This window comes from Amphiprion ocellaris, chromosome 14 (assembly GCF_022539595.1).
Source record: "Amphiprion ocellaris isolate individual 3 ecotype Okinawa chromosome 14, ASM2253959v1, whole genome shotgun sequence".
Lineage (NCBI taxonomy): Eukaryota > Metazoa > Chordata > Actinopteri > Pomacentridae > Amphiprion > Amphiprion ocellaris.
The window spans coordinates 8,113,481-8,224,793 of NC_072779.1; the positions used below are offsets into that span (position 1 = coordinate 8,113,481).

Genomic DNA, 111,313 nt, shown 5'->3' on the forward strand with positions numbered 1-111,313 from the left:
AAATTTCATATTTTATTCACCAGCAAGTCTGATATAGTTCGCTGTGAATGAGAGGATTATGCTGTACAAGTATGTCAAAGTTTCCCTTTTTGTAGAGCTCAATCACATATCTGAGTTCTTCTTTTCACGCAGACTAGAGCAAGACTTAGTCAGCTGCAGATGTTAAAATTATCGAAATATCAGAGAGAATTCACATCCTATAAAAGACAGTAAGCTCCAAACATCTTGAGGAATTTGTAATACGCTTTAAAAATGTTCATTAACCTCAAAATTTTATCTTAATTTTCAGAAACGTGTGACTCTTCTGTGCAAATGCCTGTCGTAAATTATCAAATATAAATAAATCTGGATAAAATAACTTTCAAAAGATCTTGTACGCACAATAAAAAACATGCAATCAAAGACCACAAAGGTCAACTGGTGAGTGGAGCTCTGTGAGGAAACACAAAGGGTACCATTTACCTAATGAGGTAAACATGGCATACTGTTGTCACTTCTACACTGTGAAAAAGGTAAAAGGGAAAGAGCAGTATTGCCAACATTTATCATAAATGAGAATTAAAATTGCAGCATTCATATGATGACACTGTCCAAAAAGCCCACAGAAGAAAGAAAACTGAAATTTTGACTTCACTTTGGATTTCTGCACTCATTAGTTCATCATTGTCATTATCTTTGTTACAGGTGGGATAGTAATGTTGCACAAGGAAGTAAAAAGTCTTGTATGAACCATCTTTGTGCCTGTCAACCAAATTTAAAGCGACGGGAAGTGGACAGATAGCTTAGCATGAAGATAGAAACAGGAGGTAAGCAAGCTAGTGACAAAATATATTAAGACTTCAGTGTAAGGAACTTTATGCTAAGCTAACTGTCTTGTGGCTTCAGCTTCATATCGAAAAACGTTATATCAATCTTTAGTGTTTATTGTTTACATGTTTGAATGCCATTTTGGCCTCTCAAATTTACAGTTTTACGTTTTTTTTAAAGAACAGCAAGAACAGCAACAAGATGGTTAGCTTAGCTAGCATAGAATTGGAAATGGGGTAAACAGCTAGCCTAGCTCCGTCTACATTTGACAAAATTAATCTACCAACCACTGTTCCCTCTAAGCTGCGCGCGTGCGCAATTGCGCACTGCTGACACGGTCTCCGCGCACACAAAATCTGCGCTGCGCACAAAAAAAAAAAAATCCAACCTAAATTGTAAATAAAATAAACACGTAGCAATTCATTCTGTGCTATTTTTCAATGTGAGTCAGTGAGTGAGCGGTGACTGGCTGCTGCAGCCAATGATGCGATTCACATACGTATTTACCATAGACTGTACATAATGGTATTTACGCAGCTAATCAACGTCAGGCGTCCTTATGTGTAGCCACCGTTGTTCTCATAGATATGAATGAGTAGATAGGACACGCCCCTTTGAGCTGCTTGCTACTGCGAGGCTAAGCTAGTGGGGGCACAGTTTCAGTGCATTCCGTTGATGTAGACGGCGTGAAAACGGAAACAACAAGTATGCCGGCTCACTGTGCTGCATACAGTTACACACTGCGTCGTACAATTGAGACAAGGAAACTTGGAATGACTTTTCATAGGTAAGAATAGTTTTTGGTTCTTTTTTCATTATGAAATCTTGTTGAGAGCTTCCAGTCTATGAGAGCTAACTAGTTAGCCACTAGCAAAACGCTAAGGCGAGCTAGCAGCTTGACAACCAAATACCAGACGATTAATAGTAGCTGTAGTATAGCTGTACAATCAGTAGTAGTAATACTAAAAGTACAAGCAGCAGTAGTAGTATAAACAGCTGTTAGAGTCGTAGAAGTAGTATCAGCATTTGTAATAGTACAGTAGGTATAAAGCCTAACTCATGTATATCCAGATTACCATCTATGTTCTTCCTCCAAACCCATTTTATGATTGGGATTACAGGCAGTTCTTTAGGACTGCTCTCAAATAATTGAGATGTTACTAAACAAGGTTATACTTATCAAATTAAATAGTTCTGGTCTCCAGTATATTGGCGAATTCGGTTCTTTGTACTTAATTTATTAGCATGATTTCTTTTTAATATGTTGTGTACAGACTTAATTACTTCTCTGTCTACTTTTCTTACTCCATGTAGGTTTCCCAGAGACTATGAGTTGAGGAGGAATTGGAAGTTTGTCGGCTTAGACCTGGTGTCGTTCCATGTGTTAAACTTTCCGGCTCATCTTTGAAGAGTATGTGCCAGAAAGACCACAACCAAGCAGCCTTGAGATCTTAGGCAGCGTCTCCCTCAGGTGGGTGTCAACGGTGTTCACGGTCAGGTCTGTGGTAATCCCGTCAAAAAACAAAACAGAAAAAAAATCTAGATTATAAATAAACATGTAACCAAAGCACTCTGTGTATAACGCCATAGTATAGGATGTAGTTCAGAAAATGTCAAAGTATAATATGCTTTACTCGAGAATAACATAGTATGGTCTGTAGTTCATAGTTCAGCATGTTGGCAAGAAAAAAAAACAAAACATAGATTATTATGTGGTTCAAAAAGCGCAAAATGATAGGATGTTGCCTAAAATTGTCATGTATGATATGTGGTTCAAAAAATGTCATAGTGCAGTATATTGTCAAAATAGTATGTAATTCAAGAAAACATCAGAGTATGTCATCTAAAAAATACCATAGAATAATAATTTCATTGCACAAGTAAAAGTATAGTAAGTTTTAAAACTGTTCGAATTCTTATATGTTGCTAAAAATAACAAAAAAAACTAAAACAAAAAAACGTCACAGTAATATGTCAGTTAAAAAAGCCTATAGTATAGCGTGTCACCCAACAAACATCATAGTATAGCATGTCGCTCTAAAAACGTCACAGTATAGCCTTTAGTCTACAGCTGTCAGTAGGTGAGGAGCAACACAAAAACAGTCCAAATGCTGGTTTCCAGAGGGTTACACGAGAATTTATTTGAAAGAGTAAGTTTACAACAACACAACATGTGAGGGGGTTAAAAACAAATGGGTGTTAGTAAAATAAAAATAAATCAACAGAACTAAAAGTGAACTTCATGTTGACATTGATGGGTATTCCAACCAGGAACAAAGTAAAAGATAATCAATATGAAAAAAAACTCTTCCTGTTCACCTCTTCAAGCCCAAAAACACACCGCAGTAGCACCCTAAACTAAAACTACCAATGGGTTCCTTGTTTTCCTGTCTGAACAATTCAAAGGTCCCTCTCTGTCTCCCCACACATCCACCAACCACTGGAACACATCTCCAAAGTTCTGCCGGGCCAGCTCAGCTTCCCCTCAGAAGAAGTGCCGCCACCTGCCAGATGAAGGAGCCTTTTGAGAGGCAGCTGGCATCGTGATTGGACTGTACGTTGGTCTGTTCCAATCCAGCTTCAGCTCCAGAGACGGCAGGCGGGATGAGTCAACGGAGGCCTGGTGGATGAAGCCATGCAGCTGAGTACAATCCAGAAAACAACAGAGGAGGAGTGCAGCGGCGCAGGGCCAGAAAAAACAGAGTATGTCTCTTAGAAAACATCATAGTAGAGCCTTTGGTATGAAAAAACGCCATAATCTACATCATATATTGTACAAATAACAAGTCAAAGGAAAGAGACATCAACTGTAGAATTGTAGTAATTGTGGGCTGACTGATTTACTGATTATCAGTATTTTATTTTTTACTGATTTACAGTAATAAATACATTTAAAACTGGTGCTACTTTGGCTCTGAACCTTGATCTACCTGTGGTCGCTCTGTCTTCTGGAGTGATTTGATTGGTTATATGTAACGAATAAAACTCCTTTAACTTAACATCTGTAAACAAAACAAAAACGTATCAACAAAGTTTTCTGTTAGAGTTTGTGTTCTTTTAAGTTTAACTCAAGATTTTAAATACTTTCATTTACTGCAAATGAATATCTATTCCAAATGTCTCACTAATAATCATTATCAGCCTTAAAAACCCACAAAATACCCCTCTATACTCGACCAAACTTAGTATAGTCCGGTTCCCCCTTCTATAAATCTGCTTGGAATCTTCCACTTCCTGTTTGTCAAAGTGGCCTTCTACCTGGACAGGTTTTGTTGGGGCTCATGCAACAAACATTTTGGGTAACTGCACTTTAATATGGATGGACGACACTGAATTAGAGTCTGTTTTAATGAGACTGAGTTAAGATGTGTAGCTCTGTCATTAAATAGGAAATTATTTCTCAGAATTCACAGAGAAAAGTCTGAAATGTTTGCTAGGTTAGCGTCCCACATGTTCTTTGGCTCAGCTAAAGCTAACTCTCGCCAACTTCTGGATCTCTTGAGTTGCTTGTTGTTAAATTATCTTGCTAGAGGTGCTGAAGCTCAGAAAGTCTGAGATGTTTGTTCAAAATAAGCTCATTCTCAAGTCTGATCTGAACTGTCCTCTTTTGTTTGAACTTTCCCTAAACTTAAGAGTTAATGACAGAGCAGCACATCCAGACTCAGTCTCATTTATGTAGAGATTAAACTTCAGTGTCATTCATTGATGTTAAAGTGCAGTTTTTCAAATGTTTGTGGCACATGCTCCCGACCAAACCAGTCCAGGTGGAAGATGATGTGAAGAGAAAGCTCCAGAGGATGAATATCACACATTTACATTGGAAATTAATGTCCTTTAATTAGACATTGTCATGCAAAAGTTGGATTTCCCTTTAATGATGTTCAAATCTTTGTTGAGTGCTTTGTTGATGTTGGTTTCTAAATGTTTTTTGACACTCGGCCCCAAAGATTAAAACCTTCTACGGCTCACAAGCTGCAACAATTCACACATTATCAACTATCTTTCTGACTAAACTAAGATAAAAAGTGAAAAACTGCCTGATTCCTGCATCATGAATGTAAATCTTTTTGGTTTTTATGACATTAAACTGAATATATTTGGGTTTGACATTTTATAAACCAAAACAAGAAATGAATTACTGGAGAAAACAATCAACAGATTAATGGTCAAAGAAAATGTGTTTTCCAACATATATGGCTGAATTACTCCAACATTACAAGATGCATACAATTTAAATTCTATTTTATTTATATAACGCCAGTTACAGGTCAAATTGTCTCAAGACGCTTTATTTTTATATTTTTTTGTCATCAATTTAAAGGTCTTGACTAATCCAATTTATTATTTTTAAGAGATTAATCGACAATTAAAATAACTTTCTCCACTAAAACTAATAAACATGAGGTCAAATAGAAGGAAGAGTAAAGTTTGTCAACAAAAAGTAAATCTGCTGGTGGATTCCATTAAAGTCCTAATAAATGATAATAAAGTGTGATACTAAAGGTGTGTGGTGCTGAAAATGTCCAAGATATGAAGTTGAACATCTGGATGGAGGTTGATAAAAGTTGACCTCCCTTCATTTCTCTGGAGCGACTCCATGGATTTTATGGATGGTGGTTAAAGACCTGCTCTTCTAGTGGTCTTCCTTCTAGCCGCTGTAAAAAGTCAGTCCATCCTGGCCGACTTCAACACCTCTTCATGACAACTTGTTCTGCCTCCGACCTGGTGGAAACTCCAGAAACTCGGGAAAACCCGTGGAGACTCGAAGAACTCGTGGAGACTCGAAAAACTCGTCGGGCGGGGGAAGGTGTGGTGGGTGGTGGGGGGAGGTGGGGGAGTAGAGGGGGGAGGCCGCCACCCACCTCCCCGCCTACTCTCCGCCCTGGCTCCACCCAGACTCCGCCTTGGCTCCACCCATGTGGTGACTTCAGAAACTACGATGACAAAGGGACGACGAATTTATTTCTTTTCATCTGATCTGTAGCTCAGTGAGTTAAGGATTTGCCTATGGAGCTGCAGGTCGCTGGTTCAAGACCAGACACTTCTTAAATTTTCTCAAAATCCTGACAAAGACAAAGAAAGAAAAAGGCCGGTGGCGGGTCTTGAACCTGCGACCTTCCAGTTGGTAGTCCTCTTCTTATCCCCCTGAGCTACTCGCTCAGATACTAATTCTTCTTTTTTTTGCGCATTTATCATCTATTTTTTGTCGTTTTCGAGTTTTTTTTTAACTCGAGTCTCGACTCGACCGTTTTTCTCAGGAGGTTGGACTTCAGCCTTTGTGCTGGAGGGTGGAACCCTCAGTTCCAAGACTTTCCAAAGCCTCCAGACCTCCCGAGTCCTCAGGACCTGAGCTTTCACACAGTCTGAGGGCTGAAATTTTCTAAGTCCCACAGTAGTTCTCTATTAGTTTGAACCTTCAGACAGTCCAAGGACTGAAATCCTCTATGTTCCTGAGTAGATCTCTGTTAGTTTGAACCTTCAGACAGTCCAAGGACTGAAATCTTAAAAGTTCCTGAGTACTTCTCTGTTAGTTTGAGCTTTCAGACAGTCTGAGGACTGAAATTCTAAAAGTTTCTCAGTACTTCTCTGTTAGTTTGAACCTTCAGACACTCTGAGGACTGAAGTTTCAAAAGTTTCTCAGTACTTCTCTGTTAGTTTGAACTTTCTGGTTAACAGAAGCCTTTAAACTTGTGACCATGAGTCTTGATTTCACATTTAGACCATCCATCTGAGTTCTTCTCAGACCTTCACCTGTGGGTTTTTTAGAAATCCTTAACAAACTTTGATTCCTTTCACTGAACAGTCAAGTTTGTGGAGATCAGAAGGTAACATTAGTTTGATCGATGCCTTCAACTACTAGTAGACTTTATCTGGAAAGCAGTTTTCTTAAATGAGTTCTTAGTAAATCTGTCCACAATCAAACCAAGAACATAGAAAGAGGAAATGTTTGAAGAAACAACTTGATGTTTTCATTTCAGACTAGAAAACGCTTTAAGACGTTCGTCTGTTTCTGTTTTGATCATTTTATTGTTTCTTCTGTTTAATTTGATCTTCTAAAGTTTAACTGGTGCCCTTTCAAAGGTTTTATCTTTAGTTTGATTCTTCTTAAATGTTTAGTTTTGCTCTTTTCTCACCTTTAATTCTTTTCTAATGTCTGATCTGATTTCGAAATGTTTTGTCTTTTTAATGTTTGTTGTTTTTTCAAATGTTTTATCGGCTTGTTTGAAAAATTTCCTTTTCTTTCCCAATGTTTAATTTTTTGATTAAATCTTTAAGGTTTTTCTTTTTAAATGTTTTACCACCTTCTAATGTTTAATTTTCTTTTTTAATGCTTCATTGTATTTTCTGTTTAATTTCTATTTAAAGTTTTATTGTCTTTAAGATTTAATTTTCTAATTAAACATTTAATTTTTTAATTAAATGTTTTGACTTTTGAAGGTTTAATAATCTAATTAAATGTTTTATATTTTTCTAAATGTGTAATATTCTTGTTTAATTGTATTTTTTAAATGTTTAAAAAAATATTTATATCTTTAATGTTTAATAATTTTGTTTAAAATTTTTTGTTTAATTTCATAATTACATGCTTTGTATCTTCTGTTTAATTATCCAATTAAATATTTTGTCTAATATAATTTAATTGTATTTAATGTTTAATTTTCTTTTTAAAAATGTTATTATATTAAATGTTTTTTCCTTTGATTTAATTGCTTTTTTACTGTAGTTTATTTCTTTAATCTTTTTTTTTCTGTCAAGATTTTAAACTCAACCTTAAAAATGAAACAAACCCTTAAATCACAATGAAAATACTTCTGTTGTCACAATCATGAGTTAGTCAATTATTCAGTTTATCAATTCAACTTTATTTGTTTAGCACCTTTTACACAGATGACAAAACTAAACAAGCAAAGAGAAAAAACTATGCTAAAACTATGATTAAAACTCAAAAACATTTCAAAAAAAAGATTTATCATGGTAATAAAATATGTTGTGTCCAGGGGATGGAGGGAGTTTACTGAAGTCTTCTTGGGCTCACATGGGAAATCATTTAAAATATAAACTTGATATTCAGTCTAAGGAAACTGGAAACTGCAGAGCGACAGAAAAACCAACAATATCTCCTGTTTTCTCCTTTAATGAGTCGACTCTTCTTGTGCTTTCAGACCAAAGAACTACAGACTCTTCAGAACCTGCTCAAACTCTTGGTACAGGACCTCACCACACGGGTCAAGAAGGTTTCCGTCACATTTCTACTCTGAAGCTCACCTTCTCCTGCTCAAACTGCTGACAAATGTTTCTGCTGCTCTAAAGTCTGCTCTCCAGAACTTCCTAAAAACTCTCAAAGTCTCTTCTGCTGCAGGTTGCTTTGTAGAACTGTTCCAGAAAACCTCACTAAACCACATGGAGGGGCCTCAAGATAGTCGTCCAAATGAAACCATACAAAAACCAAACTAGCACAACCCAAACGCTAAAGTCTCCTGCAGCCTACCAGAGAACCTCTGAGAACAGAGAATCAGGACAGGAACTCTTACCTTCTGGACAACCAACGTTGGTTCTCAAACAAGAATACAGAATGTGTCTGACCAAAAACCTCTGAAGACTCACTACAGCCAAGACAAAGACACAACTCAGCTGCACCAAATCCTCTAATCACTGCACACATTAGCACCATGTGCTAACTGTGGCTAAAGAACCACCTTTACCAAGACAACTATCCAGTACAAAGCCCTAAAACACACCAAGAAACACATTAAAGACGATTTTACTGCTGGAAGCTGCAAGCCAACGCCTAAAGAACAAACTAAAGGAATGGAACCAAACCCGGTTCACTGGTGAAGAGAAGCAGAGGAAATGTTTGCAGCCACATAAAGCAGGAAGACACTGAGCTGCTCAGGTGTTCCTGATAACACCAAGCTGCTCAGGTGTTCCTGATAACACCAAGCAGCCACCTGGACAGCCAATAGGAACGCAGCTTACTGGAAGTCCAGAGGGCTGGGTTAGTGAAGGAAATTTAATTTAAAGTTGAAGCAGAAAGTTAACAAAGAAAGTTGAAAACCACCTTCTGATACCTGAAATCTCTGAGTTTTCACACAAAGAACGCCTGAACATGTCAAACTGGTTCCATAGTAGAACCATCATTGTAAAAACGTCATAGTATGGTGTGTTGCTCAAAAAACATTAGGACCCAGCTGTCAGGGGACAAACATGTAAGAAACATGAGAACAGAGAGAACCCAACCAGTAGGTCACAGTTTATCATCCCCCAGTCATCTCCTGAAGTCCATATGGTGAGAGACATCAGTATCTGGTTGTTAATTTACCAGAGGATGCTTATAATCATGCTGATGTGGTCTGTACTCTACAGTATTTTAGTGACTCAATAAATGCCTAAGTTGTTTTTTTTAAAATGCTTTTTAGTTTTTAATAAACATTTAAGAGCCTATATGTAATCAATAAATGGCCTTTGCCTATCTTAAGAAAAATTCACTCAGAACTGATATGTTAACAGTACTAAATAAATCAATAAATACATGCATACACACAAAAATAAGTTAATACATTAACTGTGTTAAGATAAGATTTAGATTTTTAAAAAAGTTGTTTATGTTTTTGCAGAATCCAGTATTGCTCACTGGTTGGTCATTACATTTTATTAGTTTGATTTCACTGTTTAAAATGATGCCACCTCTTTTCAGACAGAACCTGTGATAATAAAACAATACAAAATTTTTAGTTCCATGTTAATAAAGCACTTAAAGCTTTAAGTATGGCTAAATGCTTTTTTCAAAATTAAATATATCACTCCTTAGGTGGTAGTGGCCCCAAGTTCAGTAAAGTTGGAAAGATATTCACAGATTCGGACTTCCAGCATCAATAACTCATTAGATATAGGTTGTCAAAACATAAACGGTGCCTCTTTCCCATTGTTGCAAGGCAGACAATGTGCTACAAGCCCAGTTTTATCAAAAGTAGCTGTCTTTCAAGCTACAGGAATAACATTGGTGTCTATGGAGTGAACTGGGTCCGTCTGCAATTTGCAAAACCGCTGCAACAGTAAAGAGAGACAAATATTCAATAACTTCACTCTTATACATTGTAGTGTCACTAAAATCACTGCAGCCTTCAACTGGCTCCTGTTGACAAAGTGTTTTAACAGAAATGTAAATGCTGTAATTTGATTCTTTTAATGAACCATGTAACTTGAATGGATGTGATGCTGGTGTGACCACAGTGCACACGTCTGATGTTGCTCACAGTGGTCCAAGGGACGCTCAGGGAGTTTGTGTTTGCTCACACTCATGAAAAATTAGAGGGAACATTGCTACCAACACTTCTAAGCGTGCTCCACCAGCACAAATTCAGCTTGTTTATTATACAGTCTATGATTTAAACCACACAAAAAGCAAAATATAGAGGTGACATATACTTTAATGTAGTTGACTTTATTGGGAAGGATGGGAGGGATTACTTTTAGTAGTCTGAGCTGAATGCTAAAATTGGCATAATGCTCATAACATGTTTGTCAAGACATCCTCTGGAGATTTTTTTCTTTTTTAAACCTTTTTAAAATGTCCATACAGTGTTTTTATATACACAACGTCAACACAGCGGAGCATTTTCACCTTGAAACTGCAGTATACCAATCAGGACATGTGAGCAAAGTAGACCAGTGAAAATGTTCGCTCCTCACTCTCAGATTTGCTCCCATTGCCCTCATGCTCGTACACCCCAATGGTGTTTAGCTCAATATTACTCAATGCTCAATTCCAATAAAGGAAAAACAAGTTGCACATACACTGTGTTTTCATTTTAGTTCAAACTTTAACCATCACAAAGTGGAGCTTAAAGATTCGTCTGGTTTCTTCCGAGGTTACATCAAACATAATTCAGTTTCATTCAACAATATCACAACCGAACTAAACTCAAACTTATGGTTAATGTCTCTATGCATTCTGGGTTGAGCATGCTTTGACCTCATGATGTGAGCAGTACTAGAGCGAAATTGGACTGGCATGACATCTGAGGAATTGAGCTGAACACTGATTCAGACGTCAGAGGTTTCATACGTAACCAACCTATGGATCCTATCCTGTCAATTTTCAAAGTAGGATTATCTGAATGATTATTCGTCTTGAGAATCATCTTCCGGTTTAACAATGTATTGCTGAATTACAACTTGATTACAGCTCCCTATTATGTAGGGTAGACTAGTTTTACAGTGTTTAGGCCGAGTTGTCAGTGGGCTGGTGTGCTTGAGCTGCAGCTAGTAGGAAGGAATGAGTTCAGACAGAAGTGGGGACTAATGAGATCTGTACTTACTAGAGAAGGTAACAGTGCAGGTGCAGCAGGAAGACATAATTTTCATTGATAGCTATGTAACTTTGGTGCACAGAAATTAGTTATTTGGGGGTTTAATCAATGACCAGAGAGGAACTTCAAGCAGATGGTGGTACTCAACTATGACTACTGAAGGAAGCATAAAAGATTATGCCACATTTCATAGCAATCAATCAGTTGCTGGGATATTTTACTAAAATACTATAAAACTCACAGGTTTCCAAAAGTGGATGAGGATCCATCCAGTAGTTGCTGAGATATTTCAGTCTTGGATGGTCTCCAGAGTCCTGCCACGTGCCTGAAAAATCAAAGAATTTGAAGAAAAGGCATTGATGAGCTTGATGAGCTTACATACTGATATACATAATTTAATGACTGCAGATATTTCTACCATCCATACTGGATTAATCAGTAGAAATGAACTCATACATGCACACAAAGTATTGGTTGTAGTGTAGGAGCCACACATGACAGAGAGAAGAAATCTTGGTTTAAATTAAGGTTTTCATTCCCAGTGTTAATTAACATAAATTAATACACAACAGTGCTATTTCCGACAGCATCAGTAACAATGCCCCTCAACAGTGCAGAGTGGGATTTTTTCTGACACACAGACACACATGCGAGCACGCCAGCACAATCGCACTTTCGCAGGCATGCACACGATGACATATGCTTAGAAAAATTGTCAACAGGCTCAATGTTTCACAGTTTTGCTTGTCCATATTCCAACACAAAAACTGTGACAACGTATTTGGGAAACAGTGTCCCTGAGCAGGAAGGGGGAAAAAAATGTGAATCGAGCTCTGTGGTGCTCTATATGCCACCACGGTTTCATTTTCTTTCCATTAAAAAATAAACAGGGAAGTCTCTCAGTCTGTGAGCGAGTGCGTGGGTGTAAAAGGGAAAAAAAGGAGAGAAGAAAGACGTAGATAGGGAGAGAAAGGGGAACAGACAGAAACAAAGGGAGGGGAGTCAGGGAGGGAATAGGTGGTATTTAAAATGAAGATGGCACATGGGATGGTTTCCATTGCGGCTCAGCGGGCTCTCCTGAGATGGGAGTGACTTAACATTTCACAGTCTCAAATGAAACACAGACACACTGACACATAAACACACACCCTCGTAAGAAAGCCTCATTTGGCTCGGAACACATATGAAGGCTTTCTCTTGAGGTGAACAGAAGGGAAATGGAGTTCAGTGTTGAGTTTCACAGTGATCGGGGGAACGTCTCTCTACTGCAAATAACACAGCACACTTAGGTGGTGAAGGGAGGTGTGTGTGAGCAAGGCAGGAATTTAATTTTAACCACTGCATACTCGTTTCATCGCGGGAGCTTCAGTGTGCGTATTTGTTTGTATTGATATGGATGAGTGGGCCTGTGTGTGCGAGCAGCGCAGCAGATTTAAAATTCATAGAAATCATCAAACCATTCTGTACCTATTTGCTTATTTACTGTGACTATACATAAAACATGACAGGGCCGCCCTTTCATTTCCTCGCATTCAATCTAAATTCCACCGAAAATGACGACGTCCACACGGATATCGCTGTGTAAATAGAGATTTGGAACTATGATATTTACTGAACTCCACAAGAGGCATGAGTGGACATCTCTGATTTCATATTCTATACTTTGAGTTCATGCTGCAGTTGCTTCCATATTTGTGTCATTTTATGCCCATCCACCCAAGTGGACATCGTTAATGTAGTGGTTTATACCAATATTGGAGTGCTTTAAATACCAGTGCAGCGTTTGTTGGACTGCTTAAAGGACAATAAAATGCACATTGATTTTAACTTTCTCAATCTTAACAAAAATAAGTCCAAGATTGTTATGTTTGTTTGACTTGACCTTTTGGATGACATAGCATTCTTGGCCCTTTAACCCCCTATAATCGATCTTTTGTTGTGCGCAAAACTTTAGACTGATTCTCGACAGCTTCTTCAGCCTAGTGTTGAAAAGTAGCTTTTTTGATTAAGACTTTTTGCCAAGGTGAAGGCCTTTCTCTATCCTGAAGACTTTGAAAACAATATCCATACACGATTGTAATTCTTTGTATGTTGGCACAAAGAAGTCATCTTTTCAGAGTCTAAAGCTGGTACAAAATGTACCCATTTGCCTTTTAACAGGAAAAAAAAAGTGTGACCACATAACACTAGCACTGGCCTCCCTCCGCTGACTTCCTGTCCATTTCATGATTGATTTTAGGATTTTATTGTTTGTTTTTAAGGTTTATTTAGCAGAGCACTTACATCATCATACCTCGGTGAGGGCACTGAGGTCAGCCAACCACATGCTCTTAGATGTTTCAGGATTGAGCCAAAAAAATTTAGGTGATCAAACCATTGCAGTGGCTTCTCCTTTTAGAAACTTATGTCACTGTTGAAAACCCACCCCATCTCTCTCGAGCTTGACATCCTGACTTCATATTTAGGTGTTTTTTTGTGTTTCTTCAGAATTACCTGTGTTGTTTGGACAGTTTTTGTTTGTACAACACCTTGGTTCAACTCTAATTGTTTTAAAATGTACTTTATAATTACATTTCACATTCATCATTTACAGTGCTACACATTACATGTCCAAAAGTATATCTGCACTCTTGTCTTTTTAAATTTTTGGACTTGTGATGATGTTTCGGGGGTGATTTTATGCTTTTGGCTTGGCCTCTCAGTTTCAGATCTTGGCATATAGAGGAGAGGCCTTATCTTAATTCATCATGACATTACCTCTTGCAAAAAAAGTGAGATTCATTAAGAAAAGCTGCTCCTAGTTTGATAGAGTTGAACTGCACAGGGCCCTGAACTCACATGCATCCAAAACTTGGGTTTCAGCCAGTATGCCCTTTGGTGATGCTCTGGTGATTGATCAGGAGCAGAACCTACGGCCAGGATCCAAATGTTGCAGAAAACCTCTAGAGAAGTCTGTTCCAGCTGAATATCAATGCAAATGGGTCAATATATAATTGCGGGATTTTTTGTAACATAGTTGACAGGTATGATAGTTGACATTTCTGCTGTTTTCAGGCCTATAAATCAACATGGCCGCCTATAACCAAACACCACATGACATTTTTAGAGAAGGATTCTTCTAAAATATTATATATACCACTGAGTAAAATTGAAATGGAAAGTTATTTATAAAGATATTGTCGTAAACCTATTAACATGCGATAAATCCACAATTTATACTTGCTATTAAATAACTAAGAAAGCCCTGGAGTCTTGCCAGTCTTCAGGAGGAAATGACATCATGTGGAGCAGGTCATGTGATTTGGAATTAACACACTTCCTTGAGAGGTGTTTTTGTAATGGGTAACTTAGTCAAAAGTGATTTCTCAGACACAGATACAATTTGTTATTTTCCATATAAAATTTGATATATTGCCAAAAAAGAAATACCTGTCATGATTATCTCAACTGAATAAAAAGAACACAATCATTTTTTTTGGGGATAAGCTTATTTTATTATTGTTTAGCTAATTAAAAGGTGGTTATTATTAAATTTGGACGGTTATTTAGTTGTCATTTTACTGATATCCAGTCATTTTTAATTAATAAGTGATTGTATCCATAATAAATAAGTATGGAATTTGTAAAGATATTGCTCATAATGAACATCAAAAACATTTTTTTTATTTTTAATAAAAATGTATGCAAGATATATCCCATGGACTTCAAAAGTCCTTCAATTATATATTGACCCAGTTATAAAACAGGAGGGTTCTCATGTCCAAATACTTTTGGCAATGAAAATTTAAAAAAGAAAATATTATGCTGCAAGTTTTTTATTATCTTAACTGACTGTACCATTTCAGGAGTTAATAATAGACTTGCAATTTATACTCGTGTCCACTCCCTCACTTACCTCCAAAGTCGACACTTCCACCTTAACACCTGACCAGCTTGACAGAACCGCGATTACTTCTCTCTGTGGCGTTGAGAAGCATATGAAGAGGTAAGGTTAGCTTTGTGCAGCGTAATTGGGAGTAAAAGTGTTCAGTAAGCACTTAGTTTCATACAGACTCGCTGTAAAATGATGTCACGTCTGCTGGAGTCGAACAGAGGCTGTGGTGTGTCAGCTAACGTTAGCATGTCACATTAGCACACCTGAGTTGGAACGAAAGAAATAAGTCGAGGTGTAAATAATAGTTTTGTACCACAAATCAGAAAAAACACAACTTATTTGTAAGTGTTTGGCGTTGATAAAACATCTAACTAAGCCGACACGTTTGAATGCACTAGCTAACTTGGCTAAATATTAGCTTACGTAGCTACCGCCGCTAAGCTAGCTAACGAGGGCGTGTCTCGAATGTTCTTCAGTTGGTCTTAACCGATTTATCTAACAGTCAAACTGATCAATAGTGGGGTAGCTACAGGTCACTGCAAATCAACTAAAACCCCAGTGTAGTTCGCACAGTGAAGCCCATCACACGCAGGGCTGCAGATAAGTATTGTTTTTGTTTTGTTGTAGATGAATATGATGCTAGTTTTTTTACCATCACAGTTTCACTCTGGCTGGCTATATTTGAGGTCCTTGGTTAAAGTAGGGCAGTATTTGGTATATGCACGATGCGGCGCGGATGTCCACGCTGTATTGTGCGTATATAATATATGCATATACTATATATGCACGATACAGCGCGGATGTCCATGCGTGTTCCGCGCTCCACTCGGACGGTGATTTCTGTTGCATTGCGCGCTCACGTCCGCTTTTGATGACGTATCGTGCTCAGGCGATTCGTCGACGCGTCGTTTGTGGCAGCCCTACTGTATATGCCATAGATATAAAAAAATAATAATGATCTTCTATATATATCTATGGTATATGCACTGGCCGTTCAGACTCCGAAGTACAGACTCCTGAGAACGGGAGAACGCATCGTTAATGTGCAGTCGGAACACCAGCGTACTTGACCACGTCACGTACTCGGCTCATCTCCTCCCATTATTTTTACCAGTAATGTCAAACATATGGCCTGTGGGCCAAAACCGTCCCACCAGACGGTCAATTTCGGCCCGCGGGACGACTTTACAAATGATAAAAATTACAACAACATTAACTGTAAATTTGTAAAACTGTAAATTTAAAATCATTTCTAGAACTTGACACGTTGTTCTGATCATGAAGTAAAATACTAGATTGTTCAGTTCCAGATACCTGTGACTGAATGTTTTGTGTTTTTGTAGATAAACTGTTATCTGGCAGTTACAATGCATGTGTAAATGATGAACTGAGGCATAATAGGCTACTGTTGAAACTGAACTTGTTTTCCTTAAGAAATTTCAGGTTCATAATATTTTGTAAAAAGATATTTCATTAAATGTGAACATTTTCAGAATGTACTTTTTTTTAACTAAAACAAAGGGGAAAAGTTGGAGTTGTGGTTATTTATAGGTTATTATGCTGTGATTTTACTGGTGGGGCCCACTGGAGATCAGATTATATATATATATATATATATATATATATATATATATATATATATATATATATATATATACATATATATATATATATATATATATATACGCACAAAGTTATTGGGGGGGCATGGAAGTTTTTTGTCCTCCAAAGGGGGGCCCGACCACTGATGTAGGGTGACCAAACGTCTTGTTTTCCCAGGACTTGTCCTGTTTTCACGTCCTGTCCTGGCCGTCCTGGTTGGTTTTTATAAAGTAATGTAAATGTCCTGGTTTTCATTGTTTTTTTCATTGGGCAACTAAATTGAACTAAAACTAACTAACAAATGTTTTTTGTCAGTTTTTTGTAAGTTTGTGAGAGCTATTTTTGCTCAAATTGGATTACTAATATAGCAGGGATATTTTTAAATTGTTTTTTTTCTTCAAATACAGAATAGACATTATTTCTAGCATTTCATTCGTTATTTTTGAAAATTGTCATCATAAAACATATTGAGTAACTTCTGAGAAGCCTGTCTGAATTTGTGTCTTTGGTTATAGATAGTATTTAGTAATATAGCAATTTTATATCTATACAGAGGAGGCATACTTTAAATGCATTTAAATTATAAGGCATCTTTGAGTAAACTTCGACTATCATTTAAGTATCTCATTGCCAGAATTGACTGTCCTGGTTTTTGGTATTCAAAATATGGTCACCCTAGTTAATGTTGCTTTTTGTTTGCAGATATAAGCAACATTTTCTAGATCCATGTCTTTTGATTGATGTTAGTGTGTGAAAGACAGTCTGATGCTAATGATCTTGGTAACAACCTTTTATTCAGATTAAATATTTAAAAAAAATAACAGTACAAATCATGCATTTGATAAACTGCTCTGTCAAGTCTGAATTAGACCATCACTGATGTTCATTTATGTATAGAAATGCATAAAATCAGCTAAAACCTTGTATCATTCAGTTAAAAAGGGTGCATGTTTGAATACTATATATCCAAAGAGGCTTCAATTTATTGTCTGTTGTTAAAAAACAATGCATTTTGGATTATGAAAGAGTTATTTATAGATTTGTCCTGCTGCAATATGTCAGCATCTTTAAATTCATGTCTGTAAACAAACTCTGGCATGCAGATGATTTCATTATCCAAATGACTGGGATGTTCTCACCAGTAACACTGCATAATGAGTTATGTGTCAAGCTAATTATATTTACAGTTATGCGCAGCAGCCCTCACGCTTACATAAATAAAATTCCTTTACAGGTTCCGTGAAGAGCATGGCGGATCGTGAAGCGTTTAAATGCAGTCCGAGAAGAGGTGCTGCTTGCTTTCAGTCTCTGACAGACTGTGAGCCAAGCTTGCATCTTCCCCATCCTCAGGTCCACCTGATAGATGATGCAACGGTTTATAGCAGTGGTGCTGAGCTGAGGTAATGAGAAAAGACTGCAATTTTGTGAGGTGGTAACTACTGTACATGTCGCCTTTTGTCCATTTGTCTGGATATGACATTGGATGTTTTTTTTTGTGTGTGTATGTGTTCCTGCTTCTTCTCCTCGTGATTGGTACAAATTGTTCTCTCGAAATGCTTGCGTACACCAGTGGGGCTACATATAAACTCTCTTTAACCATGACTGAGACTGTCTTGCATTGGAACAGGTGTAACTAATTCTCTGTTTCACTTAAGCACAGTGCACTTTATCACTAATGTCAGTAAAACCAAGCAGTAACTGTTTCCTTGTCAACAGCAATCTGGCTTTTATTATGTCGTGGCTTTTTCCTAACGAGGTGAGTAGTTTGCAAACGATTGTGTATCCAGTGCAAATTGGGCACATACACTGTCAGTTCCTGAAGCTCATTAATCAGTGCACCCATAGTTTCAGTATAGCCAGTGGCTCATTGGGTTGAAAGGCTTATCATGTATTCGCTTGCCTCTGAACCTTTGCAACCTCAGTAGTTTTCTTTCAACATTTTTTTAAATCTTCTCTGTCTTTTATAAAATTGCCAATCAGAAAATCCACCTTGAACTTAAAAAAACAAAATATCCCCAAAAATAAAGGAAATTTTCAGCTGAAGACCTCAAATTTTAAATTGAGCAGTGTGGCTTCATTTGCGAGTGCACAAACTCTTTTTTTCACGCCTCTACTGAAGCATGCAGGTGGAGAAGATGGTTTATTAGGCACTAGTGAGCCTTGCAGTCATGCCTTACTGTTGAACCCTTGACCTTCTTCCCTGCTTGGCACTTAACATCCGGTCGTTTTTTTCATTTAGAGGTATATGTGCCAAAATATGTTCTGAATTGCATCTGCTGGTGATGAAGTCATGTTTGAATTGGCATGTTATATAACTTGTAGCTACAGTTGTGTTATCTTGGGACATACAGATGTTGTAAATCTGTCCAGATATTCTGAGTAAATGAATTTTCTGGTGGTTTCTGTTTGTTCCTCTCTTAGGAAAAATGCACATGCTACCGGGGACCATGAGGATTTACTTCCTGAGGGATGTGACAGACCCACAATGAAGAAAACTCCCATCCCCAAACTCAAAGATACATTCGATTCTGGTGATATGGTATTGGAAAATGAGGTAAATAAATAAAAGATGTAACTTAATGTCTGCTGCAAAGGCTATGTAGTACATTAGATGTATTCAGCTGAAGTCAATTCATAACATTTTATTTGTTCCAGAAGGGCAAATTGAAGCGTCGTGTTGTAGTACAATTAGACAGCAGAAGAAATTTAATCATAGTGTAAGAAATATAAATACATTTTGGTCGTTGTTTGGGTTTTTACCCAGAAATGTGATCTGAAAGAGATGAGATGCTGGCAGTGTCCATCACACTCAGCGTATCACCTGGGGGGGAATAAAGTAATTATTAGTAATTCTCTCCTCTGTTTCATGTAGAAGGTGTCCTTCACAGACAAATTAAAGTGACGAGGGAATTAATGATGGTATTAAACCGTATTCAAAGTCTGACATCAAAGTGAAATCTCAACATCTGTGCTAATGAACATCAGATTACTTGGCTGGCAAGTACAGCAGTGCCTCATGCCATTATCCAGCTAAGTGGAGGGGTTCTTAACCATCTGCAGCCACCTTGTCACTTAAGCTGCACACAGCAGAGTTATTTATCATCGTTTATCTTTTTGCCTTGACGACAACACGCTGTCCTAAGTTTATACTAGATGATGGCACAAGAAGTAGGTCTGAAGTTGAAAGAAGAGTATCGCTTTTTACTTGTGTGATTTTGTCTTTTTTAGGCTGAAGACACTGATGATGACCCAGCTGTCCTCTCTCTCCATGGTCTGTCATCTCCTGAGAGTGTTCTCTCAGATGAAGAGCTTGTGATGGACCAGATCAAGGACAAGAGCACGGATACTGAAGGTGCAGCACGAATCATATGAATGTAAAAAATCTATTCGGCGCTGCTAGTCCCACCTTGGTGGTAATAATCGTGAATGTTCAGGGTAGTGCTGCTCAAAATGCTCCAAAAAAGCTAGTCTCGAATGCTGACTGAAAGTTGTCATCGCACCTTAAACTCTGAAATAACTCCTGCTCTGGACAACTGGCATCCCAGTCTCTCAGAGGATCCTGTGGTCACTGATCTCTGTTAAAGCTCTTTAGTTAGGACAGCGTAGTCACCAGCCATTTTCCAGAATGTTGATTTAGACATTTACACCTCATGCTAACAGTATAAATAAGCTCTTGTTCATGTGGAGCTTGAAAGCACTTTTTTTTTGATGTTTCAGTGTTTGCAAAATAATGTGAGGTAATGACAGTCTGCATGTTTTATTTGATTTGCTTTGAAAGAACCCTGTAAGGAAAAAAAAGTTAAAAGCCTCCTGTCAACAGAGTAAAGGAAAGAGAAATCCCTCTAGGACTGATAAACTACGATTCTTGATGAATATACACAGTTGATTTACAGTTTGACCAGGCTTGATACTATGAGAACAATTGTTATTTTAACTTTGTTAGGCATGTGTAAGTATATGACTCTCCGCTTCATTTGGCCAGACTTGTCACACTGCTAAATCCCTGGAAAAAGGGAAGCAAGGGGCAGAACAGCAGAATGATAACAGTTGTGTGAGCAAATGAAATGGAAAAAAAAGGAAAATCTGCTGTAGCTTTTTGGCTACATAGAGGTGTACTGAGTCATTCTTTGCTACTTACATTGAATTGAAGGATATTGCAAGCAACAGACTATGATGCATAACATTTTTTTTTATCTCTGCCACTTTACTGTCATTTTAGAGAGCAAAACCTCAGTGAGCATTCCCAAGTAAATACAGAAAAAAGTGCTTTCAGAATTGCTTACAATAACAGCAAGAGTTGCAAATGTTTGGTCAATCAAATAACGCAGAGTGTAATAGTATAGGAAAATAGTCAAGGCAACATCTCATTGCTAGTATTTGAAGGGCACTCAGAACACTGCTGACACAGTAATGTCTAGAGTACGCACTATGCTTGGCTATATGGCTATCTCAGGGTTTTTATCTTTTATCATTCTTTCAGTTTGGCAAACTGACTGGCACAAGAACCACATGGCAGCTATAAGCAGTGAGAAGTTTGACAGCCTCCTGAAAATGTGTCCAGATTTCCACGGCTGTAAGAGTCACATGGCAGCATTTGTCTTGATAAGAGGTAAGCTCCCTGTATACCCTGGATTTCCATAAAAATGTGATACTTTTTGAATAGTTTGTCCATTTTTTTAAAACTGTAACTCAACGCTGCTAAAGAGAATATTTTAATCTGTCTATAAATTCACAAATTGGGCCTGTGGCAGTGACAGGTCATTATTGCAATGACATGTTAAACGGCTGGACATGCTCATTTCGAGTCCACATTATGAGGATTTCCAAGCATGAAAAAAGGTCATGCCCAATTATAAGGAAATGTGTATGAAATCACATGTGAGGCAGTTAAAAATTTAGATTTTATCTGTTGAGCTGATTATACTGCTTTAATGTTCTAGGAATAAAGCAGTATAAGACATTCGGAGAGTTCTATTTTAAAATAAATAAATGGTGCTGCATTAGAAATGTTAAAGTCTCAGCTTTAATTTGAGTGGGTTAGTATAGAGAATTATCTGTAGGAGTTCAAAGCTAATTGGACAGTAAATGTGTTATGGACTGCTGTGTGATGTTCAGTGTAGGTCATGGAAAAAAGACCTCACATTCAGATTTGATTGAAAGTGGCCTTTTAGATTGATGTAGAGTCGTCTGTCAATATGAGGAGTAAAAAGGTGACCAAGCAAGTAAAGAATGTAGGAATGACACTCAAAGAAAAGCAAAGCATCAGTGATATCAAAGGTAGCTGGGGTGTCAAAATCAACAGTTAAGTACATTCTAAAGAATCAGGGGCATCAATGAAAACTAAAAAATGGGAAATGACCTGATAGGCCAAAGAGCAGATTTGTTGTGGATCACCAGGAAAAAATTTGAAGAAAAACCTCTTTATGACCACATACAATTCAAGAATGCTCTCCAGGATGTAGGCGTGCATGTTTTCTTGTCAAAGAGAGGCCCCCATGACCAAAACCTCAAATGAGGATTTACCGCTACATGCAGACCCCTGGTGAGCCTCAGAAACAGAGAGAGTTCAGAAAAACATACAAAAAGCAACCAGTGAAAATCTGTTCCTTTTGGGGGAAAAAAGCAAAAGCAACTATTCAAAAATAAATTATTAAAAAAAAAAAAAAAAAAAAAAAAAAAGAAAATGATGATTTCAGTGCTGACAGAATGGATGAAAGCAGAGGTGCACAGGAGCGTTATGTGTCCTCAGATTCAGCCAAATGCTTCAAAACATTTGTCGAACATCTAAAGGTCAAAGACTTCTTTTCCAAATATTAAATATGACACTTTAGTTTGACTTTGCTTTTAAATTTCTCAAATGATTCTCCTGTGAAACCTGCCACTTAAATGTAGTAATGTGTAACTTAATGTACTTGAAGAGCACAAAATTATGTAACTGTCCAAATACTTAATATGGTTTGGACTGTATAGAGCCCCAACATGAGTTATGATCTAAAGTTCATGCAGCAGAAAGTGTTTATTTTCAGCAAAGACAGTGACTTGAGGAAGATTAACAGTATTGTATGCTAGCAGTATGTGGCTCCATGCTCAGAACAGTAATAATAATGCCACAATTCTGATATTTTGATGCTTGAGAGCCTTTCCATTTTTATTCAAAGTCATCTGATTGTGACCTAAGAGTCCTTTTGTCCTTCGACGGATCATTCTGTGTGTCAGTTGTATCTCTGTCTCTTGTACTCGCTATTAGCTATAGCTAAAGCTAATAGTACATTGGAACTATCAACTATCATTTGACCAGTCACACTGTGCAATAACCTCACAGATACACATGGTATTTGTATTTTAACTCTGGGAATCTTCACCAAAATTCTTTTATGTGTACATAAGCATATGTTTATTCTGTGTGGGTGGGTGGGTGGTATTCTTATTTATTGTTCTATTTTTATGTGTATATATAGAGAGATATTTTTTTGAGTTGTACTAGTGTTCTTGAATTTTGTTGTATTATGCAGTGACAATAAAGGAATCTGAATCTCTGAAAGAAAAGGAGTTTTTTCTCCCCACAGAGGTGCTGGATACAGCGGGTCATCCCTGTGAACATTACAAGGTGGTGGCGGTGGGAGCTGGCCGTTCAAGCTGCAGCAAGTGGCTTTGCTTCAACGGGATGATGGTTCATGACTGTCATGCCATCATCATCGCCAGACGGGCTCTCCTGAGGTACAAGCTGATGAATAACCCATTTCATGCAAATCCCAAGAATGCTCATATTTAGGTATTGGATTTCCTAAGTGCTAGAATGGGAAATGGTCCAGGTCTTAATGTGATAATACTTGATACCAGTACACTGTATAAATGTTGCCTTTCTTTAATATTCATGATGAAGTCGTGACTTGCAGCCTCGATCAGCTCGCTCATTCTCCACCACTGATGGTGCTTCTGGTTCATTGAAAGTGCTGATGTGAAATTTGTGAATTTTTTTGGCTTGTGTTCAGGTTTCTGTACAAACAGCTTCTGCTGTTCTTTGATGCTGATCCAAAGGGCAAGGAGAACTGCATTTTTGAGAGTAGTGCAGACAGCTACCAGCTTCAGCTCAAACCCAAGATCAGCCTGCATCTCTACACCAATCAGTGTCCCGAAGGAGCAGCTAAGAACTTCTACTTCAAGTACAGCAGTCTCTTAATTAGTCTTTTCTTTTGAGTGATTCAGTACACACATTTGTTTGAAGTCAATGTTTTGTGTATATGCAAAATGCTTGGCTTAATTGAAATTCAAGCTTTTATTCCAAAACTATAGATTTGACTTTGGAGAAATGTAGAATCCTACTAACCTACTAACTGGAAATTTGTTTTTGTTGAATTTAGTTAATAGTTTACTTCTTTATTTTGTGTGTAATGTACATTATGTTTTGTAACTAAACTGTTGTAGTACAATAGTTTTCAAAGATATGGTTTATGTGCCTCTAGACTGACACAGTAAGTGCACTTATAATTCTGAATTTTTGCCTGATGTCCTGTTTAGGCACTCGGCAAACAGTGCTTGGACAACTATGAAGCTGCAGTATCATGCCAAAGGCCTGCTGGTCCCAGTGGCCTACCTTGACCCAAGTTTATGGGCTGCCAGAGTCTGCTGCATGTCTGGTAGTGACAAACTGTGTCGCTGGACTGTCACTGGGGTTCAGGGGGCATTACTGAGCCACTTCATTCAGCCGCTCTACATCACCAGCATGGTCCTAGGTAAAGAATCTCAAAGCTCCACATTTTAGGAAATGAACTTTTTGGATTTCTTGCATTGAGAGATCTATGAAAAGATTTGACTGTATGCTAAATCTGAACCAATAGACAACTGCTTCCTATTCCCAACCAAGAAATAACTTCCTGAGAAGCTGTGTGTTGTTTTTATCCTTGGATTTAGCAAACAGGATATAGTTAGGTTTAGGTCAGGTGCTGGTAGGCAGATTATGTTACCTTTCAGCTGTTGAATTCTTATTTAAATGTTATCCATTTGATACAGGAACATTCAGAAACCATGCATCATGATTATTTTTGTTTAAAACCCATACATATCCATTTACATGCATCCTCTCAGCTGGCTCGACTGGAGAAAGATGCTAATGGGCGTTCTTTGTAGTTGAAGTGGGAGGAGGGAGCCTACGAAAGCATATGATACCCACTTCTTCTGTATACATCCTTGGCTGCTTGCTGTAGCTTTATATTGAGTGTACAGAGACTCAGCAAGATAGTGACTCAGTGTACAGTCGTCCCTCGCCATATCGCGGTTCACTTTTTGCGGTCTCACTGCATCGCGGATTTTTAAATTGTATGTATCTAATTTTATATTGCGGATAATTCGCTATATTGCGTGATTTTGTGGTATATAGGGGGTCTTCAGTTTATGACGTCCTCGACCTACAGCCTTTTGTCGTATCATCGGAACTGGTTACGTGGAACTAGTTGGCGAGTGGAGCGAATGAATACGTCGTCACGCGGCGCTGTAAGAGGAAGGCGGCTTTGTTCTCATTTGCCGGTTGTACGCCGCATTGGACTGTGTTATACACGGCGGGCTTGTAGGAGAATGTGTTCCAACTTATGGCAAAAATCGACTTGAGTCGTGCCGTAGGAACGGAATTCCAACGTAAGCCGTGGACCCCCTGTATAGGTACTTTTATATATTTATTATTTTAATTATTTTTGCGATAAAATAAGCATTCTCTAGCCTACAAAATTTTAAATAATATAAAAATATATACAAAATAATGAAACATATTAAAAGAATATTAAATCGAAATAAAATGCATAGCTGATTGACTCAGCGACTATCAGTTTCCTCTGTCTCCCAAGTGTAGCAGCATTCGACATCTCGATTGTCCATTTCACATCGACGTCTGATTGCTGCGCATAGTGTTGCTCTACGGTGGTGTGTTTTTGTGTGTACAGCCTTAAAATATATATAAATAATAGTATAAGGTAAGATTATAAAATATAGGGTCGCTATTTCGCAGATTGTGTCTTAGCAAGGGGGGTTCTGGAACCTAACCCCTGCGGTAGACGAGGGACCACTGTATTTCAAAATATGTCAAACCTTTTAATTTTAGTTTAAAGTCACAATCTGAATTAGCTGAAGGTAGTGTTATTTCACATGCACATGGTATAATTTCTGCTGCTGTCATAAACGCTTAACGAGAGGAAATTGGTTTTGAGTTGGTTTGATGAATTATTAGCTGTAAATAATTTCTGTCTCTTGCGTTTGTAAACTCCTTTTTCCCTTATTTAGGCTGCCAGAAGATCGCAAACGAGGAAGTGTCTGATATCGCCAACAAGCGGCTGGGCGATGGATGGGAGACGCTTCTGCCTTTATCCTACAAGAAACACGACATCTTCTTTGTCTGTGGCGACTACGTGGGACCTGCTGCGGCCTCCCCAGGGCACGACAACGTCAGCATTAACTGGTGCCTCGGAGACAAGGATATTGAAGTTCTAGACAGTAGCAAGGGCTGCATCGTTGACGGGTAATATGCTTTATCAAAGAAATCAGTTTTTTTCCCCTAAGTGTATGATGTGAAGAAATTGTGAGTAACCCATCCCTGCTTCAAAAATGTGCGATGGGTATAATAATGTCCTGTACTGTTTCAGAGTCTTGACCTGACTACAGCTTACTTCATTTACACTCCTGCCGCTAGCTCCAGAGAAAGAGTGTGGAACTGCTGGCAGTGTGATGCAGCTGGCTAGTTTGACAGCCTCTGTGTGGCCTGGGGCTCCTGCCATCTCTTGGCTCTGGAGCTGCAGACAACTGCTGATGTCCAGTAGCTAGAGTGTGGCACAGACGTGGCTCTCACTGGAGGCTGTGTTGTCCTTGAGCAGAGATTACTGCCAAAAATAGATGTGAGATCCTGTTTGGCGCTCGCACTGTTGCCGACTATTTCAGCTTGTGTCTTGCAGCTCGAACTATTAGTTTGAGGCGACGCCGTGGTTTTAATTTGGCAGGATGAACACATTCCACATATTAAAGTAAAAGTAGACAAAAATAGGCTCCTGAAGCAAATTATTTTACAAGAAAGTAATACAGGAAATTAAGTGTGTGGGGAATGTGAAGGGAAATTAAAAGAATGGCAAGAGCACTTTCTGGGGAAAAAAAAACTGCCCAAATTATAGTGTGGAAATAAAAGGAGGTCTTGCCTGTGTTACATGAGAATTCTTTAATTTAGTGATGTAGAAAAAGGATGCCAATTACTCCTGGCTTCCTTTGGCTTCTATGGCTTTCAGCACTGAAGCAATTAATTGTTTCCTAAAAACCTCAGCTTGCACCCACATCTATTGAATTCTCGCAGCAAGAATCCATTACACATGGAATGAACAGATAACAAAAAAAAACCCAAAGCAAGTCTTGATGGGGAATATCGTGGGCTGTAGACAGTGTCGTGGTCTTGGAACACACCTTAAAATGATTTGATGTGAGCCATCTGCTAATGTCAGGTCCTTTCACTGCTGTCACACTCAACAGCTCCTCCAAATTTCGTCTGCAGCCAGCACTGGTCGGCTCCCCAGGGTTCCACTCAAGAGTTTCCCCTAAGAAATGTGTTAGTGGCAGTGCTAAGTGCTGCCTGTGGGAATTCCTGCCTTCTACTGTTCAGACCACAGCCGCACTTTTGCCCCAGTGGTGTGAAAGAATTGCCTGGCCAAACACATTTTTATGTTTAGCACAGTTAAGCTCCGAGGCAGAGACTGTATCCTCCAAAATAGTGTTGGAAGTGAAGCAATTGTTTGAACTAGTCACTAAATGCAGTGCTGCAGTGAATTCACATAGTACTTTTACAATGTAAACGGCAGCACAGACAACAGTTTTTGGAGGGATTTGTTTTGTATATTGCATAATATATCCTTAAATGATGTCTGTATCTAAAAGAAGACAGAATAAAGGCAGTACAGGATTAAAAACTTTGGAAATATTTGCTCTGAGGTTGAAAATTAATCTTAAATATTTGTCAGATCTTCAAGGACACAAATATTTTGCTTTGACCAGAAATGTTGCTGTAAAAACGAAGGGTCTTTTATGAGAGAAAAGATGCCTTTTTATTACAAGAAAATCCATAGTTAGCCTTATTGGATCATCTGGAATGTTTGAAATACACTAATACACATCTAGAGAAGCGTGGAATCTGTGAAATATTTATTATTGTGCAATTTTTCATTTCCCAGCTCTCCCTCTGTGAGTGGGCCTAGCTTCTCCAGCAGACTTTGCAAGAGAGCCCTCTACAGTTATTTCCTCCGAGTTGCACAGCTAGGTGGACATACCTATTTGCTGGAGCTTCCCACCTACCACAGTGTCAAAGTATGTCAATTCTCAGCACTCAATACGAGAGATGTGTAAAACTTATAATCATGTTCAGTGCATTCATCAACTGCTTGGGTGTTTTCCAGTCTTGCATCGCTGCTTCGATGCATTATGTTGTAATTAGCCTTTTTTTTTTTTAAATAGGTTGAAGCCATTTTCTACCAAATAGTAAAAGATGTGGTGAAGCAGCAGTTCCTGAGAATCCGTGCTGGTCCCTGGAATTCAAAAAAGATGGTGGATTGCTTTAGCATGTGAACGCTTACCCAGAAACTGGTCATGTCGAAGTTTATCCAAGTTCCCTGTGAGGTTTGAGTTGCTGTTCTGTTGTGCACTTTGCTGATTACTTTAGGCAGTGATACTAGTTTTGTTTTATGTACAACATTGGAGTTTTCAGTTTGTGTAGGTGTTTGTGAAAAATAAACAAGACCCTACTGTTATGCACCATTGAATTGTGGGTGGAAACACATTGCTTTAAGGGTAGGAAAATGGGGAACATTTTCTTTGCCCTGTCAAGCAGAATTAAGCAGCGTTATTCCTCTGTCGTCCCGTAGCCTGGAGCTTGTGCGTCAACAGAGCAATTTGTGTTAATAAAACGACTTAAGTATACGACTAGAAATTTGTATGGAGACGATATTGATATGAACAAGTAATTATTTTGTGTGGTTTTGTTTTTATTGTTATTATTATATGGTATTTTCCAAGCTCTTCCTACAGTTAATCAGATGTTTTTGTAGTTGTACCCAAAGCAGGTTCAGCATGTTCAGGGGTCAAATCAGTAGCTTAAGAATCAAAATATATCAAGTTCAAAGTTTCAAATTCTTTATTGTAGTTCTTGTGTTTTTTCTTAATGACCCGTTTCCATATCCCTCGACTTGACTTTGTTGTAGATACAGTCGAAAACAGAAATGAACTAAAGTGATACACAAAGAGAAATTAACACGTTTTTTTGCTTTAGTTAAAAATTTTACGTCGTCCTTTATTTTCTGACTGTGAACTCTTTTCCATCGCACAGCATTTTGTAGCGTTATTTCAAGGTTTTACGTATTCTGCCTCATATCTTGTGCGTTAGTTGTTCTGGAGCATGCACAATCTACACACTCTGACTTTAATTAACACCTTTTTTGTACTCCCTTCTTAACAAAATCAGATAGTTTTTGGAAGTATTACAGAACTAGTAGCTGTTGCCAGCCTTTTGTGTAGATAGGTGAGACAGACTTATAAAGTGAAGACACCAGCAAAATTATCCGAAGATTTAATGCAGCACAGTTTGCTGCAATATGTACACATTGTGCAGACTGTCCGCAGTTATTTTCGTTGGTATATTTAATATATAATATATATTGACCCAAGACGGCACGAGTTTAAAAACACTTCATATTTGTGTAATCCACAAAGTGAGCAGCAGAGATGGCATTGATTAGATAAATGACTAAGGACCATATGTAGATCACAACAAAGGTGTCAGAATTTGTAAGAACAAAATAGCAGTCACAGTCACCTTAAGAAACTGTGTTGATCTTTTGATGAAGTGATCAAGGAATGATTGTAGAATGTAATTTAACATGATGAACCCCTCTGACAAAAATTAGGCAAAGAGGGAACACAGTGGGACTTTTGTCATCATAAATTTGAGATTTTATTATTTTTTCCACACAAACTGTGTGGTACCACGGTTCATTGTCACCATGGCTCCACTCACCAGTTGCTTGGCAACCAACTCCTCCTTGGAACTGATGCAACTGCTCATGTCTTCATAATTACAGGCTCTTTTACAATATTTAGCAAAACAAAAACAACAATAGAATTGCATGAAAAAATGATCTAATGAAGCTGGAATACAATGAAGCCTTGCAGTTAAATTGGGCTCTACGCTGCATGAGTTACACATCCGTGTCTTGCATTGAATTACATTATGTTTCGGCTGCTGTTTCGGTTTTTCGTGGGTAATTTTGGATTTCTGCTTGTGTGTGTATGCAGATGTATGTATGTGTTGGTTTATCTTTGTTCCTGCCGGTCTAGCAAGTGATTCCTCCAGCCAGGTGTTGGGTTCATCCCTCTGTAGGAAGGCACAGCTCCTGTACCTGCGGGGTTTCTCTGGGCTCGAGGAAGAGCTGGGGGATTCACAAAAAGGTCTGCAAGACAATTAAACGTCTGTGAGCAATTTAGAGGTGTGAACCGCTGATAATTTCTCATATGTGGGTTGAGAATGTGTGCCAGGGAGTTTGGGGGTTAAACTTAAATTAAGCTGTCAGATGGCGAAGGAAACCTTTAAAGGAATAACAATCACGTCCTTTTAGTTGTGCTTAAACCAGCTTAATTACAGTGTCTTGTAATTATTTAACGTCGGTGCTGTCTCATTAATGTAAGCAGTGACCTTCACTGTGATTCTGGCAGCCGAGGGACTGTGATGTCTGACTAAATCTGTTATCTTTTCATGTGAGGGAGGCTGAATCTAAACAAGATGAATTGGAACTTTTAATTGCGATCTTAAATGTCATAGAATAGATTAGGATCAAGGAATTCATTGTGAGTTCAATGTCGATGGAAGGTGGGGCCATGAAGAAAAAGGGAAAATCTCACCAAAATGTGCTTTAATTTTCATAAAGGATTATAATTGAAGCCAAAACCTTGACTTTTATTTCCCACACACATTTAGAAAAATACAGTTTGCCTTCATTTTTTAGATATTTTTAATCTTTGTGGATTTAGTTCATCTTGCTATTTGTATGTTTGTGTAAATGGCCACTGCATTGTCAGATTTGAACAGTTTAGTCAGGATATGTTCTGATATGCTTTGTTTTCTCACCCAGATTTGGTCTCTTGAAGGCTGATTCTCTCTGGCTGGAGTCGGAGGAAGCTGATGTGCTGTTTGTGGAGCTGGACTTGACTGAGCGGACCGATGGGACTGATGGGACTGATGCTCTTGGAGGATTTGGTCTAGGTTTAGCCAGGACTCCCACTGATGCTGAGTTGCTCCACTCTGAATGACAACGCCAGACACAGGTAACTGAAATCAGGCCCTGAGTTGCATTTTTGTGATTACTTTTGTTGTAAGTGACCTTATGAAGGGAACTCTGCTCTCATGACACATTGACACACAACAAATACAAAATCTTTGCATCATACCACTTAGCTAATTGACAGATCAGATGTGTAGTTGTTTAGCTACCAGTTTATGTGCCTCATAAATAGTTTCCATAAAAGTAACTTGAATGATTATATGTGTGGCTGCCATACCAGAGTGCTCCTCAAGTCGAAATCGTCCGAAACAAAGGTGAATCCTCCACTGTTTCCGGACATTCTCCTTCATCAGGCAGTGGAAGATGAAGATAAAAAGTCCTGGAATTCATAGGAAAGTAAAACAATGCTGTGAGCTTTTAAAGAGACTAGATTGTATCTCAGTTTATGCATCTTCCTTCCCTCAGCGGATATTTTTAATTTGCACTTGAGCCAGGCATTTCACCTCTAGAAGTAAACGGTGGTGGTTGCATCACTCTAGGACATCAAAAAATATAAATTGTTACACAGGCCAGTCGAGGTACAAGCAGTTGTGAAATAGTTGCATCATTTGTCTGTTTGATTTCTTTCTTTTTTATCTGAGTTTCTTTTGAACTATGATTGTGAGGTTGGGTGCTGAGAAAAACAGAATGAGTGGCTGGGAAAACGTCAGTCAATGGATAAACACACAGCGACACACATACAAGGTTTCACCTACAAGAACAAACACGAATATGAAAAAATAGGGCTTACTGGCAGGATTGCTCCAAGTGAGATTCTACAAAGTCTCTCAGATGTGTCGTATATTGTTTGCTTGTTCATAGTATTTGATAATTAGTATAATAAATATCCATTAATTGGCTAAATATTATAAGGGCTTCTCTGTTCTGCTCTGGGCAAATGTAATTCACAATATTATTACAAATAAGCGAAAAGAAGAACTTCACAGAATTGAATGCCAAATATAAACATAAGAAATTTAACCAAATCTGTAATCTCATTACCCATGGAAGTCAGGAAGTATAAATGGGTCAATATATGATTGAGAGACTTTTGAAGTCCATGGGATATATTTTGCATACATATTTTATTAAAAGTAAAAAAATACCAATGTTTTTTATGTTCATTATGATCAAATTCTATAATTATTTATGATGGAAGCAATCACTTATTAATAAAAAATGACTGGATATCAATAAAATGTCAACTAAATAACTGTCCCAATTTAATAACAACCACCTTCTAATTAGTTAAACAATAATAAAATTAGCTTATTCAAACATTGTTTTGATTGTGTTCTTTTTGTTAAGTTGAGATAATCATGACAGATAATTCTTTTTTGCCAATATATAAAATTTTATATGGAAAATAACAAATTGTATCTGTGTCCGAGAAATCACTTTCAACTAAGTTATCCATTACAAAAACACCTCTCAAGGAAGTGTGTTAATTCCAGATCACATGACCTGCTCCACATGATGTCATTTCCTCCTGAAGAAGAGACTGGAATGACTCCAAGGCTTTCTGAGTTATTTAATACAAAGTAGTGTGTGAGTCAAGTGTGGATTTATCACATGTCAACAGGTTTACTACAATATCTTTATACATAACTTTCAATTTCAATTTTACTCAATTGTATGTATAATCTTTAGAAGAATCTTTCTGTAAAAATGCCATGTGGTGTTTGGTTTTAGGCGACCATGTTGATTTTAGGCCTGAAAACAGTAAAAATGTCAACTATGATACCTGTCAACTATGTTACAAAAAGTCCTGCATTTATATATTGACCCAAATACAGCTGCTGTAACTCAACAGATTGAGGGTGAAATGTCTGACACAGCATGAGACCCTGAAACACCTCTTTAAAAAGCAAAAGATGTTCATGACTTCGGTTTCTTAGAAAAAATTCTCGGCACAATAAATTTCCTCCATGCCAAAAACATGCATGTTCTCTCTATGCTTTTGACATGCTGGTGTTGTGCACCTTTCAGTAAATTCCTCTGTACAGAATAGAAACAATAACCTTGCAGGGTGTTGAGTGCAGCGAACAGGTACAGCATAACTATTCTGCCTGGTCCAAAGGTGCAGAATCCAACAGTCCATGTTAATCCGAGTAACAAAGTCAGACTGGCGACTCCCTTCAGGTCGTGCATGAGTCCGCTCCGGGTCCCTGCCGGACTGTTGACTCGCATTTGGCGAATTTGGATCAAAACCACCACAAAGACCTAAGAGGAGATTAAAAAAAAACAAAAAAAAAGGCTTAAAGGAAAACAGTACGTTAGCTACAGATAAGTATAGACAAAAATAAAGAGGGAGACTTTATGCAGATTAGGTTGCATATTATTATACTGAGATGTGCTAGACTACATCAAACTGTCTGTTTTGAGATACAATCAGATAAAGATGTGCAGCACATTCTGGGTGTCAAGGATTTTGTTTAAAAAAATGCTGTCTATTTGATGCATCCTATGGGGAAATGTGCTAATTAAAGCCAGTTAGAAACATACTGTGATACTTCTGGCCAATTTTAAAACTTTTTACTTATGTATGAACTTTAATGAGAAATATTTACCCCGATGTTGAAGAGGAAGATCAGCACAGCGTAGGCAACCACAGATACATAAAATGTGACATTGTCCTGGAGCCAGCAGCTGAAGGAGCAAGAATTAAGTTTGGAAAAAGGACAGAAAGGGCAAAGGGAGAACGGGAGGAGAGCGGTGCACCAAGACATTTGAAGGGAGAGAAGGGAAGATCTTGTGGTCACTGTGGCTGAAACTATAGCTTGCAAATTCTCACACTGCAGTTGGAGTGGACGTATGAAATATTTAAAACAAATATGATGGTATTTGGGGGCTGCACAGTGGCGTAGTGGTTAGCACTTTCGCCTTGCAGCGAGAAGGTCCCTGGTTCGCGTCCCGGCTTTCCCGGGATCTTTCTGCATGGAGTTTGCATGTTCTCCCTGTGCATGCGTGGGTTCTCTCCGGGTACTCCGGCTTCCTCCCACAGTCCAAAAATATGCTGAGGTTAATTGATTATTCTAAATTGCCCGTAGGTGTGAATGTGAGAGTGATTGTTTGTCTCTGTATGTAGCCCTGCGACAGACTGGCGACCTGTCCAGGGTGTCCCCTGCCTTCGCCCGAGTCAGCTGGGATAGGCTCCAGCCCCCCCCGCGACCCTAGTGAGGAATAAGCGGTGTATAGATAATGGATGGATGGATGATGGTATTTGCACTTTAACCCCCTACTATCATTAAAAAAGTATCGCAGACTTTTTACAAATTTACTTAAGCATTTGAGCTGCCCAATCATTGTTTTGATGAAATGTCACGTTTTTCAGTTTGACAGAGCTGACATTGGCTTAATCTAATAATGTTTAGCAAATATTGTGGATGGATTAGCATCATATCTAAGTTTGTCTAATAATTTATTCTTATTACAAGGAAATATATTAAAACATATAAATATTGTGATAGGTCAGGTCCTTAAAATAAATACTGCATGAGCTTAAGTGAGGTTAGTTGGCTTACAGGCTTAAAAAGTGGTAATTATAAGGACAAAGTAAAAAGTAAGCACTGTATGTAGTTTTTATTAATATGTAAATGCCTTTTGTTTCAAAGATGCATCAAAACGAATATGAAATAAAGCCAGAACTCACAAGTTGCCAGAGTTGTCCAACAGCTCTAAGGTAGACGGAGTGTTGGTGTAGAGGTTACTGCCGTACGCCTCTCTGTTCACGATGAGCACCAGGATGCAAATTCCCAGAGGAAGCCCTGGAGGAAGAATTTAAATACTTCTAAACCGCATGTCATAGCCTCAGAAAATGCTAATTAATTTGCTTTTAAGGACACTTGATGTCCTCTAACAGAAACTCACTCATGCAAAAACATGGCTTACCCCACCCCAGAGCGCAAAACTTGAGGATGTATGAGGGCACGTAGACGTTGAACACTTTGACTAGGGCAAAGTACATGTTAACGGCCTCTAATCCCATCCAGGTGAAGGACGCCAGCAGGAAGTAGTGCAGCGTGGAAGCTACGGCCACACAGAGGCCATGCAGACCCCAGGAGGACAGCCAGGAGTTGACCAGAAACACCAGGTTCAAACCCAGCATGGCCAGAGAGAGGTTGATGAGGATTTGAGAGGGGTAGTCTCGACGAAGCTTTCTAAATCGGAGACAGGTGAGAATAGAATGAACAAACGGGTCACACTTTTGAGAAACACAAACATTAAAATCAGTTCTCTGAATTCGTGTTGACAGGGCTCTAGTCAGTCAAACAGACAAACCAAGCTTCACGTAAACACAGTCAGCTTCTAAAAAGTAGAACACGTTTATAAAATAACAACTCAGTGGTTGGAGTCTTACTCAAAAGCCGTATAAGTGAGAACAGTGATTCCCAAGAACAGTGATGAGACTCCACATCCGAGATAGGTGATAATGGTCAGGATCTGCTCATTAACTGGGTCCACCTGAGTCCTGGAGACATCCTAGACACATGCACACACTAATTTGTCAACAGCACTGTATCTGTATTTATTATTTTATCTGTGCACATAATAGCTACTGACTGCTCCTGTTCCCACTGCCAAGTAAAAACTAGCAAAAACCTGCAGCTTTCTTGACCCGTTGTCAGTGAAAAACTCAAATTAGTGACACAGCCAGTGACAAAACAGCTGAAAGGACAAGTTTAGAGATGGACTGCTGTATGTGTTTTTTTTTTTTCCCCATCAAATCTAGACAATCGAGTGAAAAAAACTAAACTGGCAATGACATAATTCCACTAACAACTTCTTGCCGGTGTGTCCAAAGTTGAGTACTATATTATACGTTTCTTCACATCACATCTTGATCCACATCGCTGCACTAAGAGACATGACTTCATTAACACACAAACATGGCCACTAATTTACTCTGTCAGCACAGCATGCATGTTCTCCTTTCTAGTGCAATAAGTGCTTTCTATACCAACAAATCCACACCTGAAAGACCCTAATAAATCCACTGTTTCCTCCTGCTTTGAGTATTGCTCCTTAAAAGGCTACAGTGCCCAGCTGTGCCAGTGAATTACTTATTTTTTCTCTGAAAATAAATGGTGTACATTTGTGGAAAACCTTAGTCAGAACCCTCAGGCTGAGACAGGGTAAGAAATGTGTTGGTAGATGGCTAGTGTATCATTGGTTTGGTCTTTTTATGATATATGCTTGCAATAACAAAGTAAATTAGATAATTGTAAGCCTTACTGTTTACTATGCAGTATGTGTACTACATACCATATATACATGTAAGTACTAGTATCGGTAGTTATTGAATTTAGAGCCCTTCAAACTAAATTTGTCACGATATGCCCATGAGACATTTTATATATACTGAATGTGCAAACTTGAACCATTATACCCATGATTAGGCTTGATTTTAAATTCATTTGGCTTTTATTGTTTGAGCAACTCCAAAATAATGAATTTCTGTCACAGTTTGCTTTGCAGTAGTTTATATATATATTTTGCTGTGGGTGCCCTCTGCTGGTCAAATTGTAATTGAACCTCTTTAGTCTGTCCAGAACCTATTTGTTATTACTACCATTGTTCATGCAGATACTACCAGTTTCACTACCTTTCCAGAATTTAAAATGTGTTAAGATTCCTCTTAGGCTAAAGCTTGATTTCCAAGATATAACAAATCAGTAGCATGTTTTTTTTTTTTGTTTTTTTTTTACCAAAAGAACTCCAAAGTGTGTGAGGTGATCACACAGGCAGGTTGTGTATTCAGAGCTGCTGTTGTATTTTCGACAGCCGCGATCATCCCAGCCTCCGTGTCCATCTGGAGGGGACACTGTCATTTAATATCACACAGTTTCTCCAGCATTTATAAAACTGGGGGAGTGATGACTTCAATCAGGACCTACTGTTTTTATTGAAGTTCCAGTACACACACTGTACCGTCTTCTGAAGCTTTAACAGACAATCAGATGCATTCATTAATCAAAGTATTACTAACACAGTGATTCTTATACTGGTAGCAGCATATTATTAAAAGACAGCCTCTCCTACTGTGTTTGGTATACGATGGTGTAACGTGACTTTTACGTCTTCCGTGAGGTCTTTTATCGGAGAGCTGGCGTTGGTTACACTGGCCGACACCACAAAGGTGTTGAGGATCTGACCCTTTTGGCTGCTCTTAAAATAAAAACAGAATACATATGAATACCTGGCTTTACTAATGTGCATCTAAGATCAGTTTATTTCCACAAAAGACATTCTAGTTTTTATCTAACAAGTAATGTTCCATGTGAATAAAATGTAAAATTGCACTATTTTTCTACTATAGAGAGAAAATTCATTCAAAATTGTACCTTAAAGAGCATTGGGATTCCATAGAACTGGAACTGGATTCTCGGTGGGTTCTGGTTCGGGCCGTATTGTGGGAAGCTGTTCTGCAGGACTGACGGCAGTGAGATGAAAGCCACCGTGCCGTTGAAGGGATACTTGTTGATAAAAATCTATGACACAAAAACAAGCTTCTTAATTCTCTTTGAGGCTCAATACGTTTAGGTACTGAGTACAGCATAATTTGCATGTTTGACTACACAGCAAAGACACAACATATGATGAAAATTTCAATTGGCAACAACTCCAAACACTGTTTAAAGTCACATGACTTTATGTAACCCTTTGATGCGTAGACCACATCAGGAGATACCCATTTTCCATTGGATTTGGGTCACTTTTGACCCAGGTTATGCATCAAAGGGTTAAACTCCTAAAGGAGATCTCAAACTTATCAAAGATAAGCCACATAATGAAAATGATGTACAAGCCATCAAGATTATCAAATATTTCGTGTGACGTTTTACACAGTGTTGTGTAAGTAGAGTTTTCCATCCCTAATGCTACTGAACCAGAAATAAAAAGAGGAATAAATCAAAATATTAGTTGGTGTTAAATGTACAAGCTATAACTGTTTTAGGCCACGTAGCCTTCTGTAAGTCAAGTACTGAGAGTGGTTGTTTTGTTGGACGCAGTCTCAACTTTAAATGTCATATTTTATTACATTTTTGACTTAAACGAAGATGTATATGTAACTGATTTTTCATTTCCTTAATCCTTTCAAGCAGTTAGGATTAATACTGTTATACTGTTGCCCATATATTTTGTAAAGTTTCAAATAGCATAGCTCTAAAATAGATTAATTAATAGATTAGTCAGTTGTGAGAAACATAAATGGCAAATATTTTCATGATTGATTGTCATTTTTCAGCCCAACTTTGTCCAACATTCTCTAGTTCCAAGTTCTCCAGTCAGGTATATATTGTTGGAAACAGAACACATAGCATGTTTAAATTGCTGATGGATGTTTTTTTTCACAAAGTTTTGACGTTTTATAGACCCACAGTGAATCAGTGACTCTAAAAATGGTTCATTAATAAAGAAATGAAAAGAGAATATGCTTTACATTAAAGTTACTATCCCTTCTTAGCATGTTTTGTCACATTGGACTGTAACTGATATATTCAAAATCTTAAAAACAGATTTTTTTCAATTGCCAGAAGGGTCAAAATTGATGGTAATGACTCTGCTTACTCCATTGACGTCCAACAAACATGAACTCTGACAGACTGAAGACATTTGCCAGTTGTTTGCCTACCTCAGGTTTTGTTCCTGCCCAATCAGAAGACACTCCAAATGTTAAGCTGTTAAACTGTCCAGAAGCTACATCCACAACTGAGATAGCAACAGCCGGAGCAACCAGAGTGGAGGAGTTCTCGTATCCCACCATGTTGTCTCCCACTGCCTCGGTAATATTCAGAATACTTCACAAGAACACACAGAACGAGTTAGTACTCTGATGTGAGGTTAGTTAAGTCATCATTTGGATTTTTGATTCAGCTTTCCGTCCTCACGTGTTCGTGAAAGGCACCAGGTTGCTGTCCGACTCCAGTATGTCTGAAATAATGTTGATGAGAGCTTGGCCCAGGCTTGGAGTGACCAAACTCACGTTGATGATGTCCTCCAGCTTGTTGAGGACGGTGGCCAGTTCTTGGTAGTTCAGAGTGGTCTGGTTTTTTAGTAAATCTTTGATCATCTTCACCACATCCAGAGCGTTATCTGGAGAAAAAAAAAGATACAGCTTCTGAAATAATATAGCTGGGCAACAAGGTAGCAAATGAATAACAGTATTTTTTGTCAATAAATGATGTGCATAAGGTGCTAAAATGGTTCAAAGGCACAATGTGACTTCACATGAATTTAGAAATTAATGTCAAATTGCATGGCAAGCTAAATGTATTTCAGCAAGGTTTACATTTATCCCTACATATATAGAGTCCTGGTTTAACAGCCTCAGGATGTTCTTTATCTCATCACAACTCTTAATTCTAGTAGATCATAATTGGCCTCTAATCCCCCTTTCTTATTACTTATTGTTGCTTTTGTTCTTTGCGTGTATCTTGACACTCTTTTTGAATTTTGTATTGTATGAGTTGTGAAGCAGTCCTACTGTCTTCTTTGTTTTGATAATGTTATGTAGTTATTGTTAAGGTTTTATGTTGCCTTAATGGCCAAAAAAATCCTTGTGGAATACCAGAGATGAGAGTCAATCTGAAGCCAATTGAACATCAGCTGATAAAAAGCAGAAGCAACCTGGAATTTGTTAAATGGAGCCATGGTTTGGAAACATTTCTGGGTTTACAAACATATGATTTGGGTATTTTATTATTAAATTTGACAATGAAATTGATGATTAATGAAATTATTAAAAAGTTGACAATTAAATTTGGGCGGGGGCCAATTAATGCAGTGAAAATTTTGCTAACAAACCAGCAGTGACTATGACATGGTCCAGATCTGGGATAGTTTCCACCACAAGAGAGCAGTCGTCCAGGTCTGGATCCATCCAGTGGGTACCGACACACAGTTTGCTGTCAGAAAGACATATTTCTTAGCAAAATATATTATTCCACATCCTGTCGTTATATTACAAGCTATTCCTCATTCTGAAATTTGCTACCTTTCATATACATTTATCTGCAATTTCAGCTTGCATGCCAGCTTTTTGCTTCCCACAGTCTGACTTTGCAAAGTAAATAAATACAATTGAATCTGGAAATGTCCTAAAAGCGTAAAATGATTAGTAGATGGATTTGATACCTTAAACAGCTGTCAGGCTGTTGATTTGTGGAATCACTTATGATTTAACTCCTCTCATTAGTGGCACTGAGGTACTGATTAATGCTTTTACAGCATAGTTATCAGTCAGTAATGTGACTGAGTCAACACACGGAATGTGTCCTGAACACAGCAGCAGAGACAAGTAAATATATACCAACGGAGGTAATCAGTGCTGAGATAGACACATATTTAGTGATGCGTTAAATTCATTTCGACCAGCTAAATACATAAATACGTTTTTCACTGTGGGTTCAGTGATAAGTGAATCTCAACAGGTGACATGAAACATCACCTGTTTTCAGCTGTAAGTATCAGAAAATATACCACATACTAGTATAACTTTTAAATGGATTTCCGTGTAATTTGCTGCAGATATCTAAGCTGCCCAGAGGATGAAAAGTACTGACTTTACCTTGACTTTTCTTTGCTTCTGTAAGGTTCATATTTATGGCTTAAAGTGAAATAACTGTTATGGATTACAATGAAATTTAGTGATAACAAGCACGTTCCTCTCAAAATAGAATAAAATTGGTGATCCCTAGACTTTTCATGTAGCAGGATCATTAGTCCTACATTAATCTTTTGGTATTCTTCTTTAACTTGGTATGTTTTTTTGAGAAAAGTTTGCTAAAGTAGTTTTTTTTTTTTTTTTTTTTTTTTAAAAACAGTGCAAGACTTACTGCTTATATAGGAAATCCAGTGAAGAAGAGAAAACTAATGTGACTTTTTTTGTGCACTTAATTTTTTGATTTTGGACTGTGCTCTCTCAGCTGTTTGAGGTTGTATAGATCACATCCAGTAGTGCTGTCAATTCTGAAAACAACTTTGTAGACACCAAAAAAAGACCTTTAAGTGAAATATGATTGAAATTATTACAATTCTGTTTGAGTAGTAATTCCACTTCCAATACTGGGGTTTTGTAGATTTACAATAAAGGGCCTTGAAGAATTGTCTGTAGATGGCATTTCTGGTCTATGTGTTATTCAGAACTAGATCCAAAATGTGCAAGTAATCAATAATGATTGCTCACAAACGATTATCATTCTCTAGTATGAGTGTGGCCTGTATAGAATCAGTCCGAGAGCCGTAAAATATAAAATATCATTCTGAGCCAATTTCTTATCCATATTCGTTTTGCTTGTGCAATGATAATCAAAGCATTCACAATGAGCTCTCACCAGTGTCGGGTGGCGTGGCGTTCAGGGTTTCTTGGACATGTCTGGACAGCGTTTTTCCCTCCTGAAGTGTTGGGCCACATAAACAGGCCTTTCCGGGTCTGGTGGGTTTCTGCATCACACTTAAGTATCACTGAAGCAGCGAGACAGTGACACAAATTGACAGAGACATAAAAACATCGTGATTTTCAGTTTTGAGCCATATAATCTGTTGCTGAACTCGAACCTCACTCACATATGCGTTTTATCTGTATGTCCTCGGTCGCTATGGAGACTGAGCCGTTGTTGTAAGGCATCAGCAGTATTTGTCGTATCTGCTCTTCCATTTCCTGCGTGTTTGACTGCAGCTTCACGACCTCGACCTGGAAGACACAGCTCTTCCTGCAGATGGTAGCAGTTAAATATGGTGGATTCATACACAAAGCACTTATTTACATTTTTTTCTTACGAAGGAAATTATTTTAGGTCCATTTGACAAAATATATAAGTAAATCAAGTTTGACACACAAAAAGAAACACTCAATAATGCAGCCTGTTAGACTTTTTTCATTGTTGTATTTGCACTTTTTTAACTGTATTTTGTTCTTAACGTAAGTGAAATTGAGTAGAACCACGTGATACGTACCTTGACACTGTGTATGTGGACACCTGAGAAATATTGAAAATAAGTTGAATTGAATTGCAGTTGAATTATTAAACCAGTGAAGCATCTGCATTTCGCCACATCATATCACCTTTATGTAAATAGCAGTATTTCAGGGTAAATATATAATTGAGGGACTTTTGAAGTCCATGGGATATACATTATTAATAACAGTAAAGTAATGTTTTTTGTTGTCTGAAAAACACCCAATTCATTCAGTGTTACTTACTCTAAAAGTAGAGGGGTTTGCCTGCATATAAGGATGTCTGTAAGGCAGATCGGTAACTGGATTAGGCCGTTCATACTGAAGGTTGAGCACGATCATCGAGTCGTCAGGTAAACTGCAGTTGAGCTGTGAAGAGGATTTTAGTGGGATTTGTTCTGGAGGTTTAGTAGCAGTGTTGAGACTTTTTCTTTGGCCACATTTAAGTAACACAAAATTTGTTCTGTATCTAAAAATATGAGCTTAGCTGTTCTGTGAGACGTACCCAGGCGGCAAGGATCTGTTCTGAGTCATAGTCTCCTGTTATGGAGACATTCATCTTAACCTCGAAATACAGCTCTGCAGAAGACATTGGGAAAAATCAGAAACTTTCCTCCAGGCATCAATATAAAGACGGTGTGGACTGAATTATCAGGCTGACCGGACATATTAGCAGGGCTTGTGGTGAAGGTGTTGGCTGTGGCCAGACTGGTAGAGGAGCTTGTGGTGGTCGGAGGGCTGGTGGTGGCAGAGGTTAAACTTTCTAAGAAACAAACGAGAGATTATTATGAGCTTTTTATGCATGTTTTACAAACTGGTGTGTCTCATGACTTTCTGTGGCGATTGTTTCCTACCAACTGGTGTGGTGTAAATGCTGTTCGGGTCAGCCAGCAGCTGGAACACACCACTGGGGTCATTGTAGGGCATTTTAAGGTCCGTGTACATCTCAGTCTGCACATCTACCACGTCCCAGCTGGGGATGACGTTTACATACACCAGACAGTCAAACCTGCAGGAGAGACGGAGTCAAACCGGTGCAGAATGTGTTTTTGTTTCTCCTCCAATAAGTTTTTGAGTGTGTAGCATAGACTAGTTTTAGACTTTTTACAGTTAGACAGAATTTATTAATCCCAAGAGGAAAATTTTGTTTACAGTGTCTGAGCAGAGTTGTAGTTGAGCTGGTGTGCTCCAGTTGCAACGAGAGGCAAGTGGTGAGTCAAGTGAGAGGCGAGGACTTAATAGATCTGCGGAGTCTATAACAAGCAACAGTGTAGACTTAGATTTAAGCCATTTTAAAGCGTGAGGGGATTATTTTCATGGGAAGAAAACTTGTAAATGTAGAACTTTGACGAACAGAAATGAGTTTTTAGAGGTTAAATTAAGCACCAGAGAGGGACTACGAGTTTTTTTGGAGGCCTTGAGAAGTGAAAGTATGAAATTCTGCTGTCATTCCCAGTTGTAATTTAACTGTTTTTATTGCATCAGGTTCTGCTGTCCTCTACAGGTTTACACAATGTAACTTGTTTACAGTATTTAATGATGGAAGGATATGTAATTTATTTGAGCAAGAAACTGACCTGGCATCTATCAGATTAAAAAAAGTGACACAACTGCAGCACCTTGTATTCACTGATCAATGAGTAAGCATAAGCAACCTTCAGTCTGCTTAAATTCAATCAAATTGAATTGATTAATTTGAATAAAGCATTAGTCTGTAGTTATTTAGTATCCACACCTCATGTACAATATTTAGGAAACGGTAAGCGTGTGCCATGTTACCTGTCAGTATTAGGAGCCCACCGGATCTGAAGAAAAAAAGACATAATATTTTATTTGGAAATGAAGTTTTTGAAGTTATACTGTAAAAAGATTTTGTCAGACATTATGTTGATGATGAGAAATGAATATTTTTGCCTCAAACATCATTTTGATGTTTCTTTCCTGCTGTTTCCTGTGTATTGACTAACATATACAGTTGCGCAGGCATATTTGCAATATAGTAGTATCGGCTGATTTATATCAGCCTGTTTATTAACTCCGTCAAGCTCCAGTGTGCTTACCAGACTGTCGTTATATGTTATTACAAGGTCTTCCATACTGGATCTGCATAAGAGATCAGAGAAACTTGATTAGCTTATGGATCACTGGTTCGCCCTGTTCCTTCTAGTATATGCCGTTAAATAAAGGGACATTCAAAAGAATTTTATTACACAATTCATTGTGTCACATCTGGTGTTGTAAACCTCTCATACCTGGTTGCTTCAAACACAGACACTCGGTTTAAATAGATGCCATTCGGCAGCACAACTCTGAGCTGGAGGAACAACAAGCAGGAGATTAGTCAAAATAATATCTACACAGTGTAAAGCAGTCCAATTCAACAGACCCATAACTGACATTTTCTTCAGAAACTAATGATACTGTAGTTGTTTAAATGTACTAGCTTTCACATGTATTCAAGCCTGTTTCTACTTTGTAATATTACGTCGGGGTTCTGGTCATAATCTCGACATTCATAACAGAGCAGCAAGCATTGCTGTAGATGTAACGTTTTACTGGTTTTTACTGGTATCTGTCTGTTTCACTAAACACTAAATTGTCAGTCTGCTGCATCTGGAACAGTTTGTCTTTGGCAGCGTGTGGTGAAATATTTGTCTAACTGCCGCACTCACTGACATACTCACATACTAAATTATTATAACACATGTGAGGAAAGGTAAAAAGGAGCCACTTGTTCATTTATTTTCTCTTGCACAGAGTACTACAAACCAAGCTGATCTCAAGGTCAACTAACTCTGTCACTTAATTGTCCTGAATCAAAGTATGATTATCACATGATTCTCACTTCCTGTGATGAGCTGCATCACCACATTGTGTGTGATCATCCGTGCAGGCTGTTTTTTACATTTAAAGTCTATACAATCTTTGTTTTTGTGATTTGAGCATTGTGGCCGGCAGAATGTCGGCTACCCAACATCCCTATCAAAGCCTTTTTTGACACAAATTGACCATCTATTTCATTCGTCACAAAATGAAGCTGACCCATGTGGCCTTATCTAGTGTACGTATGTCATCAGTACATTTCATTAATATGATCCTTAGTCTTCTAAATAATTACTGTCTTTATGTTTTAGCTTCTAGAATCATATACATCATCACATTTATTACATATATATAAACATGAAGTTAGACTGATCTGCACTGACATACACTTGTTATAATTTAAACGTTCAGGTCAGATTTGACAGTTAAAATTGTCAAAAAACACAAAATTGTTCTGGTTTGTTTGTTACCCAGTGATGTGCGATGTCTCTGGCTGTGTAGAGCTCAGTGTTGATGCTGTCGTGACGGATGATGGCAAACATCAGTGTCACTTTATAAATGGACCATTCTGCCAAAGAGACAGTCAAACACCATTAAGTACATTTAAATAAAGAAAAAGTTAAAACTGCATTAAAACAGAGTAACAGTTAACGTAGAGAAACCTGATCAGTATTACATATAACTAGTAAACCCAAAAAAGCATTTTAAATTCTTTAACCTCCCTAAAATATATTATTAATGTTTTATTATCCTAAACAACCATGTCTGTAAAAGATAGAAAACATGATGCAAACGGAAGCAGTTTCTGGTTTAGTTTGTCATCTATTTACAGTGAAGTTAACTGTGAGAAACTAAAGCTAAAGCAAACTAAAAGCAAGTAAAATGTAGATTATTTGTTAAATGGTATATGTTTTTTTTTATTTACCTTTACTAAATGGACATACAGATAGTATTTGATGCACTTACAGCTTAAATATTATTTCAGACAGTTTTTGCTCTTGCCTAGCCAAGAAATCTGAAGTCTGATTTTTAAAACATTAACAAAAAAATTCATGTTAGTGAAAGTTACGACAGATTCCAGCTTTGCAGAGAGAAAATTGCAGCCTATGACAGCTGTATGATTGATGCTTCTGCTCTTAATGTAATTGATCATACAATGGCTTCTATATTTATTTAAGTGCTAAAAAGACAGGTGGTCAGGTTTTAATCTGAAGGATGAGGGTGTAAATCAGAGGCAGCCACGGTGCTACTGCTGAGGTTGGAAAAAGCTATAAAATGCTTGATGAATGTGACGGACCATTAACTGCATGAAAGTGAATCAGTCATTGACCGCTGAATAAACACTGAAGGAGGCAGGAAAGGGCAAAAATATTCTCTCTTCCAGCAGAATCTGCAGAGACTGAAGCAAAAATGTGGTCTATAAAATTTGAAAAATAGCTTTCTAACTTTAGTCGAAACATCTGGAATAACACTTGAAGTAAAAGGTGTTTCCCGTTAGCTCACCACACTGCAGACTGGAATCAGAGAGCGGTGCACAGATCTGAGTGTCCCAGTTATCCCACTCCCACTTCACCAGGTCCCCCTCGGTACAGTTCAGTGATGTCACTTCCTCTTTGCTGCGTTCTCTCGCCCACATCCGAAACAAAGATATTTTGCCCCACACATTGAACGGCAGGACCTGGATTTTCCCATCGACGAGGATGTGACTTGCACCCAGAGTGAGCGATCCGTTGGGAGTCAGCTTGCAGCACAAGGGAGGAATGAGGGAAGGAGTGCCCAAATTATGAGCTACAAGAGAAGAATACAGGGCAACATGGCACACAGAGGGGGTCAGATATGTAGTAAAGTGTTCACAGATTGATTATAAAACTGCAAAAAACTTCAGGAGGCAGTTGGTCTCGAGCCAAAACCGCACAACTCACAGATAACCGTTAGGATAAGGGTCAATATATAATTGAGGGACTTTTGAAGTCCATGCAATATATCTTGCAGACATTTTTATTAAAAGTAATAAAAAATATTTTTTTTGTGTTCATTATAATCATGTCTTTACAAATTCCATAATTATTTACTATGGATACAATCACTTAATAAAAAAATTACTGGATATCAATAAAATGTCAACTAAATAACTGTCCAAATTTAATAACAACCACCTTCTGATTAGCTGAACAATAATAAAATCAGCTTATTCAAAAATTGATTTGATTGTGTTCTTTTTGTTAAATTGAGATAATCATGACAGATATTTCTTTTTTGGCAATATATCAAATTATATATGGAAAATAACTAATTGTGTCTGTGTCTGAGAAATCACTTTCCACTAAGTTACCCATTTCAAAAACACCTCTCAAGGAAGTATGTTAATTCCTGCACACATGACCTGCTCCACATGATGTCATTTCCTCCTGAAGACAAGACTGACAAAACTTCAAGGCTTCCTTAGTTATTTAATATAATGTAACGTGTGAGTCAAACGTGGATTTATGGCATGTTAACAGGTTTACTACAATATCTCTATAAATAACTTTAAATTTCAATTTTACTCAGTTTTAAATGTCATAATTTGAAGAATCTTTCTGCAAAAATGCCATGTGGTGTTATAGACGGCCATGTTGATTTTAGGCCTGAAAACAGCAAAAATGTCAACTATGACACAAAAAGTCCCACAAATTTTTTATTTTTTTTTTAAAGTTATTTTTTTGGCCTTTTTGTCGGCTTTATTAGATAGGCGCAGTGAGAGAGAGACAGGGGAGAAGAGTCTGGAGAAGACATGCAGCAAAGGGCCGCGAGCGGGAATCGAACCCGGGCCGCTGCGTCGGGGACCAGCCCCTGTACAGGGGTCGCCTGCTCAACACGTTGAGCTATACGGGCGCCCAAAAGTCCCACAATTATATATTTACTCATATCATTCCAAAATAACTGCTATTGAAATGGTAATGTTTCTAACACTGAAAAGACCTAGACTGCACATATAGGATGTACTCAGTTAAGATTGTGAGACAACATACAAGACTACTGGTCATCCCAGATGAGAGATTGGTTCTTGAGGACACCAATATGAGTTAAATACAATTTATTTTTTATATTATTATTAAATAGTTCAGTCATGATAAACAGCTAGTTAATGTTCCTCTCCAGTCATTGATTAAACCCCTTAACACACATCTTTGTGCATCAGAATGACACATTTACAATGTCTTGTTTTTTGTCCAACTCCAATTCTGAAAAACAATAATGATACAGGAAGCCCCATCCTACAATTTGACAAGATTGGTTTCTTATGCTTGTTTCATATAAATTTCTGGAAATTTGACCCATGTTTTTGGAACTGTCACTGGTAAACTGCAGTTTCAATTTGAAAAACAAACTTTCACTCGAGGAGGTCTTTGAAGGTCACATATTGTTCCTCATATCAGCAAGTTAATCAAAGTCTCACAGTGCCCCCGCAGTGTGTTTTTCAATTTTTCAGCCCAAAATACTGTAAAGATATTTTGAGCCATGACTGTGTAACACCTGGTTTTAGGGCCATTTTGCTCTGAAAACCAATGAGCTGCTGCTGTTAATGTACCCCCTTCAGAAAGAACACACTGTCTAGGTTTGAGCTGGGCAACTATTTGTTGGCTAGCTTTTATTTTCCACCTTCAGGTTTAAAACGATCACAAAACACAATAAAAAAAGCTTTTCATCTTAGGGGACCTTTAACTTTCATGTTACTTTATGTAAAAACAAGTTCATATGGAAGGAGGTGTACGGATTAAAATTTTTGGCAGAAAGAGCATTTTTCTGGCACTCAGTATCACCAGAGTTAAAATATCAGAATCAGTTGCAGAAAAATATGTGGACTGCTGGACCTCCACAATAAATGCAACAAGCTTTTTGTATCTCTATAGGTACCCAGGTTACCTCAAAGCAAGACCTAATGCAACAAAATACACACCTGGTACAAATAGCTTACAACTTTTAACACCTACCAAAGTGGAAATTTGTCTTTAACTTACCAATCTTTGAAAGCACCAAAAGAATGTCCCTTCAAACTACCAATCTGGAGGCGGATATCTGCTGTGGAATATCATGAGGCTGCTTGCATATGTAGAGTTACACAATTGGTCAACACAAACACTTAATCTAGGACAGGCAGCATTTACTTTACCAAGAAGACTCTTAATAGATTGACCTTAATGTAGACAGAAGTAGGAAAGTAGAGTTTTTTGACTTCAGTACATCTACTTCCCGTTTGACTTATAAGAAGAAGGTTTTTGAAGATCAGAGCAAACACTAAATAAAACCCACCTAGTGTGATTGCCACTGCGTTTCTATTCACATAGAGGGCAGGTCTGTCTCTCGTATGTGACCAGGTTACACACAGGGAGTACCACTGTGACAGATGGAGGTCGATGTGAGTCGTAGTCCACTCCTGACCGAACAGCCAGACCACTAAACGGCCCGACTTTCCCCCCAAACCCAGCTCAGCGTGCTGCACCTCGGGGTGACGGTACATGAAGGCGGTCCACTGTGAGGAAGTCTCCATCTACAGGTGGGTGATAAAATAATACACATCTATACCACATCTCCGACCAAGAAGTCCCATTACATTTTCTAGCAGTGTAACTGGTAATGGACATTACTCTTCAGTACCTGGAGCTTCAGTTCGAGGCAGACGGTGAACTCCTGCAGGGCGGGAATGAACACCTGAGGCTTCAGTCTCCAGTGGCTGCACCCAAAGGTGAAGTCAGCCACCGTCCCCCACAGACTGGGCCAAGGCACTACAGAAACAGTCAACATGAGGTGCACTTTTTTACTTTTGTTGAATGATATTTTTAGCACTCCTATCTGAATAGGGATATTCTGTATTATCTAAATGCTCAGGAACTTTCAGGTTCAAAGTGATTTTTGCTATGTATTCTGCTATGCTATCAGTTGTGGTTTTTCAGAAAAGAGGAGATTAAAATAGTAAAAGACAGATGGCTGCCAGGTAAACTGTATTTAATAGTACAGCTGTATTACCTTCTCATATAGTCTTTAGCCTTTCAATGTTACATCTGTTGCTAGCAGACAGCGAACAGTGTTTGCAGGTGTTGCATATTGTGTTTAACTACTGTATGTGGTGTTTGCTTTAGGTGCGCTAGACTTATTTTTTACAATCAAAACTGTGACTTTCTGACACAACCGTGACTTCCAACGTGCAGATTGTGATCTTAAATCTAAAATGAGAAGTATATTTTTGAATGGGAGGTAATACTATTTACCAATGTAAATTTTTCAGCTCTCTGTTGGAGTTTCTTTAAGTTACTCCTCGATCAAATCACTATTTTTTTCACACTGGTTCCTACCTCTCTCCATAGTAGTGACCAAGCTGCTCAGTATTGACACAGTGATAAACACCATCAGACGATTTTTAAGGAAAATCATCTTAAATCTGGGGGGAAAAAAGTAAAATTCCTTTTAAATTTTTTCATGTAGAAGAATTTAAAATGGTAGAAGCATAACAAGAAAAATAAAATTGTGAAGGTAAAATTTAAAAAATTCAGTAGGCATATAGAAGAAACTTCCTCAGTATGTGTAGCAAGCAAACACATAATAATAATAACTTTATTTATATAGCACCCTTAAGAACAGTGTTCACAAAGTGCAACAGTAAAAATTACAATAAATGAATAATTAGCTAGATTAGCAATCATAACAACAAAGGAACTAGATAATTTAAAAATTAAAGAATAAGATTGAGGGTTAAAATCAGAAATTGAAAATCAAAAAAGTCAGAGAATTAGAAAATTAGAGAGACAACATCACACCAAAGAACTATGCAGCTAAAAGAAAAATAAAACAAGGGAGAACATCTAAAATAAACAGGACGCAATAGAAAACAGAACACTGAAACTAAATAAAGTTAAAGTAAACCTCACATAAAAGCAAGTCTGTGAAAGTGGGTTTTCAGATATGATTTTAAAAAGTTAATGACTCTGCACGTCTTATTTCCTCAGGCAGGTCATTCCAAAGTTAAGATTCCACAAAAACAGCCAAACTACAGGATCAAATGGCAGCTGTTTTAGTGTAGAAGTGAGTGTGTGTGTATAGAAATATGTACGCTTTCTCATGCAAATGGGTGTGTGAATATTAAAGCAGACCTGTGTTCATTCATCTTCTTATATTACAATAAACTTTAGGGGAAAAATGCAACTACAAATTGAACACAGTGTTCTAATTCCATTAAACTACATCGCACTTATGATCTTATTCATTGCAATATTTGATAATGCTGCTTTCAATTGTCAAAGAATAATTGAAGTATCACTCACCTTAAAAAATACAATCTGAAAAGCAGAAGACAACTGTAAAAGTTTCGACTCTCAACAACTTATCACTACAAGGAATTAGCTTCAAAGTGTCCCGCTGGTTTGATCCAACAAGCTCAGAGATGGAGCATTTATTACTAACCGTCTCTGTAAATAAAGACGCTTTGACTGTTTGTGAAGCAGAGACTGGCGTCGTCTGGCTGGCTGTGATTGGTCTACTGGTGTTGTTATGTGTTTGCTGGAGAGACAGAGAAGATAGAGAGAGAGAACTGCATGTGTACATATTGAATGTCCTCTTAACAGTTCATCAATTATGTAAAAACAAAAAGTAGTTGCATGACATAAAGGCAATAAGCTAAAAGATAATTAGTGCTGTCAAACATGGGCCACTTTCTGTAAACACTGTCTGCACATGTAGAGCTAAATCACTATTTTAAAGTCGTATACAAGACCTTTCTTTCTCCGTGTGGAACTAAACTGTCTGTATAATGGTAAGTCCCGTATTAAAGGTTTCAGTATTTCATCAATACCATATTTGTTAATATCTTGTGCATCAAACAATGATACCAAATGGATGATGTTCAGGGCAGAATTCAGAGGAAGGTTTGTGAGAATGAAGTAAAGGTAGCCAGCTTTATGTATACCTTTGTTTCAAAGCAGCTTCCATCACAGAAGTTCTTTTTATTTATGAAAATGAACTGTATTGTTTTTAGAATGGGAACATGGATGAATTTGTCATTGACAGCAACTTGTTTGACATGTTCGTCCCAGTTGTATTATTTTGTATGGTATCATACCATATCATAACACCACTGTGCGATTCAACTGGCTACGCTGCGCCCCATTTGTCCTTGAAATACTTCCTCCATTTAGTATCAGAGTTCTTCTGTCACAGTTGGCAATGGTTTTCTAAGGCACACGTATATTATCAGTTAAAACCTGTGTCTTAATAAGATGTCTGCTAAATCCAGAATACCTACAAAACTGCAAACAACAAACTGTCTGACTGCATTTCAGTCTTAGACTTTCTGCTGGGTACATTCCATGAACTAGTTTTAGGTGCCTGAACAAAAGCAAAACTGTACCAAAGGATGAAGCGCAGAGGAAACAACGTAACATTTTGGCTGAATAAAATAGTTACTGCTTGTTCAACAGCCTTGTTCTGAGCTCTTTGACTCTTGGAGTTTCTTCAGTCGAGTGTTCAGTTCCCAAACACCCGCTGAATGAACTCCAAAGTATTACTCTGACAGTATCACTCAACACAAACCGGAGTTAGAGTTAAAGAATAAACTCCACAAATTTGACACTTTCACTTTTTTTTTGTTTAGCTACCCGATTTTTCACTCCAGAAATTTGCTGTGCATGTGACATGATAAAATGCTACATGTCATCATGGAACCTTTAAATCAGAATTAAATCAATAAAAACATGCAATTTCTCAAGTTTTGTAGAAAGTTTATTCCATTACAACAACCCATCAAGGCATGCAGTTTGCATATATATTTCAAAACTGGTATTTATTTTCCCCTTTCTTCGGAGCAAAAACAATTCGTAAAAGTGCATATAGTTTCATTTACTTAAAACATACTGTACATTAAGCATAGCAATATCAGTTAGCAGTTACACATGATTTTGATTATTTAAGCACAGAAAGATATAACTTTTCAAATGTAGAAAAACCCCATGTAGACATTAAAGCTACTAACATTATCAGCTATTTTTTGTTAGAAAAAAGATGAAAAATGCAATTCAAACAATCACAATTCACATCTTTATTTCAGATTTATATCACCTAACTGCAACATAACGTGCACCGATTTCTCAGCTTTTAAAAATACAAGGTAGCCGTTAGCTTAATGCTAACTCTTCAGTGAAATCGGTGTTGAATGAAAGCAAAGACTCACAACCAGGAGCTCTTGGAATTCCAGCGTAGTGGTTATTTTTTTTCTGCTGCATCACCAGGTTGTATAGTTTTATGTGGACCAGCATATTTTATGTCTCCTATAGGAAACTGTCCAACTCGTCAACTCGTTTTCTAAGCTATTCAGAGCTGGAGGACAAACCACTATCTTGTAGCATCAGTGTGCAGCATCAGAGCAAACCATCAGCATTTGATAAAAATTACATTACGTTCCCATCACTTAATTTTCAGTCTCCCTGAAGCTCAACTTGATTATACTGAAATGTATATATATATAAAAATAAAGCCTGAAAAGCTGGGTTTTTTTTTTTTATCATGATGGTTACAAAAATCACTGCAAGCTGTCCGTCGCTATTTGTTGCCGCAGTCAGTGCAGAGGATGTCTCTTCCTTTGGCTACGAAACGCTTGTTGGACAGACTGAGGGAGCACTTCTTACAGTTGAAACAGTATTCATGCCAGGAGCTGCCCTCGTAGTTCACGACGTTCACTCCTTTCCCAAAACCTGCGAGGAGAAGAGAGTTAGACGCTGAATTGACTGGAATTTACCTGTTGGCCTGAATCCGTCAGTTCAACTTTAAAGTCGCTGTAATTAAACGTTGAACTCTTCAACATGCTGTTCCAAGGGTTAGGTGGTGTTCATCTTAAAGCATTACCTCACTTTAAACTGGGGAACAAGTGAACACTTGGATCCTTTCATTCTGGTGTATTACTATTTTTATTTAGTCCCACATTGTACCAAACTTGCAAAATCAGGCAACATAATACAACTACAGTACCAGTCCAAAGTCTGGACACACCTTCTCATTCAATGGTTGCTATTAGGGATATTGGCATAAAAATGTAATATCAATCAATATTGTTACCATTTTTTTGCCTATCATGAAAACCGATAAAGTAATGACTGGATTTCATCAACAGTTTTCAAAATTGTACAGTATAGTTGCCACTTTGTAGTAGACTCATGGAGAGAGGGAGAATGTGAACTTTCGTTTTAGACGACTAGCACAAAAAAAATACATTTTTTCCATAACTTAAGTTGACGTAGTTTTCTTACTTTGCATAGACAATGTTTACATTTTGAAACCCTTGTTGCATTTGAGAATGCATCCAATGGGGCATCACAATAAAATTAGGCATGATGTGTTAATTCCACAACATGAGATATATGATGTTACCTAAAATTAGTTAAATAGCCCACATATATCGGTGTCGGTATCAGATGATATCGGAATCAAAAATTGAGAGTTGGACAATATCGGCATATCGGTTATTGGCAAAAAAGCCAATACTGGACATCCCTAGTTATTTATTTTAATTATTTTGTACACTGTAGATTAATACTACTGACGACATCAAAACTATGAAAGAACACATATGGAATTATGTAGTAAACAAAAAAGTGTTATGCAAACCAGAATCTGTTACATATTTTAGATTCAGCTTTGCACACACTTGGCATTCTCTTAGTCAGCTTTCTTTGATAATTTCAATGCCTTCAGTATTAACCTACAATGTAGAAATTAATTAAAATAAATAAAACCATTGAATGAGAAGGCGTGTCCAAACGTTTGACTGGTACTGTGTATCCTATTAATCACATTTTGGCATCAGTTGTTTATCAGTCACTTGTAAATATCTTGTTTTTGTTGACAGACTTACTATATTAATCTCTCAATAAATGGCTATATCCTCTATTACCTGCTGCAGTATTTTCCACTTGCTTATTATGTTGAATTTAAAGTCACAATTTGTACTAAAAACTCAGGTGTTAACAAAGTTTACCCAGTTTATAACAGAATCTTAAATGTCCTAAATTGTGCCATTTTTCAGCAAATGAACAAAAGTCTCCTGTTGGTAGCCTTACAGGCAAAACTGAGAGTGTTTGTAATCATATCATCTAACTCTGTGACAATAGAATGTCCCCACTGGCACCTGTGACAACCAAAGATCACTAAAGATTTGATATTTTCTCTGTAATATTTCCAACTATATACCAAACTCTCAAGAGCACAAATTTGCTTTAAAAGATCGATCTGTGCAGATTTTTCTAACTGTCGTATCTTTTTTTTCTGCAGTCTTCTGACCTGTGATGGGATGTTGGCAGCCGCTGCATTTCTTAGCCACAGAGGTCTTGTAGCAGTCGACACAGAAGACCTGGTCCTGGTGGTTTGTGAAACTGGACCCCGCCAGAGGCTTCGAGCAGGAGCTGCACACGAAACAGTGACCGTGCCACGGCTGGTCCTGGTAGTTCACTCCACCAGAGGTTATAGGCTGGAGATAGAGGTAAACAGCAGTAGTAGCAACAAATTAAAACCTGTGTTCGCATATTGTTTCATTGAGTTTTGACATGGGGGTCTTTGAGGCACTAAACCATGGGTGTTAAACATGCGGCCCGCAGGCTAAAACCAGCCCGCCAGAGGGTCCAATCTGGCCCGCGGGACGACTTTGTAAAGTGTAAAAATTACAGAGAAGACATCAACTGTAAATTGTAAATTTGTAAAACTCCAAATTTAAAATAATTTCTAGACCATGACAAGTTGTTTTGATCATAAAGTACAATACAAGATTGCTCATTAATCTTTTGTCATTTGTGTCTCATTTTTGTAATATTTTGTCTTGTTTGGGTTGTTTTTTTTCTGACTTTTGTCATTTGTCTCATGTTTTTGTCATTTTTTTGTCGTCCTGTGTTTCCTTTTTGTCTCGATTGTGTTCTTTAGTCTGTTTTTGTCATTTTGTTCCTTTTTGTCCAATTTTTTGTCGCTTTGTAACTTTTTTGTCAGATTTCTTTCGTGTCATTTGTCTCTTTTTTTCATTTTGTGTCTCGTTTTTGTAATTTTTTTTGTCTGACTTCTAGCGTTTTAATCGTAAAGTAAAATACTATATTATTCAGTTCCAGAATACTGTCACTAAATGTTTTGTGCCTTTGTAGACACTCTGTGATCTGTAAGTCATAATGTGTAAATGATAAAATGAGGCATAATGTTGTTGAAATTGAATTTTTATTAAGAAATTTCAGGTTGTTCATAATGTTGTGTAAAAAGATAATTCCTTAAATGTGAACATTTTCAGAACTGTACTTTTTTGCACTAAAATAGAAGGGAAAAATTTGGAGTTATAGTTATTTATAGGTTATTATGCTGTGATTTTACTGGTCCGACCCACTTCAGATAAAATTGGACTGAATGTTTTTGAACTAAAATGAGTTGGACACCTCTGCACTAAATGTAACAAAGTAATGGTAAAAAAAAATGAGTAGAATCAGAAAGTTTTACACAGTAGCAAAGTGTGAAACCCTTCAAAGTGCACATGCTGTATAAGGAAGCCTCATTATCACTTTCCGGTGATTCTTTGATCCTTTAATTTGCTTATAAGAAAGCAAGCCAGTTCCACCTTTGACAGAAATTACCTTTTTGCAGCTGACACAGTGTTTGGCGAATTTCTTGTCATGGCAGGGGCTGCAGTAAATGTCATTTCCTTTGTAGAGGAAACTCTGTGATCCTATTGGTCGTTTACAGTTGCAACAGGTGAAGCATTCATCGTGCCACGAGTTCCCTTTGTATTCCACGCTCTCTGTACCTGCAGGAGACAAGGAAAGGACTGATCAAGTACAACCTGTAGATGGACATTTGACAGCCACTCCAGTTCTAAGTGTTTACGGTGCTTTTTGAATGCAAAAGCCGTAGATACTCATTTATTTGGCTTAAAAACATGAATTTCTGTGTTAAATTCTTTTAAAACATAGTTTGTCTTGTGTAACTGTGTTTCTTTGGTCTTTTAATCACCAAAATAAGTTGACCAATGGGTCACTTTCTTCCCAAATCTTAGCCCTCACAGAGCTTCTCTGCTGACTTTACAAAATCCAGGTGTGAAAGTGATGAGTCGTACCGGCCAGGATGGGTTTGTAGCATCCGTGGCAGCGTGGAGCATCCTCTCTGGAGCAGCACTTCCCACACATGATGCGGTCGTCCTTGGTGCTGAAGGGCTCCTTGGCCAGAGGCTTGTAACACTTTGCACAACGGAAGCACTCCTCATGCCAGTATCGGCCCTTGTGGCTGAGCTCCTGACGGAAGAAGACAGAGAGAAGTTGTTCTCAGAGGTACGTGGAAGGAAAAATAAAGCACCAACACTCTGACGGTGAACCTGACAACACACCTTGGTCTCCACAGAGATGGGTCGGTGGCACTCGGCGCAGGAGTTGGCGCAGAACTTGGTGTGGCAGCGGATGCAAACCGGCCGGCCTTCGCTACGTACGAACCTCTTCCCCCCAAGGTCTTCGCGACAGTAGAAACAGTGTGAGCTGTCTGCCATCGTCACGTTGAAGTGGACTCACAACTACAGCAAGAAGAGAGAGAATTGAAATCCTGCTCACCATGAAGGCATCACGGTAAAAAAAAAAAAAAAAAAAAATGCAGATTTTATATTTATTTTAAGAATTCCTGATATTTATGAGAAGAATTATTTGGTTGTAGTTCATCAAAAATAAGACTAGATCAGCTCAAATGTTCAACAGTTCACTATCTGAACTCTAAGCAGTTTATGGTTGCTGCTTTTTTTTTTTTTTGCTTCTGTCACATTTTTGCTCTCTGTGGACTCATTTTTTCACTGCAACATAAAGTCCTGCACCTGCACATTAAACTTAGATTTTATTATTTCTACTATTTGAACAGCACCTCACAGATACTACAAGGACCGTCGTAAAGTTGAAACTTTGATGATTCTTTGTTTTGGTGTCTGATCAAACTTTGTCATTTTGATGATTTTTAACATACGTTTCAAACCCACTGGCCGATTTTGGGGTTCAGAGATCTAAGATTTAATGATTCTGTTCTTTCACAGCTGTGTGTAAGCATCTCAGCATTGATTTAGTGGTTTTTTTTCAGGTGTTCTTACTGGAAAGAGCCACCCAAAACTACCACAGAGGGGCGCTGTTGATACACTTTGTACCTGTAGATGAAGAAACAGGTTTCACTGATATTTACTGTTTGCTGATGAGATGCCTGTCATTACTCGAACAGCGCCATCGACATATTTGTTTTGTGTAACAGCATAGCAACACAGGTGTCTTTATCTGTGTTTTTGTGTGTTCACCTGTGTGTTTGCATATGTGCTCTGTTCGTTCTCGCCCATACGTCTTATCTCTTTCAGATAAAGAAGCTCATACAATAAAGTTTATGGCTGATTTGAGAGGCAGACAATTGACCAACAATACAGGTTGGTGTCATTTGATCTGAGGATGAAATTAAAATCTTGTTTTAGGATGTGTTGCATACAAAGACATGCCAAAGTAGTCATTTTTTTGTTAACATTCAAGGAAAAGCAAGTTCTGAAACTGGGTGGTTGAGCTGTGCCATATAATAGCTGTGTCTGCAGCATACTGGGGTAAATGATTCGGAGATTAGAGTTCATGCTTTTATTTCCTCTCTCCTTGTCTATGTAGGAATCTTACCCCTCGCTGGCCTCTTTTCATCAGCTGCTACCGAAGATCCGTCTAGATCCCTCCAACCTACTGACCAATCACCTCTCTCCATCTCCTTTGCTCTCAGGTAAGGTACAACTCTGTAATGCATTGTTGGCATTGTTATCCTCTAAAAACTCCAAACATCGAAACTTTCTATGAAGGACTTTGGTCCACGTTTGTTGTTTTTAAATGCATTCTAAGTATAAATTGACTCCACTTGATTTCTCACAGTCCAATAATCACTCTTCCTAAAATACAGCATGCATAAACTCTCTAAACATAGAACCAAAATCGCCACATTGGCCTCCAAAACTCTCATGACAGAGCCGTGATTACAGGGTCAGGATTTCAGATTGTAAAGAATACACAACAAGATGGTAAAATCACGGCTACACAAACACACAGAAATGTAGGGGAAGAGATGGATACAGTCTGTTCACTCGAGACATTTCCCACATCAAGTTCACGCTGGCTGACCACAAGGAATTCTCACAAACTGGTGTGTGTGTGTGTGTGTGTGTGTGTGTGTGTGTGTGTGTGTGTGTGTGTGTGTGTGTGTGTGTGTGTGTGTGTGTGTGTGTGTGTGTGTGTGTGTGTGTGTGTGTGTGTGTGTGTCTCTACACAGTGAGGTGAACACATGAAGGAATGCCTGGTATGACTGATGTGGTGAGATCTGGACCGCTTACAACCTCTTGACAGAACCGGCACACACACTCCACTTCTTACATGAACCACTCCCTAGGAAACCACAAACTATAGTGTTCGCTTCCTGCATGTCAGCACACATTCATGAGGAAGTTCTGGTTTTGGCTGAGGATGTTACCACAAGTTTGGGCTGCGTTGTCAAATGCTCAAGTTTGCCTTTTCCTTGTGACCTCGCCTGAGTTTTTGACACAAGTCACAAATGGGTTTAGAGATTCATTGGATGCAACAGCTGACGATGTTTGTTTGTTAATGTCGATAAGGGAAATTTATGCTTATCTTTGCCTGAGATAGGTGGACAGAGGAAGCTATGGACTGGAAGGTGCTGGGAATTAATTTTTACAGTTGCAAGTTGTTCAAGTTTTAGAATTTCACCCCAGAACTTTTTTTTTTTTTTTTTTACATCAAGAAATCATACATAACAGTTTTACATTAAAGATTGCTTTGGTAGCAGTAGGTTTCAGTAGTATCTCTACTTTATGTCTCTGACTGGTAATATGTGTAGGCGTCATTTTATCACTCTTTTAATATGCAAATGCATCTCTTACAACTATCTTAGAAGTTGCAAATATGTACATTTTTCTTTATTTTCCTCCAAAAGGTCCCATTATATTTTTCTTCGAACTAAGTGCACCATATGGCATGCCGTTTAGGAAATTATAAAATATATATAATCTAGAATTTTGAATATATGGAATGAACCTCTGAATATATGGAATGAAACTTGGAATATATGGAATGAATCCCAGAATATAAGGAATGAACCTCTGAATATATGGAATGAAACTCGGAATATATATAATGAGACTTGGAATATATGGAATGAAGCTCAGAAAATATGTGGAATGAAGCTTGGAATATAAGGAATGAAACTCAGAATATATGGAATGAAACATGGAATATATGGAAGGAAATTCGGAATATATGGAAGGAAACTCGGAATATATGGAATGAAACTCAGAATATGTGAATATGTAACTAGAATGAGTTTCATATATATTCCGAGCTTCATTCCATATATTCCGAGTTTCATTCCATATATTCAGAATTCTACATTTTATATATATAATAATTTCCTACACAGCATACATGCATTCAATTAGTGATGGATGAATATGTCTTTATATTTGGTCCTGATTTGCTGCTACGTAGTCTCACTTTGCTAGTAAACTCTGTAGAACATAACGACACTGCTGGTCTTACAGTAAATAGAATACATTGGAAAATGTATTAGTTCTATTTAAATAGCACCTACAAGCCCCTTTCTGCTTACTTGTCACCTCATTGAGATTCGTTTTGGCAAATGCCAAAGGTTCTGTGTTAAGAAGTAACTTTATTTTACCAGTAAACCAGAGTTTAATGTTCCTTCCCCTCCTCTGATGAATTGACATTATAGCTTACCAGAGGAAAAGTCAAGGGATCAAAAAGTATTCTTTCCAATACTTAGTCAGGCATTTCACACAAAACATAATTTTACATATTTTTATGTAGTCATAGAGGAAACAATTTCATACCATATTTCATAATGTCAGCACAACATGCAGTGCGACAGATTTAAACAGTAAACCTGATGTTAGTTTGTCACCCAGAGTCACGCTGAGGTATGTGGCCGAGGTTAAAGGTGCTACTGTTAATAAAGCTGATTAAATAACTTCTTTTGTCTCCTCGCAAACTGAGGCTGAAACCATGTGGAGTTGACATACATCTTCCTTTCAGTGACCTGCTAATTCATCACTTATTAATGGAGAAACCAGCAGCTGGTTTATTTGTTGACAGGGTGAGGTTACTCATCCATCTTCATTGGAAGACAGCAAGTCTTACCAGTCGGGTATTTACCTGTTATCTCCTTTTCACACTTCAGCTTCCTCTTGTTTTGTTGCTTCAAAGTTTATGAAGCCATTCGAATTTTTTTTATTTATGCATAATTCTGATCTAAAACATCATCAGATTTTCACATGAGCAATCTAGTAGGAAAAAATAACCCAATTAAACATGTAAGACAAAAATATCATACTTGACCATTTATTTAGTTATTGACAAGTGTACGACTGTGTGCAAACATTTACTTTTAATATTTGTGTAGCTGTAACTATACCTACATGTTGATCTCTTTCACGCATCAATTTGAAAAGATTTTAGCAAATTTCTACATACAGAACAGATTAAACTATGATATTTTAGGGGGTTTGCGCACATGAAATGCTCACTTCAGTTTTCAAAACACTGATTCATTTCCTCTTTAACTATTCCTTGTTAGAATGACTTGTTTGCTTGGGGTCATTGTATTGCTGCACTTCCCTCTTTCTCTTGAGATTCAGTTTATGAAAATGTCATTATCCTGTGGATTTCACTGGTGTCAATAAGAATTCACTGTTACATCAATGAAGTCGAGCTTTCTTGGCCCAACTGAAGCAAAACAGGCCTGAACCATGATGCTGCCACCACCATGCTCCACAGATGAAATAATGTTCTTAAACTGGAGTGCAGTTTTCCTTTCTCTAGTTTAAACCTAAAAGTTCTATTTCCAACTCATCCACAGAGCATTATTTCAAAGGTCTTCTGACTCATCAGCATGATCTTCACCAAACTGCAGACAGGCAGTAATGTTCTTTTAGAGAGTAGTAACTTTCTCCTTGCAACCTGCAATGTTTTTCAATGTTCTCCTAATGGTGGCATCACTATCAGCCAATGTAAGAGGCCTTTAGCAGCTTAGAAGTTATTCCGGGGTCCTGTGTAACCTCGTAGACTATCACACGCTTTGCTCTTGGACTGATCTTCGTTGGCCGACTGCTTGTGCGAAATTGAACAATAGTCTTTAATTTCCTCCATTTGTAAACAGTCCGTCTAACTGTGGGTTAGTGGAGTCCACATTCTTTGGAGATGGTTTGTAATCCTTTCCAGCCTGTTTAAGATCAACGACTTCTTTTCCAAGGTCTTTAAACATCTCTTTTAGTCGTCCCTTAATGCGCTTCTGCAATCACAGGTTGTGAAGATCAGATTTTGGTAGAAAAAACGGACATCCACTCCCATCTGACTCTAATTTCAGCTGCTAATCCTAGAGGTTTATATGCTTTTGTAACTCACAGATATGTAATATTGGATCATTTTCAACAATAAGTAAATTACCAAGCATATGATTTTGGTCTATTTTTGTCTAATTACGTTCCCTTTATGTACTTTACGACTTGTATGGGTTTGCAAACTTTCAGCTATCGCTATAGAATACATTTAATATTATCTGTGCCTTCTGCTCCTTTTCTTGTTTATACTCAAAACTGCACAGGCATAGATACTGTGCAGATAGTCCACCATTACACAAAGTACTATGTGGGTCCAATTCTGCATAGCAGGCAATAGCAATGCTTGGCTATCAGCATCATAAAAATGTTATCTGATGGGAGCCGAACAGTGGCTGACAGGAAGACAGCCAGTATCCACAGAGGTTGGAGCAAAATAAATGAGGTCTCACTGACGTCACCCGGCTCTGAGGACATTGTTGCTGCATGTTTTTGGTTGGTTTTTCAGCAATAAATATTCTTGCTGTGTCACGACACGGCAGCACGTACAGAACACATCATTTTGTTCCACCCAAGCTGCCAATAGTGTGTTTGATCACTATGGAAACAGTAAAATGCAAAATTAAGCCCTGCCACGCAGCGTTAAGGGCGGTGCGGCAGCCAAGGAAAACTCTGTGCGATCGCTTCACGTTGTGGGGACGTGAATCTGTCCATAGAGTCACATTATTTTGTCCACACATTACATTTTAAGGTTAAGTATTTGGGTTGGCGTTGGGGTGAGCCATTAGTGGTGCTGGTGTTTTTCACAAGGTCAACAAATCAGCTCAGACAGGAGTGAATTGTAGGGACTGTTTTGAATCAGACACATTGAAGCCAATTGATATGCACAATAATGAAGTTTCATAGTGCTGAGAAATCAAGCTTTAGATGCACAGGCTTGTTAGTAAAATTGGTTTATTGTTAGTTTTTTTTGGCATTTATTACCAATAAGAAAATATCAGAGTTATCCTTTATCCTCTGCTGCGTGGTTTGGATGCTTTGGTTTAAAATCCTTCTGAATCCCTTCGTCTTTTCTCTATCCTTTTTTCTCTTTGTGTGTGAATCATCTCCCACCTCTGTTTAAGTTTCAGCCACCTGACTTGAACCAGTTTGTCCAAACCAGCCCAATCCATGGAGTGGAAATAGAGCGCAGAGGGATGACATCATGTCATGTGGACGAGGAGAAAATCATGCACGCGTTGAAAAACACGAGAAAGAGACAAAAGGCGAAGGCAAAGAAGCATGTAAAGAGAACATAGCAGCTAGAGTGAACATGAGCAAACAAACTGGATTAGTATATTAGCAGCGTGTTATTTTAGTGCACCAACCATTTGTGTGTTCCCGTCTGTGTGTTGGCATGAGCTTATCGCTGAAGAATGTAGTGGAAAACTGAGAAACAGGAAATCTGCAACAGAAGCTGGCACAGTCCAGCTACACACAGAAAATTGTTCAATGCACCGGCCATTACTGCCTGTGTTTACTTTCATCTGTCATTAAAGCAGCTTCACGTTACCATAAACCCCTGGCTGAACTTACGTCATTCAGTCTGTGCTGCAGGTGTGACCTCAGTGCTCCTGACTTATCTGAAAAATGTCTTTAATCACTGACATTCAGTAGAAACTGTCGGCTTCCTGGTGGTTTAAAAATAGAGGAGGGTTTGAACTGTGAATGTGCAAAATATTTATCCTATACTTGAGTGCTGCCTGACCTGCAAGCCACTGAACTGTTATAATACTTGAAATGGCTCTTTGACTTTATCTGCATTTCCACCTATTGTTGTAATGGCATGTAGATTAATAATAATGGATTAGATAACACGGAAAAACTATAAACTTGGACTCAAGCCCTAATTGCACTTCGTGAACCGGCTCAGTTATGATAAGGGATCACTTATTGTTTAAATGTGAAGGCAAGGTGTGAAAAACAATATGTTATTATATAGTGACGCTGGGAAGAAACCACCTTCACCCCGGGCTGTTTATTTGCTCCGGTCACATTTTTTATTCACTGTGGGCTCCTTTTCCACTTCAGTACAAAGTCCTACACCTCTATGGAAACAGCACAACTATGGCTAGAAGTAGACAGTATGACACAGTTATAATGCCGTGGGATGAAGTCAAGTTAAATTTTGTTGATTACTTACTTTACAAAAAACAAAACCATACAAAACTGAAATCACTATATACAACATTTTGCATCTTGCATATTTATACAACAAGTGCACACAGGTGTTACCAATCCTGGGAAAAGACAGTAAGTCTGCTTACTGTAGATAGTTTACTACATTGCTTCTCATTAGACTACATTACACATATGCTCAGTGTAAACACAGCTTGCAATTCAGCCTAGAAGTCCCTCCGTTTTTTTCAGTTGATTGTTGGTTGCAGATGAGTCTTTTTTTCATTTTTAAAGAATCAAGTCGTGGCAAACAATTTACTTTTGGGGATTTTATTCATTTCTTCAGTAGATTAGTTGCAGGAAATGAGTACCATGCAATTTTTCTTTTTTTAATAAACAGCAAAAAAAAGAGTTACAACTGAATGTGTTTGAGTTAATTTGCTCTCAACTTCATAAAATGAACACAATCAAAACCATTTTTGAATAAGCTCATTTTATTATTGTTTAGCTAATTAGAAAGGTGGTTGTTATTAAAATTGGACGGTTATTTAGTTGACATTTTAGTGATAGCCAGTCATTTTTTATTTATAAGTGATTGTTTCTATAATAAATAGTTATGGAATTTGTAAAGACGTGATAATAATGAACAGTTTTTTTTTCTTACGTTTAATAAAAATGTATGCAAGCTATATCCCATGGACTTCAAAAGTCCCTCCCCTATATAATATATATTAATATACCCATTTAGTGGCCAGCAGCTCGTTTTAAGAGAGTTTATCAGAGCCTCTTTAGCTGAAAACCAAAACAATAAGCTGAAAGACAATTTAAAAAAGCTCCATAAAGCTGAGGTGAACTGCAGAGCTGTGGGAGCATCACCTTCATATTACACATGGTCAACTGATTCCTTGTTAATACACAAATACTGCTTAAAAGCACCTTGAAGGATCAGTGTTTCCTTATCATGGCCCAACACCATCACACTGAGAGCGCTCCCACCCCTGATTCTAATCACGCCATCTGAAAAATAAATACACACAAGTGTTTGAAACTTAGCAGCAAGTTCAGCTAAACGTTTGTAGGCCACAAAGGCGGACTGAATAATTGTTTTATCTGGCTCCGGTGAGCCACATTCCAGACTGTGGAATAGAGCCGATACAACAGATCTGAGCTGAGTAGAGAGCGAAGCTGAAAGAAACACAGCATGTCCCACTACAACAGCACATACATGATGGCTTTAACAGAAGCTGCCGGTTAGATGTTCCTATAACCTGAGTCTTGAGTTACACACTCCAGTTTCTGCATTCATAGTAGAGAAGTGTTTCAGAGCAGAGCAGCTGAAAAAACGAAATGTATGACCAATTTCCATTTCCCCAAGTGTCCGTGACATTTTCCATGTGTGCTCAAGAGAGCTTTGTTTAAAGGATCCTCCTTAATGTTCAAATCTAATGGTAAAATTTAACGCTAAAATTATCTCATGATGTCTCGTGGGCTTGTTTGCCTTCAAACTGTTCCAGTCTCCTCTCATAAATCTGAAACCAACAAAATCCCTGCAAATCTCAGCATCTAACCGCTCTTCCAGGTTCTTACTCTATCAGCAGCTGCTCCAACTTCTCCTGTGAGCTGAAGCTTTTCTAAATCAGTTTCTGTATGAAAATAATCTGTATGAATTTTCCTTCAGGGGACCAAACATTAGATCATTCGCCATCAGTTCAACTGTTCAACCACAAATATGAATGAGCTCACAGACTGGTGAAGAATCAAAACAAACTGTCCACCAAGACGTTCAGTGTAACTTTAATTCTCCTCGACACAGATTTACAAGTCACGACTGAAAGCATGAGACACTATTATTTGAAAAGCTACTCCGAGGTTTTAATAATGGTAGTGGAGAGCACCTTCTAAATGCCAGTCACGTTTTCCACATCTTTGTGCTCAAACTGATGCGAACTCTGAACGTTTCTAAAAGTCTGGCTTTGAGCTTTATGCAGAATATATCCGCTTGTTACAAATTGTGCTGTTGCACCATTTCAGTGTATTTATTCCTGAGGCATGCCAAACACAAAGGGTGAACACAGCACAAGATATCTTGAGAATTTAGAAACTTATGTTTGAAAAACACTGTGTTTGGCACCATCAGCGCAAAGTTTATTGCTACAAATCAAAACATTTCCAAAGTCCACCAGCGGATACTTCAATTACAACTCCTTTACTGATTAATTATAAAAGGTGTGGATGAAAGAGATTCTTTTCACACTGACTCTCCTCATAACAAGCAGCACCATCTGTTTCAGTTGTACAGTTGGTTGCACACAGAGGGACTTTGATATACGGCTACATTTATGATGCACTCACTATTTCCGATACACAGTTGCGGAAAGTACGAGCCTTTGCTGTATTTTTCCTTTTCTTTATTCAAATTCGTCGTGAATTTTACATCTGTCTGATAGTCCCTGTAAGCTTAAGGGAATATTTCGACATTTAAAAAAATACATTTATTAACTTCCTTGGCGAGAATTAAGTGACATGATTGATTCCACTCTCTCATCTACCTGTTAAGTATGAACGGTAGCCACACTTAAGAACTTTTTTCAGGACTGTTTTGTGGAGAAAAAAGTACCGACTCCACGGTAGGTACTTCTGAGCATCCCAAAAAATATCTGTTTTTTGGTAGAAAAAAGAAATGTTAAAATTGTTTAAGAACATTCACAAAAAAATCAACCAAAATCTAGTGAATTTCGCTGGATTTTGGTTGATTTTTTGTGAATGTTCTTAAAGAAAATACAGGTTTTACTGATATATATGTAATCACTTTAGATATTTTTAGGATTTTTTTGGGAAAATTTTCACTAATTTTTTGAAAATAACTACAAGAACTTTCTTGCCAACTTTGGGGGATTTTTTAATATAAAACTTTTAAGGGAAACTTTTAAGGAATTTTTGGAATTTTCTTCCTGAAGGTTTGGCAAATTTTCAGAAATTTTTGCTGAATTTTTGGATTTTTTTCAGACAAGGAAACTATATTTTTTGGTGCCCGTAAATGAAGACAACAGGAGGGTTAACAGAAAAATATGAATGTGGTGTTGATCAACTCTTCTACCTTCCTATTCTAAGCAGGTCTGTAACATGCAACCATTTTATTTTTCTTCTAGCTGTTCTTTAAGCTGATGCAGCTGCCTATCCCTGTTTCCTTCCTTTCACATCATACAAATCACAACTTCCGATTACTGTCAAACACACCACGACCGATTTTAATAGCTGCAAGACAAAGATAACACACCGCCAAGTTTCGCACTGAAAGTCTAGTTCACTTTCATGTTGTCAGACTGTTAAAGCTGCAGGAGTCCATAAAAATCCCTAATAAAACTGCTACTAAAATATCGAGATTACATCGGGGATCAATGAAAAGCAAAAACACGGCGTCTGCATCCTATTTACATTCAATCCTGTTTAACTCACAACAGGCCAAACACAACAGGGAGTTACCATGACGTGAAGTCAGGCCAGTTGCATAAAGTTTTATGAGGCTGCGATGTATTTTATGGGACTGAGCTCATGGTAATTTCTTTAACATGCAGACACTGGCTTCGACTTCTGATAAAAAAAAAAAAAAACTCCCCAAAGGCCTTCTGGTCTGTGTGTGTGTGTGTGTGATACTCAACTCAATATCCAGCGATCTGAATGGATTATTTCAACACTTTTGTTCATTTCCATTTCACTTAATGTCCGATTTGATGTTTCCTCCAGTAGTGTTGCTGGAAACATAATTTTGTTCGTGGATCGTTGTAGTTTTCTTTCTAGAATCTGTATGTGATCGAGTGTGTGACTTGTTAACAGTCCAAAACTTAAGAGAAGGAGATCCTGAATGTAGCTGCTGGAGCCATGTGCATCACTTAGACACACACACATAGTGGACAAATGAAAAAAAATAGCTGTACAGGAATTTTAATTGACCTCTGTGAATCGTTTTTTAGCCTCAGTGGTTCCATCATTGGGTGAAAAAAAAGAGACTTCCTAACTGGAAACAGATTTCAGGAGCAGCCCAGGATTTCACAAGTCAGCATGTAACTGTAGCTCACACACACACACACATACACACACACACACACACACACACACTTCTAGAGACAGACAGACAGACAGACAGCCAACGCCCCAGACAACTTTAGGGCTAGTTTCCTCTGTGCATATCAAAATACTGCTTTACAGATGAAATGTGCATGAAATCCTAACATGTGTGAACGAGGAGGAGGGTTAGTGCCACATAGAGACTAAGAGGTGATCTGCTCTGAGCTGGATTCTTATCATAATCAATAACCTTACACTGATCACATATTGACAGTAGACCCATAAAACATGCATCCTGCAGAGTGGAAAGAACTATACCAAGCGCCATGTAACTTTTATGCCCCAGTGCAAACTAGAAAACAGCCGTGCAGTGACTAACTTCTCGTTTTCTGTCTGGGGAAAAAAACAGCCTCCAGCAGCGGAGGGTCTGTCCGCTCTGGCCGGTAACCACCAGCGGCGCTCCTCGGTCACCTTACCGGGATCAGAGTGATGTCTGCGGCGGCCCTCTGGAGGCAGCGGAGCTCCGCTTTGACGACCCGCTCACACGTTAGAGATCCTGCCAGCTGTGGAGCACCAGACCGAGGCGTGCGGCTCCGCCTTCAAAATAAGAGTAAGTGTCACGCTCCTCAAGCAAATGGGATTTTCAAAATAAAAGACAATTTGGACGAGAATTTAAAAAAAAAAAAAAAACAGCCTACGTTTCTTAAAAATAAGGCCAATTAATTTAATGTATTAAATGTAAAATAAGTGCAAGCGGCTCAACAATTCAGTCATTCGGTGCTAAAAGTCACACAGTTTCTGAAATGGAGATCATCATAATGCAATGATGAGTAAGTCTGATTGAGACCTAGCCACACACTCTCAATGCTGTAATTGCAGCTAAAAGTGCATCTACTAAATCCTGAGTAAATTCTGAGGGGTAAACTCTTATGCAATCGCTTACCTAACCTTTTGTATTTTCAATTATTTGTCATTACTTTGAAGAAAACTGTTCTCACTTTCACATTTCAAGGCTGTTGACCACACATTACCTCACTGTATAAACCAACCTGGACTATTTAATACCCTGGAGTATATTTGGCCAGTAACTTTGAGAGTTTGAGTTGCACCTTCTGGTGCTACTTGGGCATGTGAAGAACCCGGTGTCATAGGGTGTTTCGGATCTTTAATCTTCATACACCCTCGCCCAGGCAACCCAGCCGGGGGTGATCAGTCCCCAGCTTGTGTTCGAGTGGTGAGTTGCTCCATGGATCCCCCCTAAGGATCCACAGCCACCGTAAGGCCTGCTTTGCAGCCTCTGAGATGTTCCTGATGGCTCTCTTCGATTGCAGTTCTTTTACTCCAAGGAGTTTGAGGGTTCATATAAGTGAATGGCCAGCGAAGCCTCGGCACCCGACCTCGACCAGCTCACAACAGGACCACTTGCTGGTTATCCTGGAACTGGTGGACTAGTTAGTACCACGTCTGGGTGGAGTGAAGTGGTTGTGATGATGGCTGGGAACCTTAGCTATCTTCCAAGGTCGACTTGAAACTGCCAGTCATGAGCAGTGGTCAGGAGCCCCCTGTAGAGCTAGGCTGGTGATGTTGTCTTCTGCCCCGCTCTGATGAAAATGATTGACTGTTTGGGGGCTGCCTGGGTCTTGCTGTGCTGGATTGCTGTTTAGATGGAGTCCACCAAAGCCTTTAATACTTGGTTGTGGCGCCAGCGGTACTGCCCCTCCCCTAGCACTTTTGAGTAGCTGCTCGAGAGGTGCTCCAGGGAGCCCCTTTTCTGGCACAACTTGCACTCGGGAGTCTCTACCAAGCCCCAGGTGTGCAGGTTTGCCAGGCTTGGGAGGACGTCATAAACGTAAACAAACATAAACTAAGCAATTAATGGAAGAAATGTTTGCCTCTATTCTCTTGTCCTTCCCCATGTGACGTTGATCGTTTACTTTTAAAACTGATGCTGCAAAGAGACTGGAAATTGAAATACAGGCTTATGAAATTTACAAGGAGGTATAATCTGGACTAGGGGGGTATAGCCAGGCCTTGACCAGGACACTCTATGAACCGGATTGGGCATACACTGGGGCCAGACTATACCAAGAAATTGTTTGGTAGGGAGTTCATCTGACGTGTTACACCTGTAAACATTAAAACTCCTTTTGAAGTCACATAATCCCTTAATATCCCAAAGTATTCCTAAAGGTGTTATCACTGCATCCTCATCAGTATATATTGTGTCTTTAAAGATAGTCTGCACATAGAAAAGCTAACTTGCAGTAAAGTGACAATGTCCTCGAGGAAAAACCAGCACATGAAAAACATGACAAAGACCAAGTCTGTGTCAGTTTCAAAAGGTGTTTTTATTTTCTTTCAGTACACTCGCAAGATGTCAGACTGAAGACACACTGTTAAACTTCAGAACTACACAGGGGAAAAAAAAAATAATCGATTTCATCAGAGATTATTTTTCCCTCAACATTTTAAAAACATTCACTTATGGACCTATTGCAGGAATACTTTTCACAAATAAGGTTTCCACAATCAGTAGAAACATCATGGAACATTTTCAGATCTTTAGTCTTAAATGTGGTTGATTACAACAGTGTCTTCAAAACTGTCATATAAATCAAAGTATGGGTTTTGTTTTATTGTTCAAATATCAGTTAAACCAGAAATGAAAAATCAAAGGACACAGATGCATGTCCACATCTCTGGATGAATATGCAAGAAACTCAAACCTCATATTAAGAATACTGCTTGAAGATCAAAAAGACAACTCATGTGCAGCTTGACACAATTAAAAACAAACATTTTCATATCTGATATCATTTTTGACTAGAAATCAACTTTCAACTCAGTCCTAAAAGTCACTGTATTAGACAGGCCTGCTCAGCAGAAATCAAGACAAACAGGGTCTCAGTTAACAAAGGAGATATCTAAGTGCAAAGTATCTCTTACTGAGGCCAGAACAGAACAGACGAGCTCAACACCGTATCAGTAAGTCAGAGACATCCTCCTAGTACCTTTCCTTTGCCTCTCAAATTCAAATTCAGCTACTAAATACTATTTCATTTTGAAATGTTACATATACCTTTTGATAAAGTACATGTTTTCCATAAGTACACTGCTCACAAAAATGTTTAGACCTGACAAAATATCAGTGTTATTGTCTATAAAGCACAATATTTTAGTTTGCACTCTTTTGGGGTCTCCACCATTGAATGCACAGATAGTTACACCACAGGCAGTCATCTCATGGCCTATTTATACTGGGAGCACTGGAAATATTCAACATTTAAAGGTTTCATGGCATATAAAAACCAAAAAGATGTCTTACTGCACATTAGCAAATCAAAATATGTACAAATCTACATTAAGTAATCGAGTTTCTGAATAGGCACTTTTATTCAAAACAGTTCAGCCAGCCCTCAGTTATCTTTGATGATAAACATCACAAAGACACGGCAGTTACTTTTTTTTGTTTGTTTTTTTTTAAAGAAGATTCAACCAGATGGTGGCAGAAAACCTGGAAACAAACATTAGCCCTAATAACCACATTTGGCCAGATCAGCCACACACACATACATACACACACATACAGTTACTGTATAACACACACAGGGAAGCTCTAGTTTCCAGCTGTAAAGTAGAAGCATCTGCTACAGTACGGGAAGGAGATATTTTTTGTTAACATGCACACAAACTCCTGGAATGAATATCCACCTCCCCTGTGACTTCCTTACTGTACAATGTACCTTATGGGAAAAGTCGTAGTGTTTTGTTTTTTTTATTTAAAAAGAAAAAAAAACACACCACCGTGCAGCCGTGAATGCCACACTACACAACAATAAATAAATAATAAATAAACTACATAAATCAGTGTATAAATAAATCAATTTTTGTTAAATAAATAAATCAATGAGTAAAACGACTGCAGAAGAGTCAGGCAGCGCTAAAAATCAGTGTGAAGATGCTTCCGGAAAGTGTTGTGGAAGCAGTTTTTAGTGTGTTGTTCTTTTGATCTATCAGTGTCTACCGATAATCTTACAGTAGAAAATATTTGTACGGCTCCTGTCTGCTCATTTGCTTCCTACTTTCATAATCACAATACCCGGTTCTCCTCCTTAAACCTCCTACACTAATGAACTCTGAAAGAGAGGCAAACATACGGGATGGAGAGTAAGATAACTTGAGGTCAAGTCAAACAATCTTTGTTAGTGAAGTTAGTAATGCAATGGTACTGTAAATGCTTTTAAACAGTGCTGAATGTTAAAGATTTCAGGGTGATTGTGATCTTCAGTACCTGTAGGAAGCTGGACAAATAAAGAAACTGTCGCCAGTAGGAACTCCACCACCACAGAGAGAAAGGTAAACTGCATATACAGCTGTTCTATGGGTCGACCCACACACCTAGAAGGAGCTGGGGCTTTTAAAGAGTACTGGCATATCACCACAGTAGTACAAACGTAGGAGCAAAGTCCCATTTTTAGCCTCCTTAGTAGTGGCTAAATGTGCATCTCATATGATTTGAAGTAGCCTATAAACTTGAGATGGTCTTGATTTAAAGTTCCTTAAGTTACATGTAGTGCATTATTCACATTCAAAATCCACCTAAATGGGGAGGTAAATCAATCACATCTCAAGTTGGTAAAAGCTGACACAATTTTAAAACAGCATGTTAGACAGAGAAGTGGTCCCGTCAACATGAGACGTAAATAGAACTCATACCATAAAAGCAGTTTGTTCAAAAATCCAAACACATTAATTAAAACGATTCATTTTGCTGTGAAATCAACTGGGATCGTGTGTGATTTTTGAACTTGAGAACAACAAACCACGTCTCCTGACAGTGCAAATCTCTCTCACAGTCTGTGTCTGCGAGGTTCGGAGCGTGGCGGGGATGGTGGTGGCGGCAGGGTGACGGTGGTCGGGGGCTCCACCGGGTCGTCCATGGGCAGGACCAGGCGTGTGCCCCGGATCGCCACTTCATGTTCCGCCGTGGCGAGCTCGTGATCCAGACCTTCGTCGAACGGGCCGCCCCCGGCGCTGGCGGCGGAGGACCGCTTGGGGTTGATGGTGCGCGATCCGGATGCGTCCGTGCTGACGGTGACGTCGGCGTACATGGAGCTCACGCTGGCATCATTCAGGATGAAGTCAGAGTCGTCGTCGTGGAGCTGGCCTTCATTCTGGTGAGTGGAGAGAAGAAATAAGAAAAGCATACAAATAAAAAGGTGTATAGGTATTTTTATACATTTACTACTGTGGCGAGCAGCGTTGGAGAACAAAGCTAGAGAAAGAATATCTGCCTTTTACACACTGCAACTGGCATTTGCCTTCATTTTGACACACACAGAGAGCAGCATGATAGAAAATATGTCAGGACATCATCAAACACACTTCACACTCACGGTCCTGACAACACAACACAACTAACTAGGCTGACTAATCCACACAAACACTGAAATCACTGTAACACTAACATGAACTACAATAATGACATTTAAACCCCCGACACCCCGAACTCCCATGATGCATTGCAGCACAACAGTTCAGCCATAGCGACCGGCTCTGCGTTTGCTACGTTATTTTAAAAAATTTTGCGGTAAAATATGCATTTTCTAGCCTAAAAAAATTGAAAACAATATTTTTTAAAAATTATTAAAAATAAAGCCTTAAAATATATATGAATAATAAAATAAATATGGTCGCTACTTCACAGATTTTCGCTTCGTCTGGAACGTAACCCCTGCTAGAGACAAGGGACCACTGTAATTGTGTTTTGAGGTATTTTTTAAAAACAAGTGTATAATTAAGGTAAGACTTGGCAAGAAAATACAAAAACGTCAATCTCAAGAATGACATATCACTAAATATCTAAAGTCTAGAAGTCTCTCATCAGGCTTTTAATAGAGTGACATTTTAATAAACAACAACCAAACCTCATAGGCCTGTGGGCTGGTGAGGCATCGTGCCAGAGGTCCACAACAAGCAGGCAGGGTAGCAGTCAGAGGAGGACCACTGTGGGTCAGCAGGGGTTTCAGGTAGCTGGTGAACAAGCATCTGTCAAGGACTAAACCACTGAAACACACTTAGTTTCAGTTACTTCATCAGTCTGTAGTAAAATCTCACCATAACAATTCAACAGGGCTTTCCCCCTGACACTACCTGGAAGAATATTATGTTTGATGGAAAATACTATGTGAACTTTATCAGTACCTTTTCATGAAACTTAAACACATGGACTAAAGAGTACAAAAAAATAACATAAAAAAACTCCTGTGTTAAATATGAAATATATATAAACCAAGATTTTTAAAAAAAAGAGGGATTGTGCTTTATCTGTAAACCTGTACAGAAACACAGCGTCGTATGGTTTGTAAACAGCCCCCTCTTGTGTTGAAAACTGATCTCAGCATCCCCTCTTCTGAAGACATGACGTCAGAATGTGACCCATAGCTCCAAGGATACTTGTGGTCAAAGTTATACCAGATCCTGAAAGGCCAGGCGCTCTCGTGTTTGGTGTTCCTCCGCTGTGACCCATCCAACACGGCTGAACTCTGCCCAACAAGAGATTGTCAATGATTTACTGTGTATTTGAATTTTTGCATAGGGAAGGCAAATTAATAAGGCGCTTGAAAACTACACATAATCAAATACAATCACTTACAGAGTGTTCTTGATCAGAATCCACTCCCACTCTAAAACAGAAAAGGCAGCAAGAGTTAAAGAAGTCCGGCAGAGGCGATGAAACGCATACATACAGAGAGATAAATGCATAGAAACCCATATATAGCCTTACGGTATGCTCATAAAGGACAGCATGGGCATAGTGCCCCCTCCACAGATCCAGACAGTGAAGAAAACAATCAGGAGGGTGGTTGAAAACATCATCTGACGGGCGTAGGTCGCTGTGTCTCGAATAGAAAGGGCAAAGGTCATCGCCCCACGCAGACCTGGAGGACACAGAAGAGTAAAATTTGGTTTAATTCAGTGTAACGTCTTCTAAATTGATGGAAAAAAACAGTTGTGAGACTTAGACTGAGGCGGCGTACATTTTTTCCATTCATCATTAACCCAAGAAAAGCCCCTAAACATGTTCAGCCTAACTTAATGTTGTTGTTCTTGGGTTAACAATTTCCAGACTACTACAGGTATTTCTTGCTAAGTTTATGCACAGTCTGCTAATTTGGGTGCTTTTTTCCACTCTGGTTGTCGTCATATGTAAAAACTCCAATCAGTTATATTTAAAAGTCTTTTAAAACACATTAAAGAATGATTACAATTTTCTGCATGACTGCAGGTGGAGAATTGACACAAAGAAACAACAGTGTACAGAAACATGTCGGGGATTTCTATTATTAGCCTATTTCAGCGGTAAATGTCTGCTGACGTGTGGGCTGTTATTCATAGCAGTACTGCATCGCAGAAAGAGTGCTGTTTGGTCTGCAAGGACACTGTGTCTGCACATTATCTAGGCTGGTGCCTTTTTTTAAACTCCAGGAGCCGCTCAAGTCTCCTGACGGTTTATTTTAATGGAACCAGGTCTTGGGTTTGTGCCTGAGCTGATCTATTATGTACCTGCAAACATCATAACGTGCTGAAAGTTGGATCCGATCTTGTTCTTGCGGCCCAGGTTGAGGAGGAAGGACAAGGGGTAGATGTTTGCAGCCCTGCCAATAAATACAGCCACCTACGCGATACCGAAAGGTTAAGGAGGCAACACAGTTAAATAATAATGATAAACCAGTGCAGGCAGACAGGAATGGAAAGTAATGGTGGGTACGTGGCAGCGCGGAAACTCCATCTCATGGCTGACTAATCTTTCTTTTAAATGTGTTCTCAGTTTCTATTTGCTTGTACTGTTGTTACTGGACACTGAATACATTTTCAGTCATTAATACTGATGCTGGCAGTAGCAAATGTCATATTAGTGTCAGGACATGATTGTATTTTTAAAAATATACTAGTATTTTTAATTACATCTTCAAGAATCTAGAAGAACAGGTGGTTACAGGCAAAAAAATTCCTCATCACAACACCAGTCGTCTCCAGATACACCAGAAAGGCCTTGATTTGTTGTTGTGGGCAGTAGCATAGATAAAGTAAAGGATACAAAGGCTCCAATAATGAACAAAGGGTTGAAGACGTGTGACTGGAAGGAGAAGAGCGTCAGGCCCATGTAGGAGAAGATGAAGTTTTCTGCCAGGAAGTTCAGCAGCTCAAACAACTGATCAGGAACAGAAAAGCAAACAGTCATCATTACTTGTGTCTCCAGTTCCTGCTATTTTACACTGTTAATTTAAGCATTTGAAGCTTTTGATGATAGGACGAAATAGTAATGAGGAACCAGAATTCAGGCAAGACCTATATTCAAATAAAGTGACAAATAGTGAGCCATATTTCTTTTAGATTTAAAAAGACAATTGTTCATTCATTTTTTAATGCATATACATTTAAAAAAAAAAACATTTTTACTACCAGAAGATAGCTAACACTGACAAAAATGTATCATTCAGTCATGTTTACCATACAGTCATACTCAGGTTAGACCATAAATGTTTGTAAAGTTACATGTTTTCTGTTCTTCAGGCTCTTCAGGCAACCAATTCATAGTGAAAAAAACATAATGGATACTACATTAACGGGACAACTTTCATTTGAGGAGATTTACACCAGAATATAAACAACTGTGTTGGAGATGTAACCCATTCAACACATGTGGCTTTACGCTTAGAGGAAAATGAATTTAGATTTTTAAAAAAAAAGAATTTCTGATACACATTAGGAGAAAGTTGTAATATTTAATATTTGTGAACAATCCTTTTCATCCAATGACTTCCTTACGTATTTGGCTCATAGACATCACCACATGCTTTGTATCGTCGCTCCTCTAGACCTTCACTATAGCCAACTTTTTGCTCTTGCATCTTGGGGGTGTCTGTTTTCATCCTGCTGCTTCTGTCAGCAGTGAACTCTATTCTTTTTCTTTGTTTTTACTAACTGCCTTTTTCTTTTTGAATCTTACCAGGTTTTTGCACTCTGAGGTTCAGATCATAAAGTCTTTTAACTGTTGATAAGTAATCATAAACACCTACATCCTGGAGATAATTCTTGCTGCAGAGTCATAAAGCGATTTTTCTTCAATATGTAAATGATTTACCGCTTATTTAAAAGACTCCTCCTCTTTACTATAACAAGTAATTTCCTATTTTCCTTTGTGGACCTTTTTTTCTGTAAACCACTTTTGACTCTGTCAAACTAACAGTGTTTCATAGCTCTCTATTTCTGCTTTTTTGAGCCTAGTTATGATCATTACTTGCATATTTGGTCACCTATAACTTACACATTCTTCCTTAACTGATGGAAATCTACTCAAACTGAGGCAGAGACTTGGCAGTTTAATGCAGTATTATTATTTGATTTAAATTTTAGTTTATTAAATCACAGAGCCTGTAGAACTAACAATGTGTAAATATATTTACAGTTCAATCTATAAATCTATAGTTACAGCGCATGTTAAACCAGATACACAGTCAAGTGCTGGCACTGACCGGCAGAATCTTGTCACATCTTATTTAAATTGAAAATTGTGATGAGTTAATGAGTGTTCATTTTGCCAGCATCTGCTCTCAGTTTACTCATTTAATTTGTATTATGCCTAAAATCTTCAAAATACACTTCCACTAACTTCTAAACAAGACTTGAACCGTATCAGCAGATGTACTGAGTGTAGCTGAGAGCACATTGTGCTTCCAGATAGAGCAACATCTCTTGCATGTATATTATCTTAATAAAAAATCATTTCAGATCAATTTATCACAGTTTTTTCTTGGAGTTATGACAGAAACATGTCTATCTTTCACTTCAATCTTGCTGTTGCTGCTGAAGCAGTTGACCACAAGTTTCTTGTCATTCAGATCCTACGCAAGCTACTACAAAACACTGTGCTGTGTTGAACTAACATCCTCAAACTATCAAGCGTTATCATAAAATAATATGTGAAAAAAGATCAGATATTAGCTCTGAGTGCAGTCACTGTTATTTATTCTCCATGTGCCTCCAGTCGCTGATGTTATTAAATGACCTCTATGTTCTACTGCACTCAAATGACACAGATCTGTGTTTATGGGATCTGCAGTCATCAGGTTTGTCATCTCTCTGCTTCACAGTATAAATGATATCTGATTGAAGATTTCTCAGAACTTCCTGCAACTCATCAAAAATATAACTAAGGGTTGCACAGATGTATTGAAACGTCCTCTCTTCTACGAATTTTCTTTCTCGGCATTGGTCTTGTAATTTTCTTTTTCAAATTCTGTTCCATGCTTAATTAATACATAATCTAAAACATAGCTGCATTAGGACCACTAGTTGCAGTGTTGGTCTTGACAAAATCAGTTTAAAAAGAAGTAGAGACAAAAGGATCAAGTTAAAAACAAAAAAAAGCATGGTACCTGTTTGGTCCTGTCCTGAGATTCGGGTGAGAGATTGTTGAAGGTGTAGTGAGCCTGAGTGATTCCACAGAACAGCACAGCTACTACACCTGAAAATACACACAGATTCATTTCCCATCAGTAAAACACATTAAAATAGACTTGAAAGGTAAAGGTAGGGTGAAATGGCGGTCCAAAGCAATCGAGTAAAGTCAATCTGATGACATGGGCTGGTTAAAATACCCCTTCATTGTAGTGTATTCCCACAAACTGTAACAAGATTGAGTACAGTTTTGGAAAAATACTGAGTCTTCTTTGGAGTCTTAACTAAGAAGCAACTATCTTGAGAGCTGATCATAGAGCCACAGACAGAGTAGAAAGGCCAGAAAGTACCAAGAGACAGATTACACTGTTCTTCGATGTGACAATGGATGGATGGATAATTAGTTGTATGAGCAAGTAAGAAAAAAACCTGTGTCCTTGTCTATTCTCATTGTTCAAGAGAATACCACATCTGAGTTAAATAAAATCTGATAAACCAGCATTATCTGACTCCCATGTAGTCGTGTAGCTTGTGCTGGATGATTTAATTTGCGCTGGTGTGAATGATTCATCCTTTGTTAGTGTATTAAGAACAGTGTCATCATTTTCAAGTGAAGTTGCAACTGTAGCTATGTGGGTGCTGGCTAAAAGATCACAGTAAATATTTTACCAGAAAATATCTAATGACAAAAATGTCATTAAATGAATTGCATATTTTACAAAAAGCCAACCACAAAGTTACAATTTGTGCTGTTTAAACTGCATTTGTGAGTGGTGGATGCAGGTTACCTGTGAACCCGCAGGCCTCAGCCAGCAGAAAGGTGCTCCAGGACATCAGGAAAAAGAGAGCCGTCTCCAGCAAGGGGAAGTCTCTCAGCTTAGTAAACTTGGTCACGTGAGGAAAAATGAAAGTCAAGAAGCAAAACAAGAGGCGGCACATTCAGTCAATCTGCAGTTCAAGTGACAATAGAAGCTGAAGCTGTCGTAAAATGTGACAATCAAAGGAGAGAAGAAAGCAAATAGATGTGGATAAAATTCAGGCCGCAGTTTTTAAACAGTACGTTAAAAGTAGGACGACTGTTTTGAACCCTGTGTTGGTATTCTGTTCCTCCTACTCACACCTGTAAATATAAATACAGACATTATGTAATGACAAGCAGAAGGTGAGAGGATATGAAAGCAGTCATGACTCCGGTAGCCACTCCAAGAGCAAAAGATCCACTGAAGACGCCCAGGAAGATGCCAAAAGATTTCAACATGGCCATGGCTTCGAAACTGTGGCTGTTGTCACCTGCAGGCTGGTACGCCACAATGGAGCTGGAGGGAAGAGAGAGTGCATGTGAATAAAGATACTTACACAGAAAAAAGGAAATAGGCACTTACTAAGAACCCAGGAAGGGAAAGTGGTCAAACACATGCTCACGTGAAAACAGAAAGATTTTAAAGATAAAGTCAGGCATCAGCCCAAATCCAAGATAAGCCAGGTGCTAGAGGAAGTCTAGTGACTTTAAAAACAGTCACAAAGATGTAACAAGCAGACTGGAGTTGGTTATAAAAACAGAGGATGTCTTGCATGCTTAATTCTAACTGCATCTTTCAGACCCATTTACTTAATATTCAACAGTAATTTATGACCAAAATCTTAATAAAAATGACACATTTTGTGGTCATTTGCAGGGTCAACAGAACATAAAGACAAATAAAAATGATACAAGGAATGGATATGAAAGGGCTGCAGTGACTGGGGGTGTAGGGAAGGATGATGATCATCCTATCAGGTGGTGGTTCGAGTCTACATTCTAAATAAAAACATCTGCATCGCATCAGCTGAGAGGTTCTAAAACTACAAACGGCGACAATCCACCCAACCGAGGAGTCAATGTCTGGTTTTCTCCCAGCCATTCCTCCACCCCCTTGGGCCAGATTGGTTCATCATCTCCTGTGGAGCGCACAGCTCCGGCCCCCTGCCTACTCTGCTTTTCCAAGCGTAGGAGAACACTGCATACATACGTACAGGCAGGCGATGAATGACACAGACGGATGGAGAAAGGCAAGCAGTGAAATGACAGGGATTGATGTTAGTATGATGAATGTCCAGTCATGTGCAATGTATAACACAAAAAGCTGAGTTTGCCACAATTAAACCCATCACAGTGCGGGTCATTAGCTTAGAACTACAAATTACACCGATTTCAAGAGTTAGTGGCTGCTGTAATTGCTTCCCTTATCCGTTAAAAGATCCCTTCCTGATGCAATTCCAATTTAAGAGATGAAGAATAAAATCCACAGTCCTTAAAGTTTAACTAGAACCAATGTAAGGCTTAAAAAGAGTCAAAAGTATCTGCTAAAATGAGTCTTTTTGATTACAAAATTCCCTCTTTTTTCTATTATTTAGCAGTAATTCAGTAAATAAACAATGTTTAGGAAAACCAAAAGCTGAATTTTGCACCAAATATAAGTAGCTTTGAAAAAACACCCAGCTGATTTGTCGAACTTTGACTGCTTGTAACCTTAGGTGAGTTTCCTCAACTGAAGAATGCATTTTTGCAAAAAGCAGGGTCGGAGAACTTTATCACCTATCACTTCTGCTCAACACAGGAAGGCCTCTCTTTGCTGCTCGTATGAACAGAGTGCAAGATTACAGCAACTAATAACTCCTAAAAAGGGCATATGTTTTAGAGACAGGCTTGAAAAACAGTGACCTTATCCCTCAACATGAGCTGCTGTTAACTTGACGAAAAAGAAACGTAAAACTGTCACTAAATAGGCTATGTAAAGGTATGCTTCTGGACCATGTAGTCGATACTTACGAGGAGAGGACGATGGCCACAGCATCATTGAGGACACTCTCCCCAAACAGTAAAGCATACAGGTCAACGTCTACTTTTAGTTCATTGAAGATAGCCAGAACTGTCACTGAGACACACAGGAGGAAAAAAACACTTAAGAGCATAAGACAAACACAAACTGTAAAGCAGGACAGGAGCACAGAAAGCCCTCAAACAGACTGTCTAATAACTGGAATGCTGCTTCCATAATAATTATTCTTACATGCAGAAGTGAAAATCTTACAGTCAAGGTGAAAATCAAAAACCTATCTTCTTGTCTGTTAATGGATATAGGTGCTGGAAGCTATTATGCTACTACCTACCAGGGTCTGTTGCTGAAACGATGGCCCCAAAGAAGAGGCAGTCAGTGAAGTAAAAATCCCCCCCGAGCTGGCCCACAACTTTCATGAAGGACACAAAGCCGTACATGATCAGTCTGGGAGGAAAGAGGGATGTGCACATGTCATGTAAGACACTGGCAACACTTGGCAATTCAACAAACTGGTAAAATCTTCAGTCTGTTATTCATTTACTTTAATTAAGGAGTAGCAGGTAGTTTCAGTTTAGAGATGACCAACTGACTTACCCAATAACAAAGCAGGATATGACTGTTCCCATGAAAGCATAGGCCAGGATGGAGCCAATGTTTCTGAAGAAATGTCTCTGAGAAAGACCAGGGCGCAGGTTTATTAAAACGGAATAACCAGAATCATAAAAAAAAAATCACATGCAGAATAATTAAACCTCTACCTGCCCAGGATGGAAATCTATTTTACACATTAACCTCTTTTATATTTAATATTATGTACATTATATAAAAACCTCAGCATTTGTGAAAAGTGTATGTTAATCTATGTTTGACCATCTTACCCTTTTCAGACTGTAACCCGCATGGAAGATGATGGGAGGCAGCAAAATGTTGAAAAACACCTCAGGATCAAAAGTTACCTGAAGACAGCAGTAAGTCAGTTCCACACTTTTTTACAAGTAGTGAACTACCCACTTGTTGAACTTGACACACCTTTCCAACTATCTTTAGACTCTAGAAAAAGTTTACAAGGTGCTCAAAGTATACAGTCACACAGGCAAAACTCAGTTGTATTTAATCACAGAATCTGAGAGAAAAAAGTGACTTATCAAAGTAAAAGACCTATTTTCTGGGGTGCATCAAAAACAACCCCTTCCACTCTCCACTCGTCTCCTTGCCTTTCTTAGCATCTCGTCGTCCTGCACTTGGTGACCTTTGCCACGGCTGACCTCCCCCTTCAGCGTGTACTCGTAGAAGCGCCCCGACACGCTGACCAGCAGAGTAGCAGGACTGGCGTTGACGGCGCAGCTGAGGATCACGTCGCTCGTGCTTTGGGGCACATGGATGCCAAACCGCAGGATCACACCCACCAACAGGCCTTCAGGGAGGAGAAGAAAAGACAGGAGGTGAAGGCAAAGAAGGTAGGCAAGGATTTGAAGTAACTGTCCTTTGTGCAGGGATTTAGGGTGTTTCTATTTAAAACAATGGAATCATTTGTGTGTGCTACATATTTTAATGAGACGGGGACCTTAAAGGAAACAAATAATAACTGGAGCATATTCGTTTTCTTAAAAGGATCATATTTTTTTCATGCATTGGTCTGTTTTGAGATTTTGGGATATTTTGCTTCATTAACATATCTTCTTTCAAACTAATGCAACGTAAACATCAGTGCATTTTTGGTGATTGGCTATTTTACAGCACTTTGCGTGTTTACGTTTGTAGATTTCAATTACAATATGTATCTTTAAAGGAAGTTTTCCACATATCCTGAGCCATAAATCTGCACTTCAGTAGCACTTGCATGCACAAAACTTCTGGTTTTATAACCATCAATATTCTGACTTTTTTTTTTTTTTACTGAGGGTCTTGTTCATATATCATTCACAGCCTGATTTGCAGAAACATTTTATTTATAAATACAAGGTGGGATTTTTTTTTCTGTCTGGGTACAGTGTTTCCTTATTTATGGAAAGATATAAAACCATTGACTCTAATATGTCAACAAAAAGAAATAACACATGCTAAGCTGGCTTCATACAATGTTGAGATTTCTGTTGCTGAATTTAATGCAAATCAGCGCGTTTGCATATGTAAACATCCATTTTCAGATAACTTGTAATACCAGATTGCTTTATGCTAAGCAGTCGGTTAGGGGAAAAGTGAAATCTCTACTGTGTCCTTTCTAATCAGCTGGTCCATCAGAGCATCTCACTGCACACTGTGTACTTAGCTAATTAAGTTTTACTAATTACTGTAACAACAGTACATTACCAAACCATTTCCATGGTACTAATATAACCTTGCACTGTATTGTGTTGTGAAGCTGACACAAGGAGATAATGTGAGGACCACAATGCAGTTATTATTATTTAATGCATACGCTACAGGTTATTGATATTACAATAACAATGTTATTACTGTGTTGCATATGAACACCTGTGTGCTGCCACGTGTGAAAACAACCTGTCAAATGAGCTTACTGGTTCAGTTTAAGGAGCTAACGGACGGCTTCATGGTTAGCTAGCATTACGAGTTAAGTTAAACTGGCTGCTAGCTAACGGCGCCGTCCTTACCATAGATCATAGCTAGTCCCGTTTCGTGCAGGAACCTAAACCTGCGGTGTTTGAAGAGCCATATGGTTAAAATGGTGAGCGTCAGGAGCATGATGAATATGAGCAGGTTGGCACTGTCCTGTCGGTGGCTCTCCTCAGCCATCCTCTCTGTTGCGACGTTGTCCATCGGGTCGCTTTCGCTTCGGCTCCCGACGAGCAGCAGTGTGAGCAGGAAAGGCAGCAGCAGGGGCGCTTTCGACGGTTTAACACCAAGAAAGCGTCTCAGTGTAAATCCCATGGTGGCCTCGGGTGAAGCAGTTACACTTGTGTCGGTTTAGCTGAGGAAACTGCAGCTCTCGGACCAGAAATCGGCCCGAGGAGCGTAAATGACAGCTTCTTCCCCAGCCGTTATCAAAACACAGCCGCGTGTTTTCAAAATAAAAGACGCTCCGTGGCTGGTTGCAGCGAGGAAGTGAAATCTGGGACAAACAGCGACACTAATCGGTGAATTGCCGCCATTAACTGGTATGAAGTGTTGATTTGAATGAATTATTAGATATTTACAAGGCTCATACCCTCCTACTCACAATAGTCAGTCTTATACTGAAATATGACAGGATATTTATGTATTGCTATAGTTCAATATCCTTATTGGTCAATTTTTCAGACTGCGCAGTAGCTGCAGTGTGTCGGTGTAGATTTCCAGTCTGAAGCTAATGAAATAAACGTCAGGGTTAGACTATCCTCAGCTCATTAGCGGTCCCCCTCCACACAAGGGAAATCCCTGTTTGTGCGACTTGCAACTGTGAAATCCCCCAACCAGTTTTTACAGTCATAATATTAATAAAATATTAGATTTTTGTTCAGCATACATTTTATGTGTTTGAAAGAAACCTGCCCTGTATCAACATATTATTGAGCATGAAGCACAAGTTTTAAAGAGCATTACAGTCAATTTAATTCCCCTGGACTGCAGCTATTATCCAGAAAGACTGCATTAATTCACAGCATTAAAAACGGCAACAACAAAAAACTATAATCCAGATTTTAATGTTGATTTTTTTTAATGTATGTTTCCGTTGCACTGATTAACTCAAAGGCTGCTTTAACGGTATTTTACTGATTCTTGAATCAGAGCTGCACATAGCTGCTGTCTGTAACAATAATGTGTATGACTGTGCTCTCTGTTTTTAAAAAATTGCTACGATATATAAGTACCGTAATTTCCGGACTATAGAGCACACCTGAATATAAGCCGCACACACTAAATTTAAAAAGAAAAAAGTTTTGTACTTATATAAGCCGCAACTGACTACAAGCCGCAGGTGTCGTTGTAACATGAGATATTTACACAGAAAGATTTTTTTTTTACTTTTAATTAAATAAATGCTTATTTTTCCCCAAACAGTGCCTGTAACACGGCAGTAACACGACAGTAAAACACATTGAGTCAGTTCACGCTGACGACTCCAACGTCTCACCATGGATTCATTAATGCCAAGCTTACGTGCAGCAGTCCTCGTCCTTCTTCGACAGGCAGATCGATTGCCTTTAACTTAAAAGCTGCGTCATATGCATTTCTTCGTGTGTTTTCCATGATGAGGGTGTGCGCATGAAGCGCAAAATGACTGATCTGAAGAATTTAGTGTGAGTGCGTTTGATTTAGTTTGAACAGTTTCGTTGGTCCACTGTGACCAGGTTAAATGTATTGACGGAATGAAGCTCGCCCGTAAAAGTCTATACGTTAGCCGCATCGTTGTATAAGCCGCAGGGTTCAAAGCGTGAGAAAAAAGTAGCAGCTTATAGTCCGGAAAGTACGGTAGATGTTTAACAGTTTGATGTTTTCTGCAGGGTCCACGCACTCCATCTTCATGCTTGTCCATCTTCACTAGATCTCAAGCTAATCTACACTGTCCCACTCTTAATCAGGTCATAATATCAATGTCCGTTCTCTTACTGCCTGGATAGTGATGCTCTGTCTTTACACTCATGTACTGAGAAATAATGACGGCCCCTCTTTTTTATTTCCCCATGTCCCTGCAGTTGGATAGATCAGTTATACTGAGATCAATGTTTCACTTCAGTGCTCTTTTAGCAACCACCTGCCTCTTTCCCTTCTACCTCAGCACAGGTTCGTACCCAAAGCAAACCCGTTGAACCTCCAACCTTTTCAGAACAATACAATAGAACCAACAGCTCCACCTCAAGGTCTGGTTGTGCCCCAGAGTTGTTGTCATTAGAACTGAGGCTGAGTCTGAGCATATGACTGCCCTCCTCACCCTAATCTCCTCTTGCCTGTACACTTCCTTTGTCCTCCTCAATGTTTTTTTTTTCTTGCAGCATCTACTCTAATGATGTGCAGTCTTCTGGTTTGGTTTCTATAACACATCTGTCATAAATGTAAGGAATGCCAGTATGTCTGTTATATGTCTTTCTGTCTCTTTAGCTGTTGGCAGTGACGAGGATGCATCAGTTAAAGTTGGCCTGTTTGGTTCCTCTAATCCTGTCACTTTGTTTACAGCACTTTCTTTAAGTCCTTGAGGTGTAATGCTCACACTCTCTGGAAGAAAACATAGTTTTCACCGTAGTTACAGCACTTGATGTTCTCAGCTTGACATGTGATAAGTTGTGGTTTCCTCCACATTTTCCGCATCTTCTGTCCCCTGCGTGCGGTTGTTAAGCAGCCAGACTGCTCACACTTGTAACACTGGTTTCAGGTGAAAACTGAAACAACCCAAACTAACTGTTGTTGGCAATGTTTACTGTTAGAATCCGAACAATACACCAGTGTCAAACCTGTCAAAGCTCACTTCCAGGACTAAAGCATATGACTCCTTTAGAAGTTTCAACTTGGCTATGTATGAAGCATTCAACGGACTTGTTTATCAGATAATAAACTTACATGGTCTTCAATCTCTAGGCTTTGGATTTACAGTAGACAGGAATATTTCCATTCAACACATTCAGTCCATTCAGTACAGCAATCCAACCTCATAAAATAAGGTCAAAAGATAAAAGATATTATTTGACAAATGTAAGATCATCGCTGAGGAGACAAAACAGCTTTCAACTCCTCTTTGGATATTTCAGTAAAGATCTAATAATGCTTGAGTAATACTTATATAGATTGTCTTTGTATTGATTTAAAAGTAGATTTCTGGTCTCACTTATAACATGGATGTGACTGTTTTGGATCTGACTAAGGTAGTATGTCATCACTGTCAGAAACAGAAAAATGGAGTAATAAATTATTCTAACATATTCCAAGTAAGTATTGCTCTTAAACATGTACTTTTTTCCACACCTGATCAAAATACAGCTGCAAGATTTTGTTGACCATGGCTGCACAGAGACAGTACAGCACGTACAAAAATGTCTGCATTTTCATAGTGAAAACAGGAAAAAGAGCGATAAGATCACAAGTCGCAGGTACACACACAAAAAAAACCCGTCCAATTCATCAGAAATTAAACAGGATCAGCTGATTGTGGTCACAGAGATCAAATGTCAAGTTAAGTTAAAGGTTAAGTTAAAATTATTTAACTTAGGACACTTCCAGCACTTTCAAAACAACAGAGACTGACCCAAAGTGCTTTCCATTACAAAGGATGAACAATTCAAATATACATGACTAAAAGAAATAAAGAACAGAACTTAAAATATAGAGTATATAAAGACAAAAAAAGGAAAAATAGTATAGTATAGTTAGTGTAGAACAGTATAGTATAGCATAGCATAGCAAAGTATAGTTTGTATAGTATACTATAGCATATCATAGTTAAGTATAGTTTGTATAGTATATCATAGCATAGCATGGTTAAGTATAGTTAATATAGTACAGTATTGTACAGTACAGTTAGTATAGCATAGCATAATTTAGCATAAGATAGCACAGTTAGTATAGAATACTATAGTATAGCATAGTATCATTAATATAGTTAGCATAGCATAGATAGTATAGTATAACAACAAGGACAGGACAAACTAAGGTAAAAATATTGGCAAGAATAAAATTCAAAGCAAAAAAGTAGAACCAAAGTTAGAAAGAAGTTTTTTGTTTTTTTTAAGAGAGTAAAATTAGCATGATGGGGGAAACATTAGGCTGGACTAAAATCAAGGGAAACAAATGGTTTAATGGACTGATTCTGATTCAGATTTGTCGATGGTGGAATTTAATGTGGATAATTGTTGCAGAACCTTGGTGCTGTAAACGAAAAAGCACGGTCACACTTTATTTTGAGCCGTGGGGGACGTAGAAAAGCAGTTGAGCTTGGGTCAGAAAATGGAGATTTGCAAATCAGTAATGTGTTGTGGATAAGCCATTAAACACTTTAAAGACAAATAGTACAGTCTTAAAATCAGTTCTGTATTTCAATGGTAACCAGAGCAAATGAGCCAGAATTGGAGTCATGTGCTGGCTTTTTGTTTCCTATCAGTGTAAAGTCCGCATGGCAGCTGGAATTGAATTTTACTAATACATTACAGTGCTGCTAATTCTGCATCAGAAGTTCAGCAAGATTGGTAGCATTTAGGATACTAAATTAAAGTTATATGTGTTTAAATCATCAGCAGTGAGGATTTAGGAATTTCTCTGTGTTTTGTAACACATGTACAACAAACCACAGCACATGAAAGGCCCCACTTCAGATATAGGCATGCAACTTGTCAGTCTTTTTTTTTTCAACAGTTTCCTTTGACACGAAACAAAACCCACAAAACTCAATTTGAAGCAGCGCACACAGAGAGAAATGCATATCAGATGTCACATGATGCCTTGTTTCTGTCAGAGACGACATAAGTTTCTCTGCAGTTTGCAAAGTGATTGTCCACACAATTTTCATGTCAGAAGTATTCCAATAGATACTCTGACATAACAACAAAATATGATAATGAGATTTTGTAATTGTTCTGTAATGTAGAACATATTTTGTCATACAAAACTAGATATTTCCTACTCCACTCCAATTCCTTTGCCTCACTAGGAATCATTAAATCAAGCCACTGTCAGTATTCAACTACATGAACTGTTCGGTTGTCTTAGTATAGTGTCTTTTTGAACTGACAAATGAAAGAAGAAGATTCCGATTAATCATTGTAACGGTTAAAACTGCTGAACTGGCAAAGCATATATAAGATAATCGCTATTTTATCTGACGTTTCTAGTGACCACGTGAAATTTTGAATGGAAAATGCTCTGGACAATACTATTCTTGGTATTCTTAAATCTGATTCTAATAATTAAATTTAATATGAGGCAGAACCACAGACTCCATAGCAGAGGGATCATGCTGTGCATCAGGAGACATATCAGACAGCTACATATTTGGGTGAAACTGTTTTTATTAAACAGCCATAATGCAGTAACAGTGGGACAAAGAGAAAGAAGATACATTTCTTTACCTGTCGTCAGCTCATAATACTCTGTGTTTCAAGTTTGAATTTTGTGGTTTTCCCCTTTTTAGTGGCAAAATTTTTCCTCAAAGTTTGAATGCTTTACACAGCTTCTGCTGTTTATAAAATGTAATTAAATGAAGGAACATTGTGTCATGTTGAAACAGTGTTCTCAGCTTCTCATGTAGAAACATGAATGATTTACAATATTATAATATAGAAGGAAATCCAATGAATCCAAAGGTTCCTTTTGATCACCAAATACAGTCAGGTCCATAAATATCTGGACATTGACAAAATGTATACCACCAGAATGGATTTGAAATGAAATCAAGATGTGATATCAAGATGTGCTTTAAGTGCAGACTTGAGGTCATCCATGTAGGCTCTGACTGGCGGCAGCCTCAGTCCAGGTCTTATTCGCTGTCCTCCGACCACCCAACGAGATACCTGAATGATCACCTCCATGGCCATGGTGAAGGCAAGCGGGGAGATGGTCCAACCGGCCATGATTCCCACCTCCAGGTGTTGCCATGCTGTGGTGTACTGTGCTATTGTAAAGCAGAGCTGAATATCCTGGAAGTAAGCCTTGGATTTGAAAAGAAGCCATCAAGATGTGCTTCAACTGCAGACTTTCAGCTTTATTTTAAGGGTATTTACATCCAAATCAGGTGAGCGGTCCAGCAATTACAATACATTTTATATGTGCCCTCCACCTTTTTATTTATGGACCTGGCTGTAGTTTCACTGCTTTTACATTCAAACTGGTAGATGACTGAAGATGAGTTAAGCTCATGACTCAAAACCTGGTTGCTGCTTAAACTTGTTTACAAGAAACAGCCTCAGCAAAAATGTGTCGACAGTTTTTTTTTTTTTTTTAATTTCCATTAATGTTTAAAATTTCAAAGCTGTTTACAAATTTTAAATTGAATTGTGGTTCGTTGAGGCACCATGTTTTGTTCAGATTAGGGAAGATGTTCTTCTTCAGATTACAGTGACAGCCCCTCATAATGCTTGTACTCACTCCTAGCTTTGACATTTTCTTTTGACAGGAAACAAGTCTGTGATAGTCGAAAGCAGCCCAGTGACACGCAGATGTAGAAGTAGAAGTTCACCAGTGCTGACATCCTGTTTCTGTCCCCAACGATGTCGACTTCACTGCTTGTGTTTCTCTGCCTGATCGGACATGTGTTTGCCAAAAAGCCTCCAGGTAAGAGAAGGCTGTCTATTCAAGTTTTTTAAATTATAGGTAATTTAGATAATAAAATTGAACTGTTTGTACTATTTTTAGCCTATTTAGATTTGTCTAAGCATTAAGTCTACTTAAGTTGTTTTTTTTAATGGCATATCTAATCCTATTGTTTCACACTAAGATATCACAATTTGAATCCACTATGTATAATATTAGAGAATATTCCATAATTACCAAAAAACTTCACAATGTTAAGAATGTATACGTGATTTTAACCACATATTTCATATCTTTCTTAAAAAAGAAAGAAGCTGAGAAATAGTTGGGGGCATAAACTACCTTAAAATATGATCAAATCTTAATATTGTAGGTAATTGCTATTGTTAAATTGAATGAAATCTAATCATTTTAAGGTAGAGCCCCATGTCCTCCGTTATGTACATTTGGTGTAAATTTCCCTAGACGTCATGTGCCGCCATTTCCTTGTATTTATGTGTGTGTGTGCGTGAATGTGTGTGAATGCACTGCTAGTAGTTTATTGCTATTTGTGTAGGTCCATTGTGTATTTGGGATTTTACTCCAGTTCCCTTTTGTCAGATTCAACAAATATCTCCTCACAGTCCACTAGCTGTCTGTTCTATGTCTGTGCGTGCAATGAAAAATTAAATGCAGGAAGTGTTTCCTTTGCATTTTTGTGCTCATACATGTTCAGGAATAAAGGTTAGGGAAGATAGAGGAGCGAGATGGGTGGTAAATCTGGCTCATGCTAACTGCTAACTAAGTCAAAATAAGTCTAGCCATCTTCCTGCAGAATCCACCTTTAATAGTTTCTGGTTTTATTTTTAATCATGAATCGATCCTGTCCGTCTCTCTTGTGTTCCTGGCAGATGTGGACTGTTTGGTGGTGCATCTGCAACATGTTCACTGTTCCTGGAATCAACAGGAGGCTCCAGAAGTCAATTACACCTTCTCCAGCTGGTTCGTAAGAGCTCCGAACAAAACTTCAACCACAAACTGATTTGTGATGTCTTTCTGAATTTATCAAATAGCTTAGAATGTAAAGGAGTGAAAAGTAGAAATAATAGTCCTTCTCATCAAAGGCCTGTTCCCGTATGCAGCACTGATTTTGTTTGCAGTCAGCAGTGAGTGTGGTGTTAAATTCTCCTCGAGTGAAATTTATGAGGCGTTTTCATGTTCAGTTCAGTTGTGTGTGTTCTTTCATCTCTATTTATATATTGCAAATGTTAATTTAACATGTTAATTGCTACTGAAGGCAATATAGGGGCTGGAAACAAACAAAGTAAGATTTTTTTTTTAAATGACAATCAAGTAAATTCTTTTTTATTGAAAATCAGCAGATGTGTGAGGTAAATCCTAGCGCCTCATAGCATTCATCATTAGGAATTGCTCTGTTAGGCTGCTTCAACACTTGACTATAAATGACTCATTTTTCACATGGATACTGTGGTTTCATTAAGTCATAGACGTTTTATAATTACTGGACCTAAATGTAACAAATCCCAGAAAAAATTTCAAAAAGACAAGTACAACTTATTCTAACAGAACGTTTAACTATTGTTGTTCCGAGGATGATAGAATCTGTATTTATTTAATGTTGTCATTTTGAAAAACTTGAACAATCAATCTTCGCCGTGCAGATTGCTTGATTGTTATGTAATTTATTATATTTCCAACTCACATGGCTGCATACTTTGCTTTCTGTGAATGACTGAATAGTTATCTCTGTACAGGTTCCATCATGAAAACGAAAACGAGTGCGCCACCTATCTGTCAGAGAATGGAATCAACACGGGATGCAACCAGCCCTATGAGGAAACCAAAAGATTCACCTCATTTTACACCAAACTAGCACATGGCAATGAAACTTTTCGCAAGACGCATGAACTGAAAAGTAAAGGTATGTATATTTACTGGTGTAAAACTTCAAACTGAGCTGTTCCATTCATAATAATAAACCGAATAACAGAGAGATAATGGGAGATATTCTCACACCTACTGTGACTTACATCTGTAATCTTTTTTCAAAAAAATTAAAACAATGTTTGCTAAAAAGGCTGTGAAGTATGAAAGTATGCTGATCACTGAATGTCTAACCCTAACCCTCCAGTCAAGTTAAATCCACCAAGCAACCTGACTGTGAAGAATGGATCTGATTTCAACCTGTGGTTTTACTGGAACCAGACTAAATCCCACTGTGTGGAGAGTGAAGTCGTCTACAAGATAAACGACAGGACGGAGCAGGTAGGTAATCTGAAAGAATAAAAAATGTTTCAATCTCTTTTTCTCTTCCTTTTTCATTCTTTTTTTGTCTTTCCTTGCCAACTTTCTGTCCTCTTATCTCTATTTTATGTTCCAGCGTTTTCCAGTCAGTGATGGGGTCCAGAACTACTGCATCAACTTGCCCTCCAGTTCCTCCCGATATGAGCTGCGAGTGCGGAGCAGATTGGATAGCAGCTGTGGACAGTCTATCTTCTGGAGCGACTGGAGTGAGCCTGTGGTCTGGGGATCCAACAATGGCACAGGTAAAAATGTGAAAGAATGAAGTAATCACTGACTTTCAGCAGACAACCACTAGAAAATGGAAGTGTACATTTTTCCAAAACATCATACAGTTAGAGTATGGACATGCTTAAAGAATGTAGGTGATTGGTTATGCACTGCTGTGGTAATTAATAATACTTAAATGTGGCTAGAAATTGGTTAAATGTGCCTCATTACTTATTTTCTGTCTGTGTCAGACTCATCTTAGTTCAGGGGCCACATACATCCCAATTTGATCTCAAGTGGGCTGGACCAGTAAAATCAGAGCATAAGAACTTACAAATAACTCCAAATTTTTCTTTGTTTTAGCGCAAAAAAGTACATTCTGAAAATGTTCACATTTAAGGAACTATCTTTTTACAAAACATTGTGAACAACCTGAAATTTGTAAAGAAAAGTAAATTCAATTTTTTACAACATTGTGCCTCAGTTTATCATTTTCACATTACAGCTTACAGATTACAGAGGATCTACAAGGGCACAAAACATTTAGTCACTGGTGTCTGGAACTGAACGATATAGTATTTTACTTGAAAAAAGACAAAAAAACAACAAAAACAAGACAAAATATTACAAAAATGAGACACAAAACAACAGAAGCGAGAAACAAAATGACAAAAAACAACACGAAACAAAACAAAAAAGAGAAAAAATTAGACAAAAAAGGTACAGAGTGAGACAAAATGGACATATGAGACAAAAAATTACACAAATGACACAAACGATACAAAAATTGACAAAAACGAGAAACAAAAATGATACGCAAATCAATGAAGAAAGCTAAACATACAATGACAAAAATAGTACAAAAAACACAAACAAGAAAAAAAGGAAACACAAAATGACAAAAGCGAGAAACAAACCAACAAAAACGTGAGACAAATGATGAAAGTCAGACAAAAAAAAAGACAAAAACACAACACAAAATTTGACCAAAATGAGACACAAAATGGCAAAAAAAAGCAGTCTAGTATTTTACTTTATGATCAAAACAACTTGTCGTCAAGAAATTATTTTAAATTTATAGTTTTACAAATTTCCAAGTTGCAGTTAATGTCTTCTCTGTAATTTTTACACTTTACTAAGTCGTCCCAGGGGCCGGATTGGACCTGCGGGAGGGCTGGTTTTGGCCCGTGGGCCGCATTTTTGACACCCCTGCATTAGAGGTAAAATACTAACAGAACAGTTACAATCTCCATCTATTTTTCCCACCTCCCAGACACAAATCAGCCTTCGCCTATGTCTGTGTGGACACCAGTGTTGTATGTGGTGGGCGCCCTCACGCTCATCCTACTGGTCATAATATTACTGCACCATGAAAGGTGGGTTGGCCCGTTTGTTTGTCATAGTTTTGGACTTAAGTTGCAGTTGTTTCCTCATGTGTCTATATAAACCTCCCCATTCAGGTGTCAGTTCTTCGCCTGTGTTCTTTGTGCCGTGCCTTTTCAGCTTATGCTTCATTTTCTTCTTTGTACGTTTAGTCTGAACACTGGATTCTGCTTCAGTCTGTGTTTTTGCCTGCCTGTGCAGATTTATGTCTCTTGCAGCAGCTTAAGTCATTAAAACTCGCTGTTTGCTTTTGCAACCTGTTTCCTGAGTCCTGCATTTGGGTCTACTTCTCTAAACTGCAACATTATCCTACATGAATGGTGTTAGTTGCAGTTAGTATGGCCTGAACATGAGCAATATTGACTTATTTCCTGCTTTTGTCTTTTTTGTTTTGCATTATTTACCAATTCACACTGGTATCAATTGCTGGGAGCTTTCTATAAGATGTAATTTTTTACACTAGACGTAAATGTAAGTGATGATGGAAGAAAATTTACTTTTTTAATGCATTTTTCATCTTTTGACATGTAAAAAACAACACAAGCTAAGATGTGGAGCCCACCAATAATTAAATAATTAGTTCTTCATTCCTTTATTTACTCAATTACAGTGCTAGGGAGCTACAGTAAATAAAGGTGAATGCAGATTAGTTGTTGTTGATATGATCATCTGAGAGTAAAAATGTTCCTACCTCCCATACAGGTTCAGAATCATCATCATCCCCGTGATCCCCAAGCCATCGCTGATCCCTCAAGACATCGAGGTTAGTGGCATCCAGGGCTCCATGTCTTCCTCCTGAAATTCCCAGGCACACAAAAGAATTGTATTTATTTTGCAGCTAATTAAATGGTAGTCAAAAAGCTACAGTTATTCAGAGAATTAAATGACAAGAGTGAGAGTCTACTGTGATGATAGCAGCTCTGTAAGACTCCTGGATTAAAATTGCAGATCTAAAGGCTGAAATGGAACATTCAGAACCACACGTGAGCCTCAGAGTGGCACTAGAGAAGAGGTCAAGATCACCAAGTCATTAGTTTACATCCTCCGGGACCCATGAATCTGTCTGTACTGAATTGTGTTTAAAATGTCAGCAGCTGTAGTATTGAGTGCTATGGAGTATTATGATTAAAAATAGGGGGGAAATCCATAAAATTGAATATTTGCTATTGACAATGTGGAGATCTGCAACTAAAATACATTTGGCAATGAAAGTTGCTAAATTCCAATTTGATGCATGCAGTGAGCAATTAGCATTGTACAATTGAGTGAGGTGACAGTAACACATTTCATTCTGTTTTGTTTTCTTTCTCACAGGGTTGGTTTCATTCGTCCAAAGGCCTGAAAGAGAGTTTTAAAGCTAACTACAATGAGCGTGCCTGCCCTGTCCGTGAGTACTGCAACATCTCTCAGTCTGACAGCGAGAGCTCTGGCAGCTCCACTTCTTCTGTCAACACCGACCAAACGGTCTGATTCGTCTTCTCCATCTCTGCGAATGAACCAGAAGAACCGTCTACTGCCTTTTTATCTCCCACCTTTACAATCTAACCTGAGGAGGAGCAGCAAGGTTCTGTTAGGAGGCGTCTAAATAAGGGTTCAGCTGTGTCAAAAGTCTGACACATCTGCTGCTTGAAATGCAAAGATCTGAAAACTGATGAATTGCATTTTTTTTAATTTATATATATATATATATATATATATATATATATATATATATATTATATATATATATATTTTTTTTTTAAGTACTGCTATATGAACAAAAATACAGTAACATTTGGTTTGCAAACACTTTAAACAAATTAAGTGCTTTAGTCTTCCCTTTACACAGTAACAGTTTGCATATTTCTTGTAAATCTCAACTTCAACATTAATGTAATCAAATCAAATAAAACCAAAGCTATTTGCCACAGCAAGGGCATTAACATTTTATCTGGTTTGTTATAGAAAAAAAGTTGCCCTCAGAGTCCAGAGCCACGATCATGACATCATAACAGGAACCTTCCCAGCAACATCAAGTTAACATTTATACATTTCCACAGTGAAACACAGTGGAGAGTCCATTATGGTATAGGGTTCCATTTGTGGAAACAGCATGGACAAATTAATTAAAATCAATGGTATCATGGACAAGAAGGTCTACCACAACATCTTGGTGCATCATGAAATCCCCTGGGACTGAACCTGATTGGTTGTGGGTCCAAATACCAAGAAAACAATGACCCCAAGCATCCTTCAAAGCTGTGCAGAGACGACTGGACCAAGAAAAACGAATGTGGAGTTCTGGAATTGATGGACTGGCCAAGTCCAAGTCCAGACTTGAATCCTATTGAACAGATCTGGGATTTATTGAATTCAAAAATAGATCGCACAGAAGCTTCATCCAAAGCAAGTCTCTGGGAACAACTAGAAACGAACCAACAAAGGAGGTCATATGAAATATTAAGATTTTTGGTCGCAGAATAAATTAAAACACAACTTTTGCTTTGAAACAAGTTTTTTGACAGATTTCCAAGATGTTTGTATTTTTTCATTTTTGTGACAGGTGGTCTAATAAACTTGTTAAGCACTGTATATATAAATATACACACATGGACAAAATTGTTGGTATTCATAGAAGTGGCCTTCTATGAGCCCTGATCTAAATCCTATTGAACATCTGTGGAAGGAGCTGAAACATGGCGTCTGGAGAAGGAACCCTTCAAACCTGAGACAACTGGAGCAGTCTGCTCATGAGGAGTGAACCAGAATACCTGCTGAGAGGTGCAGAAGTCTCATTGACAGTTACACAAATGGTTTGATTGCAGTGATTGCCTCAAAAGGTTGTGCAACAAAATATTAAGTTAAGGGTACCATCATTTTTGTCCAGGCCTGTTTCATGAGTTTAGTTAATTCTGTTGAACCACGGTTCAAAACCAATGTCTGATCTTCTTTGGTCAGTTTTCATAGAATTTTTATTTATTATTACTTTTGTCAGATTGAAATTATTTCTGTGACCATTGTGGTTTTTTCTTTCATTAACCGAGGGGTACCAACAATTTTGTCCACGTGTGTATATTTGTTTGTCGGTGAAAGCAAAAGGACTTAATTCTCCAGAACAGTATGATGCAATCGTTAAAAAGAAAAAGAAAAAACTGACTCCTATATTTTTGCTTCAGTTGGCTGTTTTCTTCTGTCAGCAATTATGACATGTTACTCATCTCCTTCCACTGAGCTATGCTGATGATTTGTATTGAAATACTGTGCATTTAAAATCTGTTTAACCTTTTGCAAAACATGTAATAAAATACACCCAAATGCATAAATGAGAAAATGTTCATCTGTCCACTTTATATGTGAAATATGATCTCGACTCTCTTGCTTCATGCAAACAATGCAGTAGTTAGTGTGAAAGTCAATTCTAGATAGATAGATAGATAGATAGATAGATCGATAGATCGATAGATCGATAGATCGATAGATAGATAGATAGATAGATAGATATTTTATTAATCCCGAGGGAAATTCAAGTATTCTTCAGTTTTGTACCAGCTGAAAGGCTGGGTTTGAGATGAGTGCTCACAAATCCAGACTTTATGTGTGATGCTTTACAGTTTTGCCGACTTATTTCTGACATTTATTCATTAGAATCAATCAATCAAGAATCTTAATTGTCATTGTGTTTCCACACAGTGAAATTTCAATTGGTGACTCCCAGCTATAGATAAAAGATAGAAAAAGGCACACTATGTAAAAATAAAATAATGTGTGCAGATGTTTGTGCAGATGGGGAAATGGATTTGACAATTCTGGGATAAAAACAGTTTTTCAGTCTGGAAGTTAAAGTTTCTATGTTACTGTACCATTTGCCCGAGGGAAATGGAACAAACAGTCCATTTCCTGGGTAGGTGGGGTCGGCAGCGATACGTCGGGCCTTTCTGGACCCGGCCAGCGTATAATGAGTCCAGGTCTGGAAGAGGACTTCCCACAATCCCCTGTGCTGTTTTTAACAGCCAAGCTAAGTCCTTTCTGTCCTGAGCTGTGCAGCTGTGGTAAGACACTGTTGCACCAAGACAGAGGATGGTGTCTGTTGAGGCTCTGTAGAAGTTTGTCAGGAGCCGAGGGGAGAGAGTTGCCAGCATGCTCGACCGCTTCCCCTTGAATGAGGAGAGGAGCGTGGTCTGTCCTCCTGGACCTCCTGTAGTCCACGATGACCTCCTTGGTCTTGCTGGTGTTCAGAACAAGGTTGATGTCTGAGCACCACTGAATGAGGTGCTGGATCTCCTCTCTGTAGGGGCTCATCAGCGTCCGATATGAGACCCACTACGGTGGTGTCGTCGGCAAACTTCACGACCGTGTTTGTGGAGTGGATGGCAGAACAGTTGCTGGTGAAGAGAGTGAAGAGGGCTGCACTGAGCATGCAGCCCTGTGGTGTGCCTGTGCTCAGAACCAGTGTGGAGGATGCATTGTCTCCCATTCTCACCACCTGATGCCTGTTGGTGAGGAAGTCCATGATCCAGTCACACAGCGATGTGGACAGTCCCAGGTTGTGGAGCTTCAGTGTCAGTTTGTCCAGGCGCATCGTATGAAAAGCTGAACTGAAGTCCATGAATAGCATCCTCAAATAGGTGTCAGAAAGCTGCAGGTGGGTCAGGGTAGTGTGAAGTGTCATGAAGACTGAGAGGCAAATATCTGAATATATTATACATTAAGGTAACATTAGGGTTCAGACTTAAGTGTGCATGAGGACAATAGCATCTTGAAAACTGAGTTTGATTTGAAACTGATGTTAGAAATAAGGAATGTAACTTGTTCTTGGAGAAAAGTCACATAAAAAAATCTGCATCTGCAAACCAGCAAAAGGACTTTATTCTCCAGAATGTATGAAGCAATAGTTAAAAAGGAAAAAACAGACTTCCTATATTTTTGCTTCAGTTGGATGTTTTTTTCTTCCGTATCAGCAACTATGACATGTTACTCATCTCCTTACACTGAGCTTGGTGAAATGCTGTTGATTTGTATTGAAATACCGATCATTTATAATCTATTTAACCTTTTGCAAAACATGTAATAAAATACACCCAAATGCATAAATGAGAAAATGTTCATCTGTCCACTTTACATGTGAAACATGATCTCAACTCTTTTGCTTCGTGCAAACAATGCAGTAGTTAGTGTGAAAGTCAATTCCAATGTATATCTGGGGAACACAACTCTCTCATATGTGTTTTTTAGGAGGTTTTTTCGTTTTAGAACATTTAAAATAAGTTAATAAGTTATCATTGTTAACTTTAAATTGAGCATTGGTATTGTGTTGAGTTGAATGAAGGCAGAAAAAAAACCCAAATATCTTATTGTCAAAGCGACAATATGATTATTGATCTTCGCACAATATTTCAAAAAATCCCCGTGAACTCATTCAGTTAGTCATGTTAATTGCAGTTCTTTCTAATATGACCCTCTTTGTAAAGGGTTTGTAACATTTAAACTATTAACTTAAAAGAAATAATCATGACTGGTTCAAGAAATAAAATTTAAAAAAACACTTCAAAAAAACACAACAACAAAAAAAAAATGCTGCATTTGTGCCAGAGGGGTTGCCAGGTCTATAAAATTCCTTTGGCCTGTATTGTTCATCCCCCTCTAACATCACATTTTGCCTTTTATCTAACAAGAAAAAGACCAAGTTCTATTTTTAACAGTTCAACAGTTCATCAACATTTATAACTGCAAACTTGATGGAATAGTAGAAAGCAGGAAACCGATTAGCATCTTGTTAATGAATTACTAAATAACTGCATTGTTACCAAATAGAGGATAAATGCGAACCAAAGTTAATGGCAACATTAAGGGCTTCCAACTGACCCAAGAGGATTCCTGAATAATTCATTATGCATTATTAAGTTACTGCTTTCCCTATTAGAAAGTGACAACACAACATGACAATATTCTGAGGGAAGAGTATCATGTAATGTTATTCAAAATAATGCCATATTGGCTTCATCCCAGCCTCATAATTGTTATATTGTTGTGTATCTTGATTAAAGCTGCAACTAATGATTATTTTTAATCGATGATACTGTCAGCTAATCAATTAATTGTTTGGTCTGTAAGATGTTGGTGGTAAAAAAAAATGTTTCTCCAAAGCCCAAGATGATGGTCTCAAATTTCATGTTTGTCCACAATTCAGAGATATTCAGATTAATGTCATAGATGAGTGAAAAAACTAGAAAATATACCAACTTAAAAGAATGAAATCAGAGAATTTAGACTTTTTTCTTAAAAAAATCTCAAACCGAATGATTGATTAGCAAAATACTCATCATTTAATTTAATAGCTGGCAACCAATCAATCGCAGCTCTAATTTTGATCTTATAAAGTACTTTTTCCACCTGTTGGATGTTTTTTAACCTAGTGTTTATATCCTGCACTCTGAAAAATAAAGCTGCTGGAACCAAAAATGGTTTCCAGCAGTGTCATAAAAGAACCACAAAGAACCTTTGAGCAAGAGCTTCTTTAATGAGCCATTTTACAAACAGAACCCCAAAAGCATGATGGAAAGAAATGAAAAATGGTTCCTTTAGGCACCATGGATGAACTCTAAAAAGCAAAAATATTATTTTGATGACAGGATTTAATAATCTTTTAAGCAATTTTTAAGCAGAGCAAGTCAAATGTTAGAATTTGCTGAATTTTTGCGTCCCTTCAATTATAGCACATTTAATATTTCTGAGTCCTGCATTGTTATGTCGAACTAAATATTACAAGATGCTGGTGTAGGATTTGGGAAACTTTGATGGACATTTCTCACTGCTTTGTGATGATTTATAGATCAAATTGTTAATCAGTTAATTGAGAAAATAATCTGCAGCTTACCTGATTTAAAAAATATATTGTTTAAAAATAATTTTCTGCTATTACCTGCCAGCAAACCAAGTAATTCCAACAAAAACAGTAACATTTAGTACTTAAAAGAACCAAATAAAGTATGTGTGTGGGGGGGGGGGGGGAATCCCTAAAATAAAGAAGTTCTTCAATTGAAATTAAGGAACATTGTTTTTGTGCTATTGGGTTGTTTAGTCTCTGTTGTATTCCTCCTATCTGTTTTTTTCAATTTTCTTATGATTTGTACAACTCCAAACACCGGACTTGGGGTAACCGAGGCCCGTGTGTCCCGTCCAGTTTCCCCGGTGTCCGTTAGAGGGAGTGCGGAGTCAGTGTCCCGGACAGTACGGAACTGAGTCAACGCATTTTTCAGATTCAAGAAGGGCAGGGCGCAGGGCGGCTGGCCCCCGCGAGAAGAGAGCGACTCAAGTCAGCTACTTCCCCCAGCTGAACCGATCGGCGATCAATCGATGCCTTCAGATGAGATTTAACACTTCCTTGTGTATTTAGCTGGTTTTGACGCTCATTCTCCGTCGGTCGTCCAAAAATTAACAGCCCGAGAAAATGTCAGATCCTGTGGTGGCCGACACTCGCCGGTTGAATTCCAAGCCCCAGGACCTGTCGGATGCTTACGGCCCCCCCAGCAATTTTCTGGAAATAGATGTTTATGATCCACAAATAATCGGAGTCGGACGGGGCCGTTACACAACTTACGAAGTTCGCATGAGGGTAGGTGTCGAGCCGCAAAAAAAAAAAAAAAAACACAACACCTTGTTGCAGCATTAGCTTTTATCCGCTAAGCTAACTGGTAATTACAGTGTTGTTGCTACCTAGTTAGCATGTGTAGCCGCTTGGCTTCGGTCAGCGCAAATGACGGGGCCGTGACGTTGACGTTAGGCGCCCGAAGTCGCTCAAGATGGCGTGCGAGTAAAAATCGAGGACCGGGGATTGCCAGCGGCCTAGCTTGTGGTTGTATTGGTGTAGTTGGCGAGCTGGCAGGTAGAACTTTGATTTGGTGAAAATAGGTTTACAAACGCGAGCCATGTCACTGTTGTAGCTATAGTTTAATGCTACGTAGTTAAGTAAATAAAAAGTAGTGAATGAAACATACGACTGTTGGAAATGTGGGAGTTCCAGGAGACACCGTGAAGCTAACTGCTAACGCTAGTAGCACCTAACTGTACTGTCAACAAAATGAGGAGTAATTTAACATTACTGGCTTAGCTACATGTTTGACATTGATTACATAATAAAACACAGTACAACGTTACTAGGTAATATTCCTCAGTGAAATATGCGAGAGAAATAACGTTACACCTTGATATTAGAGGAAAAGGTTGCGTAGCTAAATGAGGAACACTAGCAATGTCGTGGGGGTTTCTGGAAACGGGAGAAATAGCATGAAGTTGGGTTCATTTAAATTCGAAATAATAATGGGACAAGTAATGTCAGTAGTAGCTGAAGTAGCAACGGTAGTAACTTTAACTTCCTCGTCAAGTAGGTCGGAAGTTAATCTTGTAATAGTGTGAGACAGAAAATCACTAACACAGCTAATTTTAAAGAACTGTTTCAGGAAGCTGATGCTGACACAGGACAGACACGGTAATTGCGTAATTGCAGCTTACCAGGCCCGTCTTTCCTGCAAATCCTCATTTTGTGGTGCAGCTGTCTCCTAGGAGAGTTTTGCCCAACACAATGTAAACAAGGTGCTGTTTTCACCACGACAATGTTTTTATTCAGCATCAATGTCATGGTCTCATTACACGGTGGACTACCTCGTGTGAGGGGTGTGATTGCTGGTTCAAGTTTTGGATAATAGCTCGGAATACAGTGAGGGACAAACCCAAACAAATCCATATCAGCCCAGTTAACAGATGCCAGCCTTGACTGGAAGGCTTCGTGTTTCATTCGTTCCCACTCACTGTTGCAGTAGTGAATCAGTGAAAGTCCTTGGAAAGTCGTGCAAAAGGGTCACGAAGAGAGACATTTACATGAATTAATCATTTAGATCCGTTGGTGTCATTTGAAACCAGAATCAGCATTTTTAGTCAAACCATAAACTCTTCTGTTGTCTGTGATACAAGATTCTTTAGTTGTGTTTCAAGTAAGCACGACACAACAAAGCTGCAAGGCATGTTATGATACTGACAAATAAATTCAGTATTAAACAACTGATACAACAAATTGGCAGTAAATGAATAGAAACATTTAATAATTGATTGATCATTTAAATAGCTAATACAGTCAAGTGAAGCAACCCCTCCTCTAAAGCAAGGGCCTGCTTCATTTATCTGTCACTGTAAAATGTAATATGCAATGCAAAGATAACACGCAGGCCTCTGCAAATTTCTGTAATTTACACATTTAATTGCTACCTATTAATGAAAATAATAATTTGTTTTGCAGCTGCAGGTACAATTGTGGTGGTTAACATGTAAGACCAATCAATGTTGATCTCAAGAGTTTACTCCTCTATCAGCACTCTGAAAATAAAACGCTGTCAAGTGTGCTTAAAACCACCGGTGCTCATGGAAAGGAATAATAATTGATCAGGGTGGAAGAATTACAACCAATAAAATGACATAAAACATCCAGGTTCAAGCACTCAAGGTATTAAAGTAAAAGGCATTTCTTTCAGAAGGCTCGCAACATTTTTAATCTGCAAAAGAGGAGTATGCTTTTTATCTTGGTTGCAGTTCTTCTGCCTTCCTTACTCAGCCAAAATAGTTGTCATTTGTTCAGCAGGAACTGTCCTTTTCAACAGCCGCTTTGTGCAAACTATTGAATTTAATACAAACCTTTTTTTTCTCCTTCTGTATCCAGACAAACCTTCCCATTTTCAAATTGAAGGATTCCTGTGTGAGGAGAAGATACAGTGACTTTGAGTGGTTAAAGAATGAGCTGGAAAGAGACAGTAAGGTGAGTGAACAGTAATAATTCATGTGGCTGGCTGGTACAAACAAGTGACCGGTGTTACAGCTGGAACAATATGATCCCATCCATGATGTCAAATAAGGAGTAGGGTTATTCTGTAATTCTTCGGTGTTCATACACATTTTTTGTTAGTATAGCAAACAAAAATCTAACTTTTGTGTCATCTTCTAATTAACTTTGTTGAATTATCCTGCATATTTCCATGCATTATCATTCTACATGAATTTAAATGTGCTGCTGGAAATGTCTGCAGTTTAGACTTTATAGCTCAGCGAGTGTGGACTTTTTCTGTGATTTGTTTTGACCCCTGCCACTTTAGATTGTAGTACCACCTCTGCCGGGCAAAGCCCTGAAGAGACAGTTGCCATTCCGTGGGGATGAGGGCCTTTTTGAGGAGTCATTCATTGAGGAGCGGCGATCGGGCTTGGAGCAGTTCATCAACAGGTCAGCTTCCAATATTAAAATACATACTAGAGAGATTTCATTTGACACATTCCAAAAAATATTTTTGGAATTTTCTTGACTTGCCAACAAAGGAGCTACAAGACACATTTGTGATATTTTGTCACCGAGCTCTTTGGTTAAATCTGGTAAAATGTGCATCAAAGCTGTCACTGAGTTCTATAGCCACACAAAATGTGTTGGTCTAAAGAGAAACTCACATATTTACTAGAGTTAGACACTGCCAAAACCATCAAGCCCTACAGAAGGCTTAGTCTAATCTGTGTCTGGAAAAGGAGCACCAACAAACTAATCCACAATTGCATTTTTAGCAGCCTCCACAGAAAGCATTAAAACCAAGCAGGGAGTGAATTGTGTCTGTCTCTGTGTGTGTGTTTCTGTAGAATTGCAGGTCACCCTTTGGCCCAGAACGAACGCTGTCTTCACATGTTTCTGCAAGAGGAAAGCATTGACCGTAACTACATTCCTGGAAAAGTACGACACTAAGGGTTACTGAGGGAGGTGGGCAGATGGGGTTAAACTGTGGGAGTGTAGGACAGCCTTGCCTTTCTCTTCCCTCACCACTTCTTTCTCTCTCTCTCTCTCTCTCTCTCTCTCTCTGTCTGTTTTATTTGCCTCTTCTTCTCTCCCTCTGTGTATAACATTACAAAGCTATATTCACTTTCTCTCAGAGTTGGAGTGTTCTTCTGCTATACTTGAGGACATGTTGATAATGTTTCAGGCGACTCTGTGACTCCTCTCTTCCTTATGCATTTGTTTTATAACTGTACAACGAGGAAAGCACCCCTCAGTAGTTGTCATTGTATCGTGAATATTTGGCTCTTTAATCACAATTTTCAGGAACGAACGTAATGTACAATACAGTCAGGCTTTCCTCCAATGAGTGTCATATATACACGATTGTAATATAATGTGAATAAAGTAGAATAATGTCTAAATGTGTGTGCTGCCGCTAATGTGTACCATAGGGATGCATGCACACTGTAAAATGAGAGTTCTGATCCTGTTTTGTTCTCTTTGTGTTTTTGTTGTGTTTTTTAGGTATGAATGAAGTAAGTTTGCTTTACTTTATCCTGTCTCTAAGAGCTTTCTGGAAGTTAAAGGTGGTTGCATGGGCACTGGAAAAGACCAGAGGCGATAGTTCACAAATACTTGAGTAAACCAACGCTAATGCCATATGTAAATTATCACACAGATCTGTCTCTTTACCCTGTAAATATGCCACACATAGTCTCTGGTTGTTCCATCAAAGCATCCAGTTATTTCCCAAAAATGTTGGAGTGATCATGGTGTGTTGCAAAGGGAAGAACATTCTGCAAGCCAGTTTTACACATTTTCTAACATGTTGATAAAAAATGTGTACTAATAAGCTGCTAATTGGTAATGAATGCACTAAAGTTAATCAGCTGTTCCTCATAAAGTGGCTTGCAGACGTTTCTCAGTCCACCAGTGGGAAGACAAACCACCACTAGTGTGTTGAGTTATGTGAACTATTGTTTAATAGTGAATAAGTACTGTACATGACCCATACATAGAGCTCCTTTGAAGCATTTCTCTCCAAACTAATACTGACACATTGCCATTATCAATTGCACTAATCAGTGGCTGCATGGCACACTTGCACGCTTTCTTTGCAATATACTTACATATATATATATATATATATATATATATATATATATATATATATATATATATATATATATATATATATATATATATATATATATATATATATATATATGTATGTGTGTATCAATCTTGCTGGTAAATTACTTTACACGCCTCTGATCACCATTATATCTGTTGATTTAGATCTTTATTTCCCTAAATTAACATTTTGTTCCATACATTGGATATATTGTACCATCATGAGGTACAATCTACCATCATGTATCCTGCAATTTTATGTTCAAGTTACACCTTGCATCTGAGACTACCGATTAACATTAAACGTCAACATATACAGTTCATTAGATGAAGTTTATGTCTGATGAACTAAATCGGTTGCATTTAATGTCCATACATGTAGCAGCAAGTCAAATATTGTTGTCTGCTTATTGGTCACATGCAAATCTTGAGCATCATTGCATATAATTGCAAAAAAAAAAAGAATAAGTAAAAACCTGCATTGCATGATGCTTATTGGTGAAGCCTGCTGCACCTCAGCTCAGTTCTGACACCATGTTATGAAAATTGCATGCAGTCCTGTGTAATGTACTCCCTGATTGAAAAAAAACGATTACATTTCATTAAATTTTAATGATGCTAGTAAACAGTAGAATGTCCAGTTTTATTCCTCTTTTCTGTGGCACTTTTAAATCAGTGTACAAGTATATTAGATGATTTGAAAGACCACACTGGTGCAACTATGCCCATTGTCTTTGTATGTAGACCTTAAAGCCCAAGAAACTGCCACTTCTAATTAACAAAAAAAAAAAAACATGATACCAACAAGGACACCCAAAGTCTAGTGGTAAAAATTGGCCACCAAAAAAGCAAGAGTGCTGTTGTACTGTATGGACCCACCCTCATTTGCTCATCTTGTGATATTTTCTGTGGATAATTTCATTAGTCGGTGTGCACCACTGAATTCTGCACTTCCCAAACCCACTTGTAGCTTGGACGTGTTTGTATATTATTTCTCATGACCTTTTCTCTCTTTTCTGTCTCTCTCTCTTTGTTGCAAAGACAGTACAGACTGCTGCACCTGCCCCATGTACATTTATTTCTACATCACATCATTATAAAGCTGATGGGAATGTCAGAACTGATAAGTATCAACGATGTAGGAAAAACACAGCTTTTTGCTCCTGGACAAAAGTTAAGAGATCCAATGTATAAATTGTTTGTTGTTGTCTCCATTCAGTCATTCCACATACTGTCTGTACATTATTTTGATTCAGTAATCCGTGAAAAAGATGACATGTTCCATATATTTTTTAGCCATTTTATCATAGATTTTTTTTACAGTGATTATTATGTTTTCTGAATGTCTTTTTAATTGATTTGATCAGTTTTAAAAAAAAAACAACAATAATTTCCTGCTTTGATTAGTGTTTTCGTTTGCTAGCGAAGGTGTGATTTTAATGACAACCTCCCAAAGTTGAGCAACATGTAGCAACATGAAAAAGACAGAGACACGTCATTCCAGTCAGTATATTTTCCCCCCAAGTTCCATGCTCTTATAAAGGATTGTTTCACGGTTACTTGTTTTAACTCTGCTGTCTTAGTTCCATCGTCACGCCTACATTTTGGCTGTGTGTTGTCAAATCAGCTATTGGGAATGTTAAGTTAGGCAAATAACCATATCTAAGCACTGTGACAAAAGGTTCATTATATGAACAATATTTCATTGTCTAAAGGCATAATCAGCATCTGGTTTCTTGATCTCTAAAACGAGGCTTATTTTGTGCTTATTTTCGGCTGTTTTATTCTTTCTATCAATATTCTTGTGAAGTGTATTAATACATGCTATCATCGCAGTTCCACTATGGGTGACGAGGAACTTCCTTGTTAATTCTGTCCACCAATTAAATTTCCTGCTGCCTGCTGTGTCATGTCTCTTTTCAGTTGTGGAGATTAGAAACAGAACTGAAACTCACCTTTCAGGTTGCGATTAGCGCGGCACGCTGAGAAGGGTCAGAGGTTGGATGAATGGCTGCAGACTGGCAGATGACCTAGTTAACCACTGACATGGAAAAAGAACAGCCAATACTGGTGTCATCAGAGCAGTTTAATATTAAGTTTTACTTTGTAAGGGGGGAAAAAAACTTAAAGATGCATTAATGTTGTGTGGTTCTTCAAACACTTGACTAAAAAAACATTGACAGATCGGATGTACTTCATATTCAGGAAAGTATAGATGTGAAAGTACTCAAGTAGTATAATTAAATACAAATTCGAGGTACTTTAACTTTTAAAACTTCCATTTTGTCAAAGTTTATAATTCCACTCTCACACCTGTAACTGCTTTTCACTCCACTACATGAATTTGACAGCTTTAGTTCCAACTTGTTTTGCAGAAAAGGATTTTACAGAAGAAACAAGACCATTTAATAAAATATGATTTATCATATACTACAGTATTAATTTATTAATTAAATGCTTCTTGCATGCAACAACTGTAATAGTCGGATAATATATCTTAATGGGTAATTTGCAAAATGCTTTCTTTTAATAATGTATGCACATCATTTAAATACAGTTTAAATATTTTACTTGAATACTTTCACTCATGTAAAAGTGGAAATTGGGACTATTATAATTAAAGATAAGTAAAGAATTGTAGTACATGTTCCGGCCATTTAAAAAAAAAAGCCTCTTAAAGGGTTTTTCCTATGTAGTCTTGCATACTGGGCTGCACAGTGGGAGCACTGTCGCCTTGCAGATCCCCAGTTCACATCCCAGCCTGGGATCTTTCTGCACGGAGTTTTCTCTGGCTTCCTCCCACAGTCCAGAAATATGCAGAGGTTAACTGGTGATTCTAAATTGTGTATAGGTGAGAGTGTGATTGTTTGTTTCTATGTGTAGCCCTGTGATAGGCTGGTGACCTGTCAAGGATGCCCCATCTTTGCCCTAATGTGTCGTAATGTTGTCTGTGCTGTTTTTATCGGTGTTGTTGGTCCTCTGTCTACTTTTACTGAAAAGCCCAACCCAGACGGGAGTTGAAAATTAGCTTAATGCTATACACTCTACATACAAGACATCAGATGTCATTTATGTTAAATGCATGGTCCCTAATCAAATAAATAAAATAAGTCAGCTGGGATAGGCTCCAGTCCCCCACGACTCTAATGAGAATTAAGCGGTATATAGATAATGGATGGATGGATAGTTTTGTATAACCAAAAGTACTTCTAAATTCCGTAATCAACAGAAAATTGTATTCATTTTTCAAGCGCAAATGCCAAATATTTGTCATTTCCAGCTTTCCAAAGAACTAGTAAGTGGATTTTTTTGTGGATTTCAGACTGTCAAAGAAGCAACCACATCTGTTTTTGTCTTTGGCATTTCTGACTGCTCTCTGGCCTTTGTTTAGACAAAATTATTAATTTGTTAACTGAGAAAATAAGTGCTAGGTGTGGGCCTTCCATATTGCAGAGGGCAAAAATACAATGCAAATCAAAGACGTGGGAAAAATTTTTAGGTCAAACTGTCCAACACTCAGCAAAAAAAAAAGAGAAATCAACACACCCTTTCCTCTTTTCTGACACCAGTTCCTGCTGAAATTCTAGTATTTCTGTGTAGTTTCTATTCATTATACAAAGCACTATCCCGAAAGAAAATACAGTCTATGAAAAATGTGAACAGATCAATAAATAAAACAAAGCTTTGACCTGTGCAGCAAATATAAAATACAGCTGAAGTCGTGTCAGTTCAGTGGCAACAGTGCGCCTCTTTGTGTTTCGCTTAACATTTTAAAGTCCTCTAATCTTTTTCTCGCTGCTGTTGGTCTTCAGGAAACGCAGGGATTAGCAAACAGGGAAAGGGAAACTCTGGCCACAGGTGGATTACAGTTGTCCCAGAATAGTGATCTTGTGATGTAGACGTTGAACTGCAGGTGATCCAAAGCAGGCATGACAGCAATTAGAACAACCATGGTGTCCCCACGGATAGAAAATGAAATGGTGAAGAGTACAGTCATACAGTTAACAGCCTGTGTTTTAGTGAAACCAGCAAATATAAAATTTTAAAAAAGTTTATTCATACATTCATAAATTGCATGTTATAGGCTTTTTGTTGGTTTCACCATATCTAATGCATACAAAAATATCTAAAATAAAACAAAAAATTTAAAAAATAACTCTTCCTTAATGATACAAACATGCAACAAATGTGTACGTATGAATAGACAGATGTAGAAGTGGAACGATTTGTGTGATTTTCAACTATCAAAACAGAAAAAATGCTGCTATTCTATACCTATATGTGCACATCACTCACAAGGTTTAATCTCTTTGTACAATTGATGATTTTGTTCACTTTTGTAGAATATAACCATATTCATATCTTTAAAAAAAAAAAAAAAACAGTCTATTAAATAATGACATTAAAGAATGTGTGGGACCCCTGGGATACATAAACTGGCCGTGACCTTCCTCATCTGTGAGCACTGTGACCTATAAAACTAGTGAGCTTTGATGTGTTGGCCTCGTCCCGAGCATTGAAAGTGTGCAGACAGGATGGACACGGAGGACCAAGGCAGAGATTAGGTGCTGTTTGGTTAGTCCTGGAGCCCAGAGTGCAGCCGTGACGTTTGCTGTGTTTGCTGAGACACCCAGTTGGGTTAGCTTGATAAAGTGGAAGTAAATTGAAAGAGCAACCCAAAGCAGTGTGACTGGGCAAGGACAAAAGGTGAGACGAGTGGCTACTATAGAACCATCG

The 111,313-nt window shown here is 38.2% G+C and overlaps 6 protein-coding genes and 1 long non-coding RNA gene across 9 annotated transcripts; 4 read left to right on the plus strand and 3 right to left on the minus strand.

The window, feature by feature from the left end:
• Positions 1-15,012: 15,012 nt before the first annotated feature.
• adad2 (adenosine deaminase domain containing 2) lies at positions 15,013-28,370 on the plus strand. The gene is made up of 11 exons (XM_023277167.2): positions 15,013-15,102; positions 17,828-17,993; positions 19,015-19,147; positions 19,822-19,945; positions 21,074-21,202; positions 23,160-23,310; positions 23,586-23,756; positions 24,112-24,326; positions 25,864-26,098; positions 27,786-27,918; positions 28,066-28,370. The coding sequence occupies exons 2-11, from the start codon at positions 17,842-17,844 to the stop codon at positions 28,174-28,176; spliced, it is 1,554 nt and encodes a 517-aa protein (XP_023132935.2). The 5' UTR covers positions 15,013-15,102; positions 17,828-17,841; the 3' UTR covers positions 28,177-28,370.
• A 376-nt stretch (positions 28,371-28,746) lies between these two features.
• On the minus strand, positions 28,747-51,115 carry LOC118470764 (adhesion G-protein coupled receptor G4). The gene is made up of 31 exons (XM_035951338.2): positions 51,003-51,115; positions 50,037-50,122; positions 49,342-49,469; positions 48,997-49,234; positions 46,207-46,491; positions 45,174-45,271; positions 44,133-44,194; positions 43,941-43,983; positions 43,660-43,685; positions 42,735-42,889; positions 42,542-42,643; positions 42,386-42,459; positions 42,127-42,249; positions 41,880-41,902; positions 41,490-41,635; positions 41,258-41,387; positions 39,729-39,829; positions 38,813-39,017; positions 38,557-38,722; positions 37,265-37,411; positions 36,963-37,088; positions 36,818-36,863; positions 36,629-36,732; positions 35,281-35,402; positions 34,812-35,080; positions 34,573-34,687; positions 33,491-33,569; positions 32,942-33,143; positions 31,159-31,260; positions 30,728-30,901; positions 28,747-30,053 (listed from the first exon to the last, which is right to left on the minus strand). The coding sequence occupies exons 2-31, from the start codon at positions 50,113-50,115 to the stop codon at positions 29,917-29,919; spliced, it is 3,807 nt and encodes a 1,268-aa protein (XP_035807231.1). The 5' UTR covers positions 50,116-50,122; positions 51,003-51,115; the 3' UTR covers positions 28,747-29,916.
• Positions 49,073-55,133, plus strand: LOC129350536 (uncharacterized). Its single transcript, XR_008603971.1, has 3 exons — positions 49,073-49,240; positions 49,339-49,491; positions 54,997-55,133. It is a non-coding gene; the product is annotated as an uncharacterized LOC129350536 (long non-coding RNA).
• On the minus strand, positions 52,434-68,928 carry LOC111573060 (four and a half LIM domains protein 1-like). Its single transcript, XM_023277016.3, has 6 exons — positions 68,797-68,928; positions 57,074-57,253; positions 56,807-56,981; positions 56,328-56,497; positions 55,006-55,192; positions 52,434-53,423 (listed from the first exon to the last, which is right to left on the minus strand). The coding sequence occupies exons 2-6, from the start codon at positions 57,227-57,229 to the stop codon at positions 53,272-53,274; spliced, it is 840 nt and encodes a 279-aa protein (XP_023132784.1). The 5' UTR covers positions 57,230-57,253; positions 68,797-68,928; the 3' UTR covers positions 52,434-53,271.
• Positions 68,929-70,649: 1,721 nt separating this feature from the next.
• Positions 70,650-84,634, minus strand: LOC111573066 (sodium/hydrogen exchanger 6-like). 2 transcript variants are annotated; one of them, XM_055017376.1, is made up of 17 exons: positions 84,216-84,634; positions 82,818-83,017; positions 82,482-82,559; positions 82,198-82,274; positions 81,935-82,047; positions 81,594-81,699; positions 80,653-80,781; positions 79,959-80,100; positions 79,573-79,678; positions 78,763-78,851; positions 76,422-76,535; positions 75,887-75,998; positions 75,108-75,261; positions 74,976-75,006; positions 74,777-74,865; positions 74,248-74,353; positions 70,650-73,494 (listed from the first exon to the last, which is right to left on the minus strand). In XM_055017376.1, exons 1-17 carry the CDS (start codon positions 84,490-84,492, stop codon positions 73,171-73,173), a joined length of 2,247 nt encoding a protein of 748 aa, XP_054873351.1. In that variant the 5' UTR covers positions 84,493-84,634; the 3' UTR covers positions 70,650-73,170. The 2 variants fall into 2 exon arrangements, with proteins under 2 accessions (XP_054873351.1, XP_023132797.1); XM_023277029.3 differs by lacking the exon at positions 80,653-80,781 and having other exon boundaries at positions 84,216-84,632.
• On the plus strand, positions 82,923-96,327 carry LOC111573091 (cytokine receptor common subunit gamma-like). The gene is made up of 9 exons (XM_023277073.3): positions 82,923-83,060; positions 90,638-90,795; positions 91,665-91,755; positions 92,529-92,695; positions 92,906-93,039; positions 93,155-93,320; positions 94,559-94,661; positions 95,371-95,431; positions 95,983-96,327. Exons 2-9 carry the CDS (start codon positions 90,732-90,734, stop codon positions 96,136-96,138), a joined length of 942 nt encoding a protein of 313 aa, XP_023132841.1. The 5' UTR covers positions 82,923-83,060; positions 90,638-90,731; the 3' UTR covers positions 96,139-96,327.
• A 5,564-nt stretch (positions 96,328-101,891) lies between these two features.
• On the plus strand, positions 101,892-106,566 carry snx12 (sorting nexin 12). 2 transcript variants are annotated; one of them, XM_023277095.3, is made up of 5 exons: positions 101,892-102,259; positions 104,354-104,449; positions 104,784-104,908; positions 105,310-105,400; positions 105,968-106,566. In XM_023277095.3, exons 1-5 carry the CDS (start codon positions 102,095-102,097, stop codon positions 105,971-105,973), a joined length of 483 nt encoding a protein of 160 aa, XP_023132863.1. In that variant the 5' UTR covers positions 101,892-102,094; the 3' UTR covers positions 105,974-106,566. The 2 variants fall into 2 exon arrangements, with proteins under 2 accessions (XP_023132863.1, XP_023132853.1); XM_023277085.3 differs by lacking the exon at positions 105,968-106,566 and having other exon boundaries at positions 101,893-102,259; positions 105,310-105,864.
• The last annotated feature ends 4,747 nt before the right edge of the window (positions 106,567-111,313 follow it).

What these genes read in the sequence shown, in the direction of transcription:
- snx12 (XM_023277085.3), top strand. Translation starts at nt 102,095, where the DNA reads ATGTCAGATCCTGTGGTGGCCGACACTCGCCGGTTGAATTCCAAGCCC. An exon ending in CTTACGAAGTTCGCATGAGG is followed by an intron (nt 102,260 to 104,353) that starts GTAGGTGTCGAG and finishes TTCTGTATCCAG; the next exon opens with ACAAACCTTCCCATTTTCAA. An exon ending in AGCTGGAAAGAGACAGTAAG is followed by an intron (nt 104,450 to 104,783) that starts GTGAGTGAACAG and finishes CTGCCACTTTAG; the next exon opens with ATTGTAGTACCACCTCTGCC.
- LOC111573091 (XM_023277073.3), top strand. Translation starts at nt 90,732, where the DNA reads ATGTCGACTTCACTGCTTGTGTTTCTCTGCCTGATCGGACATGTGTTT. An exon ending in GTTTGCCAAAAAGCCTCCAG is followed by an intron (nt 90,796 to 91,664) that starts GTAAGAGAAGGC and finishes TGTTCCTGGCAG; the next exon opens with ATGTGGACTGTTTGGTGGTG. An exon ending in AATTACACCTTCTCCAGCTG is followed by an intron (nt 91,756 to 92,528) that starts GTTCGTAAGAGC and finishes ATCTCTGTACAG; the next exon opens with GTTCCATCATGAAAACGAAA.
- LOC111573066 (XM_055017376.1), bottom strand. Translation starts at nt 84,492, where the DNA reads ATGGGATTTACACTGAGACGCTTTCTTGGTGTTAAACCGTCGAAAGCG. An exon ending in GGGACTAGCTATGATCTATG is followed by an intron (nt 83,018 to 84,215) that starts GTAAGGACGGCG and finishes TCCTCCCTGAAG; the next exon opens with GCCTGTTGGTGGGTGTGATC. An exon ending in CGTTTCAGCAACAGACCCTG is followed by an intron (nt 81,700 to 81,934) that starts GTAGGTAGTAGC and finishes TGTGTGTCTCAG; the next exon opens with TGACAGTTCTGGCTATCTTC.
- LOC118470764 (XM_035951338.2), bottom strand. Translation starts at nt 50,115, where the DNA reads ATGATTTTCCTTAAAAATCGTCTGATGGTGTTTATCACTGTGTCAATA. An exon ending in CGCAGTGGCAATCACACTAG is followed by an intron (nt 46,492 to 48,996) that starts GTGGGTTTTATT and finishes CTTCTCTTGTAG; the next exon opens with CTCATAATTTGGGCACTCCT. An exon ending in CATACAGATAAAACGCATAT is followed by an intron (nt 41,388 to 41,489) that starts GTGAGTGAGGTT and finishes TCGCTGCTTCAG; the next exon opens with TGATACTTAAGTGTGATGCA.
- LOC111573060 (XM_023277016.3), bottom strand. Translation starts at nt 57,229, where the DNA reads ATGGCAGACAGCTCACACTGTTTCTACTGTCGCGAAGACCTTGGGGGG. An exon ending in ACTGTGTCAGCTGCAAAAAG is followed by an intron (nt 55,193 to 56,327) that starts GTAATTTCTGTC and finishes CTCTATCTCCAG; the next exon opens with CCTATAACCTCTGGTGGAGT. An exon ending in CTGCCAACATCCCATCACAG is followed by an intron (nt 53,424 to 55,005) that starts GTCAGAAGACTG and finishes TTCTCCTCGCAG; the next exon opens with GTTTTGGGAAAGGAGTGAAC.
- adad2 (XM_023277167.2), top strand. Translation starts at nt 17,842, where the DNA reads ATGGCGGATCGTGAAGCGTTTAAATGCAGTCCGAGAAGAGGTGCTGCT. An exon ending in ATATGGTATTGGAAAATGAG is followed by an intron (nt 19,148 to 19,821) that starts GTAAATAAATAA and finishes TGTCTTTTTTAG; the next exon opens with GCTGAAGACACTGATGATGA. An exon ending in CCACCTACCACAGTGTCAAA is followed by an intron (nt 27,919 to 28,065) that starts GTATGTCAATTC and finishes TTTTTTAAATAG; the next exon opens with GTTGAAGCCATTTTCTACCA.